The sequence below is a fragment of the Tachypleus tridentatus genome, chromosome 4 (assembly GCF_004210375.1).
Source record: "Tachypleus tridentatus isolate NWPU-2018 chromosome 4, ASM421037v1, whole genome shotgun sequence".
Lineage (NCBI taxonomy): Eukaryota > Metazoa > Arthropoda > Merostomata > Xiphosura > Limulidae > Tachypleus > Tachypleus tridentatus.
Genome location: NC_134828.1, coordinates 83,475,023 through 83,612,212, shown reverse-complemented (window position 1 = coordinate 83,612,212; position 137,190 = coordinate 83,475,023). Strand labels below are relative to the sequence as shown.

The following is a 137,190-nucleotide window of genomic DNA, read 5'->3' as shown; positions in this document are numbered from 1 at the left end:
TTAATCTACAAAAACTCAGGATATGTTAAAGATAATGAAAATACAATAGAATTGCAAAGAGTACACAAACTAAAGATGTTACCAATACTGCAGAAGTAAACTAGGAAGTTGAGTGATCCCAACATCATAAACAAATGCCACAAGTAGATTTAAAGATTTAAAAAACTAATATGTGAAAGAGTGTAGAAGCATATAAAGTATTTTTGTTAAATTTTTGTTTGTCATATGGTGATGTAAAACGGTTTTGGTATAACTGTTTTGCTCCCCAGTGACTTACTTACCTGTAAGTTAGCGGGCTCAGACTGATAAAAAAACGGGTTACGATACTCGTGGTAGGTATAGCACAGATACCTCATTGTGTTGTGTTGTGCTCTACAACAAATGCTTAACATATGTATTTAGCGTTTTTATATTTAAATTTAAGAGAATTTTTTCGTGTAGGTTTTACTTTTATTACTGCCTAACATTCTCAAGATTTTCGAATAGTGATTAAGGCGTTGAAATCACAATATGGGAGGTCACGGGTTCGATTCCCCGTCACACCAAACATGCTCGTTTTTTTCAGCTGCGAGGGGCGTTATAATGTACGATCAATTCTACTATTTGTTGGTAAAAGAATAACCCAAAATCTGACGGTGGGTGATGTTGACTAGCTGTCTTCCTTCTGGTCTATCACTGCTAAATTAGGGACAGCTAGCGTAGATAGCCCTCGTGGATCTTTGGGCAAAATTCAAAACAAAATAATTCAACCTTGAGAAAAAGAAAAGCGTTTAAAACAAATAAATTATAGTACATCGTCCATTTGACTTAAAATGTGATATTTTACAGTCGTGGATGAAGTATGCTGATCAAACAGTAGATGTACTTGTCCATGACCATTGCACACTCTTTATTTTCGGTATAATAGAAACCGTTGACGGAGACATTGTTAGCGTTCTGAAGAAAATCTCTTATAAGAGAATATACATAGCGTAGTAAGAATCAATCAAAACCTTAATGTCATCAGAACTAGAATGAATATCTAAAAAATTTCACTGTATGAAAAGGACCATGTACCTATATTTTGTATGAGAGCTTTTTTGTTTAGATTTTTTTAACCACTTTTTTGTTTAATTGATAAGAAGTTTATCAATCTCCATGGACTCTGTTTTGGATAGAAGGACAGATCTCTGTGAAATGAACGTGAATTATATGAATGATAATGGAGCCTAGGAGCAACCGTATAGTCATTAAGACCAATGGAAATATATCCAGTCACTGAATGTTGACAGTAGTAGGAGTAGAAATTGGATTAAATGTTGAATTATCTATGTGGTTGTTCTTTGTAAGGCAAGATACCATTAACATAGATAGATAGAGAGCTATCTAGATGAAATGGAGAAATCTGGATGTACTTCGGATGTGGTTGTGCAACAGTGTATAGTGCATTTTGAAGTCACCATTTTGAAGTCACTACTTTCTTTTCCTCTGGATAGGATTGTTTTTAGCTGTTGTGCCTCTTTCAACTTTATCTAAGATCAAATGTACGAGGAGTGAGAACCAGAGTATTTGACACAAAATCGTTCTAAATTTCTAAATTTAAATATAGCAGAGCTACAAGAGATGGTAGACATCCAAAAATCTCCTCCGGCACCACCTGTAAGAAACGTTTCCACATACCTATGTAGAACACTCATTGCCCTTGATCATGTGTAATAAAATCTGTACTGTACAAAATGAATTTCCTACGAGCAAAAGTGTATCTAAAAATTTGGAAAATTTCGGTAATTATTTTTTCTTTCTAAGCTAAGAAAGAAAATATAGTACTTTTTATGGTAAAATGTGTGAAAGTCCAAGGTATGCTATCTTAAGCAGAGAGTTTTAAAACACCAAAGTTTGGAGAAGTTAAACCTGTGCTGATGAATTAACTTAAGAACATAAATTGTGTTTACTATAGGGATTACATAAGATCTAGCTCTTATAACTTAATACATGTTCCAACGTGTATCTAAACAATTTAGCACATATTTATCTACCTGGTTACATTCTGACGAATAAAATATTGTGTATTTAAATGATTTAATCTATGTTTGTCTCCATGTTTACATTGTGATGAATATACTATTGTGTATTTTAATGATTTAATACATGTTTGTCTACGAGATTAGTTTTTTGTTTAATTTCGCGCAAAGCTACTAGAGGGCTATCTGCGCTAGCCGTCCCTAATTTAGCAGTGTAAGACTAGAGGGAAGGCAGCTAGTCATCACCACCTACCGCCGATTCTTGGGCTACTCTTTTACCAACAAACAGTGGGATTAACCGTCACATTATAACGCCCCGAGGGCTGAAAGGGCGAGCATGTTTGGTGCGACTAGGATTCGAACCCGCGACCCTCAGATTACGAGTCGAACGCCTTAACCCCCCTAGCTACACCGGGCTACGAACTTAGTTTTTGATAAATATAGTATTTTCAAACAATTTAGTATACTTGTTTGCTTGCAGGTTTATAATTTCATAAACAAAATATTGTATATTCAAACAATTTAATATACAAGTTTTGTTCACAGGTTTAGATTTTGATGAAAATATTATTGTGTTTCATAGTTGTTTATCTGTATTTATACATTGTGTATATATACTATTTATATTTAAGCAGGTTAAAACAAGTTTGGTAAGAAAACTTCGTAATGAAAATACGTTGTGCATTAAAACATAATCTAATTTTGTGTGAGGATTGTTTTTACTTCAAAATGTTTCTTGGAACATTGTGACAGAAATGTGAAATTGACAATAAATTAGATGAAGAATTTCTACAACGTTTTGAGTAAAACGTCACAAATATTATAAAAAAAAAGGAAACTGGAATGTATCACGTAAGGATTCATTTAATTCATTTCACAGAATTAGAATACTATAATTTTTAATTTAACCATCCTAAGTAATCTATGGATGAAACAAAATAAGAAATGAATGACTTTTTAATGTTTATTAGGAAGATACACTAGAATATTACCAGTTGATATCATGTAATAAGTGAAAAAAAAAAAAACCCGGCTTAGTTGTCCCAAGTTATTTTTAACGAAAATTACTTTCAAATTGTTATAAGCTATGAAATCACAATAAGTTGAAATATTTCGAAATACAACCTGTAATTTTGGTAGAATAAAATATGCTAAAAAGAAACAAACAAACAATAAACAAAAGACATTTTCACAGGTTTTTGCTTCATAGCTACTTTATCTAGCTAATATCATATCTACTATTATATACGTGTATAATCTAAGAATTCCGGTATCGACGGAATGAAGTTTTAGTTTTATAAAGTTTACATGATTTTCAGATTTTTGTTTTAGTTTAACGGATAATGCTTGAAACTTTATGGAAAGCATTCCCAAAGTCACGTGGTTCTGCGAGTAGATCAAACAACTGAAAGGTTCAACTTTCTTCCAATATCGTCATGAGCACGTGACCTTTGAAAGGCACTTCACCACGACATTTTTGTACTGTTATACTAATTAAACAAAGCTTTGTTGCTTTTGGTTGAAATAAACAAATATTTGTTGCTTTTGGTTGAAATAAACAAATATTTGCTGAGATTGATTGAAATAAGTAGATACCTTGTTGAGTTGGTTATATTTGTTGAAATAATCATGTCTATCTTGTAGACATAGAACTGGAAATATATAATTACTATAAAACTATTTATAATTTGAAAAATAATAAAAAATGTTAACAATATTATAATAAGAGAAAAATAGTTTTTTTTTCGTTAAAAAAATAAACAAAACTATTTAGAACAAACTGGAAAGTGTACCACAGAACAATATCAACACAAATATGAACCCTCTAAGTATAACAACGTATAATCTAAAGATACACAATTTTTAACAGGCTGAATGAAGGCTTTACTTTCTCATGTTCTATAACTACGTTTACTTCCAAGGTGAAGCATCATTCGTTAGGGTCCTTGGCGGGATGTACCTGACGTCATCATAAACACTTTGGAAGAAGAATAAGAAAAAAGTTACCTCTAACTGAAGAGTAGTATTTCTTAGACTTGCGTTTATTCCTTAGATAAGCAAGTTTTTAATACATTAATTTCGATCAGTAATACAACTTCTTTAATCTTTGTATTTTTATCGAATCCACTGCACGATACTGAGATAACAATAACCTGATCCAAGCTGACAGAAGGAATAGAATTATGTATCCCTATACCAGTAATGTTATGTTAAGGCAGAAATTATCTTTTTATCTATCATTTTAAACATTTCTTAAATTAGTTAAACAATTAAAAAACATCTTTTAGATATTTTGTACTCTCATTTCGTCCTCCGCTGGTACAGACGTAAGTCCACGGATTTTCAACGCTAAAATCAGGGGTTCCATTCCCCTCGGTGGACTCAACAGATAGCCTGCTGTGGCTTTGCTGTATGAAAAAACACACACGCACTATTATTTTCAAATATTTTTTAAAATAGTTAAACAGTTAGACAGATCTTTTGGAAATTTTGTACATACTTTTGAACGTTGGTAGTTGGCGTGAAAACTTGAACTGATTCTTAAGCAGAGGATTACCAGAATGCCATTGTTCCGTTAAAAACAATTGCGTTATGAATTCATGGTATGTTCGATGTGTGTATTGGTTGAAAGTACTCCCCATTTCCATTTCATGAAAGATGTTTGAAACCTATTTTAAATCAGTAAAAAAAATGTATATGTTGGAGGGTTGTAAATCTTTTTATTCTGAGTTAGATTCAATTTCTATCAAATAACACAAATTTTCTTCGGAAGTTTTTTCAGTCGCGGAAGGTTATGCTTACACAGAGTGGCGTAACTACAAAAGATGGACCCCCGCATAAAAAGTAATTGTGCCTCCTACATTTATGTTTCTATAAAGGCAGTTACGATTCTGGCTGATTCTGGCTCTTTTTTGGCTCCCCCCATGCAATTGCGGGATTCACTCATGCCGCGGCTCAGACAACACTAGGAAATTGTAATAATGTTTTTCCCTTACTGAATTCAAAGATTTTTGAATTTAAATCTGACTGTTTTAAGGATGTTATTCTAGAAAAGTTCAAATTGCCCAAACAGACAAATAACATAACTAATGTTGATAACCTATAAACAATTATTCTGAAGAAAAGTGTTTGTAAAATCATTACTTTTATTCTTGTTAATTTATAGCGCACGTGATATATTTAAAAACGTGCTTCCTGTTTCAGAATATCAGAAAACAAGTGAATTATATAAGTAATTACGAAACTCGGAAACATTTACAGTGGCAAATTAATGCATACAACAATCGTATTATTATTTTTAAAGACGATTTATTACTTCGTATACTATTGCTAAAGCCCTTCAGGTGACTCAACAGTGAGCTGGGTGGGGGCTTATAACAGTAAATTCCGGAGTTCGGTTCCTGTTATGGGCAGAGCTCAAATGACCAATTGTGCTTAAAATAAAGAACTATTGGTGAAACAAAATATTGTTTTGGTTTGTATTTTGTATAGCGGAAGTTCTCGTGACGGGTTAGGGTTAAAACTATATTTAATACTATAGAACATGAGTTTCTTCATTCAAATGGATAGGGAAACAAATTATTGTTATCAGTCTCATTTTTTATAAGGCGTTTTTAAAATCTTAAAAGTTTTTGACAACTTGGATATGACTTTTTACACAAATATTTGGAAGATAACTTCGAAATATTCAGTATCCTCATTCGATGTGTTTTCAAAGCTGGAATTTTCCTATTCTTTCAAAGAACAGCATTTCAAGACGACTTGAGCTTTCTTACATTGTGTTTTTCCAAAGTTACGACAGACTTCGTAACTCAGCTCTGGTTTGTTGCGACTGACTTGCTTACAGCACTTATAGGCGAGCCTGAGTTGTTTTTTTGTCCACTCTTCGCAGTGGACTCTGTCACATATATGTTGGTGATTTGTATCATCGTGTAACTTACCTTTCGAGGAATATTTTGCACTATGTTCAGTATCTTTATGGGAAACAACTTTATTTTCTTTATTTTCATTATCTTTTCTTGATCGAGTGAAAAAACTAAATAATGTTTCGAACATCAATTCTATTTCTGATTTCTCGCTGTTAGGTGGCGATGTTGTTTGGGGATACAAAACATAGGTCTTTTTGTCTAACGGATGCACGTAGATGTAAGTCACATTTTCATATTTTTCTTCTTCTGTTGTATTAAGGTCGTACTGAAAGAAACATTACACGATATATTATTTCTTTATAATATACTATATGTAATTTATTTAATGTTAATTCATTTTATAAATATAGTGAACTTGTAATAAGCATGTTTACAGAATGTGATAAGGTCTTGTCGACTATGCAACAAGTCTAAGAATGATATCAAAGCATATGAATATCCAGAATAAATAGGAACAAAAATTGCTAATCAAGAGCACCCCAGGTCATCTCTTGGGCTACATTCATCTAACCCAATATAGAGACTTGACGTTTCATAACGCACATACGGCTCAAAACCGCGTAACATGTTTTAAATGTAATGGCCTTGGCGCGAACTACTAACTTCAGATTCACAGTCCGGGTACGCTGGTCGGTGAGCCACGCATGACTCCACGATTGTAAAGGATTAAGAATAGCGACTCACATACCATTTTATACAATACAACTCTTTCTTTATACGTGATAGTTTCTTGTAAAATATATTATGGTGCATGACTTAATCTAGTATTTTGCCTCATTAATCTATGTTTTAAACTAGTCCTGTACTAGTTTTCTATTAGAAAACTTGGAAGCAGCGTACATCATTTTTATTTTTCAATATAATTTGCCACAATATTAGAAAGTTTGTAGAATCAAAGCACCAAATAAAATCAACGCAAACGTTTTATTCAAAGTTATAATTAAATTTCTACTTTTAGAGAGTGAGTTGAGAAACTTTTTACTATATTTACTATATTTTTTACTATAATAAGTTAATTCGTAAAATTGAACAATCTTTAAATATTAGTAATGCTTTTATGTTGTTGAATTTTGCGCAAAGCTACACGAGGGCTACCTGCTCTAGCCGTTCCTAATTTGGCAAAGTAAGACGACAAGGAAGATAACTATTCATCACCACCCACCGCCAAGTCTTGAACTGCTCTTTTACCAACGAATAATGTGATTAACCGTCACATATAACGCCCCCATGGCGAACATGTTTGGTGTGATGGGAATTTGAACCCACGACCCTCAGATTGCCCGAACAACCTGGCCATGTCGGGCTAAATATGAAAGGCAATTAAAGGTGGTTTCAGATTACCAGTTACAAAGTTCCTTTAATCACAACTCACTCTCAGCTCAACTAGTACTGTTGAAATTTCTATATTAAGTTGAATCTATGGGATCCTTTAATGAAGCAAATTGTAAATGGCCAGTAAATTAGAATACCATATTTATTGTTTACAATTACCAATATCTATTGCACAGACTTTACATGTTCATGCCAATTCATTATCAAAATATTGAGACGAATAGAAAAATTTATAAGCTATGCATGGTGATAAAAATGACAACAGAATTTCCACAATAGATTTAAAATCATAATAAGAGAGAGAAAAGTAGTTTAAAATCAATCCCTAGTTTTTAACAAAAGCAACATGAAATATCATGTTATTTTAGAACATAATTGGTCAAAAAACGTTGTTCGTGAACAACTTCTAATTTATGTCTTTAAAGGAATCGGGGCTGTGTGTTTGTGTTTTTTTTTATAGCAAAGCCACATCGGACTATCTGCTGAGCCCACCAAGTGGAATCGAATCCCTGATTTTAGCGTTGTAAACCCGTAGACATACTGCTGTACTAGCGGGGGGCAATTGGGGCTGCCTATTAATTAATAATATTTTTCACACTTTGTAAGGAGGTTAGCTGTTAAAAATGGATTCACTTACATTGTACGTAGAATTATTGTCTGTTAACCAGGTTGTTGTAGTGTCTTGATTCAAAGGATTATCGGTATTATTTTCAGAAGTGGTAATTTCCCAAGAGAAATCATAAACGTCGGTTGTTGTATTGTAATCAGGTTCCAAATAATCTGAAGTAACTATAGTCATAGTCTCGTTTGCTTCGACTTCCGTTGTCATAGTGACAGCTTCGGTGATATCAATTTCGTTTACAGCAGTGTAATTTACCGTTTCCACGTTTTCAGCAGTGGTGGCAGTGTAATTTACCGATTCCACGTTTTCAGCAGTGGTGGCAGTGTAATTTACCGAGTCTTCTGTAACATTTCCACAGGTATTATTACATGGATTGCCAAAATAAGTGGAGAATATAGCAGCAGCTATAATTGGATTATTTCGTGTTATGACACTCTGGGGAAAGGGTATGTAGTAACTGAGAACACCACACCTGGAAAAAACAAGTCACTTAAGACAGAGTAAAATAATGTAACATATAATAACAACGGTTTCAAAAAATGTAATATAAAAGATTAATCGAACTTTACAATAACAATTTGCGTATGCTAATGCAGTGGTAACATTCTTAACACCTGTGTATATAGTTAGGGTTAATTCCGATCAATCGACAGAGCATTCTTTCTCAGGAGTGTTTTTGTGACTAGATGAATATATATTACATTTATTTCTGAAAAAAAAGTGTTCATGCAATGGCATTGTTAAACGATGTTGAACCAAAGGACACAACATTCAGTGTTCCCCATGGAAATTGAAACTCGAATAACGGAGCTTAGTAAAGCAATGACGTTCAACCTAAGATACTACAGTAAGTTAACGTGGACACAACATATTAACAATATACTGACTAGAATCTGGAACAGAGCAAATTATGGAAAAAGCCTATCGGGTAAAAAATCAAGGCACTTCTCCAATATATATATATTAGATCCATTATAGAATACGCATGTCCAGCCTGGTTAAACATATCACAAAATCAACTATCCAAACTGCAGAAAATACAAAATTCAATCATCATCACAGCATATAAAGCACTTCATCAACATTCATACACAAGCACGTAAACTTAAACATTATCTGATAGACTCTTGCATAATACACAACAAGCTATTTCACTAAAACTTGACGTGAAAATGATTTATTGTGTGACCTCGATAGATACCACGTACATGATGAACATAGTCCTAAGTACCTCTCTTCTATGAATATGTATTTAAGAAATAGAAATTAAGCAGACCACCAAACACTAGACTTTAGATTTAGATTTATATACATATTTTAAAAATATTTTATAAAAATAAAATAAAAATAAATAAATAAAAATTTAATTTTTTAAAAAGGCCATTGTAGACAATATATGGACATTGCCCTGAAATGGGTCGGAGTAAGTGTGGGTTACTCTGACCCTCAAGCACTACAACTTCATCATAGTGGTAGCTGGAAATTGACGTTAGTGATGGAGGAACAGGTCTTTTTGCACCTGACCCTCCTGGGTATATAATTATCAACATACCCTAATACCCATAAAGAAGAATGACCTCCAAAAACAAACCATATCATTCAGGAGCAACACTGTCATCTGCAAAGTAAAAAATACGATAATCAAAGAAAACTCATTGTGATGAAGTTGGGAATACTGTTACCACAAATAAGATACTAAACTGGGATTTGAAGTTAATGAAGGCTCACGAACTCTCAGCCACACCTCAAAACGATAAGCTGTTCTCACAAAAATTAAGATAAAAGAAAGTGGATTCACAACAATCGTATTTGGCTAGGTACGTGTCAAGACGCCCAGTTTAACTCCAATAATCTTTTTTTGCATTTAGCCTTCCTTCAAATGGGATTCTGGAATCCGATGTACACCTACAGCGTAAGATACATAGAACGTTGTTGAGATGTATATATGATGTATGATTATCTGATATTTCATCTTTCAATAGGACTTTGTTACAAAGGAAGTAACAGTGTGTAATCATGGATACCAAGGAGAGTACCATCCAAAATAAAGAAAGTAGTAACAGGGGCAGCGTTGACCTGGAATATTGTTTTAATAAAGTGTAACCAACTATCACTAATGTATTTTATTGGTCGTTTACTGTGGTTAATTTTAGACATGATAAACAATAAAACAATAGCTTAAACTATTAACGTTGTGAATATCAATTAAAGAAATAAGGAGAGAAGGAGACGAAACGCAGTCTTTATTTAGTTTGTTCTCAATAATATTTCTAGAAATGTTTAATTTACTGTAAACTGAACATTAAAATGAAGGAATTCGTATTTTAGTGTAACAATATTGTAAAAAAAATAGTTTAGTTTAAGACTACTTAAAACATTACATTCCTGACTAGAAATTAATCGTATATTTTATTAAAACATTTTTCTCTCATAGCTTTACAATAGACAGGTTAGTTAGTTTGTTTTGAATTTCGAGCAAAGCTACTCGAGGGCTATCTGCGCTAGCTGTCCCTAATTTAGCAGTGTAAGACTAGAGGAAAGGCAGCTAGTTATCACTACCCACCGCCAACTCTTGGGCTACTTTTTTACCAACGAATAGTGGGATTGACCATCACATTATAACACCCCCATGGCTAAAGGGCAAGCATGTTTGATGCGACCAGGATTCAAACCTGCAACCCTCGGATTACGAGTCGAACGCCTTAACCCACTTGGCCATGCCTGCCAGATAGGTTAGTAAAAGTATTTCCATTCAAGTTCGTTTTTCAGCTTAACTAAGCAACTAAGAAATAAGTTGAAAGAAAAACAACAAACTGGGGCATTTGCAGAATATGTACGTTATGAATTTTTTGTTTTTGCAAATCAAATATAAAACTAAAATCACAAATGATACTCGTTTTATTTTGTGTAGCAAATAACCTCATTACTCGCGTGGTTAGTGCCAACTTGACTTCACGTGAGTTGGACATTCAGTGCTGCTGTGGTTTACAAATATACAGACTGTAATCTCTTCCGTGAAATGTAAAATAAATATAACTTTATTCATATACAATCAAGTAATTTTTCAACAGTTTAGAACAAGTTGCCCGAGCTTAATTAAGCATTCCACGTGAACAGGACGTACCCGGATATGAACGAGGCTGTTTCTACTCTCAAGTATTTACTCATCGTCGGGCCTAATCCAAGTATTTCTGCTAATATGCACTGCTGGTTAAAATCTTAAGGTCAATGAACGTAAAGACAAAATATGCATTTTGCGTTGTTAGACTCAACCACTTGTTTGAGTAGAGCTTCGAAAGCATTTAATAGGAGAAATGTGAACACCATAAAATTAGCCCGAATACTAGCTGGTCAAAAGTTTAAGACCATACCAAAAAGAAGTCCTAAACAGGGTAGGAAATATCCAACAAGAGGTCTCAGTAGTGAGTTGCACGGCCGTCATTGCGAATAACTGCAAACATTCGCTTTGACATGGTCGATATAAGCGTTTGCAGAAGGCTGGCTGGAATGTTATTCCAAGTGGTAAAGATAGCTTCACGAAGATCTTGCACTGTTTGGAATTGACGTCCATGTCTATAGACTTTCCTTGCTATCCAAACATTTTCAATGGGGTTCATTCAATTCGGGCGAGCACGTAGATGGTCCAAATGAATCACGTTATTCGCTATGAAAAAGTCCTTTGTCCTGCGGGTATTGTGGATTGCAGCGTTGTTCTGTTGAAAGATCCAGTCATTTCCACACAAACGAGGGCCTTCAGTCAATAAAGATGCTCTCTCCAACATGCCAATGTAGCCAGCTGCTGTTTGACGCCCCTGTATAACCTGAAGCTCCATTGTTCTATGGAAGAAGAAAGCACTTCAGATCATGATGGAACCTTCTCCACTGTGTCGTGTAGAAAATGTCTCCGGTGGGATATCCTTATCGTGCCAGTAACGTTGGAAGCCATCTGGACCATCCAGATTAAATTATTTCTCATCAGAGAACAAAATCTTCTTTCACTTTTCTACGTCCAATGTTTGGTGCTTCTCAGCAAAGCTTAACAGAGCTGTTTCGTGGTGTGGAACGATGTGTGGCCTTTGAAGACGTTTACGGTTTTTAAAGCCTTTATCTCGTACATGCCGTCTTATTGTTCTTGAGCTGCATTCTGCGTCCGTTAGGGCCTTAATCTGGTTCGACGATCGGCTGGTGTCTTGCCGGACAACCCGTCGAATCCTCTTGCTCAACGCCGGCGAAATTTTCTTGGACCGACCACTTGGTATTCTCGTTCCGTATCCCTCAGAGTCTTTTAAGAAATTTTTAACAGTAGTTTTACTACACCAAATTTCACCAGCGATGGCACATTGAGAGATACCTTGCTTTTGCAGCTCGACAATTCTACCACGTTCAAACTTTTTATCCTTTGCCATGTTTTTACCCAATGTAACACAGGAGATGTCAATGGGAGGTGTTGACAACGCTATTGCTTGAACACAAATGACTAAATATCGTTACGTGTTTACCGATTAACGCTTCGTTTCAGTATGGCCTTAAACTTTTGACCAGCTAGTATTTAGGCTAATTTCATAGTGTTCACATTTTCCTTATTAAATGCTAAAAGGTTTTTATTTTCCCTTTTCTTATTTTCATGTTTCAAAGCTCTACTCAAATAAGTGGTTGAGTCTAACAACGCAAAATGCATATTTTTTCTTTATGTTCATTGGCCTTAAGATTTTGGTCAGCAGTGTATGTGGCCAGTGAAACTGACAAATCCTGAATTATTTTTTCATGACTTCTGTTGCGCAGGATACAGGCAGATATAGACGCTATGCGCATAACGTCATGCATATATTACCGGCCAGCCGAAAAGTGAATACCGACAATTTGAACGTGGTGGAGAGACAATCTTGTAATGACGATGTAGTTGCTGATATCGGAATTTGAAATAACAGTCAAGTGTGCAGCAGTTAAATGTACAAATAACCAGACAAAGAATACAAAGTTATCGCTCTATACGTTTGAAAATGATCCAATATGTATAGTTAAATGGACTGCAGAAGTAAAACGTGCAGCCCCGAGCCACATTGACAAGGCTTCGAAGCCATCGTCGTATCATAACCTTTATTGTTCTCATTTTATAGCTGGTTAGTACTGCTTGTATATACAAAGTACCATGTCATAGTTATAGTGCACAGTTATCTACAGCTTGTTAATATTTCGTGCTTCTCGTAAGCTAAATACTACGATACAGGCTCGTACAACTTGTGCTAGGTAGAGGGGCCCAATGGACCATAAAGTTTTATCAAAACTGTGGCTTGTCAAAACAGGTAGTCTTAAAAGCTAGGGCTTATTTGTGTAAAATATGTGGTACTGCGTGCTGAAGAAAGTGGTCTTACAAAACAGACAAACTTAAAGCGCAATGCAATGCGATGTAGTATATCTTGATTGTAAATATACCACTGATAGAATAAAAAAACAACAGGACTAGCTTCGAGTGAGCTATGTAGTTGAATATCTCGTACACTTTCCACATTGTGCACCCAGCCGGTTGAAAACAACAGGGTTTTGTAGGTCTTGAACGGCTTTTGGAGTAAAAAAAAGATACTACTAGGATATCTATATTCTCAACCTGTGGGACTTTAACATTGGTTTGTAGATCTAATTTGTGTTTTACGATTGCAATGTCGACTAATTTGCTGACATTTATAGCGATTGTCACTGTTGAAAGGATGGAATAAGGATATGGCCTGTCAAGACTCCTTTTATTTATATTGATATGGCCTGTCAAGACTCCTTTTATTTATATTGATATGGCCTGTCAAGACTCCTTTTATTTATATTGATATGGCCTGTCATCCTTTTATGATATGGCCTGTCAAGACTCCTTTTATTTATATTGATATGGCCTGTCAAGACTCCTTTTATTTATATTGATATGGCCTGTCAAGACTCCTTTTATTTATATTGATATGGCCTGTCAAGACTCCTTTTATTTATATTGATATGGCCTGTCAAGACTCCTTTTATTTATATTGATATGGCCTGTCAAGACTCCTTTTATTTATATTGATATGGCCTGTCAAGACTCCTTTTATTTATATTGATATGGCCTGTCAAGACTCCTTTTATTTATATTGATATGGCCTGTCAAGACTCCTTTTATTTATATTGATATGGCCTGTCAAGACTCCTTTTATTTATATTGATATGGCCTGTCAAGACTCCTTTTATTTATATTGATATGGCCTGTCAAGACTCCTTTTATTTATATTGATATGGCCTGTCAAGACTCCTTTTATTTATATTGATATGGCCTGTCAAGACTCCTTTTATTTATATTGATATGGCCTGTCAAGACTCCTTTTATTTATATTGATATGGCCTGTCAAGACTCCTTTTATTTATATTGATATGGCCTGTCAAGACTCCTTTTATTTATATTGATATGGCCTGTCAAGACTCCTTTTATTTATATTGATATGGCCTGTCAAGACTCCTTTTTTATTTATATTGATATGGCCTGTCAAGACTCCTTTTATTTATATTGATATGGCCTGTCAAGACTCCTTTTATTTATATTGATATGGCCTGTCAAGACTCCTTTTATTTATATTGATATGGCCTGTCAAGACTCCTTTTATTTATATTGATATGGCCTGTCAAGACTCCTTTTATTTATATTGATATGGCCTGTCAAGACTCCTTTTATTTATATTGATATGGCCTGTCAAGACTCCTTTTATTTATATTGATATGGCCTGTCAAGACTCCTTTTATTTATATTGATATGGCCTGTCAAGACTCCTTTTATTTATATTGATATGGCCTGTCAAGACTCCTTTTCTTCATATTTTGACTTGCATATATTGTCAAGTTTACTGGTAAATTCGTGAAAAATATTTACACGATTAATGTTTACGTCTGATATGGTCGCCAATTCTTGCCGTGTTTATTTTGGTCACGTGACTGTATAACCTCTATAGGCAACCACGAAACTCTGCTTGCATTTAACTTACGATGAATAATTAGGAGCGGATTTAGGTCTTAAATATCTAGTCAGTTAAAACAATGGCGGGCTCCATTTATACTAATAATAAACGTAAGCAAAAGGAAATAACTAACACCTTAAATTCGTCCCGACTTATAATGTACATAACATAGGATTCTGAGAGACCGTGGTAGAGCCTGTAGACGTACTTATTATTGTGGTACTTGTACTTTAAGTACACTTACAATTTTAGAACCATGACTGGGAATTTTAGGTGGAGTTTAAATCAGGCATGTTTCCCCCATTTTCTGTTTATATTCATTGTATATCAATAAACCTTTAATTAGCCAATATGTTGACTTCATTTTCAATATTATAAAGTATTAACGATGCGGCCCAGCATGGCCAGGTGAGTTAAGGCGTTCGACTCGTAATCTGAGGGTCGCGGGTTCGAATCCCGGTCGCACCAAACATGCTCGCTCTCCCAGCCGTGGGGGCGTTATAATGTTACGGCCAATCCCACTATTCGTTGGTAAAAGAGTAGCCCAAGAGTTGGGGGTGGGTGGTAATGACTAGCTGCTTTCCCTCTAGTCTAACACTGCTAAATTAGGGAAGGCTAGCGCAGATAACCCTCGAGTAGCTTTGAGCGAAATTCAAAAAGCAAACAAACAAACAATTAACGAGGGATGCCTTCCCAGTGGCGCAGTGAAAAGTCTACGGAATTATAACACTAAAAACGGGGTTACAATACCCGTGGTTGGCACGGCACAAATAGCTCATTGTGTCGCTTTATGCTTAACTACAAAGAAACTAGGTAACCAGGAAGAAATAACAGTTGAGATAAGATTGAGATTCTAGCTCCATTAGAATCTTTTTGAGCGACATATTTTACCTGACTTTTCATAGTGACCTTGAGTTTAACGGCGAAGAATGGCCATCAGCTATGGTGTGACCTTGATGATTTCCTGAGTTTGATTGAGACGGTCTTTATGTAGTAATTAATATTTTGTGTGTCCCACAAGCAGAATTTGAACGCGGGAACGCTCACACTGGAGCGAATGCTCTATATTTTAAGCACTTCGAACCATCACGTCTATAGGACTCACATTTCTTACAAAACAGCACTAGGAAATACCGAAAACCTGTGACCACTTTGGATACTCCAGTTAAGTGGTATGTGACTTTGCAACATTTTATGTGTGGCTTATTGAGAGGAGCACACAATTTTGCCTGCAATCTTCATTAAGTTACACAAAACAAAGGCTAAATCGTGTGCTCCTTTCAATGAGTCACATAAAAAAATGTTGCTAAGTCACATAGGCTCAAATATAACACCTGGTGGCTACTCTTGGAATTGCTGTGTTTACGAATAAGTCACATGATAAAAGTTAAAGCGCAGCTACCAGGTATTAAATTTGAGCGTAACCGCTATAGATTAAAATATTGTATATTGTATTTTCCTTGCTCAAAACAGAAAAATTGGGGAATATGTAATTGCACTTCTTATTGTTAACATGTACAAGTCTACGAGTTTCTGTCATTAAAATGTGAAAATATAAAAATACTGAAAAGTATATTGGAATTTCTTATGAGTGAAATTTAAAAGTGTAATGTTCTATAAACAGAATACGTGAGTGTAAACATTTCTGTGACAGATACTGCTTTTCAAGTTGAAACGTGTACCAGGTGAAAGAACGAAAAAGTAACATGCTTAAAATGTTCATGTATTTGAAACAAAAGCGTAAAAGCAATACAAATTTGTGTGTTTTTATCTTTTCTTAGGTTCTCTGTGTATCATGGTTTGTTTGTTTGTTTTGAGTGTTTTTTTAAGTACTATGATTTGTTTGTCTTGAGTGTTTTTAAGTATCATGGCTTGTTTGTTTTGAATATTTTAAGTATCATGGTTTGTTTGTTTTGAGTGTTTTAAGTATCATGGCTTGTTTGTTTTGAGTGTTTTTGAGTATCATGGTTTATTTGTTTTGAGTGTTTTTAAGTATCATGGTTTGTTTGTTTTGAGTGTTTTTAAGTACCATGATTTGTTTGTTTTGAGTGTTTTTAAGTATCATGGCTTGTTTGTTTTGAGTGTTTTTGAGTATCATGGTTTGTTTGTTTTGAGTGGTTTAAAGTATCATGGTTTCATTAAGTGGTTTTAAGTATCATGGTTTATTTGTTTTGAGTGGTTTAAAGTATCATGGTTTGTTTGTTTTGAATGGATTAAAGTATCATGGTTCGTTTGGTTTGAGTGGTTTTAAGTATCATGGTTTGTTTAAGGGGTTTTACGTATCATGGTATGTTTATTTTTAGGTATCATGATTTGTTTTGAGTGGTTTTAAGTGTTATGGTTTATTTGTTTTGAGTGGTTTTAAGTACCATGATTTGTTTGTTTTGAGTATTTTTAAGTATCATGGCTTGTTTGTTTTGAGTATATCATGGCTTGTTTGTTTTGAGTGTTTTTATCATGGTTTGTTTGTTTTGAGTAAAGTATCATGGTTTATTTATTTTGAGTGGTTTAAAGTATCATGGTTTCTTTAAGTGGTTTTAAAGTATCATGGTTTGTTTTTTGGTATTTTTGTTTGAGTGGTTTAAAGTATCATGGTTTGTTTGTTTTCAGTGGATTAAAGTATCATGGTTTGTTTGGTTTGAGTGGTTTTAAGTATCATGGTTTGTTTATTTTTAGGTATCATGGTTTGTTTTGAGTGGTTTTAAGTGTTATGGTTGTTTGTTTTGAGTGGTTTTAAGTAGTTTTATGGTTTTTTTGTTTTGAATGGATTAAAGTATCACGGTTTGTTTGTTTTGAGTGGTTTAAAGTATCATGGTTTGTTTGTTTTGAGTGGTTTTAAGTATCGTAGTTTGTTTTGAGTGTTTTTAAGTATCATGGTTTGTTTGTTTTGAGTGGTTCAAAGTATCATGGTTTGTTTGTTTTCAGTGGATTAAAGTATCATGGTTTGTTTGGTTTGAGTGGTTTTAAGTATCATGGTTTGTTTGAGTGGTTTAAAGTATCATGGTTTGTTTGTGTGGTTTTAAGTATCATGGTATGTTTATTTTTAGGTATCATGGTTTGTTTTGAGTGGTTTTAAGTATCATGGTTTGTTTGTTTTGAGTGGTTTAAAGTATTATGGTTTGTTTGTTTTGAGTGGTTTAAAATATCATGGTTTGTTTAAGTGGTTTTAAGTATCACGGTATGTTTGTTTTGGTAGGTATCATGGTTTGTTTTGAGTGGTTTTAAGTATCATGGTTTGTTTGTTTTGAGTGGTTTAAAGTGTCATGGTTTGTTTGTTTTCAGTGGATTAAAGTATCATGGTTAGTTTGTTTTTAGGTATCATGGTTTGTTTGTTTTGAATGTTTTAAATATCATGGCTTGTTTTAAAATTATAAAATAAACCACAGAGACACTAAAACGATTCATGTACATCAACATACAGAAAAAACAAATTACTATACACAGAGATCTGTGTACCATTGTTTATTTTAGAGTATCTATCATGATAAATTTTGGACCAGAGCCTTATAATAATAAATTAAAATTAAACAGTGGTTTATTTTACCATAAACACCATAGATGTATTGCTTAAGTCAATCAAGTGAAACAAGCATAGATAATGTTGGATAAAAAGGTCTGTTTTATAGCCAATTAATAATAGGGTTAACACGAAGGTTTACGACACTACTTAGGTTTATCATGGTGACAGCTTTTATAGTGAAAACACTAACATCAAGAAAGTTATCTAGATAAGCGAGTAATAAAGAGTAAACTTGATCATGTGTAAAGAATTAGCCTGTAGAAAATTTGTTATTTCAGCAGCGATTATCCGAATAACTAATATATCACCAATGTAATATTTTTATGCGTTAAGGTTTAGTTTTTGTTTTGCAATGGTTTGATTTGAATATCACCCATGAAGGTATTATCAAAACTAGGAGCTATCTTAGTACTCATGAAATTATCACTAATTTGAATACAAGTTTTGAGGTCAAATTAAAAATGATTTAACGGTAAAACAAATTTAGCTGGTCAATTATTTTTTGAGAATCTTGTCAGTTGGTTTGTTTCTAATTAAACACAAAGAAACACATTGAATGAGCTGACTGTGCTCTGCCCACCACTGGTGTCGAAATCTGGCTTCTAGCGTTCTAAGTCCACCGTGCCACTCGAGGACTTTGTGGATTGGATAACTTTAGAACAGTTTTAATGGCTTCCAGAAAGACATATTCTACCGTTCACTAAATGCTATTCGAATATAAAGTTTCCTAAATGCAATGATATTAATAAAATATGTCGTATATTTTATGTGAGAAAGAAGCCTGTGACAGTCCTACAGACAGACAGATTTTCGGTAATTATGCTTATGTTACGAATGGTTGAATTATAATATTTGTGTATTTTAAGTATGAGGTAAAAATCTCCCTGGCAGTTTGGAATACACATAAGTTGCAGATGTTGCAGATGTCTGAGATAAATAAACGTGTTTCATTGTCGTCATCCCCCACATGACTTGGGAAGTATGATTTTGAAGTTAGAAGGTTAAAAGCTAAAATGTGAAGTACTTCTTAGGGTTAAAGTTATTTTATGGTTTCGTTCAGTTAGAGTCGAGTGGTATATTTTTCAGTAACTTTACATACCTGTCGTAAACGAACATATCGTCTTTGCCACCTTTGAGAACGCTCCACACTTCTTCATTCGACGTCTCCTGGTACACAGGGAATGTTACTCTTCTATTTAAATAAGGTCGCATCAGTTGCGACATAACATCTTTCGAGTTTACCACAAGGAATGACAGATCATCTATTCCAAGTGCTCGAAAATACTGCAGCATGCCCTCAAGCCTATTAACGGGAAATAAATTAGCTCTAAACAACACAAAAAGATCGTACACAAATAAAGAAACTGTAAACATTGATGTTTCCTTCACAAAACATTTGGCTTCAGTTTATTGTACGAAATAAAAACTATTTAAAACAAGAAGGCGAGTTCGCTCTGAAATTACTGAATAAAAATTTGAACCTTTAATACGTATTCCTATCTTAATTAATTGTTACAGAGATACATATATATATATCGGTTTTTGTTACATTGTACATTACAGAGATAGCACAACAATGCAAAAGCTTCACCTTCTGGTAGTCGATGAATTACTGTAATTTTTACATAATTCTAATAATGTGCACATGGAAGTACCTCATGCTGTGCAGAATTCTTAAACAAAATTTACATCATGGTTCTATAAAAAGAACAACTATATTTCAGGGCTGTTTACAATCTACTTTTGCAACTAACAAAAATATTTCATCTATATTATATTAACATACAACATTTCTATAAAATTAAATTGAGTGTTGTAAAGATATCGAGAACCGTGTCTCCTATAGAGAAACCACTAAAAATGCCAAAACACATTTACTATCAACATTACATTGCAGAGTGATTATACATCTAAAAAATTAAATTTAGAATGTTTATATCTTACAAATTACTAGACCTAGAGGTACTAAATTTTACCAGAATTATACTGTATTGAATATCGTAGGTTTTATTCACTAAAGTATAGACTGAATTGTTTTATACTACAATCGCACAAGACCGGGCATCCTCTCTCATGTATAACATCACAATCCAACAACGCTGAGCATCCTCTCTCATGTATAACATTACAGTCCATCAACACTGAGCATCTTTTCTCATGTATAACATCACAGTCCAACAAGTCGGAGGCATCCTCTTTCATGTATAGTGTCGTTTCAAACAGACACTTTAACTGAAAACAGACTCACAAGTCGTTCATTCACGAGATTTCTAGTCGTTGCACTTACTGATTTTTGGCTCTGAATACTTTTATAATGTGAATTCTATCGGATTAGTTCAAGATACTTGGAAGATCAAATCAGAAAACGGCTTCTAGAAATCAGGTCGCCAGGATCAATGAAAGATGTCCAGAAATAATTAGGTTCGTAGATGTTATTTTTTTGTTCTTAAGGTCTGATGTGTGTGAAAACTTTTAAACACCATATATGTGTTCTCATACCTCTGATTAAAACAGATGATTTTTCAGAATGTTTTTCATAAAATTTACTTACTTTAGGCCAAGCAGTTTCTGAGATAAATTTATTTTAAATAAAGAGTTGTTTTTTTATAATTTCCTTGTATTACTGACGTTTAATATATTTCCTACATTTTACACTGAATGTAGTGTCTAAAACGAACATTCTATAAACAATTAATGTATATTGATTTCCAAAACTTCAAAGTGATGGACTGATATTTAATATGTACCTTTTGTAGACACGATGTATATTAATAAACGTTTTGCCAGGAAATAGTAGATACTGAAATGTTGTTTAAAACGTTTCTTATGTAATACTGAAGTGTATTATAATGAAGTTAAAAGAGTCTCTCTTTATAAACAATGTATGTTGCAGTGCTGTTTAAAATGCTGCTTCTGTGGTCACGAAGCGTATTAAGAATGTGAATACATGTCTTCTCTATCACCAGGTGGTGTAGCAGGCAGTGTTATTTCATTATTATTATTTTCTGTTATGAACTTTATTAATTATTTTAACCGAGTCTCCTTTATATATCGCAGACAATAAATGCTAAACTTCTATATTTCTTATATATCTATCTATACGAGGGTTATCAATTTTGAGCAAAACTAGTTTTCTATAGATATTAAGGTTATCTATTTTGAACAAAATGAGTCTTCTGTAGACATTACGGTTACTTAGTTTTAATTAAATAAGTCTTCCAAAGACATTATTGGTAATTTTTTCAGAAAGTGAGTCCTATACAGACATTAATGTTATTAATTTGGAATGTGACTAAAACATTTTAAATACACAAGTACAGTATAAAAGCAATAGAAAAGGGTCAGTTCTATACAGATGTTACATAAAAAAATACAACCAAATTATATATGGAAGGGAAATCCCTGTAGAGATATGTTGTATGTAAAATTAAACAAAGAAAAAACTTGTTATCTCCTTTCATATTAATGTTGCTAGGCTAATCTTTCTGTTTAATGCGCGTTTGTGTTTTTTTATATAGCAAAGCCACATTGGGCTATCTGCTGAGCCCACCGAGGGGATCGAACCCCTGATTTTAGCGTTGTAAATCCGTAGACTTACCGCTTTACTAGCGGGTGGCTTTTTTTTTATTCGAATTTGACTATATTTGGATACCTACAGACACCAGTTTTGTTTTGACTAGAAATATCACTTCCATCACTTGAGAAGTATAAGGAAGACGTAATTTTTGCACTTCCAAAAACAATAGTTTATATATCTTGATATTTCGTATGTCGAAACGAGTGGTTCTGTCCTTTTATGAGTGTTGTTAAGCAAACTGCAATATTTGTTTTATGTTCAGTTTTTTATTACTTGCTCTCACTTAACAGCAAGACATTTTCTAAAACATGTAAGCTTTATATTTATCTTGATGAAAGCCTAAACGCACTGTGTTAAGTCAGTTCTCACACTGACGCTGGAAAAGAGCAGTGAGACAAATGATAAAAAGAGAAATATTTTTTCGTCACTCTTTCAATGTTTTTCTGTCTTAATTTATGATATTTAAGATAAAATACACTTTAATATCGTATATTATGTAAGTGAAAACTAATATTCCATTTGAAGTGGGATTCAAATCCAATTTTTCACGATAAACTATCCAGACAACTCCAGTAACTTAGAGAGAACTCCACCCTCTCTCTCACTTTCAGTTCTGTCGTTTTTTGTCCTTAAGCCATCAGTTTAGACCTTGTGGCTGAGAGACAATCACCATTAAAAGGACCAAACAGTATTCATAAGAATTATAATATATGTGCTACAGTTACCAACAAATCCTAGTTCAGATTAACCAATGGCACTGGTGTTTTGTTACATGCTTGTTGTCCTTTGTCCACTTTGCGTTTTGCGTCTTCAACAAGAAGAAGTAAACAATTTTATCGCATTTTGACTGCTTGCTTCTCTTATTCTAAAATAGATATGAAGTTAGTGCATTTAATGTGATGTAAGAGTGTTTAGAAACCTTACAGTAATGATATTTCAACATTTAGGACTGTAGTGGGAATACGCCAGATTTAAGCCAAAAGATCGTTACTGTATGTAGTGCCGACACTAGTACCCCACCCAGTAACCTCACTGGAGTAATTAACGTACCTCTAGGTCAGTGGTGCACAAATGTGTTTTGTTACGGCACTCCCAATACCAAATACATGTTTCATTGTGCTCCTCTTACCCTGCATAATCTGTGTGTATAATGTACCTGCTATTTTCCCCATCTTAATTGTTATTACAATGTTACTTAATAGTAATAATATTTTTACTGTAGTTTTTAAGTCTTCTGTATTTTTAAATCTGTACATTCAAATATAGTTTATAATTTTCTATAATCATAGTTGTGTGTACCCCTTGGTGATGGTGGCGGCGGGAACCTAACAGTTTGCACATCACAGCTCCAAGTAAAACTTGTCTTCTGTAAACATTAAGGTTATTAACTTTGAATAAATCGTGTCTTCTATAGACATTAAGTTTATTGATTTGTGTAAAGGGTTCATCTATAGAAACAGTAAATATCTTCATATAGATAGTGTTACAGTTGTTTGAGTTTTGTTGTTAGGCGTGAAAAGTTTTATCTAAAATTTTAAACTGTACAGAGTTGATTCTTTGGTGACGTACCTTCTACCGCTAAAAGGACGTATATGTTTTAAAGTTAACTGCTGCACTAAGCGAAATCTGCTGTAATATTCAAATTCATATTTCGATCAAGAAACTATTTTCATCACTTTTTGATTCAAGTATACTCGATTACATCAAACCGGTAATTTAATCAAAATCATATTTATGTAATGCAAGCAAGTTTTGATCTTACACCACGTTTTACTTTTATTTTTTTCGCTTCTCTCAAATTTCGAGGCTTCAACGTCTACACGAGGTCATCTTACGTGACCAAATCATCCCATTCAGTGCACCTTTCATTCTACTGGCCAACGCGCAGCCAATAGAATGCATATCGAAATCCCCTGGCGACGGTTTCTATAAGTTAATTGATATCAAAATAAATAATACAACACACTAACGTCTTCGCGCACTTCATTAAACATTGAATTTATTTATCTTGAAATTTAACTAAACAATCTTTTATCTTATAACAAAAAGGCTTACATGAAGGCTTGCTGCAGACACAAAGGTCACGATGCTTTTAATAAAGCGACAAGGGTCACATTTCCACGAGTTGACTCCATCGGATTCAGACCATTTTCAACAGTCCATTTTGGTGGAGGATGACATAGGTCAGGTCCTTTACTCCCATATGTCATTGACAGCACAGCAACTGCTACCAGTAATGTAGTTATGATAGCCATTGTAACTTTTGCACTCTAGACTTCGATGATGCTGTAACAAATAAACGATTCAACCAAAGAAACAGAAGAGGGAAGACGTGCGACAAAAATCCCTCTACTGGCACTCGTTAAAGCTCATTAAGTTATATAACTGCGAAATATTAGTGAACAATAATATTTTCGATCAGAATAAGTTATACACTTATGAAAAGAGACGGTTTGTTTGTTTGTTTTGAATTTAGTGCAAAGCTACACGAGGACTATCTGCGCTAACCGTCCCTAATTTAGTAGTGTAAAACTATATGGAAGGCAGCTAGTCATCACCACTCAACGCCAGCTCTTGGGCTACTCTTTTACCAACGAATAGTGGGATTGACCGTCACATTATAACGCCCCCACGGCTGAAAGGGCGAGCATGTATGGTGCGACTGGGATTCGAACCCGCAACCCTCGGATTACGAGTCCAGTGCTTTAACCACCTGGCCATGCCGGGCCTAAAAGTAAAGTTTGCTACCAGTATAGCTAATTAAATTTACCTTTTGTTTTAAGTTTCTCCTTATAAAGATTATGATGCATTATTTTCATCAGTCAGGTTCCCTCGCTGTTAACGATTAATGTAATTAATATAGTTTTACAGTCATTTGGATTTTTAAAAAATAATTCATTTAGAAAAAGTATATTATTCTATTCAATCATTTTTATTGTTTTAATAATTTAGTTACCAGGACTTAATGTTTATTAAACTGCGAACACAGCAATACACAAATAATTTATTTTAATAATAGAAATCAGGAAAGTTGGTTTGGTTTGATCAAAAAACACATAGTTATATAACAGTCTACCTGTGCTGTGCCCACCATGAAAACGACACCCGATTTGTAGCATTCTAAGCCTGATGAAAACAAACAAAAACAATCAACAAAGAAGCATGATTACCAGGATTTGTTTGTTTTGGAAGTTCGACCAAAGCTGGACGAAGATTATCTGTGATACCATCTTAAATTATGTAGTCAAAAACTAGAGGGACAAAAACAAATCAACAGCTCCAACTAATAATTCATCCGTTACTATAATCGAACAGTTGAATTTGACTGTCACTCTTATAACGTACCCAAAGTCCCTAAATTAAGTGCGCATTTATACAACAATTGGACGCTATCATGGATGAACTCTCATATTTAGTGCGGCATATAAACCATTAGGTCACGTTCGGTGCGAAACTAAAGGAAGAAACTTTTGTAACAACGATCTTTCCCGAGTTTAATAGTTGCTTTCCTCAGTGGCACAGCAATAAGTTTGAAGGCTAATAACGTTAAAAACCAGGTTTCGATACTCGTTGTGAACATATTACATATTATTTAGCTTTGCGCTTGACAACAAACAAAATGTTTAACAGATATGGTAACAAACTTTTTTAGTGATTTATTTGCGAAATCGCAATGTTTATTTTATATAATTATCCTAATCTTCTTGGGTTTTGTTCCCCAATAGCACAGTGGTATGTATGCGGACTCACACCATTAGAAACCGAGTTTCGATACTTGTTGTAAGCAAAACACAAGTAGCCCACTGTATTGCTTTGTACTTATTTTCAATCAATCAAGTAATCAGTCAGTCTTGTTTTTTTATTTAGTTAGATACTATTAGTTTTTCAATGGTTTTATGAAGAAATCGTTCTAAATGCTAGATGTAAGCTAATAACAACCATATAAAACAAACAGATGAACAAAAGCATGTCCTATTCAAAAGACAGAAGCTCTAATAAGTCTCAGATTATAACAGCATGAAAGTGAAATTAGACTTTTTTATTGTGGTGTGTAATCAAAGAAAAGAGTTTGAAATATTTTAAGATTGAACAATCAAAATCGTGAAACACTTTTTGTACGAAGATTACATATTATTCAAGGAATTATACACACATAAAGGTTTGGTGTTTAGTGCAAACCTACACAATGGAATACCTATGCACTGTTTACCCGCGGGAATCAAACCCTGGAGTCTGCGTTGTAATTCCGAAAATGTACAACTGACTCACAGGGAGACATCAATAAAGGTGTTTGCTTAACATTAATTTAAAAATGGAGTTATAATAGCTAGTTACCAAATTATAAAGACTAACCAGTAAGATTAACATCAAAAATTGTAATTGATAAGAAATAATTTTTGGAATATCTTTTTTTTTTTCTTATGGATTCTTAATTGTTATATCAGGAGAAATTGTTGAAAAGGAGAAATTGTATTACAGTTAATATTAACATTTGGTAAATCATCGTTTAAACAGCTATCTGAATCACTTTCACGAGCCTTTAGTAGAAGACGAAAATGTGTAAATTCAAAACTACCAAACAGACAATTTCATGTAATTTATTTACAACTAATACATCCATAATGAATAAATAAGTACATGTTTCAAAATTACTCGCAGTCAAAAGAAGGTAAATTCTAACGTCTAATTGTAAATTTCTAGAACTTTTCTCTTACCGTTTAGCTCATCCTTGTTTTCTCCGTACGGGTCGCAGTCGTTTAAAGACTGAGCGAATCAATACAGCTTAAGGGTATGTCTTATCTACTGCATCAACTGGTGACTTCGACTGTCAACACATGGTTAATGTTTCAAGGTTTCTGTTCACGGTGGTATGGACTATGTTACATAAATAAGCAACAGTAAAGTAGCTAAAGTGTTTTTTTTTTTCTTTCATTGCATGAACTGCATGCGTTCCGTTGATCTGCAGTTTACACGTCCATGCACGTGCCCTTGGCAAAAGTGTGACGATTATGCTCAGCGAGAAAAAACAAATAAAAAATTTTATGGTAAAGAACTTTGACTAAATAAAGAGCTGATCACATATTTATCAACGATTAGTAGGTAGATCTGTTTGGTTACAATCGTTTTAATCTAGTGTTATTGTTTATCGAATAATTTCAAGATGCGTTTTGTTCGTTTTCTCTCCTCCCTACTGGCTCGATGGTAAGTTTGAAGACTTAAGACGCTTTAAACCAGGTTTTGTTATCCGTGGTTGATGCAGCATAGATAGTCCATTGTATAGCCTTGCACTTAACAACAAACAAACCGTTTTAGTTATGTTCCATACACTTGTTTGTTTGTTTTTTGAATTTCGCACAAAGCTACTCGAGGGCTATCTGTGCTAGCCGTCCGTAATTTAGCAGTGTAAGACTAGAGGGAAGGCAGCTAGTCATCACCACCCACCGCCAACTCTTGGGCTACTCTTTTACCAACGAATAGTGGGATTGACCGTAACATTATAACGCCCCCACGGCTGAAAGGGCGAGCATGTTTGGCGCGATGGGGATGCGAACCCGCGACCCTCGGATTACGAATCGCACGCCTTAATACGCTTGGCCATGCCGGGCCTGTTCCATACACACACATAAACAAAGATTAATTCACTATCAAAACTTGTTTTTTTTTTAAATTCTCATTTATAAAAATAAAGTTTTAATAAAAACCAAGAGTTTCTTAGTTTATTTGTATCACCTTAAATTAGAGGATGCGATGAATCACGTTTTACTCAGACAAAAACTAGCTTTCATTATTTTATAATTAAAACGACAGTACAACGAGATTAAATATGTTTAGCAATAATATGCACTTCAGATTTAAAAAAGCAAACAATAAAAATCAAAAGTCATCAAAGATGTATATATATCTTATAGTGTTCGCAGGAGTAGCGTGTTTCGTAAATTACTTTACTAGCTGTCCCTAATTTAGCAGTGTAAGACTAGAGGGAAGGCAGCTAGTCATCACCACCCACCGCCACTTCTTGGGCTTCTCTTTTACCAACGAATAGTTGGATTGACCGAAACATTATAATGCCCCCACGGCTGAAAGGGCGAGCATGTTTTGTGCGACGGGGATTCGAACCTGCGACTCCCAAATTACGAGTTGAACGCCTTAACCCACCTGGTCATGCCGGGTCTGAGGGGATAATGAGTAAGGCCTACTTATTTCAAGAAGGCCTGCTCTTGAGAACATATTTGTACTTTCTTATTTTCTTTTCTCTTCTGAATCCAGTGTTTTTGCATTCTTACCAGCCCTATGATAATCACAAAATATCTGGTTTAGTCCGAAACGTTTTGGAATTTTTGATCCGAAGTAATTTTTATATCTTAAATAATGAACTTGAGTTGCCAAAAAAAAGTAGAATTTCGGTTCTCAAAATTTTTGTTATTATACTTTGTTTAAAAGTATACATTTTTGCACGGTAAAATTTAAGATAATTTATTATATTATATGAATCAACAGGAACGTCTTGGTACTGACAGATGTCTATAAATAAGTCTGTGTATCTTTATGCGTGCTTTTTGTTGCCTTTCTTAGGGTCTCCATTAATTTCTTTTTTTTTTCCAGCTTATCTAAAGGCAACAAAAATATTCACACGCATAAAGATACACAGACTTATATATATAGAGATCTGTCAGTACCAAGACGTTCCTGTTGATTCATATAATATAATAAATTATCTTAAATTTTACCTTGCAAAAATGTTAGGTTTTAAACACATGTTACGGTATCGTTAGTTGAGTATGAGTAAAATATTTAGAAAATCATACCATAATGAAACTCTTGCTTATATGATACCGAAAAGAAACTTTTTATTACGCAATGTGCAACCCTGAACTATGCGAAATTTTTATTTTATGTGCATTTAGATTTCCAATAGGGTCACTATTTTTCCGTTTTCTGTCAAGGAGAACTTTTTTCCTTCCTCAGGGTGCAGATATGACGTCATGAAACGTCACATACGGATCTAATGCACTGACGCCACGTGTAATCGGCTAGTAGATTTTAATTTTCACATCATATATTCTTACTAGTGCAAACTTCCTTTTATTAAAATATGCACTGTAGATACTTGAAAATCAATATACGTAGATTTCGAACCTCTTACCTAAAACAAATGTGTTGGAAACAATCCAAAGTCAAAAACCTATTTCTCTTAGTATGTGTGTGTTTTTCTTATAGCAAAGCCACATAGGGTTATCTGCTCAGCCCACCGAGGGGAATCGAACCACTGATTTTAGCGTTGTAAATCCGGAGACATACTGCTGTACTAGCGGGGGGCTTCTCTTAGCAACCGTTGTCCACTTGTTTTTAGCAATGATGAACTTCTAAACAAAAACAAATTTTATAATGAGTTAAAAGTTAAACACCAATGTGTCCTAGCAACAGACGCTTGTCCGATTTAGTTGTTGAACCTTTTAATGAAAACAAGTAGTAGGTGTTTAAAGTCTCCTAGCAACAAGTGCATGAAGTCAACAAGTTATCTATTTGAGACTTCTGAAACGAAAACATTTGTTGAAGGTAGATTATGTACGAATTTTACTTTTAACTGAATAATTATCACTAACTACTAATCAAAGCTACTTAAATAGGTCAGAATTAACAATCAACTTACTTAATAATATAGCTAATTTAATGTAATATTCTTATTAGGCGCATGCAAAGTTATAAAACAGAAGTTGATAAAGATTTGAGTTGCGCCGACCTATGTCGAGTGCAGCTAAGCCTTATAATTTCATTTAAACAAGAAGCTAAGGTTTAGGACTATCAGTTATTTTTGGTAACGTATTTGGACCTTCGATACGTGGCCTCCAAGGTCAGGAAGGAACGAATGATACCTTTCATAACCACATCTCTTTTTCACGACTTTGCAGAACGTTTCTAGTTATGAAGTGTGGATTGATATGTTCAACAGTTTTTAATTTTGACACCCAATCAACGTATATTAATAATTTTGTTTTCAGGTACATCAAAGATAAAAGTAAATAATTATTTGGAAAAGAAGGATTGTAAAAATTATGCGAAGAGAAAAGGTTTAAAGTGGCTCTTGTCTCATGCTCGATTCTTAATTTCTATAAATAAAAAATAGTGTAATTTATAACTTTAAACTTAACCTGTCATATACATGTTTGATGTCTTTGAATTACTTATATCTTTGGGAAATCGAAAATATTTTTTATGTCTGAACCATTTTAACACTATATTGCATTAGATATACACTGTAAAAACATTTTAAATTTACGCGCTTTCTGTTGAACACAAGTTTGACATTTCAATGACCACAACACAAGTTCAAGTTCAGAGCTACACAATCATTGTGGGCTAACAAAATACAATGCAAGTATGTTGGTTCAGTCACAGATTTTGTGTTTTGTTTTAATTGGTCTAGATAAAAATAATAATATGTGACTATACAACACAGGAATGTATTTAAGTAAACACAAGTTTGAATTGAAAACCGCAGATTATTTGTTAAAAATCTCAATAGCATATTTTTTGTTGTTGCCTAATAACACAATGTTTGTATTAATTTACAACATACACATATACACACGTATGTAAGGAACTATAAAGAACAGTTACCCTCATATTTCCAACTTTACGATTTTGACTAGAAAATGTCAAGCTTTTAATTACAGGAAAGAGAGATAGTAATGTTAGAAAGATGTAACTGGTTGAAAGACGAACAGATAAAAAGAGAATCTAAGAAGGCATATGGAAACATACGTATGAATTACGTGGGTTTCAAATTAATAATTCTTTTTATGTATACATCTATTAAAATTTTATAATTATTTATTAATAGATATATCATTGCGGCCTGGCAAGGCAAGGTGTGTTAAGGCGTTTGACTCCAACCAGAGAATAGTAGGACAGTGGGAAATCTTCGGATTTACAATGTTAAAATCAGGGGTTGAATTTCCAATGTTAAAATCAGGGGTTGAATTTCCCTTGATGGACACAGCAGATGTTCCGCTGTGACTTTCCTTTGAGAAAACACACACAGATGCCCACTTGTTTTATACATCTGACACCCATCTTTAGCAGAAATGTACCTAAATTTGCTCATGTTATTTAAGTCTTTTGTATTTGTACAATTGTCGGAGTCTGTAATATCTCAAATAATAACCGTTTTAAATACAATTTCGTTTTATCACTTTTTATATTCAGTAATTTGTTTTCAATAGCCATTGCCAAATTCTTTTCTGTATCAAACATAATAACCACAAGATACATTTTACTCAACACCATATTTATAAGCGCTGACTAATAGAACTTCAGAACAAAATAAAATATTTTAGTTAATAACGTTCCAAGATATCACAATATCACAAATTAGAAGCAGTGTATGGCATATTTCGACCAGATGATTAGGGTCTTTGACTCGCAATCTGAGGATTACGTGTTTAAATCCCCATCTCACCAATCATGCTCGCTCTTTGAGCCATGGTGGCGTTATAACGTGACGATCAATCTCACTAGTAAAAAGAGTAGCCAAAGACTTGGTTGTGGATGGTGCTGACTAGATGCCGTCCCTCTAGTCTTTCATTGTTGAATTAGGGATGACTAGCGCAGATAGCTCTCATGTAGCTTTGCGCGAAATTAAAAAAAAAACCAGGCGTATGACAGTAAAACGAAAAGAAGGAAGAGGTCTAAGTGAACCTGATCCTTACTGGTCTATGGAACCAAAAACCCGATAATGAAAAAGCAAGTAAGCAAAAAACGAAACAAAAAACAACAACAGTAGTCCAAGGGTATGAAATTACGGTATAACAATAAATTAGAACGGTTATACCACAAATTTAAAACAAACAAATCTTGTTAACAAGTTCAAAGTTGAATACATAACATATATTCCTGAAATTCCGCTCTTATTTAATTATAATATTATCACACAAAAAAATCTAGAAAGCGCAGACATAATAAATATAAATTAATTATAGTTTAAATAGTACATTTAATATGAAAAAGTTTACAACTATTTATATTGTGATTTAGTGGTTTGTTTGTTTTTGGAATTTCGCACAAAGCTACTCGAGGGCTATCTGCGTTAGCTGTTCTTAATTTAACAATGTAAGACTAGAGGGAAGGCGGCTAGTCATCACCATCCACCGCCAACTCTTGGGCTACTCTTTTACCAACGAATAGTGGGATTGAACGTACATTATAACGTCCCCACGGCTGAAAGAGCGAGCTTGTTTGGCATGACAGGGATTCGAACCCACTACCCTCAGATAACGAGTCGCATGCCTTAACACGCTTGGCCAGTGATTTAGTGGAGAAGTTTATAAATAAATGTTTGGTTGAATTTTGCGTCAAGCTATTCGCAGGTTATGCTCTCTTGGCAACCTTCTTCAATTTACAAGTGAAAAATTAGAACAACGGTTATTCTTTACCAACTAAAATTGGAATTAGCGGTTGAAAGATCATACATATTTGGTGATAAGAGTCGAACTTCCGACTCGGAGATCAATAGTCAAGCACCTTAATTACCAAGCCATACAAGGTCCGTATATGAAACCAAAGGGTTGAAAGTAGAATAAATTACTAAGTTATATGCTACTAAAAATTGAAAAGTTTGAAGAAAGTCTCAGGCTCAACATAGAAACGCTAAACTAGAAGAGCAAAAAAAATTCTTGAGAATTATTCAAACATTTTTACAATGGTACTGTTTGCATTTATTTTATGTCTCTTGATTTGTTTGGTTTGAATTTCACCTAAAGCTACACGAGGATTATCTGCGCTAGCCGTCCCTAATTTAGTAGTGTAAGACTAGAGAGAAGGCACCTAGTCCTCATCACCCACCGCCAACTCTTGGGCTACTCTTTTACCAACTAATAGTGGGATTGACCCTCACATTATAACGTACTCAAGGCTGAAAAGACGAGCATGTTTGGTGCGACCGTGATTCGAGCCCTTGACCCTCAGACTACGAGTCAAACGCCTTAACTCACCTGGCCATGCCGAGCCTAAATATCATGTTTAATTGTGAGATAAATCCTGTTTTCCATCGCCAAGACCAACGCTTTCAACATGGTATGAATGACGACAATTTAATTCTGTTTGTTATTGGGACTTTTTAAAGTATTTCCCTTGGGCTACTCTTTTACTAACGAATAGTGGAATTGACCGTCATATTATAACGCCTTCACGGCTGAAAGGGGGAGCATGTTTGGGAAAACGATGAAAAGGCCAAATTTGAAGAATTTTAAGTATTAAAGAGTTATTGTTTCAAGTATTAAATTTCTTCAAAACATACTATGTTTATCTCTAACATTTATCACTCGTTTGTAGAGATTTAGAATTTTGATCGTAGGTTCAGTAGAATGATGACGATTCTTAGTATTTTTTGAGATAATTTTTGTCTTCACTATGTTTTTAAAAAGTCACATAAGCCTAGTCGTGATAATAAATGCAGACATGTTTGATTTTTTTCCACAAAACTATTCCCAGATAAAGTGAAATAAATGTATAACTTCTCACAAATGATAACTCCTTAGCTAAAAATGTAAGAACAAATAACTCAGTACATTAGAATTTTGGATCACCAAGTTTCCTGTCTCTTAATGGCTCAAAAGTAAGTCTGAAGGATTATAAATTGAAAAACCTCGTTTCGATACCTGTGATGGGCACAGCATTGTGTAGCTTTGTGCTTGTTAAGACAGGCCTGAGGTAGTTTTATTGTCCTGAAATTTTCTACAGTAATTTCTATACTCTGAATCTGAAAACGTTATCCGTTTTCCTCCATCACGTACAGATATTTCACAAAACGTCATTTATTCTTTTCAACATTATTTATTCGTCGCTATGGCAACATTTAACGTGAAAGTTGGTTGACATAAAGAAAGTGCTATTACTTCCATTTCACATAAATCTGGGCATGATGAAGCAGTTCATAAAGGCCTTAGATAAAGATGACAACTGTTTCAAGTATATATGTGGGTAATTCTCAGCTCTTTCAAAAGAAAAACTTAAAAACAGGGATTTTGTTAGGTCTCAGATGAAGTGTTTGGAAAGGTAACAATGAAAATTGAAAAATAAGCGTGAATTACCTTTAAAGAGGTTATTGACAAAATAATAAGAAAAGAAACACGGACGCAAATTATGAATATATTGTCACTAATATGTCCGATAAATTCAAAGAGTTTGTTGTATTATGAGTTTGAAAGTTCATTGTTCATATTGCCTATTTCCCTGGAAATCTTGGTGCCATCATTGAAGAAGGGGAAAAGTTTCATTAAGATATCAGGAAAGATGAAACATCAGCATGATGGCTGATTACCTCTGATCTTTGAAACGAGATGCTCCAGACGCAGTACATAAAAGTTGTGAGAATAAAAGACGTATATTTCACAAAGATAATCAGGATGAATGAGGATCCATATTCGTTTGACATCAATGTTTTTTCCTTTTTTTCAGTTTGTTTGTGTTATTGTTAAAAACATAATAACATATGTTCATTGTGGCAAATTAAATAATAATTTGATCTAAGTAGGAGTAAAACGAAATCTGCATAGCTAAATTATGGAAAATCCGTTTTTAAAACAAAAGAACTTTTATGAATTTTAAATTCGCAAGAATGTGTAATAAACCAAGCTCCTTTCCCGTTATAAAATCACCATCTTGGTGATTCTTTATTATTTTTTGACAATGTTTAATAATTACCAAAAATAATTTATACATTGCGAACTTTTTGTTTATTTTTAGGAGAGACCATGTTGATCTGTATTTATTCTGTATCTGATTTTGAGATTGACTAAAGTACAAATTTGTTTACTGGAACGTTTATGTGATAAACATCTTGTTTCTCTAATGCACGTGACTGGACACACTATACATACTGATAGTAGAATGAACGACAATGTTTTGTTCTCTTGGAGAAATGGTTCGGAATTGAGTATGGATACTTCAACTGGGCCACATTTCAAGAAAAATTGAAAAACGTTAGTTACCCCAAAATCCAAGACGACAGTTGATATTTATTGTTTCTGTGTATTTTCAATACAGAAATAGATAAAGATTACCAGTCAAGGTACTGGTCTACTACTCACGCTTGCAGAGTAAGTCAGCCACTACAAGCAGTGACTTTAACAACTTGTTATCGGATCACCAGATGTGAGTTCACAAAGTTAAAGGTGAGTTCTTATCTCACCACTACACACCAAAAAGGCTAGTAAGTACTCATTGCCTTAAAAAAAGAAAGACTTAGGTTCAATCCTGTCACAATCTTTTGAACATGGTCATGCTCTTCATTTAGCCAAAGTAACTGAAATTATACGCAGACTATGAGTCAAAATTAGACAAGAACTTCATCAAGGATGTGCTGAAGATTCCTTTCCACCAATACGTTTTCCGGTTGTCGCAGGATTCCACAGTTATCATGAAAAGGGGAGTAAATTTTGTTAATAACCAAATTATATGTCTAGCGAAAATAACACTTTGTACCCATGAAGAGGTAGACACGTGTGCTTTTGTACATGCAAAATATGCAACAATGGAGAGCAACAAGGTACTCATGATCAACGCCAATAATACTAATGCTGAAATTATAACTACCGTATTTTCCGCCTAATAAGCCGAATTTCTGGCCGTAAATTTTGGACCTGATTTTTGGGGGTCGGCTTATTGGCCGATCACCAGCTTTGGACCAAAAAATACCGAAGACCAAAATCGGCCCCAAAATCATACCTTTGATCTTACAGAGTTATTTCAGTTGAATAAACTTTATTTATTAATAGAAAAAAGGTCTATACATTACGAATGACATGTATTCATAGAAATAACAAAATTCATAAAAAAATACACACTTTAATCTCAGAAATTTATTAATATCCATCAAATTCATCATCTTCATCGTCAGAAGCACCAAATAATAGATTCCAATCCTTGGCAGAGGCCTGGTCGTCGTACGGGTCATTCTTGGTGTTATTAGCTGAGTGAGTGGAATGTTGTCTTCCTCGTCGTCGTCCAACCACAACATATCATCTTCCGTTCCATTTGAGATGCTGCATTTTTTTAAATGACTTCTCCACAGTTTCAACACTAATATCGTCCCACGATGTCACGACCCACTCACAGACGGAAGCGATTGATGCAGCGCGCATATTTCCGGCAGCAGTAAAACTTTGATTGCCGGAAACCATCCACTCATTCCAGCATTGACGGAGCCTGTCTTTAAAAGGTTTATTTAAACACACATCTAAGGGCTGTATCACAGATGTCAGCCCACCGGGAATAACTGCAATATCGGTATTGCATCTTTTGATCGCGGCTTTAACGTTTTCACACAGGTGGGACTTAAACATATCCCAAACGAGCAGAGATCTAGATTTCATCAGTCCGCCAGGACGACGCGCCCACACTTCCTTAATCCACTTGATGCATCCTTCGTCATCCATCCATCCGTTTTCTTGTACATGGCCGATCACTCCTTTCGGAAATTTCTTCTTCTTAGGAAATGCTTTTCTTTTGAAAATTACCATAGGCGGTAATTTTGTCCCATCAGCAAAGCACGTTAAGACTACAGTGAAACGTTGTTTCTCGTGGCCCGTTGTCTTAACCCAAACGGTTTTCTCGCCAGCTTTGTTAACGGTTTTGTTTCCAACCATATCGAAAAAAATCGGAGTCTCGTCCATATTCCCAATCATTTGTAGAGGGTAGTTGTGTTTTTTGGCGATGATGAATGATAAATTTCTGGAACGAGGTGATTTTATCATCCAAGTCACTTGGCAGTTTCTGCGCGATCTTCATTTTCTCTCGAAGTACAAGGCTGTGTCGCTTCATGAAGCGGGTACACCAGCTGTTGGTTGCCTTAAAGTCTCTTGAATTTTCTTTATTTCGACCAGCCCACTTTAGTGCAAAAAATACGGATCTGGGCACTCGTGACAGTCAGGCCGGTTTTCATTCACCCATGTCGCTACATCTTCTTTCAGTTTTGGCCACTTCGGTTGATTTTTCTGGTTACACTTACTTGTTTTCGACATTTCTTTTAGCACACATTCTGCTTTCTTCCATTCACGGACCTGTTTTTCATTCACACAGTAATGGCGAGCGGCATTCATGTTTGAGGTTTTTAAGGCTAGCTCTACTACTTTCAATTTAAAAGCAGCATCATAACGCATTCTTTTTTTTGCAGGTGTAGACATCTTTGGCTTTTGACGGTACAATGATAAACTCCCACTACATACTCCTGGTATTTATACCCTGGGTTAGTGATTTTAATTACTGAGTAAAAATTCTGGTGTGTGTTTGTGTGTTTTTCTTATAACAAAGCCACAAAGGGCTATCTGCGCAGCCCACCGAGGGGAATCGAACCCCTGATTTTAGCGTTGTAAATCCGGAGACATACCGCTGTACTAGCGGGGGGCAAAAATTCTGCCCTTTCATTAATTACCTAATTACAGTGAGTGGAGCCAATAACGAATGACATATTGATTCCATCTCTGTCTCAATACGACACGTTCTGCTTTACTACAGAACGCCAATGATCACACACAATATGCATGTTGACGCTGAAACGAGACTAAGAAATCATTTTGAAGAAACTTGTCACTTCTTAAAAATGGCTTCGGCTTATTGGGCGGTAATAAGCAAAAAACCCTCATTTTCAGAGCTGAAAATTGGCCTCGGCTTATTCGGCGATTCGGCTTATTAACCGGAAAATACGGTATATCTATTTTGTCATCACTAAAGGAGATTGCACTTGATAAAATATGTAACCCGCTATTACAGCGGTAAGTCTACGGATTTACAACGCTAAAATCATTGGTTTGATTCCCCTCGGTGGGCTCAGTAGACAGCCCGATGTGGCTTTACTATAAGAAAACACACATGATAAAATATGAATTACCTTTGATCAGGGAAAAATTTATAATGTATTTCAATAGATAAGATAGTCTCCCCAGTAGGGCCTGTGAGAACAAGTGGAACCCTATTCTTCCTTGTCTTCAACCTTTGTAATGTAGTGTATGCCTTTTGCCGTAAAGGTAAGAAGTCTGTATGGCAAACCCGAAACTTTTTTGGTGAGGCGTCTAGCACATTCAAAAAACTTAGTCAGAGTTGATCATCAGTTTATGATAGTACTATACAAATCTTGGACAAGTTTATGGTCATATTATGTGACGGGTTCAGTTCGGCTACAAATATAAGTGATGCAAGATTAGACGTTTTCATCTGGAAGCAGAGAAGATTTGATTCAGTTTACACAGTTAAACAACCAAAGCGTGCTGCCTATGAAGCAGAATCCATAAGTGAATAGGTAGCAATCTGTGTGCGAAACATCCAAACAAGGTGACGTCTGACAGGTCTGTTGAATGACTTTTCCACCATTTACAACAAATTTTCAGGAACCGGAAAAGGTGTAGTTCTAAGATGGATTGTGGTCATAGTCGCAAGTGCTGTCTCTGCAGTCTCAATTTCATAGGTTTGGTGTGACTTTTGAATTTCGCGCAAAGCTATAGGAGGCTATCTGCACTAGCTGTTCCTAGTTTAGACTAAAGAGACGGCGGCTAGTCATCACAACCAACCGCCAGCTCTTGGGCTACTCTTTCACTAATGAATAGTGTGATTGGCCGACCCATAATAACGCCCCCACGGATGAAGGGGCAAATATGTTTGGTATGACCGGGATTCAAACCCACGACCCTCAGACTACGATTCGAGTGCCTTAACCATCTGGCCATGCCAAGCCCAGTTTCAAAAGACTGTGTTCGTACGTGCCAGGGCTAGATAGTCCGATGAACTTCATTCGCTAAAGCATAGATGGAAACAATAATAGGAGATGGAAGATTCAACATGACCAATAAATAAAGCTATAACTGTAAGCTTTCTCTTTGTGTAGCTGATGAGGTTCTTTAGCATAAAAACCTCTGATAAGACATCAAAGGTGTATTAGACATTTATTTATAGTACATTTAGTTTCAGCTGGTAATAAAAGTATAAATAAACAATATCTCTAAAATTCAGACAAATTTATCAATTTCTCTGTCAAAAATATGTGTTGAGAAAATTGGCGAACATCTTGAAAAATAGTAGATATGCTGTATTTTAAGTAGCTTACGTCTCTTATTCGTTTGAACTAGTACAAGAGAGTAAACATGCAACTTTTTATGTTTGTATCATCATTTAAATGATAAACTTTGGTGCCCTATCTGTTATTAAGAATAGTTATCATTGTTTTGCATGTTCCTCGTTTCTCAGTAAAACTGTTCTATTTTATTGTTGAATCGTCATTTCATAGTGGTGAATTACTGTGTTCTTTTCAATGAATGTCACTTCAGACAGCATTTGAAGTCCAAAACTCTTTGAGCCCTTAAAGCGCTTGATTAAAATAAATAATTTTATTTTCTGGAGTTGCATCTAACATTATTTCTAGATACGATTTTAGCCCTTTACCCTGCTTTGCAAAGTTTAAAAATTGGAAATAAGTATAATCAAACCCAACTTCGTATTTCTTTATGAAATGTTATTTATTAGATGAACCAGAATACGTATTAAACGTATGATCTTTCTGTATGATCACCTTGTATTTTGAGTGTCTGTCACAGTTCATACATTACTTTTTTACGTCCCCATCAAAGAAAACCCTCAGCGACGTCTCTGGTATTATTTACACTAAATGAGCTTTTGATCAATGTTACTCAGAGCAATGAGTATGGGTCTAATTCTCGTGATTAACAGAATCTTTTGTATATTAAGGCTGTTTACTTGGCCTAGGTTATGAATAGTAATTACGTCACAGCCACTTTAAGCACATTAAAAAAAACACATTAATTTTCTTACCTTGAGGATCATCTGAGAAGTCTTCCTCATAATGGAGATTCAGCAGAAAAGGGAAACTGGTTACCAACGTCTGGATTCTTAACTTAACCGGATTAGTTCAGATGGGCATTACTTAATTGAATACCATATCTATCCAAGTACTTTTCGAGTACCCTTACTAATCGCAAAATAAATGTCGGGAATGTCTAGCCTAATCAGTCCTACCGTAATTATTAACACAGATTGCAATAATGTTCACAGTATGTTATTACACCTATAACTTGTACAGGTAACACACTGAAATAAATTCTTATCAATAAATCAATGATAGTGTAAGTTAGGGATCGTTCTTGTCTGATTATGATATCCATGGTTACAGTTATTAGAGTAAGTTCTGACTTGAAAAATTCAACCCAAGCTATTTACAAATAAGCTATATTTTATGCGATCATCAATTTCATGGCGACTTGTCTTTATGTATTTATCGTACTTATAGTAGAAGCAATTAAAGTAGATCCTCATCTGACCAGGAAGCTGACTAAAAATCACATGTTAAAAGTAGCTCACTTATGACAGACCCAATTAAAATAATTTTATAAAGATATATCAAAACAGTATTTTTTGCATTTAGATAAGAAGTGGTAGATGACGAATTACAAACATTCGAACATTGCTCCATTGTTTGGAGTAACCAAAAATTATAGTCGAAAACAACAGAACGTGAAACAAAATGATCGCCTTATGTCCTGCTCCAAGGTTCATTGACAAAAAACGCAGATAGTGGATTAACATTCAGTCTTGGAAGTTGTCAGTTCTCTTTATACATGTACACAAGATATCTAGATTGGAAGGGTTCAAGTTTTCTTTATACATCTGCAGACAAAGAAGTTAGACGAACATAAAAAAACGAAAGAACAGGAAAAAACCAACAATATTTTTTATATTGTAATGCAAGAAACTTTTACATTATTGTAAAAGTGTGCATTTTTAAGTGTTTAAAATATTTAAAAGGTAGTACTTATTTTTTATTCTGAACAAAAATCATGTCTTGGTTGCTTTGGTTTGTAAGAGCACTTCAACCTAAACCCTCGAAATTCTATGGTTTAGAGTCAAAGGTTTAATTTGCTAAGTACAGTTTTCTTTGGTAAAGAAGTTTTAGTAACAGAAATAATTCCGAAATAACCCACAAAATGCTCTGAATTGAATTGAGGAAGATTAGGTTATTTTATGAATTAATAATTAGTTAAACTATTTTTATGCTGTTTTCACTTGTTAGGATCATATAAGTATTTATGAAGATTATGAGGTTTAATATACTATAAGCTTAGATACTGGTCTGTTTTATAATTCAAGAAATATTAATAAAACTTTGATTGTTTCTTAACGTACATTTTATTGTACAAATAGAAAGATATGATTGTTCGAAGATGTAAGTAGGTTAAGAAAACGTCGAACAGTTTTAGTAAACTTTGGATTTTTTCAAACAGCTACTATCAGTAATTACGTCCACAAGTGATTTAAACTGCTATTGAAAAAAAAAGTAAAAAGCTATTTTAATAATTTATTGATAGTGAAATTCTGCTGGATTACTAAAGATGATTTTTCAGTCAGACGTTGTAGGTGAAACCATGAAACAAAGCAATCTTTAGAGTCTCATTCAAATTGAGAGAAAATAAAAGTTTATTCCAACTTGTATAGTTTTGGATTCACAAGGTTTAGGTGATATAACATTAATTATAGGGCATGGATCACAGATGGACAAGAAAAATCCCAAGAATGAAAAAGTGTATTTACAGAAAGCTTTGATGTCTCTTTAACTTCTTAATATGAAAACCTTTTATGAAGCACCTCTTAGGCATTTCGCGCGCTAAGTTCACATAATAACGTAAAGAAAGCCTACACGTTTTGTGCAGTGACAACAAGATATATATATATATATATATGTATATGTATAATATTGTAGACAAACAACAATACTTTATTTTACAGCAGAAATTTTCTCTAACAGTTGTTCCCCAAACGAAGTCCGTGATTCCTCAGGAATTGTTTCTTAAGTATAGAAAATCGAGGATGATGTACAGTAAACGTCCTGTTTATGGTCCGAGTCGACAATTAGCCTTTACGATTATCGCGCTTTAGGGCAATATTTTTACCACCTATCTATCCTTATAAATTAAAATAAGTTATTAATACGTTAACCCTCTGATTTCTTATATTTTTTTTTTTACCATTCAACCATTAGTTTTTTTGGTTTTTTTTTTAGGGTCGTGTTCTCACTAAAGATCTGGCTTCTCCTTGTAAGAGATCTTTCTTGTTAACAGAATTTTGGTAACACTCAGTACTTTAATTTGTTGGTACCCGTAAAAATGTAAAAGCTGCAATTACTGACCTCCTAAAGTTCATAATAACGCTACGATTATTCAGTAATTGTTTTCCATTGGAAGTCGAATAACTGGAATTCCTGCTGCGTGAGCTACCTGTGGTTGATTTCGACTGAGTGCTTCAGTACGACAGTGCCAGTCTTCGTCAGCTGAGTGTCGTTCCTCATCACTTTCAAAAGATTCTTCTTCTATGCTAAGCTGGGGTGAGAGGGCTTTTCGGGACATTCTAGGGCTAGTGTTGTTCTGGTCTCGAGAGTAAGAGTAGTGGTGATACGTACGAAAATGTCCGTGTAGAAACCTTGATGAAACATTGTAATCCATTTCATACACTGGGTCGCTTCGAGCGAACTCGCGGAACAGTGTGTCACTTTTTTCGTCAACGCTGTAATCACGCATAAGGAATCTGTCAAAGTGCAGTCTGTTTGATCGGAAAAAGCGATGAAATACTGATGACTTTTCTCGAACATTCTCTCGATTATCTGAAACTGACTGAAAGTCCGAGAAAGAACCAATGTGCCATTGTAAGGCACCATCACTTAGCGCTTCTGGATCATGACGGCTCTTTACGTACTGTCTTCTTTTTTTAAAAGCGCTCTTGATCTTCTTTCGATCACTTTCACCCCAAGTAGTAGAACCTCTGTTACAAGAAAGTAGGCGTTCTTTGTTTGACACGACTTTTCTTTTTACTTGCTCTTCTAATGAACTTCCTAGGGATTTCATTGGTTCTTTGATTTCTGGGACGCCGTTCACGCTAAGTGAGTCTTTGTGAAGGATAGAATCGTGAACTGTAACAGTATCTTCGTCGATGGCAAGCTGGATTTGCTTTCGACTTAATTTGGGAGGCTTTCCATTTCCATCGACAGACATGGATTTATAGCCACTATCTGCCTTCATCTGTTGCAACATGTGTGACTGCCCATCTCCTGTACTGTCGGTGTTGTCAGTGGTCGTGGAATCCATGGATGTAGTGTAGCCTTCTGTTCTACTGATGTCAGTAGAAGAGCCTTCAGTTTCCATACTGTCCAAACTGTTGTCTGTGCTGTTCGTCACAGGCTGTACGGGATCTGATGCATACCTTCGTTCTAGACGTCTAGCAAGCAGATTTTGATAACTGTGCCTTCTAGATTCATACGAAGAAACATGAAGTAGGTTATTAGTTATTTTAACTAGGCTTTCCCTAGATGGATCGCACCTTGCGTTACTGTAAACAGAACCTACGTTTGAATCCAACAATCTAGCCTGCAAAAGGACTGGATCAACATCAGGAGGTCTCTCTGTGGCTCGTTGTTCTCCCTCAATTAGATCATTCCTATCATTTTTGCATTCTTCTTTAACAGCTGTTGAATCATGATTTTCACCCTCAGTTACACACTTATCTTTCTCTTGAGATTCTTTTCCTTCTGTTTCACAAGACAACTTATCTTCTTGACTTTCTGGCGATCTTATCTGTTCTGTTTCAATCACAGAAGTGCATTTTTCTCCATCTTCATCATGCACTTCTGAAACCTTCAAACTCTCGTCCTCTTTATCATACGCTCCTAAATGACAAATGTCACTCAAGTCATCATCATCATCTATTTGTAAAATGTCCTGAATATCTTCTTCTTCTTCAAAAGCAGCTCGAAGCTCCCACAGTTCACGGTACTGTTGACGTTCAAAATCGTATTCCTCGTCGACTATTTCTTCCTCTTCCTCTTCCATTTCCTCACTTTCTGAAGATGAGAGTATTATAGTTTCTTCCCGCACGTCCTCCTTACTTCCTGTATCGTTGTAACGAATCCTGTACGTTTCTGTGCTCTCCTGCTCGGGACTGGAAATATTTGAATGACTTAGCATTTTTTTACGATTTTCTTCCTGATATAATTCCAACTTCTGTTCCAGAATTCCATTTTCAGTACTCCTTACTTCACGTAAAGGCGTTGGAACCTCCTTCCATCCCTCTCCGTCTGATACACCATCCAAACTGGAGACTGACTTTTTTCGGAAATGTGGATCTTCTTTCACCTGAAGGTATTCGTACTTTTCTAATGCTACACTTTCAACGGCTGCTTGTTCAGAAGGAACTGCAACATGATCATAACCTTCTATTTTTGCACTAGCAACACTCGACTGTTGGCACGAATCTGTTACTTCTACGTATTCCTCAACGATAACAGCATTAATGCTAGTCCAAATGGTTTGCGAAGAGGATTCCTTAACATCAACACGATTGCCGACTGTCTCACGTGCTATGACTGTCCTTGTGCTACTTGAATCTAGAGAAGAATGGGAGTGGTTACACTGAGAAGATCCTTGTTCTTCTTTTGACACCAATGTACTGTCAGTAGGACTTCTACTGGTTACAGTCACTGGATGTTCTGCGTGATGGTGCACCACAGCCGATACCTTCGTTACGCCAGCTCCCATTTCAAGCTCACCAGGACTATGCACTCTCGAACCATTAGACTCACCCGTCTCATTTGATGGCAAGCTTTCGCAAAGAACTGACTGATCCGATTCAGTCGACTGACGCTGGAATGTTGCTTCAATATTTTCTTCATCTGATATACAGAGAGAGGCTTGTCGTTGGATTCCACCACCAGATGACCTCCTACTTCCTGCTGGACCGAGAGAACTATGGGAAAAAGTAGTCGATTGTACACGATTTTTTGTTATAATTTTTAACCACAATAAGCTTAATTACATCTTTTTTAGTGCGCAATTACAAATTACGTATTAATTAGCCTAGTTTGTTAGTTTATAACAAGAAAAACAACCCTATTGCTTTTCTCATTTAGCTTAAGTTTGCTAATTGTTTTAAGGAGCCAAGGATTTATAACATAAGTAAGATTTCGCTCAGCATATTTTTCAAAAACATTTTTCTTCAGTACTTAAGCATGCAAACCTACATGATAATTCGACTTACTCTTGTAAGAAAATGAGTTAATTTATCCTTTACTCGTGTTAATCCACATTGATACTCAAGTAAGTATTTAATAAAACATGATTATTTTACCTACTCTTGTAAGAAAACAGGTTAATTCATTCTTCATTTGTCTTAATTCATATGACCACTAAAAAAAATTAATTCATATGACCAGTAAAACCAGTTAATTCACTCTTTAAAGTGCTTAATTCACATAGCCATTCAACTTAATATTGTAAAAATAACAGTTAATTTGCTCTCCATACGTGATAATTCATCTTGTGGTAAGATATGTTATTTCACTCTTCAAAAGTGCTAATTCACTTGACTACTCAGACTGGTCTTATAGGAAAAAACAGGTTAACTGTTTGTTAACGCTTGCTGTTTCTCATAATTACTCAACTTGAAAACCGTTAACTGACTCTTCAAACGTGCTCATTCATCTGACTATTCAACAGTATTAATTCATAAAACTAGTCATATTAGTAATGAAGTAAAAAAATCACTCTTTTTATTACAAATTGGCAAGACTGAAGAGCGAATTATTTCGTTTTCGTACGTAAACTACTCAACTTAATATTCATTATTTTAACCTCACTAATTTCAGATTTACTTAAACTCTTATAAGGTAACAGACTTATTCACCTTTGAGCACTACTACATCAAAAATGGCTTAACTTTAAATTGTTGAACACTTCGATAACTTGCTTTTCAAGCATGTTAATACACAATATTTTCAACTTCGTCTCTTGAATAAGTTAACTTAACCCTCCAATTTACACGAGTGTTCTGCATCGTTATGGAGAAAAATATTCCTTATAATCATTCTAAATTACAGGAGTGCTTTACTTTAAAAGTACTTTTGAAGAAATATTTTACCTTTCAACTGGTGATTTATGCTCAGGACCTTTTACTTCTGGTGTTTTGGTTTCTGGAATTTCTGAAACAACAACAACAAAAGGAATGAACGTTTATTATCTGTGTACAAAGATAAAATTGAATACTGTGTTTACACATTCATTGAATAAATGGATTGATCTTGGCCAGAAGATGATAGATGTGAAATTATTAGTTAAGTTTGGAATTTACAGACTTACATCTAAGTATTTAAAACTGATATACGACTACATACTTTTTAAAACAGAGAAATAAAGAATCCTGAAATATGATATTAACAATATAAAATCACGTTTTTACACCTAACAACTAGTTTTGTTTCCTGATCTTTACAAATGTAGGGATGAATACATTTTACGCAGAACGAAGGGAGTATTTGTTATATAAAATGTGTACAAGGTGTACTGTAATATTTTTGTGTTTTTACAAAATAACTTGACGTGTTCCAAACTAAAAAAATTATATTTCAATAAATGTCAAATACAAGCACGTAATGGTACATGCTCAGCAATTAGATTTCTAATGAAAAATTACAATAAAAATAATTATTCTAATTTACATTCCAACTGTCATAAAATATATAACATGTAATATATTTGTTATTCTTTTAGTAACTGGTCATTGTAGACATGTTTTGAAAGACTCATTGCCATCTGTTGACGAAAACTAGTACAACAGAAATTGGGTAGGTGATGCCACTTTAGTGTGAACGATAAGAAATTTCCGTCTGTTCTTGCAGATGGAGTAGATTCTACCCCCAAAACTAGATGTCGCCTGTACCAAACATGCTTTTATAGTGTTTTACTTGTTTAGGGTTCTAACACTAATTTCATTCTTTAGGTTCTTTCCTTATTACTAAATGCGCAAACAATTAAAAACTTGCATCCATTATCGAATAATTACAGGTTTTGTCAGAAGCCTAATCCCCAATACGATTTAGTTATGATTTTTTTAAGATATCGAATATAACATTACTTTGTAAAATCTTTCTTATTTATTTTTATCAATGATTTTGTGGAACGTTAAAAAAAGCGACTGTGTTAGAACAATTGAATGTATTTTATTTATATATAGAGAGCTTAAAGGAAATATTATTTAATGTTATTTGAAAACTTACTTCATCAGTTATGTTTATTTTAAAAATTCTATAAGAAGCATGAGTGGAAAGAGGTTTATTATACCAAAACAAAATACGTCATACCTACATACAGGTTTATCATACAAAAACAAAATACGTCATATATACACGCTTATCATACAAAAACAAAATACGTCATATATACACGCTTATCATACAAAAACAAAATACGTCATACATACATACATGTTACTTAAAATCAACTCCTTGATGTTCCTTATGCTGACGACAGCATTCAAAACTGCTTAATTAATTGCATGAAACCGGTGACACAAGATAACATATGCAACTAAACACCGGTTTCTTTTTTTTTTTAAACTATGCCCTTGACAGACAATCTTTCAATCACAATGTTCTAATAACGAACTTCATGAAGTGTTTTTAATGACAGATAACTTGCATTAAGCCATTAAAACTATTTTTATCCTTTTTGCGATAAACCTCATAAAACCACGATGAAGAATGCTGTTGAGGAAACTGATTGTAAAGAAGGAAGGGAACATATATAGCTTACTGTGGTTTGTACACTTATACTTATATTGAGATAATAATTAATCGATTGGAATTAAGCACAAAGCTACACCACGGGTATCGATAGCTGGTTTTTTAGACGTGAACAAGTAACGTCACAGTACAGTGTTAAAATATAATAATTAATTCACATTGAAGTCTCTTAGAAATTACTTTCACGAAATGAAATCAACATTAACGTTGACTACAGGTATTAATTTATATAAAACTTATTTACCTGGTAACTGTTCCGACAAGGACCGTGGTGACACACACCTAGAAACAGGAAGGTTGTATTCCTCCAGTGTGTACTGCTCTTTGGGCTCCTTGCTGCTACAAAAATAGAAACAACAACATATCAAGCAACTTGTGAAGTTATTACTACTACTGGCTAAGGAGCTTTGTACCACGGAAGATAAATGAATGAAATTATGACACAATGTGCTCGTCACATTGTTAATTTTGATAAAATAAAAGGCAATACTAGCTCCATATTATTCACCTGTCTTTGGCACTGTTGTATACTGAGTTTTGTAGGTTAAAGTAAGCGAGAGATATTAAGTGTGTGCATATTTTCTTGTGGCAAAGTCATATCGGGGTATCTCACGTGCTCACTGAGGGGAATCGAACCCCTGATTTTAGCGTTGTAAATACATAGACTTACCGTCGTCCCAATGGGGAATATGAGTGATATGAAACGGAGAAATAAAATTAATTATTCAAACAACAAACACTCTATACAATCCGTTGTAAAATTAACAACGATTAGCGATTTCGTGAAACAGTTTGAGTCCTTGAATTTCACTGATGAACAACCTTGAAAAAATGAAAAATATTTTCTCACGTAAATAATTAGTCATGTATTTATTTGAAATTAGGTCACTATATCTTTGTCGTTTTTATTATACAATGTTCACATGTTCAACAGCTTTATGTTGTATTACACCCATAATTGTAAAAAAAAAAAAAAAAACTTCTTTTTCTTCCAGGTATTCTATTCTGATTGTTGCGATGCCGTATTTTTTCTAAAAACTCACTTGTTATTCGCTGCAAATGTATCCCATGATCATTGACGTAAATAACGGTTTTTATCATGTGCGTTCTCTCTAATGGTTTTTGGCGTTCGATATAAAATATCTCAAATTTCTGTTAACAAATGGAGAGAGAAGTTTGTTGTGGTTTAATTTAAATGGCTTTTTCAGACAGAGAACTTTTGTATGAAACTCGAAACAGTTTTTGAACCTAAATATTAACAGTAGATTTTCGTCATAGTTTTAAGTCTTAACTTTTGTACCTTCTGTAAGCCTTGTGCTTTCTGAAAATTGTTTTTGAAAATATCAACAAGTTTTGGTACAGTGTGGACACTGTAACTTTTGTAAATATAATAATCCTTTTCTTATTTTCCGTGTAAACTTTATAATGATACCTTTTGATTATTTGCAGGGATCTCATAAGGCTCCTAAACATATATTATGCCACAACTTATGGGTTTCCATAAGTTACGTGACAATCCATTTTATTTTTCAAATCTATACAACAGAAACTTACTAGAGGAAATGAGATAAAACGGTCCCTCTATGTAGAAGGATCACACCTGCATATCACAAGCTACGACATGCAGACATCTAGAATGAATTATATGTTACTACTGTTCATGTGCAGGAATACATAGGCAGACAGGAGCGAATGTGAAAGGTAATAGCATCTTACCGCTGGAGGTGGCCTACCACATGTACATTTTTTATGTTGAATGTTCAGCTCTTTAAGCGCCATTATGGCGAACAGCCTTCCTGATATCTGTCAGAAGCATTAGAAGTGTTTTAAGCGCAGCATTTATTATAAATTACATTTGCTATGAGTTAGATTAGGGACAAGTTACTCCATCTTTAGGATCCGTTTTATCCAACCTTACTGGTGAAATGGCCTTCAACCACACGAAGTCATTTTTTTTATATCTAAAACTGTCTATATTCGATGTTTGTTTTAAATAGAAATGAAATTTAAAATAATAAGTTTTTTTAAACCCTCTGTTATTTTATCTCAATTGATGTAAGTCACATTCGAAGTTAAGGTGGCCTTCTTATTCGCCCTTACTCTATTCGGAATTTTAACGATTTCTCTTCTCAATACATACCATGGTTACACCTGTAGTGTGACACACTTTTCAGAAAATATAAAAGAAATAAATCAAATATCAATATTTTTAGAAACTAAGGGAGCTAATTCTATGACCACCGATTCTTGTCCCAAGATCGAATTGACTCTGTTTTCACATATACACTTCTCTCTCAAAGACATTCTTCAAACATATTTCGGGGGCCATATTTGACATTATTTCTAAAAGTGGAAACGTTATGAACACTACTAATTTTCCGAAATAATAAAATATAAAAAAGTGAATACAAACACACGTGCCAATACATCATTCATACACGTATTACAAAAGATAAACATGCCAGCACAACACTCACTTATCCTTTACTGAGAAGAACAACCGATATCATTGGTTATACGAACATGACAGTCTGGTCTACTGTTCAAATTAGTTTGATCTAGAAAAACTACACATTTACTCAGTATCATAGTTTCTAAATATCTAGTCATATTACGTACAGTTTCCCCAGAAAGATACAATTGTTTTTTTCGTCGTCTCATGCATTTCATTCATGTTCTCCTTTGTTTTCGTTAATGCGTGTATCTTTGTTAACTGCAAGGTTCTTGAACATGTTTTCTGTTAACTCATGGATACCTGAATCTGTTGACCGCAGGATTCTAAACTCTATGATGTCAGTTAACTTTAATGTTCCGTAAAATGCATATCTTCTAAACGCATGATTCCAGATTCTTTCTTGTCTGTTGTATTCTGGATTCTAGAATCTTTATTATTGTTGAATGAAGGATTTTTTACTATGTTGTCAATTAATTATATAACTTTTGGATTCCTGAATCCGTATTACTATTGAATAAGAGATTCTGCACTCTATGTTGTAACTTAATTTCTGGATTCAAGAATTTGTATGTCTGCTAAACGAAGGATTTTAGACTCTATGTCTGTCGTAATTAACTTCTATATTCTAGAACTTGCATATCCGTTGAACACAAGACTTTAGACTATTTTGTCAGTTAACTTCTGTATTTTAAAGCTGCATAGTTTAATGCAGGATTCTAGACTCTATGTTGTCACGAATTAAAATTATTTATATATATTTAATTGTCGGCTCTACAGTTAATGTTTTTATCGTTGCTAAGTTTAAGACAATCTACACGTTTGTCTACATCAAGGTAGTTCTGAATAGTTATATAATTTAAACAGAACATACCCTAAGGACTGTAATAAAAAAAACACTTATAGATTAAATAATTTTAATCTTCATGATTTAAACATAATTATATAGTCACGTTAATAAAACCACCTACGGTTGAAGCTCTTACCACAGCCTTTAACCAATGAGCTTGAACAGCTTTTTCTTTCCGCTAATGACGTCAGACGTAGATACCATGACGTTATTAGATCATGTGACGTAAACTGAAGCATACAGAGAGCAAAGCAGTTGAAAGCTAGACGCACAAAAACAAAATATTTCCCTAAAATGTTTTCCATTTATTCGGTTAGAGACGTTGGATCTAACTTCTCATAAATGTAGATGTAGGACAGAGAACAGACTGTCGGTAAAAGCTATTAACTACAACATTAATTTAACTTTAAATAAAACAAAGAGTATGTCTAACTACATAATATTTCGCATTTGTGTCAAAAGGTTTTCACATCTGTATACTTTATACGGATATAAAAGAAAATAAGCAAATTAATAACTGTTAATTATTATTATTTACGTTTTTCACACGTACAACATGTTATACAGTTCACCTATTGTAATACGTAATTACACATTTTAAGGTATACAGCATTACTCTAATTTATATTAACTCACAGTCTTTGAACGTATTTGGCAATATTAAATTACATTAAATTACACTCTATATCAGGAAAACTTAGGCATGTCTCAAATGCTCACTACGTTAGTTTAGTAAATTTATACTGTGTGTTAAAACATGTTTTATGTTACAAGTTGCATATACAGGGTGTTCGGAAAGTCACTGTGCACTTATATATTTATTAATAGACATGTTTCAATATAGAATACAGGAGGTAAATATGAATGACAATTATAAACAATGTTGAAAGTGACCACCGTTGGCATCAATACAGGCCTGGATCCTTCTTATTTTGTTTCTAAACACCGCTATCAATTGCTGGCTCGAAATAGACTGAATGAATGCTGTTACAAAACTGCACAGTGACTTTCCAAACACCCTGTAGAAGGGTAACAATTAATAGTAAGACGTGTGTGATATTCAACTATTGCCAGTATTAATATGTTTTTCGGGTAGAGAATTATAATTTAAGTTTAACTTTTGGTTTTACATTTTGAATTATATTTGGTTATTAAAAATGTACTTTTATCTATAAGTTGTTTTCTTCCATTTTTAGTGTCATTTGGTGATGACTATAACAGAGAAACGTTTATTATTCTGTGTCATGATATATATAGAAACGTTTATTATTCTGTGTCATGATATATATAGAAACGTTTATTATTCTGTGTCATGATATATATAGATATATTACCAAAACTCATTTCACTGCAAATAATGCCGTCGAAAGATTGAATACTACTGCTAATGTATATATTACATTATATACATAATGTAATTTTATATAAGTAACAAAAACATAGACACTTCAAAAGAAATTAAAATAAATTATAAGAAATAGTGTCTAATATGTCATGAAGAGTCCATGATTAGATCGTTATAAAGAGCACGAAAATGTATTTTTTTTTAAAAAGAACTTTATAAACATTCATATTTATCACATAAACAAAGATATTCCTTCCAGTAATAAAGCTTTAGTATAATTTCTAAATAATTTAAAAGAAACTATGAATTAATTTTTTTTAAATTTTGACAACTTTTGAAAAAAAGGTGAAATAGATCTAACTACTTCTCTTCATAGAACAAATAGACATAAATTGCTATAATAATTTGATGGTTGACATGAAATTCAAGAAAATGAAAGACATTATATTTAATATGGGTTAAAACTGCATGAGAAAATTGCACTTACATTTAGTCAGAGTCATTGATAAGCACATATGGTGAGTTTACCTCAGTTAATGATTGAATGTATAATATTTCTACATTATCGACTAGATTGTCTTAGTTACTTAGCCAATGCATAATATATCTAACTTACTGGTCAGTTTATCTCAGTTTCTGAACTAATGTGTAACATGTCTAAATTATTAGTCAGTTTATTTCAGTTACTGGGCTAATGTATATGTCTAAATTATTGGTCAGTTTACCTCAGTTACTGATTGAATGTATAATATTTCTACATTATCGAATAGGTTATCTTAGTTACTTAGCCAATGCATAATATACCTAAATTATTAGTCAGTTTTTCTCAGTTTCTGAACTAATGTGTAATACGTCTAACTTATTGGTCAGTTTATTTCAGTTACTGGACTAATGCATAATATATCTAACTTATTGGTCAGTTTATCTCAGTTATTTAGCTAATGCATAATATATCTATATTATTGGTCAGTTTATCTCAGTTATACAATTAATGTATAATATAGCTAATCTGTTGGTCAGTTTATCTAAGTTTCTGCACAAATGTACACATATTATCAGTGACAAGTTCAGAGCGCATACAAATTACATTATACATTATGAACGAAATATAACAACATGAATAAACTGAAAGCATTAGATAACAGTTTAACCCACCCTGAACTACACCCGAAACACTTGAAGCAGAACATGGGAAACTCACGAGTCCATCACGTGTACTTGATGTCATAGAACCATCTTGTGTTACATTCCAGAACAACCTGAACAGAGTTTGGTTTGACTGATTGAGGATAATGTTTCCGAGAAACTTTGATGAACGTTATCTTTAGCAATATGCATATAATTGTATGCACCGTTTTATGAAAATTAAGTTAAAATTAACAATGTCAAAATTATGTCCCAAGACAATTTTACTTAAGTCTGGATAGCTAGAAGGAGCGAGGGTTATTTACTAAGTATCAAGTAATAGATTGACGAGTAATATTCTAGACTGTCACTGGTTTAAAGCAGAATTCTAAGATTCATGGATTTTAAAAAGGCCACAGGTAAAACCTCGTAGAACTACAATCACACACGTTCATTTCATTCAACCACACATAAGCTATTCGCTAACTCACGATATCTTACACGGTGGGGAAAACTTTTCTTCTACCCTCCGAACTTTGATAATGAAATGAGTATAATAACTAGATTATCTATAATTAGTGCCAAACATTGTATGGGCCAATTAGTAAATGAACTCATTCATAACATAGTTCTCAAGGTGTGGTGTTACCACCAGCTCCGTGTAGGTGAAACTACGCCCACGTTCCACTGTTTCTTGGGCATCTATCGACAGTGAGAGATTCGTAAAGGAATTGCCATAGCAACCACAAGTTAGGGAACGACAATCTAGTTTGCAAGCAGTATGAAGCCCCACGAAGGACTACGTCACCGCGCGAACAGAAATATCGTGCATTAATGGATGTTGTTTGCCATATCCACCTCAAGGCAGCGTCAGCAGCTAAGATCTTGTTGCCATAGTAACAAGTTCACCTCCAATGTTCCCTTGACCTTCTTGAATCTGGCTGTGTGCAAAGCAGAAGTATTGGCTTACTATACTAATGAACAGACACATATGCATATCTAAGACGTAGTGTAAGGTTATCTTGAATATTGAACATATCCCAAGCTGTTAAAAAGTAATGAAATATAAAAATTATTAAGAAAATAATTTGCTACAAAATTTCGGCGTTCTCAAAAACACGCATTTATTAATTTCGTTAAGATACCGACTATGGAATTTAAGCCACGGTTAAACACTTGTACATCACAATTATCATGTTTGATACTTTAGATCACCGCTAAAAGGCCACTGCCCTTGCTTCTAATAGTTAATATATATTTAATAGCCAAATGTCTGTCTGTCATACCCTTATATATCCAAATTATTATTTTCGAGAGTACATTACAGGATAATAATTCGTTTTTCTGTTTTTTTTGTTTGTTTTTTCTGCTGTTCCTAAAATTTCATATCAATATCAACATTAATCCTTCAGTCTTCGTACGTATCAAACACCAAACGGTCAGTGTAATAAAAGAAAATTGTGAAAGAATTTTACGAAAAAACGAGACTTCTTCCGTCGACTGATTTAGGAGATAAGGGCAGGAAAGAGAAAAACATATAAAGAGAGATATGTGTTTGAGTATATATATATCTGTTGTTGTTTAGTTTATGTATGTATATACATAAATATATATTGGTGTTATATACACGCATGATTGTATTGTACCATGTAGAATAAACTGATTTGTGTTGAACATATTCGCTTTGACAAATGTTGAAAAGTGCTCATTTTGGTAACAGTCTTTCCTTGTGCTCAGTGCAATGACAAGGAACGGTAACATCCAGCAGAGAAAAATCCCCGCGGCTACTTAGCGAAATTGAGCGTTCTATTGCATTGGATGCTGCCATTGCATCGAAAACCAAAAATGTTTACTGAGAGTGTATTTCAGTTCGACTTCTTTGCTTTAAAATAAACGCAATGCAATTTTCCTTATTGAAATAGAAAATGAATGAAAAAAAAAAGATTTTTGAAAACGGCCCACTAAAACATTCATACTGTATAGATGGAGTACCCGTCCCTTGGAGGGAAGGTATGTAAGTTCATGAAAGGTTATCTTAGAACATTAAAAAATACTTCCCTTATATGTAATTGTAAAAAAAAAACCAACAACAAAACACAGACACACACACCCAAAAGCGTCCATAAAAACTGCAAAACACTAAACATAAGAACGCAAATTTGTATGTATCTACCCATGTATTCAATGTATCCAATTTGTAGATATCTATCCATGTATCCAATGTATTCAATTTGCATGTATCTACCCATGAATCCAATTTGTATATACCTACCCATGTATCCAATTTGTATATATCTACCCATGTATCCAATTTGTATGCATCTACCCATGTATCCAATGTATCTAATTTGTATGTATCTACCCATGTATCCAATGAACCCCCCATACCAAATTTCGTGAATATCCATTTAAAAGAGGAGAAATAGTTGTAAAACCCGCAAATCTGAAAATTTGTACATGGCCCCGCATGAATCTAGTGAACCTCCATACTGATTTTAGTATAGATCCATGCACACACTGTGAAGTAGATACATGAATATACAACAGACAGTAGAGATATGCTCTGATCTAAGGAAGTGGATTCACCACACATTTTACATTTATTATTCATCACTACATTAAGAAATATTACGGTTGAATGGTTTCAACGGGCATTTGTTAGTTCTAATATAAGTTGTACTGTGTAAGATTTAGTTCAGTAAACACGCACTCCGCACTTTATAACGGAGAGCGTGGTTAAGAAGCTACTGCTCCTTGTTGAATATTGGAGATGGGTCTTGTGTAGCTTTCTTAAATAAAGAAGCCAAATCAAGTTAAACATGAAGTACAAAGCATTAAGTCTTGTACTTCGGCACGTTCTGTAGAGTGTATGATTGATTAACAGCAATCAAACCAGTAGTGAAATATTTAATATACAAACTAAATTAAATGTAAAAGCGAGCATTAAATCATGACGTTGTAAAGATGAAATACTTTTCGATAAATACGACTTCATTTTTAGTCTAACTTTACCTCAAACCAATCGCGAGATGCGACACAAATTTTCGTCCATTTTGGAATGACGTCACTTATGGCAAGTGAAATGCTATTCTGATTATCAATCTATTAGTTTTGTCTAATTTTTTTTAATATTGTGTTCGTTCTGAATTTCAGAGTATATTGTTTTACATTAATCTATTCATGAGAGTTATTGTGACACATGTAGCCGAAATGACACACGTAATGACTGTCATAGGATAGATTTCTTGCCTCTCAACTACTGAATTTTATTTTTACATTTTTTGTCAAATATAGTCCTCTGCTATTAGGTTACACGACGTTCCGCATGGCCAAGCGTGTTAAGGCGTTCGAGTGGTAATCCCAGGGTCGTGGGTTCGAATCCTAGTCGCACCAAAGATGCTCGCCCTTTCAGCCGTGGGTCCGTTATAATGTTACGGTCAATCCCACTATTCGTTGGTAAAAGAATAGCCCAAGAGTTGGAGGTGGATGGTCATGACTACCTGCCTTCCCTCTAGTCTTACACTGCTAAATTAGGGACGGCCAGCGCAGATAGCCCTCGAGTAGCTTTGCGCAAAATTCAAAACAAACAAACAATACATTACACGAATAAGTAGAAAAACAATGTCAACTATTTACGCGTTTAAGAGACACACGCTAGGCTAAGAAAATAACTATTCGTTCGAGGTATCATGGGAAATGTTCTGTGATGCTCCCTTGCAATTTAGTAGTTCTTTTGTGGTAAGTAACCGTCAAGAGTTGAATAATAGGGGTGTCGATAAATTCTTAATTGTTCTATAATTTCAAATGGCTTGCGCCCTAGCTTCAGAAACTAACACAAAACAGAGTATACGATGTTAGTTACTGTGAGACTCCAGTAAATATATTTTCAATTTATTTATTTTTTCACCACAAACACGTTATTTATTTATATCAGTAAATTCGACAAAAATATTTACATTGTCTAAAGACAGTAATAACGATAGAACACTTACAAATATAAAGGTACAAATACATAACCTGAAAATATATCAAAAACAAAAGAAACACACATCATGAAATTATACACAAGTATTCCTGGAGTACCTTTAACGATTATTGTGCCAAAAACAAAAATAAAGTTCTAAACAAAATCAGAAAAATAACAAATTCCTATTTTGAGATGCAGTGCAATTTTGGAAAGGGTTCACTTGTAAGATAGTAGGGCAAATATTAAATCATGCTTGAAAATCAGAGTGCACTTACAAACCCACATTTTGTCCCACGGTGGGATAGTCCTCAGATTCAGAACACAAAAATTATGGGTTCCATTCTCTTCGGCGGACACAACAGATAGCTCAATGTGACTTTGCTACAAGAAAAACACACAGACATACACAAATCCATTCCATGCACCACCATAATTAGCCTTTAAAATGTTTTTTAAAGGCTACAGGACTAATTATAAAGACAAAAAAAAAGTACTACGTGTTAGTAAATTTCTTCGCCTGTAAAATTTAGTAATAAGACATGCTTTTCTTTCATTTAAAAGAAAAGAAAGACAGACAAACTTTATCTGTAAAATCAAAATTACCTTGGAGATGAGTTGTTGTCTGAGAACCCACAGCTTGTTTCTATATCCACACTAATACTGGAATCGAGGCTGTGATACTTGCGCGCCCTCGAGTGTTGACGTTCGGAACCCCGATTGAAAACCACATGCTGTCTGAAAATGAAAGACAATTCAAAACTCAATGAAAAAAATTATCCGAAAAGAATCATCAAACAATATATATATATATATGTGTACATATGTCTTCTATTGATATACCATGTTATTATTTCTTAAAAGATTTAACTGTTTTGAACTACAATAAATTATACTTTTACTCTTTGGTGTTCAAGATTTTGAAAATTCCAACCAGAATTGGAATTTATCATCACAGATATTGAAGTCCAGCTTTAAACTCAGTAATTTATAACGTAGCAGTGGCGACGGAATTTCAAAAATTTTAAAAGTGAGTTAATTCGCCAAAAACTAAAATGTGTCACCAGTATTATTAAATACCACAAACCAGCCGAACATGTTTTACCTGTTTTTAACGAATATTATTAAAGGCAATAATATTTCTACGATATTGTTCGTTTGGTTTTAATAAACTAACAATTATCTGAACAAGTTTTATTTATTCTACAAATATACAGCTTTACGGATGTGTGAGGAATTAGTTTAAGAGTATAACTAAATGGGCTTCTGGTGAGCGCAGTAATCCTAATTATATGGAGTCTAGCAGTAATTTGCTATATAATACTGGTTTGTGATAAAGATAATCTAAGTTTCGAGATCAAATCTTACTAAGCTGACTGTACGTTTGCAAGTACCACGTATCTTTAACCTGAATTAGTTGATCCCTCACAAACAAAACAATATAGCTTGATAATCCTCAAACACACAACGAGAGATATGAGTGAAGATGTGTTGAATGTACTACCTTTCTGACGAAGAGGATTTTTACGATTTCGCTTTTTTAACGTCCTTAATATCTAATCACATTCTTATTGAACTAATTTTTAGCTCAGTTACTACCTTAATAAAACTAGTCATTTGCTTGTGGTTGTATATTTCTTAAGTATTGAAGTTGTGAGAGGTGTCGGTTAAGTAACTAGTATAACGGGGATGAAATATAACGGTTTCAGCAGAAGTTATTTAAACACAAGCCTTTTAGGCTAATCAAAAGAAAAAAAAAACTTCTACAATCCTTTGACATTTCACGATATCTTGACCTTTAACAGAGTGGATGTTTCAGATCTGTTTCTATGAGAACAGACTTGCGCGGAGTTCTTTAATCGACTTCCTTTCTGTTAGAAACTCACTCGCTGTTTTACAACTATGCTTCACTGAAGTGTAAAATAAATTCTGAATAGACTGTGATGATGTCCTTTGAAGGCGATTGTTAGAAACGTCTACTAAAACTTTAAGAAAAGTAATATAAAGTAAGCAAAATTAAAAACTATAAAGGGTAAGACAAATTTGAGAATCAAGAATGAAAGGTGAAAAAAACATTATATATTTTTATTATGTATATATATATATACATACATACATAATACAAATATATATATACAAGCGATCTATCTGGGAAAGAAACAGTAATGAGCATTTGTATATTAACTATTTGTTTTTTGTTTTTGAATTTCATCCAAAGCTACTCGAGGGCTATCCGCGCTAGCCGTCCCTAATTTAGCAGTGTAAGACTAGAGGGAAGGCAGTTAGTCATCACTACCCACCACAAACGTTTTGTTTGTTGTATCTTGGGATTTGTTGTTGTTTGTTGTTGGTCTAGGTGTGTGCGTATAATTTTTTTATCGTTTTTTTTGAGGAAATTTGTTGATGTTGATGAAGTGTTGTTTCATTTTGTTGATTTCATCGTTAATTTTATCAGGTGAACATAGTTTTGTGGCTGTGTTTATTTGGTTTCTTAGTATGTTGAGTTTTTGTTTTGTTTCATGTGCTGAGTCCCAGGGAATATACAATCCATTCATTCAACGGAAAAAATCATACGCACACACCTAGAACAACAACAAAAGCAAACAACAATAAATCCCAAGATACAACAAACTACAAAACCTTATACTGCTGCATACCGTAAGTTTCCGATATTAGCGAAAAAAAAACCAACATTTGGAAAAAATGTATAACAAAATACAACATTCCAGTAAACACTGAATTTATTCAAAAACCAGGTACAAAACTAAAGTCCATACTATGTAAATATTACACTGACAAACACAACACCAACATAATTTATAAAATACAATGTGACAATTGCTACGACTTCTATATTAGAGAAAAAAATGCAAACTGGATTCAAAGAACACAAAAACACTCCTTCACAAGTTTTTGAACACTGCAAATCAAATAAACACAACTATAGAAAACACCCAGATATTAAGTAGAGAAACAAATATAAGCAAACGCAAAATCAAAGAAGCCTTACTTGTACAGCAACTAGAACCAAAATTAAACCAATATAAAGGAACATTTTTATACCTGTACTAATTAATAATCTAACATCCACCTGCAATCCCGTACCCGTTTATACTCTCGGCCCTAATACGTGTCCGTCAACGATCACATTCAAACTCTCTCTTTCTTAACCTGAAGATGACCTAGGAAGGTCGAAACGTTGTACTCTCCTTGTCAATAAAAGTGTTAATACCCATACCAACCGTTCTAAAAGGGTGTAAAAGAGCTTGAAAGTTTGTCTCGAGTAAGAATGCAAAGAAATTGGCTTTGTCAAGAGACGTTGTTGGTAAACAGTTACCATTTAAGATTGGTTATGTAGTAGAACACAACAGTCATTAAATTATATTGATACCAGTATTAAGAGAAACTGGAGAAACTCCAAAGCTGATTACAGACTTTTCACCACATATGTCTTTTAACCACGAGAATGCAATTACGTGCTACACGTTGAATATTCCTAGGATACTGGAATATGATTGGGTTTCTGAATGGTGTGAATTCATGAAATAGAGCAGTGGAGAGATAAAGTAATAATAGTGGTTCATGAACGTAATGAGATTTTATGCAAATTGGACAAACGGTAGGAACATGCTGGGAGCTCGCTGAAGCAACAGTTTCAAATGTTTCAGCAAAAGAGTTAATAAGTTCACAAGAGAAGAAATCTAAAACTATATTCTGCAAGGCGTTGTTGATGTGGGCCTAGTAAGAAGGTCAGTCTCTATCATGATAATTCAAAGAAGTCTTTTGAGCCACTTTTCTCACACACATATATATTTCTATTTATACATGAATTAAAGTTGGAAAACGATCGTTACCAATTAGAGATAGAATCTGAACATGTAAAAGTGAAACCAAATTTTCCAATACCATAACAACAGAGTGGTAATAGATTCAAGATGAGCACAGGATGAAAGAGATCCAGTATTATTGTCTGGTGTGGAATTAAAATGATGTAAGTTAAAAAAAGATCTATTACATTATCAGCTATACCAGTATATTTAAGAAGTATGGATCATATAGAGGATGAAATTATCCCAAGAAAAAAAATCTTCAGACTTAATATGTTGAAGGTAGTGAACCGTAATGAAAAGTAGACAGTAAGTATGAGGTGTTCAGGGCTGTGGACTCGGTTGAAGTCTATGCATCTGAACTAAATTAGTAGTTCTAATTCTTACTACAACTCCACCTCTCCAATTCCCACAGGATTTTCATTGCAATGTAAGATGTAACCAGGTAATATTGCAATTTGGGATGATTTAATGAATGTCTCATTGAGAATAAAATAATCATTACAGTTGGCAAACATAAGTGGTTCCAGATATAGTTGACTCATATCTCTTAAAGTTAACTATATCTCTTAGCGATTTTCCCATCCTAGTTCCAACAAAGGCCTGATATGAAAACGAATGTTAAGTCAAGAATATGCAGCTAACGTATGAATTTTTAAAAACAGACTTAGCTACATGATTAATGCTCTTTAGGACAAATTCACGATGGTATGGATAGATATTCTGTATAATAATTATTATGAAACATATAATTTTTTTTAGTGGTAGAAGGCTATGTAATAGAATTAGTAATAATTCCACGTTAATAAGAGGTGCAACTGTATTAGGATCATTAATGTTTGGCAGAAATCTCTCTGAGCATTAATAAGAATAGATATGATGATCTTCCTTGTAGATGTTATAAACAGAATTTATCACATAAATGAACAAAGTAAGGGCCCCTGCAATGTGGACAAACAGGGTTATTGAGGCATTTAACAGTACAATGGGAATTTGTATATGACATATTTTTCACATCAAAGTGGTTTTATTCATATATATATATATATGCCAGAGTCTTTGAGTCTTGTATGTTAACTGGCTATTGAACAGTCAAGCCATTCACCATTAGTTCAGAAAAATATTTCTTTCTTAGTAATGGTGGGTTGTAAAGAACAGTTTACACAGAAGAAAAAAAGGTATGACGAGATGAAGGTTATAGCTTTCATGTAAGCGGTCCAAGTTCCTAAATAACAGTGTTAACCCCAAAGTAACAATGTCCATCTTACTGTAAATGGTATTGTACAATATGGTTAGTGTATTACACAGTCATCCCATACATGTGGGTATGATCTATTGAATATCAACAAGGAGATGGTTTTCAGATGTTTCAAAAATAAAGAATGAGTCAAGTAAAACTCGGAATCCAAAGACAGGTAGGAAAGAAAAAATTATAGGTAATGAATCAGTGTCCATTTGAATTGGCTGGAGATGTAAGAGAAATGACAGGTGATATTGGTTTGGCATCAAAGACAGCGAGCACTGGAAGATGAGAAGTCACAGGTGTGTAGAAATGTCAAATGAATGAACATTACAAGAAGATGCAGAAGTCACAGTAGCGTAGGGGTGTGTAGAAATGTCAAATGAATGAACATTACAAGAAGATGCAGAAGTCACAGTAGCGTAGGGGTGTGTAGAAATGTCAAATAAATGAACATTACAAGAAGATGCAGAAGTCACAGTAGCGTAGGGGTGTGTAGAAATGTCAAATGAATGAACATTACAAGAAGATGAGAAGTCACAGTAGCGTAGGGGTGTGTAGAAATGTCAAATGAATGAACATTACAAGAAGATGCAGAAGTTTCATTCTTGACAGACGAGAAATTCTCTGTAGAGGTAATTGTAGCTGGAAAATACATCTTGTTCTCCCCAAGAGTATGGAATAAGGTTTGGGTGGTTGGCAGTTTAGAGATAATGCAAATTTCTCCACATCAGAAAGCACATGATGTGTGTTTTGTGTTTGTGTTTTTTTGAATTTCGCACAAAGCTACTCGAGGGCTATCCGTGCTAGCCGTCCCTAATTTAGCAGTGTAAGACTAGAGGGAAGGCAGCTAGTCATCACCACCCACCACCAACTCTTGGGCTACTCTTTTACCAACGAATAGTGGGATTGACCGTCACATTATAACGCCCTCACGATTGAAAGGGCGAGCATGTTTGGCGCGACCCTCAGATTATGAGTCGCACGCCATAACACGCTTGGCCATGCCGGGCCCAGCACACGATGTTTCAGCCTTCCAATAGAAATGATCTATTGAGGTAACGCAGAATATATTTTAAAACTGGATAACTAGCAAAATGATACTCATTGATAAAACTATGGACAATACATTCTTCAGAAAAAATCCACATCAATCAACTGGTTTTTCACTGTCACATAGAGAAATTTTTAAGACGCAGTTTCATTCTGACCAAGAGGATGGTAGGCCAGTAAGGATTACACCTCTTTTTCAAATGTTTTTGAATTTGTTTTCGTTATAAATATATGTGTTTCTTTTATTTATTCGTATTGTTCTTTTTCTATGTTCAACCATTACTTTGAACAATAATAGATTTTTTTCAAATTTCGCACAAAGCTACACGAGGGCCATTTGCGCTAGCCGTCCAAAATTTATCAGCGTAAGACTAGAGGGAAGGCAGCTAGTCATCACCACCCACCGCCAACTCTTGAGCTACTCTTTTACCAACGAATAATGGAATTGACCGTCACATTATAACGCTCCCACGGCTGAAAGGGCAAGCATGTTTGGTGCGACGGGGATTCGAACCCGCGACCCTCAGATTACGAGTCCAGTGCCTTAACCACCTGGCCATGCCGGGCCCAATAAAAATATAGCAAGAACAACTGATCCACTTGATAGATATAGGTTGATGAGCTGTGTGGAAAATTATCTTCATTAGAATGATCACGTGGTGACAAGGGCATGATATAAACGTTTAATAAATGCTCTGCAAGTTGTAAGAGTATTTTCAGGTGGGAAACAGGAAAAAAAAAGACTAACTTGTACGACTCTAATAAGAGTGATCATTGTTTTCCAGGTAGTAATGAAAGAAATGGACTAGGGAAGCATGGATCACTATATCAGCAATATTTAGTATGTAAAACAAGGGTGATAAAATAGAGCCCTGTAGATCTGTTACATCCAATGAAAAGAAACGAGCATTTATTCCCTAAATGAAAAGACACTGGCTCGATAATCATGGGAAAATATAAGTCAGACAAAACAAGTGGAAGTGCCATTTTACGGAGTTTAAAGATGAGGCCATGGTGCAAACAGCACACACGAAGGTTTACTGCTACTTAAGTTGAAATATTGAAAATTTTATCTTACAGCAAAAACTTACACAATTATCAAGGTGACTGTGTAGATTACTAATCACGAAGAAACGAATATCAAACCACTAATAAGTAATTAATCACTTATATGTTCACTGTTTTTTTATACTGCTTTTAACACGAAAAATGATTAGATTGGAAACACTACAGACTTTGGTGGGAAAATGCTATTAGATTCTCACCTTGTCAAAGGTTTTTTCTTTCGAAGGCAGATTTTACAACACACCATCACAGCCACCGCTAATAACAAACCTCCCGCCACACCTGCTAAGAGGACGTAGATGGTAATATGATCTTTTGGAAGGGAGCTTTGTGCTTCAGCCTATAAGAAAGTAACAGTCAGTAGCTTTTTAAACTATAGTAAAAGCGAAATCTTTTGTGAACATTATAAACCTGTAGAAAAGAAATATTAAGAAAAAGGTGTGTAATACATATATATTCTTTCTGAAAGTCGTGTTGTCCATCTCTTCGAATTCAGTGAAAACAGACCTTAAACTAGCAATGGACCTTCTGGTAATAACTTTTATTGGAGTAAACACGCTTCCGTCACCAATGAACACCTTAAGATAATAAAATTAGCAATCAATCAGGGAACTGCCTGGATAATAAGAATGGTCTTGACAGTTACAAAGATCCTTTCTACAAGACATTAATATAAATATAATGACTTGATTTTACATTTTATCTTACTGAATGTGCCATTCTTTAGCAAACACCAATATCTACAAAATACATTTTCTTGTAGCTTAACATTTACCTGGCAAATAATACTGTGGTTTTCAGATTGGCAACCATGCAAATAACAGCAGGTTCGATCAAGAAAGGAGGGGAGTGTTCTGTAAGAGATAACTTAAGTGTAAAATCATGAATTTGTGCAAAGTTGCATCAATGAACAAAACCTTTATTGAAAAATATAAAATGAAACACGTTAAGTGTATGTGTTTCTACACAAGCAAAATGACAGTCATTTCTACTGCGCTGTATTTACCTCTACATTTTTTCCCTCAGAATTGATGTTTATAGAATTAAACAAAGCTTTGAAAAAAGCCTTCATTAGATCATCTTGTAGAAAGTATGCCTGAATTTAACAGGTAAACTCGCTTTCTTTGTCCAGTTGATAGTGTTACATCATAAACTTAGTAGTTTATGAACTTTCTTAGTTCACAACATTTGTTAGGTGTTAAATTTCGTCAATATCATAATAACCAAGAAAAGAATCTTACAGTAGCAATCCTTTTAAGACATAGGTTATATTATTCTAGTATCTTTTCTGGCTGAAGGAATAACACATACTATAAAGAACAAAGAAACAAAGTTTGTGGACCAACTTTTGCCTCCACAATAATATAAAAACTAAATAATTGATAAGTTCTACAAATTTCTATATCACTAAGGAGGTAAAATCATACAATATTTTCCATATATCACAATTTACTTCCCTTCTTTCTTTCAAGCTTGTCCTAATCTGAAAATTAAATTTAAATGTAATATCAATCATTTTCAAACTCGTAACATGGTCAACCAAAACATAAACTTTATTCAAAAAACAGTTACAAGATGTATGAACAATACAATTCTTTAACAAAAAATTAAAATAAAATAATATCTAATACCAAAGAAATGAAATATTAAAAAAATCCTTTTTGTGGATTACATTCACCTACAATAACACATAATGACTGAAGGAAAACAAAAAATCTATGTTTTAAAATGTGAAATACAATACATAATAAAAATAAAACTATTAAACAAAACCCTTCAAAAATTTGAGGACACAATATATTACATAATGATAACATATCCCTTAACACTAAGCATATTAATAGCCTTTTAACACAGAAAAACAATGTACTGATACGCATTTATACAAACAAGAACGAAAATAAGGAAGAACAAGAAGCATATAAACAAAACACAGATACCTTGTTTAATTTCAAAGTGAGTAGTCTATTAAAGCTTATAAAAGAAAAGCAGAATAAAATATATTAAACAAACAATGATTTAAGACTGTCGTTCATAAAAAGAGCAAACACAACACTGAAATAAAAACACTTTAATGTTGAATTACATTTTACAGTGTTATAAAAATTTTTTTTTTTCACTTTATAGCTTAAATATCACATCAAACCCTCTCAAGATACGAAAAACTGGATAGAGTGAAATATGCAGAACAGCCTTACTCAAGATGTGCACAAATCTTTAATGATACACACACACACACACCCATATATATATATATTAACGCTTTCCATATGGATAATTTGATGTGAGTAACTTTGTAATAACAAAGTAACCTACAGAGTTTGTATAGTATAACTGTTAATGTGTTTTGTATTTCTTTACGAAATTCGACAAGCTTTCATTAAATATTACAACTCTTTTGTACAGAAATTATCATTTGATTTACTTAAGTATTTTTACTAAAGATATATAACGAAGGTCAGAATGTTGACTGCTCAGAGTTAAAGTTAAGATTGAAAATACTCTCCTTTACCTGAACATTTCGGATTTCATTTGCATAGCCTTTAAAACCTCCTAACTTTTTTTCTGGAAAACGTTATGTGTTATATTATTGCTTTTATCATAGCTCTATACAGATTTGGTCGATTTCACCGACCTTGTAACCATACAAAATATGAAATAAATCTAAATTACTATTTCATTTTTAGAAAGGCTTTAAATCGTAACAGTAGATCACAATTGTTTACCCTAACTAGCTTGTTTCTACTTTTTTCTTTCATTGCCTTTTAAACTGCCATTTAACTAATAATTCTGTCAAACAAGTTATAAACCATTCGACCTATTAAAATAGGTTATCTATTAAAAGAAATAATGTACGAGTTGCTCGCGAGTATACCGCTTGAAGAAGTATTATTATTATTCACTAGCAGAAATGGCGACGTATAGGCAGCTATTTGTGCTAGTAATTACTGAAAGAATTGAGAAAAAGTGAACATTTTATACAATTTTTTTTATGGGAAGTATACACTGGGAAGGTGTTCGGATTATTCTCCTTAGTCATACACAACTCATTGCATTAAAATGATTCAATGTACAGAGCTCAAAATTTCCATAAATTTGCTATATACTTTATGTCATTGAAGTTAAGCACAAAACTACATAACGGGCTATTCGTGCTCTTCCCACCACGAGTATCGAAACCCACTTTCTAACGTTGTAAGTCCAGAAACATTTCACTGCGCCACTAGAGGGGTACTGATATAAACTGTTATGTTTTTACATGTTAAAAATGGCACAATTTATTAAAAATAACAGTTCAAGATCTCCAGTTTCTCTGTACTACACTTAAAAGTTACATCAACAAAGATATATTCAAACCCACACGTGCAGTCTTAGTGAAAGTCATGTTCTCGTTGTAAGAAAAGTACTTTTACTTAGACTCCTATTTTATTATAAAGAAATAGTTGTTGTACATACCACAGTTATTTCTGTAATTGTCTTAATCTTGAATACCGAAAATATAATTTTTTTATGGATTTTTGTTTGTGGTGCTATTCAATAGGTGGCAAAGGAATTTTGGTTACATACAGATATATTAACATACACGCTACGTCCATTATAGTAAAACTATTTTAACTAATTTAATTTTATCTAGCATATAAAGCTATTTTATTTATTTTTATAACAATATAAAATATACATGACAAAAAAAGAAATATAGTACTTACGTTTGATCTTTTGTTTTTTGCTGCCCTTTGCCGATGCAATTTAAGCCTACTTTTTACGGTAATGATACTGGTACACTAAATAGTTTCTACTTACTTAAACAGTCCACTCAAGAACACAGAACAATAACACGCACAAAGCAAACAATGCATTATAACTATTATAAGTTATCTGGATTTCTTGTTAAGACAGGAAGGGTTTAGATAATTTTATTATTTGCTTGATGTGAAAACCACTAGACAAATTTTCAAACTGAAAACAACATTCCCAACACTCTGTACTCAAAACAACGTTGCATTAAATGTCATATGATAGACCACAGCTTTATCTTTCTATTGGTTATACATGATGTAAAACGTTAGAGAGAATTATTGACAATGTGTGAAAGAGAATGTGACAATTGGATGATATATTAGTTTACGACTATCATATCAAATTTATACCTTGCCTTAGTAATATTCATATTATAAGAAGTAACTTACGTTAAATTCCGTACTTCGAAGTGGGCTGCTAAATAAATTAGAAAGGATATATGTTTGTTTTGAAGTTTTGTGCAGAGTTTACACGAGAGCTATCTGCGCTAGTCGTCCCTAATTTAAAAGTGTAAGACTAGAGGAAAAGTAACTAGTCACCATCACCCACCGCCAACTCTTGGGCTATTCTTTTACCAACGAGTAGTGGGATTAATCCTAACGTTATAAGGCCTTTCGGCTGAAAAGGCGAGCATTTTTTATTGTGATGGTGATTCGAACCAGCGATCCTCATATTACGATTCGAGCGCCCTAACCACTTAGCTATGCGGGGCCAGCTAGAGAGGAAGGTAGGCCTAGAGAATAAATGTAATGATTCTCTTACTAGAGGAGATTGAAAATTTATAAATATTTCCTTGCAAAATTAAGAATTTAAAACTTCTGTGACATTAAGAGTTAATTTATTAAGTACGTGTTTACGTCAAATTTATTCGCATGTATTAGTAATAAGGTAGTTTAATAAAATTTTGAATGTAACACTGTGAAAGGTCATGAATGTGCACTTTGATTTATCTGATGTGAGAGGGTTAAAATATAAACATGTGTGAAAGACTCTGGATACATTGGTACTAAAACTAAATAAAAATCCGACTATTTACACACATAAATTTAAAAAATAAAATAAAAGTTAGGCCCTTTTTTTACTAATGCATTCATGCGTGCAGAAGGCAGAAAATATCTAAATCAAAATATAGTACAAAATATACAATATTTTAATAAATGAACCATATACAAAATAATCACTTACTTTAGAAGGTGGTTGAAGCCCCCCTCTGCTCATTTAACCATACTGCAGAGCTTCTAGTGCCGCCATTGTTTTTGGATTGGTGGTTGTGAATACCTTGGTTTGATCAAACCCTCTCCAGGTTAGCTCAGTTTCAATAAACTGTTTTCAAATATCGATGGATGAGTGTAGAGGGCCCAGGCCTCCATCCATTAAGCTACCATCTCCTAGGAATGGTACTTGTGCATTATAATATACTCTAAGATGGACAGTTTGTATTCACCTCAGATTACTTGGGAGAAAGTCATACACTCAATTTATCCTAAGAAATCTCTCTAGATCTTTTTATTAGTGATGCTTTGGAGTTTACAGTAATGTATATTCTTCTGGATCTTCTTGGGTTCGGTTAGTTTTTGAAGTATTTTCCACGGCATCTACTGCTTGTTGCTGATCATCCCAGATATACTAAACTGATTATTAGTATAGACATCCCTGCCTAATTTGCCAATTGGCAAAGTGTTGGTGAGAATCTGTTAGTTAGCTTGTCAACTGGTGCCAATAACTCTGCTGTCTTTACTATGCTGCAAAGTACAACAGTTCCTTCACAAACAAACCGGATGCTTCTCTCCACACATTCTGGATAAAGTCTAGGCAGAGGCATCGGCTGTAACTACGGAAAGTACCATGTGGGTGGACTTTGTGGTAGTACGTACTCTTGTTGTGGCACCACATATTCTGTTGTGGGGTGTACTCCGTGACAGGACCTTTATAGTCTTACACAATTACTGAAAACTAGTGTGATTTCTCATATTTTTATTCTGTGACTTTTTGTTAGTCTTCTAAATTGGTGTAGTATACACTTGTGGAAGCACATCGATGGAAATTACTCTGCACTTACTACTACAGGCTTCCACCTCTCCGATGTGACCACTTCAAAGCCTGACGTGATTGGTACAATCCAATGAGAGTGGTGGTGTATTTTAAAAAAGTATCTTAATAAACTTGTTAATAAGATATCTTCCAGGTATGCAGAGGCCATTGCAGGAATTTTTGTCATGTGTAGTTGGCACACATTATTCATGCAGGTGACCATTCCACCATTGCTGATTATTTTATGAACCTTGAGTTCAGCTCATTCAATTGGCTGATTTTCCACTGGCTCAAACACGACAGTTTTCCAGTCATTTTGCTGCTTCTCATCCAGGAGTTCAATAGTGTTAATGACTGAACTGTCTGTGTTCAGGACCAGGCAGTGCACAGCCTGCCCCTTAGACCATCCATTCCAGGCAGTGACCTATCTGAAACACATAAGGAATTGATCCAGTTTCTCCCCTTGATGTTCCCTTTAACATTAGGAGCATGATCTATTTGGTCTTACTCATAGAGTCTTGTATGTCAGGCAAAAGTCTATCTCGTGTAATCCCAACAGATATTAGAAGGAGATGCAAATGATGTATCTAGTATCAAAGGGTGGCCAGTTCCTGGTGCAGCGTGATGAACTATATACAATGGTTCATCATACAGCTCTACATAACACCAAGTGTTGCTATTTGAAGTCATTGTTACAGAAAACCTTTCTGTCCTGAAATGTAACTCACATCATGGATCATGAAATTCACCTGTGATGCCCGTTACCTCGCTTGTCAGGAAGACAACTCTGACTAACAGAAATCATCCACCAGTGGCAAATTTATACTGTCTATTATTTACTGGTGGTCTTGACTAGAGGTGGGGCTACTGGCTGTGGCCAGCATCTTTCTGGAAGTTTGACATTGACTATTCCATGCAGTTTTGAGCTTGCCAAGCGCCAAATCTTTCTGGTACACTACAGTCGTTCAAATTACTCTTGGGTTGGGTGCGCAAGACATAAGCAAATTTCCCTGAGTCGATGGTTGCAAGGCGACCAACATCACGGTCTATAAAAAAAGAATCAGTGAAAGTTCTATATTCAGGAGAGGACTTCCCCAATACTCGACATCTCTTCCATACATTTGTTACCTCGGCTTATAAACTCCCAATCTCGGTTGTAAAAACTTCTACATCCAAAAAAATGTCATTCTTTTTACTAGAAGCATTCCTCGGAACTCTTTAACTCCATGAAATCGAGGAAATGACAGTGTGCACATTCGTTTTAATGAAACTCCATAATAAATACTGATGGCATTTCTCTTTCCTATTTTCTTGTGGTATTTTACAGCACAGAAACTAAATTACCAAAGAAAATTAAAAATGTACATCACTAAAGCAGATACAGGCCATAATATTCCCATACATCACATTGCGACAGAAATCCGGACTTAGATCCGATAAAATGTAGACTTCAAATTTATTTAATAAATGTAAACGATTTATAAATGTAACATTTATCAGTTAACGTCATAAGTTATTGACGAAACTTCCATTATTCATTTAACATGATGACTTATAAATCGAACATCTATCAGTTATGTTGTGATAAATATGGTATTATCTAGACTTAATTTCTCTCGAATAAAAAAAACAACCTAAGAAATCAAACCAAGACAACTTAATGAAACTTGACATTAAAAGATAAATCATTGATGTTTAATTTGGAAGTGGTTTTGTGGTGAAGGGAATTTTTATTCTTTGTCTATTGTGAAAAATACTTTCACACAACAAAAGTGTCTCCGTTGTCCTATTAGTTGTGTTATAATACTAATAACATACACAATGTATGTGTGTGTGTTTGCTTATAGCAAAGCCACACCAGGCTATCTGCTGTGTCTACCAAAGAAAAACGAACTCCTGATTTTAGCGTTGTAAATCCGTAAATTTACCGCTGTCCTAGCGGTGGACTAAACACAACGAGCGAGGACTATTTTAATGACTGCCTTCATAATAGTGATACACAATTTGTGACCACGATTTCATAGACAATTTATAAAATTACTCATTAAATACTGCTAGCTTCATCTTATAATATTATTTAAATAATACTGATTCATTTTATTTTATCTCACGAAGGTCTAACCATTCTCCTTTGATTACTTACTATTACTGTATTAATTAGTAGCTATACATCTACACACCTTACCATTTTGGTTATCAGAGTGTCTTTAATTTTCCTTCACTAATAACTTTTCTTTTTATATTTGGGTACCTTTCGTTTCATCCTATTTAAATATCTTGCATATCTTATTTAATAATAACTTATTATTTCTTTAACGAGAACTGGCAATGGTACACCAGAACAAATGTTAACCGCTACCTGGGGATCTCTAGAAAAGCCAAAACTTTGTAATCAAGAACAAATTCTTCTATAATCCATTACTGTAACAACCAAATGGCATTACTGTGGTACCGAATGACCATGAACACCAGTTAACTCTGTCAGACAATAAAGTGACGTCAAACATCTGTCGAGACCTTGTAGCTATTAGAGAGCAGCTCTGTGACGTAAAATAGTTGTAAAAACCACACGTCCTTTTTTTTAAAGGTTATGACGTCACTAATTGTGGATACTAGGGAATTACTATGAGATTTAAAGAACTTCAATCTAGCGTAAAATTACATTTTACTATATTTATGGTTGAATATCTGAAGATGGCTTCTCAAATCTTTTTCTGTGTGATAAAAATAGTTTCAAGTGTTAAAGTATTTTCATTTCAAATTATGAATGGATAATACTTACATACCTTAAAATATTACGTAAAGTCAAGTGACACAGTACATAAATTGTATCAGAGTAGGTAAGAAAAACTGGGTTGTTTCAAAATGTTTCATAACTAATAGAAGGATACAAAACAAAAAGAATAGGAAAGAGAGATAAGAAGATAAAAATAATAAGACAGAATCAAACGCCCAGCATGGTCAGGTGGTTAAGACGCTCGACTCGTAATCTGAGGATCGAGGGATCAAATCCCTGTCGCACCAAATATACTCGCCCTTTCAGCCGTTAGGCATTATAATGTGACGGTCAATCCTACTATTCATTGGTAAGAGTAGCCTAAGAGTTGGCAGTGGGTGGTAATGACTAGTTGCCTTCCTTGTAGTCTTACACTGCTAGCGCAGGTAGCCCTCGTGTATCTTTGCGCGAAATTCCAAACAAACAAATAGAATGAGAGACAATATAATTAAACTAGATATAAAGAAAGCAAAAGAGAAATGCGGCAGAAAGTACACAATAAGATAAAAAAGAGAAATATATAAACAAAAAATCAGGAGCGTACAATATAAAAATGATAAATATAAGAAGAGATATATGAAATAAAAAGTTTTATTTGATTATATAGTAGATAAGGACATTCTTAGTGTTTCAGACTGAACTATCAGATATACCAGTAACAATGAAATAAAGAAGAAACATTAGCAAAATTCTATAATACTGAAAATAACATCTTAGTGATAGTGAAATAAGACCATATCTGTAAATTATGAAAGATAAAAATATATACAGTGTTTATCACAATGAAGGATTTATACTCTCCCCTACACGTGGCTGCTTTTTGGCAAAGTAAAAGTTGTAATACCAGTAAATGTAATCTGGTTACAGTTGAAATTTTAATAACGAAAAGTATCAATGCATGAAAATAGTGAAATATAATCTAACACTCTGATAATAATAATAAAATACCAAAATTGTAAAAACAAAAACTTACGGAAGGCAAGGTGGGGTACATCGCTTAATCCTCACCGCGAACAGTGATTCAGATGACCACAGGTCAGACATGTAAAGCTTTGAAACTCTGCAGTCATCCCTAAAAATGATAGGAATCAATAAGAGAAACAGTTTTGTTTTGTACGATATTACTAATTTGTTCATCTGGATCATTAACTGCGAACATATCGTAATCTTCAAAACCAATAACCTTCATAATATTTAATTATTGATATTAAGTAGTAACATCTGCTCTGATAACACACGTTACGGTTAGTAGTCATTCGCTTTAAACGTTACTTCGCTTGTAAAGTGTGTTCATTCACCGCCTTCAGTTTTTCTACCAGTTTAAAAATACCACATTGCTTTAAAATCGATATGCTCGGTTACGAGAATATTCTAATACACATTTAGTGTTTCACACATATAGCATATATCTTATTAATTTAGCATAATTTGATTTAAAATTACCCACAGTTAAGTGCCTTATGGATGTTTTACATTATTTGAAAAAACAACAACAACAAAATAACAAAACACTTTGTCGTTTAACTCTTAAAAGATATGAACACAATGAAACTTATTTAGGCCTATGTCTAGAAGGCGTCTCTTTTTGAAACAACTCCTATCAATAATGTAGAGGAACAAAACTCAGTGTTATATATCCGTCTTGCTAAAATACAGTATAAAAACATCGTGTTGTAGTCGTGTCTGTGCTCTTATCGATATTTTAGAGAAAATAAAACGCTTTAACGTTTAACTCTAAAAGATATAAAGTCAATGAAACTAATTTAGGCTTATGTCTGGTGATTGTCTTTCTTTTGGCCCGGCATGGCCAAGCGCGTAAGGCGTGCGACTCGTAATCCGAGGGTCGCGGGTTCGCGCCCGCGTCGCGCTAAACTTGCTCGCCCTCCCAGCCGTGGGGGCGTATAATGTTACAGTCAATCCCACTATTCGTTGGTAAAAGAGTAGCCCAAGAGTTGGCGGTGGGTGGTGATGACTAGCTGCCTTCCCTCTAGTCTTACACTGCAAAATTAGGGACGGCTAGCACAGATAGCCCTCGAGTAGCTTTGTGCGAAATTCCAAAACAAACAAATTGTCTTTCTTTGAAATAACTTATATTAATAACGTAGAGGGACAAAACTCAGTGTAATATATTCGTTGTACAAAAATACTTACAGTATAAAAGTATGTTGTAGTCGTTGGCCGTTTATACTATGATTACACCAGATTGGGTTAAGTCATTCGGTAACAGTAAAAAATAAAACAATAAAAAAAGATGTGGGTTGAGCTGCCTACACCAGTCATATGAAGATTATTATTGGTTTCAAAACACCTCCGTACTAGCGCATGTTTACTTGTCATCGTGACAAGTACGTATAATATACTTATATAGCACGAGTAACTTTCAGAAAACAAGAAAATAGAACCATTTTAAAACCAGCGTTATGTATGCTTAATTCTGGCGAGTTTATAAATACAGCTTCAGAAAAACATTAGTGGAAATATTATAGGATGAAGACTTACCTCTAGATGTCGCTATCTTAAATATACCAACGCGTATGAGGTGAAAAATAACATGTTTACGATAAATCGTGTAAAATCCCTTTTGACAGTCGCGCAAATTTTAGACTATTTGAAGATGTTCATCTGCCCACATGCAGCCTTTTATTTTTATACTTTTCTCTTAGCTAATTTAAATTTTATGTATTAATATATATTATATGTAATTTATAATATGTACTTTTTACATCTAAGTTGCTGAATAATGAACATGATTAATTAGGTTTTATGAATATTAATAATCTCTATATCAACATTATTGACAAATATTTCAGTAAAACACAATAATTGGCGGTAAACATTTCGTACTCTTGTTTAAAATTATATTCAACCACTTTTCATAAACTATACCAGTGATTTTTCATAAACCGTATCAGCCTTTTTAAAGTAAAAGTGCATTTAGCCATCTTTTATAAAATTACGCTTATTTCACGTTACTAAGTGAAATATGACTCCCTGATTACTTAAATGATTCAATAAACTGCAGTGATTTTTCTGTACATCCAAAATCTTTAATTTTTGATCACAGCTATGTACTTTTTCATATAATTTAATTTCAATATCGTATAAATTAGCTCTATCTTTTACGACCCTTTCCATCAGTTACTTAGAGATAAAGTTAATAATGTTAAAATTCTGGTTCTGTCTGTGTAGTAAACACGGAACAGCTGGTCCATTGTGTACTTTAGTTTTTAAGAACAAAATAATGAATGGGATCTCTTCGGTTTATTATACTTTTGTGATGATCAGAAAACGAAATTCTTTCAACATTTGTCTATCGATAACACATTCTTCATAAGTTGAGGGTCGCAGGTTCTGTAAATTTCACCCGAAAAATGCTCGCTTTTTCAACTGTGGGCGTTAAAACATGTGAAAGTTAATTACACTATTCGTTGGTAAATATTAGCCCAGGAAATGGTAGTTGGTGGTGTTGATTAGCTACCTTAATTCGAGTCTATCAATTCAAAATTAGGGACGGTTAGCACATATATACTTCAAGTAGTTTTATGCGCAATTTGTAACAAACAGACACATTACCACTCTACACATGCTTTAATGCTGTTTTGGAGCCTGTTTCATTTTTTAAAAGTTTTTCTGTTCCAGATTTCCTGCTTTTGTGAAGAACACTGAAGGAAAATTTTTTGAATAACTATGTCACTTAACTTCCTGTCCTTATTAATGTCATTACACCAAATGCTCCAGAAATTTACCCAAGAAGCAGTACACTGACGAATGATCAGAAATTTATCGTAATACAAATATATATATATATATGTTTGTGTGTGTGTGTATGTATGTATGTATGAAATATTGGTGGTAGATGGTAAATAGTATAATACCATATGAACAGTGTATGCTAGTAAACTATTCTGTTTTACACGAAAAGTGCATCTTATCACCAAACTAGATGTAAAGTTTTCAGTTGTTATTAAATCATTATATTAACCTTGAATCAGGGGTGAAATCTTCTACAAAAGTTCTGGTACTCATATACCTGTACAGTAAAGAATTTTGCCCATAATGGTAGTTTATGATACAGTTGACTAAAACACAGAAAATACGTACAACCTTGTTTCTTATAATAACACTCGCAAAGAGAACAATTATACATTTTATTTGACATTGTACAGAAAAACGTTCGATAGTTTTGCAATAATGTTATTTGTTTGAATGGTTTTAATGAAGCAATAATATATTAAATAGGCAAGTATATTAAAAATTTCATAAATATAAATTTTCCTCCGATGACGCTATTTTGGTTTTGTTGTCCATTCCATAGAATGACAAAAACAAATTATATGCACAATAGTGACAGAGGTAGGTACCGATTACAGTGCATTAGCTTAAAACTGCGTCATTTGAATATATTTATCGTTATTGAGTAATTATGCAAATCATAGCAAGCAATCATACAAATCATAGAGTCAGATGAGACTATCAGAATGGTTTAATAATTATTGACATCGAAGCTGCTAAATGATTTATCTTTGTGATTTTGTTAACAACAAGAACTAATATCGTCAGGTCGTTTACTGATTCACTTGAAAAACATTTTATAGCAACTTAGATCCTGTGAATCGCATTATACTTGCTTTCTAACAGTACAATGAAAGGCATGCATGTTGGACGATAAACAGATCAAATAAGTCCGAATGGAGTCATAAGGATTGTCATGTATAAAAATCTTGCATTAAAGGTTTCATAAATAATTTATATAATATATTTTGCAACTAGTTAAAGGATATTATATTATTACAATTAAATTACTTTGTTACATAGCTTTGAAAAGGAACATTGTAGTAAAAACCTATAGACATCCAAACCAGCTTACTTAAAATCAAGTTTAGAATACCTAACTGGTCTACTAATCAACCGATCTCCCAGTTCGTTAAAGACGTAAATCTTTGTTATTCAAAGTGGCGAAATCTATAAACTTACCGCTGTCCCACCAGAGGACTGTTTAATGCGTTATTGTCGCGATTATTAGTGTTTAAAATAGTGCAGTAAATACATAAAAGAAATTAGATATTAAAAGATTAAAACAACCCCTATGTGTGTGCAACATACTTCTAATGTTTACAAAATATTTTGTTGAGATACATATAATAAATGCAGAGTTATAGTACAAACACACATATACATATATAAACATAGTCTCGCAAGTCTTTGGTCGGTGAATGACCTTCTGATAGCGTAGAGAATATCGCTGTTACTGCTACTGCCATCTGTTGTGAAGAGAATTAACCAAGACATTATTGCTTGTGCTCCTGGCATTAGTGACTAGAAAAGTTTGAACCAATTTGAAATTCATGAACATTTTAATAAGCTACATTTATAGCAAGCTTTGTCAAAAATGTTAATTATGAAAATTCCGCTGCAAATGTGTATATTATACCGTGCCCGTCGCGAAAGAGTTAATTACGATGAGTGCAAGAATTATATTAAAAGCGTGAGAATTTTAACGACACAGTTTTCTGATCATTGAATACAAAGAATGAACACGAAAAACTATATATATACCAATTATATAGACAGGATGAAAGCTGTAGAGATATAAGTTAACTGGTTAAGACATAAATCAGATATTAGTAAATTTGTATTTTTAGAGAAATGATAATTTGTTAGTATCAGTATTCATAAAGATAAATATAAACCGATTTTAATAGTTGCAAAATATTTTAATAAAAATATAACATTAAATCATTATGAGTGCATTTACAATAGCTTTCTGAAAATTGTGTAAATAAACACATTAACTGGATAAAAAGTTATGAAAGTGAATAATTAGACAGTTTCAACAGAAAATAATAATCATAGGGTCTTGAAAACAATATATATAAAAATCAAAATCTATTATATTAGGACACAAACCTGTCCAGAGCTAATAAACTGACGAAGATATCATACGATCCAGTGATAATTATATCAATTTGAAATTCTTTAAAATATACCATGAAGTAAACTCAAAATCTAACAGGAAAGATTATGAGTATTTTAAAACAATTTTACGTAAGAAGTACTTTCTGACTGTAACATACAGCAATAGTGGTTTGTACAAAATAAACCAAAATTGACGTTTTTGCATTTTGATAATTCCTTCAATAGGTCAGCTATAATTTTCCGGGACTTTTAACGTTAAAATAAGGAATTCGATTTCTCGCGGTCGACAGCATAAAGACAGTCTAAAGTGTAGCTTTACGGAAAGAAGTAAATAGCATGTCATTTACAAAATCAGTAACACACATCTAAACATTTAAACTTCATAAATGTCGTTTTGGTTTTAATAACACGTTTTCCTTAACTCAGCTATGCACATTTTGAAATTACTATTTTTTTCTACAAGATAAAATCAGTTATAAATCGCAAATAACTCTCTTAATTAGATCAAATTATTATTTCTTTTACCACAATGACGCCCAGCATGGCCAGGTAATTAAGGCACTCGACTCATAATCTGAGGGTCGCGGGTTCGAATCCCCCTCACATGCTCGAATCCTAAACATGCTCGCCCTTTCAGGCGTGGGGGCGTTATAATGCAGCGGTCAATCCCACTATTCATTGGTAAAAGAGTAGCCCAAATGGTGGAGGTGGGTAGTGATGACTAGTTGCCTTCCTCTAGTCTTACTCTAAATTAGGGACGGCTAGCGCAGAGAGCCCTCGAGTAGTTTTGCGCGAAATTCAAAACAAACAATTTACCTATAATGAACATTTGTTAACAAAAATACAAAAGAAGCTAAAGGAAAAGGAAAACATTAATGTTAAACAAATCCTCATTCATCCTGATTTGTTTCTAAAATCTACGTCTTTTATTCTCACAACTAAGTGCTGTAGTCTTTTTTTTTATGTATTGCGTCTGAAGAATCTTGTTTCAATGACCAGCAGTAATCAGCCATCATGCTGATGTTCCTCTTTGCCTGATATCTTAAAGAAACATTTCCCTTGTTCTTTAATCTTAAAGAAACATTTCCTCTTGTTCTTTAATCTCAAAGAAACATTTTCTCTTGTTTTTAATCTCAAAGAAACATTTCCTCTTGCTCTTTAATCTCAAAGAAACATTTCCTCTTGTTCTTTAATCTCAAAGAAACATTTCCTCTTGCTCTTTAATCTCAAAGAAACATTTCCTCTTGTTCTTTATTGACGGCACCAAGATTTTCAACAAAATAGTCAATATATGAGTGCAAAAGATGAACTTTCAAACACATAATGCAACCAAACTCTTTGAATTTATCAAGCATGTTATTTACAATATCTTCATAATTTCAATCTTTGTTTCTTTTCTTATTAGTTTGTCAATAACGTCTTTAAACGTAATCCACGCTTATTTTTTAGCTTTCCTCGTTGTCATTTCGAACTGTCCATCCAAAGTGAATTTTCTAAACTGAGACATAACAAAAATCCCTTTTTAAAGCTTTTCTTCTGAAAGAGTTGAGAATTGCTCACATACATACTTGAAACAATCGTCATACTTATCTAAGGCCTTTAAAAACTGCTTCATCAAGCCAAGTTTTATGTAAAGTAGAGGTAATAGGATTTCTTTGTGCCAATCAAACCTTTACGTTCAATGTTTTTCGATCCTGGTATCAGGCTGACTCTACGTGGTCATTACTGATTTTGTGTTCTTCTGTCCCGTTCACACAAAAAACACGGAGTCTTTGTATAATCGGATTGTTGAGCCAACAACATACAAAAAATGTTTAAGTCGCCACAAAGTAGCCAACCATGTTACTTGTATTTGATCTTATTAAGATATTCGAGATTTTCGTACATTTTTTTTAAGTGAAACGAATGAGCAATAGTAACAGATACATATATGTTACCATTGTGAAAGAGGACACCTTTTAAACCTCTTTTGGAGGAATCGATGAACAGTCATAACTAACTTGGTTTATAGACTGCAATTTTTATCATTGGTATTAATTCAGCAACATTGATGCAATAAATTAATGAACCTTCTTGCGAAAAGCATGGTATAAACTCTTTTCCCCATTTCTGTATTTGTAAAATGACGTTGCTGGAGAAAGTAAGTTCTTAACTCAAAGTCTGGACCCCAAATTTTCTGAAGAATCTTTTGGAAGACCCAAATATCTCAAAAATTATTAAGTTTATCTTGTGTGAAAAGTTGTGGTTTACCAAATGTTTCAGGTTGAAAACAATTCCTGTCATTACTTCTATTGACATCAGATTTAGAATGAGATAAAATTGTCTCTAATGGAGTAGTTACAGAAACATCAGTTCCATCAGCAACAGGTATTACTGCACAATGAAGGTCCAGATAAGAAATTTTATATATCGAATGTTGTAACCTAGCATGTTACATGAGCAAAAATGTTTAGTCTTACGCTAGGCCATTGGAACTCCAAAAGGCAAATACTTTTTCTTATCTTTAGTCCATTGTCTCAACTCTTTGATGCAAAAGATTCAAACATTGTGCAGTGCCCAAGATTTGTCTTGGTTTCCAGTTTTTATTCCAAAATATGCGTAATACACTTTTTTGATAAATTCTTTACAATAAATTAAAAATAAATATAAAAAATTATGTTTGGGTTATTTACACAACTCATATTCCCATAACAACAAATATATTGAAAAGAAAAAATAATGTCAAAGTGCACGCACAAACAAATACTATCCAGAAATGATGCGTCATGTATACCTGTTAACCGTTTATATACTAATGGTGTATTTTCTCGTGAGTTCTAGAGCTATAGATAAGACGCTCACGTCGCGATTGGTCCGGAAAAATTTATAGCCAGTGATTGTCAACAATATAAGCATGACAAAACGTTACTCGATTTCAGTGAAAATTATTCACTTATGTAAAAGTGCACATGATGTTTTGTGAAAGATCTGTACATGATGGAGAAAATTCGTTATCGTTTTTGGATTCATCTTACAAGAATTAGACGTAGAACATGTAAAAATTTAAGACATTAAAACCATGGCAGATTTGTTTAATATAACGGCGAATGAAGTCTTTTTTATACACGTTTACTCTATATGAGTTCAATCAAAGAGCCACAACTGAAAAATTTATCTATATTTGAAGTCATGTGCACAATCCCTAAAGAAAAATAAAAACTTGTGTGATATTTTTGTGGTACATACCTAAACCACCAGGGGCATATTGTACAATAATAGTTTGAAGATTCAAGATTTATGACACTTCATAACGTTTGTGCACAATTAAACAAAAATATGTTAAATATTTTCTTTCATCCAGTGGTATAGCGGTAAGTCTGAAGGCTTATAAATCTAAAAATATGGTTTTGATACCCGTTTTGAGTACAGCACAAACAACCTTCTGTGTGGCTTTGTGCTTATTTATGAACAAATAAACAAACAAACAGTGTTTTCTTATTAATAAACAATTTTTATAGTAAACTCAGGTAAAAATTTCCTAAACTAGTAAAATTAGAGAATTACTTCAGTATCGACAAAACTAATATAATTAAATTAATATACTCCATATTACATACTTTCAAAAGGGGGGTGCCATGTTTCGCCACTGAAACCTGGCGTTAATTGCAAACTGGGCTCTTATATAAAGCTGCGACTAGATAGGCATAGGAGTTCAAAGTTTGATTCTCAATGTTTCTGTAATGATATCCCAAAGCTTACCAGAAATGTTCGTTACGATTCATGTCGGAATGAGGACTTCAAGCTGGGCAAAACAAATTTTTATTTCGAGTTTCTATTTCTTAAACCACTGCTACAGACAGTGCTTTAACATAGCGAAAGAAGTTAGATCTTTCTCTGTAGAGTTCATCTAATATAAGCTATGTAATACAGCCAAGAATGTCATAATACAAGAATAATTTAGGGAGAACAAACGTACCTGAGGGAAGCTTTGATTGACATGCTTTCATCGATTTAACGACAAACTTTATTGATTTACTTCTTTAACAAATTTCTCTTTCACAGGTACACAAATACATGTATATATTTTGCTATCGGCTTTTCCAAAGGTTACTAGAAACTCATTTTAAAAGTGAGTTTTCTAAGATTTGATAATGACTAAATTGACTTGTTTCTTTGATGTCTAAGAAATACGTCTACATATGACCTATTTATCACTGTTAATTTCACATTTGTAAAGTTAAAAATTATTTTCCTATTTTCAAAATTGTATTCCTTTACGTTTCAGAAATAATACCTCATAATGTCATTCTCGGCTCCAAAAGTAAACATTACCGAGTTTCGTTAATGAGCAGTTTTCTTAAGTCTCTGCAGCTGTGTTCGTTTCTCTTCATAAAAACTTTTTTGTTTGTTTCTGGCTAACTTTTTCTTGGACTCCACTATAGACACGGAGCATTATTAAATAACTAACGTTTCTACGTCAGCACAGCCACTGTTTTGTGCATTGTTTGGTCATACGAGTTTGTAAACACGACTTTGCGATGATACGTTTTTTATTTTATTTTCGGACAGTTCCAAGTAATTACTATATTCTTTTACATTATTCTCTTACATTTACTTAACTTGAAGATAATTATTTATCCAGACATTGATTAATAAATGTGTAACTTATCAACGGTAGCTCGTTAATCAACTGTTTTACTGAAAGATACATGTCCACACTTTCTCTTTCAGTAAACGCGTATTTCCCCTTAAATCGTCACATTGAGGTTTTCTGCATCACAAGGTTGCTATAGCAACACATACGTCATCACTATAGCTTTTTTTGTGAAACTCTATGTGATTAACACGAAGTTCGTGTCTGCGTTTTTATTAAAAAGCTTAAATTTGTTAAGGTTCAATACATCTGGTTCTAAATGTTTCATAAAAATACGTCACATATACTCATGTGACCACATAAAGCTCAGGCATGTTTGCATTGTTTTTTTCCACTGTCCCAAGACTGCAGAACAAGAACTTTTATCCACGTGTTTCTTCTGCATCATAAGATTATACAAAAGTAAAAATTCTGCAACCACAAAGATATTTTAAGGCATGAGAAGGGGATGTAGGATTATTTTTAATTTGAGCCCCAAAATATTGCAATATGCAATACAATATGAAAAAAGAAAGAGCGTTGTAACTCATAACACGTGATTTTATAACAAGCAACTTAGTTAGGTATTTGCAAAACATAATACAGAGAACTGTGATTTCTGAGAATAATTGTAGATTTATGGGTAGAATTCTAACATACACTCAGAAATAAGACAGCGAGATAAATTTGACTTAGAGTGAAACATGAAGCTAAGGAAGATAAATAGAATAATTATTAAGTGTTCCTCGTGGCACAGCGATATATCTGCAGTGTTTTAGTACTAGAACTCGAGGTTTGATACCTGTGATGAGCAAAGTACAGTTAGTTTATTGTGTAGCTTTGTGCTAAACTACAAACAAACAAAAGAACTGATTAAAAACAGCAGAAAAAAGAAAAAGTTAAAGATATAACAAATGAACTCTGGTGAATTAAAATAAATAATGAATTCATGGACAAGAATGAGCGAAAGGTTAATAATTACTAGGGCTTAAAATAAAAGAGGAACTTTAGAAAGAGATATACAAACACTTAATTTAAGATAAAGATAAATTAATATCAATAAGATAACGAAAAGACACAAGTTCCATTAAATTAAATGAACGTCATCAAATACAAACTAAAATCACTGAGCAAAATATGTGAATTTTCCAATAGTTTTGATCTCCGTCACACCAAAGATGTTCGCCATTTCAACCGTGGGGACTTTATATTGTGATAGTCAATCCCACTATTCGTTGATAAAAGAGTAGCCCAAGAGTTCGTGGTGGGTGGTGATGACTAGCTACCTTCCCTCTAATCTTACACTGCTAAATTAGGGACGGCTAGAGCAGATAGCCCTCGTGTAGTTTTGCGTGAAATTCAAAAAACAAACGAACAGGTAAACCCAGAAGAATACTGATGGTTCTTGACACAAGGTGTATATTAAATATTACAATAAATACAAGTAATACAGAAGGAGCTGCATACATGAACGTAAACTTTAAACAATTTCTACAAGTTTCAGAAAACAGTTTTACTTTCTAATTTTGTTGCGAAACAATAGAAGTATTTCATATACGAGTTACTATCTATCCAAACACCCACATTTAACGAAACACATATAATAATAACCAGATTATATACGAAAGGACACTTGTATGCTTTTATGTGTTATTCATTATTTGCATCCAATAGCTGGTAGTGCTAATTCCTTTAATCCAACCATTAACACATCAACAACTGGTTTGACTATGAGCTTTTCAAACATTTTAAAATTCAAATTGTTTCAGTAAAAAAAGAAAGTAATTCGATAACAAAAACCATATCAAAAAATTAAGGAAATTTACTCGAATCTTTGCTTTTAAACTATTCCATTCAGTATCATATCTTCACTTTCCAACTATTCCATTCAGTATCATGTCTTCACTTTCCAACTATTCCATTAACTATCATATCTTCACTTTTCAATTATTATATTCAATATTATGTCTTTACTTCCCAACTATTCCATTCAATATCATATCTTCAATTTCAAAATATTCCATTCAGTATCATATCCTCTCTCTTCAAACTATTCCATTCAGTATCATATCTTCACTTTCAACTATTTCATTTAGTATCAAAATTTCACTTTCCAACTATTCCATTCAGTATCATATCTTCGCTTTCCAATTATTACATTCAGTATCGTGTCTTCACTTTCCAACTATTCCATTCAGTATCATATCTTCACTTTCCAATTATTACATTCAGTACCATATCTTCACTTTCCAACTATTCCATTTAATATCATATCTTCCCTTTGAAACATTCCATTCAGTATTATATGTTCAATTTCCAAATATTCCATTCAGTATCGTGTCTTCAATTTCCAACTATTCCATTCAGTATCATATCTTCACTTTCCATCTATTTCATTCAGTATCATATCTTCACTTTCCAACTATTACATTCAGCATCATGTCTTTACTTCCCAACTATTCCATTCAGTATCATATTTTCACTTTCCAACTTTTCCATTCAGTATCGTGTCTTCAATTTCCAACTATTCCATCCAGTACCATATCTTTACTTTCCAACTATTACATTCAGTATTATATCTTCACTTTCAACTATTCCATTCGGTATCATATCTTCGCTTTCCAATTATTACATTCAGTATCGTGTCTTCACTTTCCAACTATTCCATTCAGTATCATATCTTCAGTTTCCTATTATTACATTCCGTATCATATCTTCACTTTCCAACTATTACATTCAGTATCATATCTTCACTTTCCAATTATTACATTCAGTACCATATCTTCACTTTCCAACTATTCCATTCAGTATCATGTCTTCACTTTCCAACTATTCCATTAACTATCATATCTTCACTTTTCAATTATTATATTCAATATTATGTCTTTACTTCCCAACTATTCCATTCAATATCATATCTTCAATTTCAAAATATTCCATTCAGTATCATATCCTCTCTCTTCAAACTATTCCATTCAGTATCATATCTTTACTTCCCAACTATTCCATTCAGTATCATATCTTCACTTTCCAACTATTCCATTCAGTATCATATCTTCACTTTCCAACTATTCCATTCAGTATCATATCTTCACTTTTCAATTATTATATTCAATATTATGTCTTTACTTCCCAACTATTCCATTCAATATCATATCTTCACTTTCAAAATATTCCATTCAGTATCATATCCTCTCTCTTCAAACTATTCCATTCAGTATCATATCTTCACTTTCAACTATTTCATTTAGTATCAAAATTTCACTTTCCAACTATTCCATTCAGTATCATATCTTCGCTTTCCAATTATTACATTCAGTATCGTGTCTTCACTTTCCAACTATTCCATTCAGTATCATATCTTCACTTTCCAATTATTACATTCAGTACCATATCTTCACTTTCCAACTATTCCATTCAATATCATATCTTCCCTTTGAAACATTCCATTCAGTATTATATGTTCAATTTCCAAATATTCCATTGAGTATCGTGTCTTCAATTTCCAACTATTCCATTCAGTATCATATCTTCACTTTCCATCTATTTCATTCAGTATCATATCTTCACTTTCCAACTATTACATTCAGTATCATATCTTCACTTTCCAATTATTACATTCAGTACCATATCTTCACTTTCCAACTATTCCATTCAATATCATATCTTCCTTTGAAACATTCCATTCAGTATTATATGTTCACTTCCAAATATTCCATTGAGTATCGTGTCTTCAATTTCCAACTATTCCATTCAGTATCATATCTTCACTTTCCATCTATTTCATTCAGTATCATATCTTCACTTTCCAACTATTACATTCAGCATCATGTCTTTACTTCCCAACTATTCCATTCAGTATCATATTTTCACTTTCCAACTATTCCATTCAGTATCGTGTCTTCAATTTCCAACTATTCCATCCAGTACCATATCTTTACTTTCCAACTATTACATTCAGTATTATATCTTCACTTTCAACTATTCCATTCGGTATCATATCTTCGCTTTCCAATTATTACATTCAGTATCGTGTCTTCACTTTCCAACTATTCCATTCAGTATCATATCTTCAGTTTCCTATTATTACATTCCGTATCATATCTTCACTTTCCAACTATTACATTCAGTATCATATCTTCACTTTCCAATTATTACATTCAGTACCATATCTTCACTTTCCAACTATTCCATTTTGTATCATGTTTTCACTTTCCAATTATTACATTCAGTATCATATCTTTACTTCCCAACTATTCCATTCAGTATCATATCTTCACTTTCCAATTGTTAAATTCCCTATTTTATATTTATTTTCCAACTACCAATCAACTATTTACTTTGTTTCATTTTCTTTCCAGGTATTTCTTTGAGCATCAACATTCACTTTTAAAATAGTCCATTCATTGTTGAGCTTTCGCTTATTAGATTTTTTGTTTAGTACGTTGTGTCTTCAATCTCAAACTGTTCGATCCAGTACCTTACTTTTATTTATTTCATTGTTTGCTGTACTCTCATTTTGAAAATTTTTGTATTCAGTATGTTAAAAATAACAAACCCGAAAAAACGTTGTTTTGTTTTACACTCTTAATATAGTAATTCACGCCTCATAGTAAATTATTATATTCACTGTTTTAATTTCATTTTCATATTATTTGATCCGATGTTGTACTTTTACTCTCAAACCAATTACAGTGTGTTATCTTCCGTTTTTGTTTCATTTAATGTCGTTACATCATTTTCAACCATTTCATTTAGTGCCACGTACCATTACATTTAAATTACGCTACTGAGCGTCATACCTAAACTTATAAAGTATCATATTCACTGTTATATAAAATTACTAAATCTGATGCAATATATGGATGGTATAAAAGAAAGCCATTAACTTGGTAATTGAGATTGGATCTATGTTTGAATCTGGAACCTTGGTACACTTCTATTTCTGTAGCTAGGTAAATATTAATATTTCTGTGTAGAACTTGAATTAATGCTACTAAACAATTCTGTATGGTATACTTATACCTCAGTAACGGTGGATTTTGATGTTTGTTTGTTTTTAATTTCTCGTAAAACTATACAAGGGCTATTTGCGTTAGTCGTCCCTAATTTAGTAGTGTAATATTAGAGGGAAGGCAGCTAGTCATCTCAACCCACCCCGAACTTTTGAGCTACTCTTTTACCAACGAATTATAACGTCCTTACGGTTGAAAGGGCGAGTATTTTTTTTTAATGGGAATTCGAACTTGCGACCCTCAGATTGCGAGTCTAGCGTCTTGACTACTTGGCCATGCTGGGCCGTAGACACTGAACTTATATTAGTATAGGTATATATATGTATGTATCTTGAATCTAGTGTAGGCATTGGTTACGGACATTGCGGCTTATTTTACCTGAATGTAACACATATATAATATAATACATATAATTTTGTTCATAGTAATTTTTGATACTAAATATTGGGATGCTGCGATTTTTCTGATATCGAATCTCTATGGAACTTGTAAAGTCACTGTACACTGATATATATATTAACATACAAAACTGCCCAGTGACTTTCCGAACACCCTGTGTTTCGGTTAAGTACTGGGATGCCACTATCTTCTTGATAGAGCATCTCTGTGAGCATGTTTGGTCCCTATAGTCTAGTTTCTCATTCAAAGAAAGAATTGTGTTTAATGAAGTCAGAAAATGGTAATCACAGTCACTGTAATTAAACTGTAAAAAAATGTTTAATATTTTACATATCTTGAGGTGTTATTACAGATCACCATTTACCTTTCATTGAGAGTGACTGAGTGTTGAATGCAAATTATCAGTAATTATTTCTTTCTGGAAGGAGACGCAAAACTCTGTAAATGTCAAAAGTGCAAGTTAAGCTTTGTCGTAGGCGTTCGTATATCACCTCACACATAAGCGTGGGCGAGTAAGCGCGAACTGAAATGCTAGGATCTTATATCATACCAAACAATCGTGTGTAACGATTTAACGGTGTTAGGATAAGTATTATAGGACAACAGCCTTTAACAATTGTACTTACTTCCAATTGGCGGCATTGCTATTTGTTGGAGATTAACATACACTCGAGCGTTGAACATTTTACACAATGATAAGACGATTGTCTACACTGACAACTCTGTATTACACTGTCAAAAACGTTCATGAACATAGAAGTTCTCTGCAAAAGGTAAAACAAAACAGGATTTTATTTAGAGAAATTCCGGCTTATAAGAACAACCGAACGTAAATAAAATGGCAGTCATATTCACTCCCATGTCATTAGAGATTCTGTAAGCAGCAAAATGACAAGAACTAGCTAAACAAATAAATAATTTGGAAAAAATATTTTTTAAAAGACGACGAGGATAGGATTCCTAAAAATAGTTTAGTGTTAATAATATTTACGTACCAAACAATTTATAGCTGTTAAAAATTAACCAATCAATCTATCTCTCTTATTCATCTATAATTTTCTTCAAAGAGAGTGTGTGTATTATCTTATAATAAAGACACATTGGACTGTCCGCTCAGTCCACCGAGGGGAATCGCACCTTTGATTGTAAATTAGAAGACTTACCGCTGTACAAGCGGGTGACTTTCAAAGAGAGAGTATGGTTGTATAGTTCTCGTGTTTCCACGGCTAAAATAGTCTGACATATGGCATCATTTGATTATAAATGTTTATTATTCTTGCTTGTTAATGTTACTGTCATAACAGTAAGACCACTGTTACTTTAATAGTTGATTTTCATAATAAAAATGTCGAATGTGAGTTTTAGAACTGTGATCCATCTGCCAAAAGAAAAAAAAGGAATCAATGACAAAAATATATATGGATACTGGGACTATTTATACATTCCTTTATACATTATTCAATTCATGACGGCATTTTCAGATATACAACCTTCAAGCTTTCAGTAACATAGAACATAACATTTTCATATATACAACCTTCAAGCTTTCAGTAACATAGAACATAACATTTTCAGATATACAACCTTCAAGCTTTCAGTAACATAGAACATAACATTTTCATATATACAACCTTCAAGCTTTCAGTAACATATAACATAACATTTTCAGATATACAACCTTCAAGCTTTCAGTAACATATAACATAACATTTTCATATATACGACCTTCAAGCTTTCAGTAACATAGAACATAACATTTTCAGATATACAACCTTCAAGCTTTCAGTAACATAGAACATAACATTTTCATATATACGACCTTCAAGCTTTCAGTAACATAGAACATAACATTTTCAGATATACAACCTTCAAGCTTTCAGTAACATAGAACATAACATTTTCAGATATACAACCTTCAAGCTTTCAGTAACATAGAACATAACATTTTCAGATATACAACCTTCAAGCTTTCAGTAACATAGAACATAACATTTTCAGATATACAACCTTCAAGCTTTCAGTAACATAGAACATAACATTTTCAGATATACAACCTTCAAGCTTTCAGTAACATAGAACATAACATTTTCAGATATACAACCTTCAAGCTTTCAGTAACATAGAACATAACATTTTCAGAACTTAACAACACTTACATCTACAGAAACATAATCCTTCAAATATTCACTAAAGTAGTGATACCAGCGTTATGCAGTGGTTTCGCGTTTTGGACACGTTGTCTAATGATTCATTGTTACAAGTCCGATGCTGGTGTACACTATGCTGTTATGTCATTAAGCAAGGCACTACCTTGAACTCCACTTATTCTTTCAGTCTACCCAACAACATCATAAGTACCAGTCATTATCTGGTGCTGGAACTGGGATTCTGTCCAGAGGAAGTGTGCTACCATTTCCGTTCGCTTGTGCCAATCATGTTAGAGTTTAACAAAGTTTCTTTTGTGTCGTTTCAGCATGAGAAGGATTTTAATTGACCTGATAGTAACACAATACTTTAGATTTACAGTAACAAAAATCAACAATAACATATTTTAAACTTACACTAATATAATACATCAAACTTTCAGTAACACTTTACTTTAGCTATACAATAACATAATAATCCAAACATTCAGTAAAAATGTTTCACACCTACGTAAACGTAATGCTAAAATATTTAAGAACACTAATCGACAGTAATGCAATACTTTCAGTAGTAACGTATTGCTTCAAAATACTAGCAGTACACTATTACAGATCTCATAACACAGCATTTTAAACACTGAGTAACGAATTGCTTCACATCTTCAGAAACATAGCTTTTCAAAACTACGTTAATATATATATATACTTGAAACATTTATTAATACAGTATTACAAATTTCCAACAACACAGCACTTGAAATTTGCAATAAAAATATATTTTCATGTTTTCGTCAGTAGTCGTTATTAAAACGTGATTAGATAAGCACGGATAATAATTTTATGTTATTTACCAGTTTTGTAAAAAAAAAAATTATGTTTCAGAGACGTTTTTTGCATTATTTCTCTCAATGAATTTAAAAGAAAGCTTGTGATAATTCTGTACATTATTATTGCCTTCAGTGAATGTAGGAGACGAGTCTAGTCTGTTAAACATGATAGTTCTTAACATTATTCTGGCCCTCTATGAATCTAGGAGACTGATCTGGTCTGTTAAACATTATAGTTCTCAACATTATTCTGGCCCTCAGTGAATATAGGAGACTGGTTTGGTCCGTTAAACATGATAGCTATCAACATTATTCTGGCCCTCAGTGAATGTAGGAGACAAGTTTTGTCTGTTAAACATTATAGTTCTCAACATTATTCTGGCCCTCAGTGAATATAGGAGACTAGTCTGATCTGTTAAACATTATAGTTCTCAACATTATTTTGGCCTAAGTAAATGTAGGAGACTGGTTTAATCTGCTAAACATGATAGCTCTCTACGTTACTCGGTCCCTCAGTGAAGGTAGGAGACTCGTCTCCTTCACTATATGTGATATTTTCATATAAACAAATATAATTGTTAAGCTTGTAAGTATTGATTCTAAATTTGAGTATAAAACAAACTGAGAAGCGATGAATATTATTTTTAGTTTAACATATTTACTTGATCTCATAAAAATTATATTAGAAGCAAAAGGTGACTCAGTTATTGTATGAAATTTTAGTTATATACGAAATTCTAACATACAAACTGTTTTTACATAAGCATAAAACTTAAACGATGTGGCCTATGAATGTAAAACAATAAAAAAGGACTGTGTTAAAACAGCAAATCCAATTCTCTGATTAACAATATTCTAATAAACAAAAACAGCACAGATTAAAATCAACTTAAAGACGCTGCACAAATCAAAAGAATACATAGGATACAGGCATTAATGTAGGATATTAAATGTACCATGAGTCGTGGTGGTGACTGCGGAAGTGAGACCCACATTCCGGGGATATACCGTCTATCACTTGAAGTTAATATTCCAGTTCCCATTAAAGTAGTAACGCACTAATTAGTAGCACGGTAGACAAGTTATACTAGCACAGAATCCAATGAAGTTCTCTAAACTAACTAATATCACTCCCAAACATCAGCCATTAAATCCGCTGTAACTGCAAAGTTTCAGGCTCTAAACAAGCCTTTATATGCGATAAAATATTCATCCGCATAAAAGTAGTGTCAAGTTGTTTAAACGATCTTATTAAAAACTGAAAATTCTTATCAGAAACTTTTAGCAAAATTTCCTTAATTTTATTTCTTTATGTTTATTTAGTACATTCTTATATTTATCACACATTATTTTAATACTTTTATTGAGAAATCCTTTATTAAATCCATTAAATATTAATTTTTGCATTAGTAAGTCTACATAGATAATGAAATATTATAATTTATTGCAAATTTTACAAACCTGAACAATTGTGAAGTTATAATACTTATAATAGAAGATTGTGGTACAATACTATTAACAGAAGGTAAACCATATATTGGAAAACAATTTTTTTATCAACAATATTTAGATTGATAACGTTATCAAACACTTTTAATTCATAGATCTGAATAATATGTCTCGACTTTAGGAAATGAAGTATTTTCAATGTCTAATTCTACCAAATAAATATGGTTAATAAAATTAAGTTTATTATTAAAGACAGCACTTCTGATCAGAAGTATCCGACTTCTTTAGAGAACTCAAAGAAGTGTCACAGGTGAGGATGGTAATTGGTCATGGTGGAATGAGTCAATCATTGAATTCAGCAATGTCATCCAATAATAGATCCAATTCAACCAGCTGTGCCAGGGTACATAAGCCAAAAGGATGAAGAGTAGACTATCTATTCTGAAAAGTACAGCCTACGACTAAGAAAGGCACAACCCCAAATGGGATGCTGTGGTAAGGATCAAAACATAGCAGCATATTGTAAAGAAAGTTGTAAATGACATAGTTGAAAAGGAGATTCGTGGGACTCAGTGTACAGAGTTTAGACTGACAAAGTGCAGAAAGTCTTCTATGCCTACTGGCAGGCAAGAAACCACCATGGACAAGGACATTTTGGAAACTGTATCGAGGTTGGAAAACAGATACTTCAATCATGCAATTACTTACTGCCTTCACCTAGTTAATAATAGATGGAAGACTAATAACAGCAGGATCAAGTTCTAAGAAAGCAGTCAAGGAGAGACAGTCAGCTTGCTTCAGTTTCTACCATGATAACTGGATCAGATAGCATTAACCACAGCCACACTCCCTCAGAACGATGGGAAAATGATCACAGCCTCATAAGCTACTCTCAACCTTCCAAGAAAAATTAGAAAGAAATGAAGAGGAAAAGAAAGATATATCTATATCAGTAAAGAGCTGACTAGGTGCATGACATCAGGTAAAAGAACCATTACCGAAGAGAGAAAGGTTGTAATCTGAGAGCATATGCACCACAGAACGACTCCTCCCTTCAATATCAGCACCATTGCAAAGTGGATTGTGTTAATTAAAGTCTCACATAATGAAAAAGGGAGATAACAACTGTTTTGAAAGAGCATCAAGGTCCAATTGATCAAGTCTTTCCTGGAGACAAATAGAGAGAACAAACAGTGATTGTATGACCCACACAAACATGAACAACTACAGCCTCCAAGGGAGTATCGGGTGGCACAGACAAGGTGTGTTCATAATAATCAATAGCATTATCACACCTCCAGGGAATCGTCCATTACACTACCAGTCATTCCAGTATAAAAACTACAAAAAGAGGACAGTATCAACAGCTTTAATTAATGATTCCTTTAAAGGGAGACACATTGGATGAGAGAAATTAACCAATACTTTAATGTCATCCAAATTAAAATGGAAACCTCGACAGTCCACTCTGTCAGAGTCTCTAGTTTTATTTAAGTGAAGGTGAACTGGGTCGAGAACCATTTTGCTTGCGACCGCACATTTATCTATATCGGAAGGAGATCATTCGACCTCCATGGAACGTGCCCTGGGTCGATTGGGCAGATTTATGTCAGTAGAAGGAGATTCCACGGACTGAGGGTGTGACCAAATAATAGTTCTGCATCTCGAGATCGAAGAAGGTTGATCTGAGCAGGCGCTGGAAGTGATGATGAGGATAGATACAGAAGAATATGTAGACTTGTTTACTCTAGCACATACGGAGGGCAAAAGAGTGTTTACAGATGAGAAAAGAACTATGTTGAATGTACGTAAAGATCTGTCTGCACTCATACTGTAGTAGTGGAACGTAGTGCAGCAGCACATATCCTGGATGAATTGGGGGACAGTAACTTCCGAGCTTTTATGTAGGAGATATTGTTCACAGGTTTTAAATGCTGGACCTCTTTCTCCTCCACCCACTTAAGGCAAGAACAAAAGTAAGAGGGATAGGAACCATTAAGTTAACACAGTGCACGTTCGTACACGTTGGCGTCGTGGTCTTTGTCACCACAACGAGCACATGTCAAGAAACCACGGCAAGTTGTCTTTGAATTACCGAATCACTTACACTGAAAATGTCTGAGAGAGTTAAGAATATATAGTCATACCTTACAGTTCAGATAACCTGCTATGATTATGGCAGGTGGACGTGGTGATATGAATGTCAAAATAAGAACATTGGTAGGCAGCATTATTCAGTCCTTACGAGTGGAGATACAGAAACGCCTTGTCTGGAGAAACATTCTTGGCAGCTTATGAGAAGTTTAAATGCTCCACCAATCTTATGCAGAATGTTGTTCAGTGAAATGTTACAAACCCAAAAAGCTTTCTCACTATATGTGGTGTAGGAACCATCTGTGACTACGATACATAGGCAAATGTTCATCATGTCCTTTAAATAGGAACTGACATGGATTTTATGCTTCATTATTCACCCAATATATACACTTTCTGTTTACGCTGTGTTGTGCAAATCCAACTAATATCAGATATTTCACCCGTATGAGGTGACTGAAACTTGCGGTTTCTAATTATCTCCGTGATGGCTGTATAGCACCATTGGTGCTCCGTGTTGCTTCTGGCGTTTGTGAAGAGTAGTAGAGCCTTTATTCTTGGCTGGAAAATATTTTACCTCTGATTTGAACTATCTATAGCACTCATACTAATCATTGGTAGAGCATGATCCAGAATTAAGAAGATTGGTAGGGTAAAGTGGGTGGAGCTTTTCAGCTCTATTTCCTGCTATAACTTTCAATGCACTTATGACTATGGCAGTCCTCATTATTATGGAATAAATGTAAATGTTCAATATATCTTAGATGCTGCAGTGTTTTGTATAAGGTCAAGAGTGTGCCTGCAAAGAATGGTGATGTCTTACCCTCATGACATCCCTTTTGTCGAATGTGCAGAACTTTGTTGTGGCTTTGGTAAGATTGATGACCATTCTTATGTCATTTTACCATTTAATCACCCTGCTGAGGGATGGTTGAATCTTGTTTATGTTTTTAGCTTCGTCCTATCCTATGTTATAGAATAGTGTCATCACCAAAGGTAAGCACATGCATCAGTTTGGACCAGCCCTCTTCAGCGTGTATTCTGTGATGGCTGAATAGCACCATTGGTGCTCCGTATTGCTTCTGGCGTTTATGAGGCGTTGTAGAGCCTTTATTGGTGGCTGAAAAATATTTTACCACTGATTTGAGCTATTTGTAGCATTCGTACTAATCATTGGTAGAGCATAATCCAGTATTAAGAAGATTGGGCCTAATCAAAATTAGACTTACCCTTATCTGTTCTTTTCCTTCTCCTGCTAAGAGTATGAGCTCCACTGCTCCCTTGGACATCCATCTTGATACTGTTTGTAATGTACCATTATTTACAGGCAATAAATTGAATATTCACTATTCATAGCTCTTGTTCCCATCCTTGTCCATTCTAGCAAAAAAGGCAGGTGACAGTGGGCCAGTAGCCTATTATAATTGAAGATGTCATTCTTGAGGTGGATGCACATTGGTCAATTGGACATAAGGATACCATCCCAATACTGAGAAGTCTCCCTAGCACAGGATCTCAAGCTGACCCAACTCTGCTTATGATTGGCACTGGACATCTTTGTGTTTTTTCCATCCTTTGTGAAGTGCCCTGTCCTGTCTATTTGTTGAAACATGACCAAGCATGGACAAATGGTTAGTGCACTTTACTCGCATTCTGAGGGTTGAAGTTTCGAATCCTCGTCACACCAACCATGGTCGTCCTTTCAGCCGAGGGGGCGTTATAATGTAATTGTCAATCCCATTATTAGTTATTGAAAGAGTAGCCCAAGAATTGGCGAAGGGTAGTGCTGACTAGTTGCCTTCTATCTATTCTTACACTAATAAATTAGGGACAGCTAGCGCAGACAGCCATCGTGTGGCTTTGCGCGAAATTCAAATAAAGAAATAAACTATTTGGTGAACTCTCCTGTATGTTTGTCATTATTTGAAACAGCTGGAAGGTCTAAGTTTTGTTGGCTATTGATACTATATTCCAAAGTTTAGTCCATCCAGATGGCTTAACACTAGAACTGATCTTACTCGTACCAAAACCAGTCTTAAGATAACTATAGCATTGCACCTACTATCAATCAAGCATTAGTATTGTACTTGCACTTACAATTCAGTTCATAGTAGCTTTAATATTGTTAAAACTAAACACTAGATCTACAGCTATTACATAGTAACACTGTACTTAGGTCTGCAACTGAAAACATTGGAACCTTGTAATTCGATTATAGACTATCTTGACTTACTTCTTAGATTTTAATTTAGAACAGGTCTAGGCCTAATTTGAATTCAAAGTAGGCCCAACAAACATTAATCTTGCTGATCTTTTTGAGAAAATTACAATCTACAATCTTTCATAAGGGCTTGTAGCCTGTATAAAGAAATTACAGCCATTTCCCCATTTTATTCTCTTTATTGATAAAGCAAAAACAAGATGCTTATAAACCTTAAAATTGTGTTTCCGTACCTCCAGTGAGAACAAACACAGTACATTCTGTAGTTTTCTGTTTTACAACAAAACAAACATAATATGAGTATTTGTATCTGAGGTTGATTAAAAAGTTGGCACTTAGCCAAACAACTATCCTCTCCTCTTCCTTCTCCTTCTTCCGCTTCTCCAGAGAATCAAGCGTATACACGTAGTCATTCATGAAACGCTATTTAACAAGGACCAGCCGAAACCTTTTGCATCAGCGCCATCTGTAGGTAAATATCATTATCGCTTACTCATTCGTCATGTGACACGAGTTTTATTGCGTTGAAAAACAACGTGTTAAAAAGCGAGATAGCATGAAAGGTATGATAGGTGTAATATATTAAAAGCTACAATCAAGACGTATCTTCGTAAGGCGTTTCAGTAAAGTGTGTAAAAACAAAAACATTACCAGCTGTTTCACGGTTCCTTTAATTTTTCAAAACTTTGTCTCAAACACTTTTAATAGTGGAAACTTCACAATAAAACTATAAAATTCAATAGTGCATAACGTCAAAATCCTTGCGAATAATATTGTATTACAGATTAACATAGGAAAACAAGTTATTGGTTCGAACTTTACAATAAATAATTCATTTTATCTTTTGGAAATAGTTGGAAACAACGTTCAAACAAAGACATAAAATCGAAGCATAAAAAGTGAAATATTTTGGTCATTATGGTGTCCATTCAGCCTATAGCAAGAGCCAGAGAGAAATGGGGAGGGGGGAACCAGAGGACCTAGATCGATGAAAATCTCATTACCAAGAAAACGCAAAGAGTTCTAACCATCAGCGAAGACCCATCCTATACGTCAGTACACTGGATGAAAAAAAAAAAAAACTTTATACATATATATATGTGCGTGCGACAAATCGATGAAGATTACACCTAAATGTCTACAAAACATATCTAAATGAAATAAAATGTATTGTATGAAATGTCGATTTAAAAATATGCTGTATTGTTAGGGCATTGTTCACCTGATGTAATTCGAAGTGTATCGTCAACTTTAAGTTGATTTGTAAATTTTTAACTGAAATAGTTTACAGTTTACTTGAATGTTGTTTTCATAAAACAGTTAGTAGCCGTGCTTTTTTCACATTCGAATTGAAGTTAAATATTAACTAAAACCAAACCTTTTTTTTTTTTTCTAATGTATTGTTCATTAGGTTTTGAAGGAACCAAATAGCGTTTGAATCAAGGAACTGAAGACAGTGAATCTTTGTTTAAAATAACCTGGCGAAACGAGCTTCTCTGCACATGAAGACGCTTTAGCGAAATTTGCATTTTGCATCAGGTGAGTTCTCATTATTCTTAGCACAAATTTTCAAATTGTAAAAAAAAAAGATACTGTGCGTTTATCAACACAAAATACACTGTTAACCAATCTAACAAGGCTTAACCTCATAATGCAACAAAAACTTGTGCAATCGTATTTAATCAAGAGACGAACTTCTTGTTTTGTATGTCTTGTTATTAAATACACCAGTTCTTTTAGATAACGCAATTACATCCTAGTTCAAACTCAAAACCCAAATGCAAACACCAACTGCTTTTATGTTTGCTAGTTGGACATGGTACAACACTGTTTAAAAAGTTAATCAAGATATTGATTTTTCACGAAATATATGAATCCTCATATCATCGTAGCATCTGTTTTATCTTTGTCAGGTTTATAACTCAAAGCACTACTTTGGCAACTTACTAAAACACCAAATGACTATCTTGGCTGGTAAATAAGCCATGCTACTATCTTAACAATGAACTAAATAACTACTGCTTATTTCGGTGAGAAAATAATCAATAACACAATATGGAAAATGAGCATAAAACCTGTTGCTTATCTTAGATAAAGTTATAACATTTTCTTAGCAACTAATTAAACACCAACTGCTTATCTTGATCAGGAAAATAAATATCAAGAATACCTTCACAGCGAACTTACTGCCACTGCCTATTCTGCCCAGGTATAAGCAGTAACACTACTTTAATAACTAACTCAACGACAATTGCTTATCTTCATCAGAAAAATAAGTAACAACTCTATCTTGATAATAAATTTAACACCAGTTTCTTATCTGGATTAGGTTCATATGTTATAGTGTTACTTTAATAGTTAATTAGAACATATACACTGCTTATCCTAGATTGGTATATAAGAATGACAGGTTTATTTAGTTCCTAGCTTTCGAAATTTGGACAGTCTTTCGTCAGAGGCTAGAACATAAAAAAGACAGCCAGATATATAAGTTATAACACTGCATTAACAATTGACAACTACTCATCTTGACCAAGCATGTAAGTCGTAGGTATCTTATCAATTAATTAAAATGACATCTCGATAAGTTATTAAAACATCAGGTGGTAAAGGCTGCTGCTTGACACTTAAAGGTGGTGGTAGTAGGAGAGATTCTCTCAGAGGTACACGGACCGCTAGATTCTCGTAAGCTGTTTGACTTTTTTTTTTTTTTTGCTAAAGTGATATTGTTGCGTGACATCGGATCGCGAGGTACCTTTACAGTACATACACTCAGTAAAAGCTTAAAATTGGTAGCTTATTAGCAGGTTGCTTCAACGTCCCCTTTTGCTTTCCTACAGTCATTGTGCTAGCAGACAGTAAACTGAACTGGGTATGTAAGACCTCAGATATAGACTGATTATCTAGAACAGATTTGTGTGCATTATCAATAGCTCAATATCGAAAAATTCAGTAGTTTATCGTAAATGGGTATGTCTATTCTAATAACTGTAATTAAATATCAACCGGATAAGTAACTTAATCACAAACTTTAAAATATTGATCAAATATGTGTCATAATACTAGCTCAATATATAAGTAATAAATCAATCAATTATCTTTACTAAATAAATGTATACAAAAGCTGGTTCAACATGTAACTAGGAAATTAATCAGTTGTTTTGATTAGGCATGAGTGAACTAAAACTGGATCAACATGTAATTAGAAAACTAATCGATCGTCTTGATGAAGCATGAGTGTGTTAAATCAATTTAACATGTAACTGCAAAAGTAACTAAGCACATATGTACTAAAACTGGTCTAACTCAGAGCAACAACAACAACAACAAAAAAAAACACTCGGTTGCCTTATCTAAGCAGATTTCGATAAAACCGATTCAATATTCGAAAAACGTGATTCTTTTATATTTGCTATAAATTGTAAGTTATAGAATATGACATTCCACGGCTTCTGAAAAACATCAACCGACTGGCCCGGCATAACCAGGTGGTTAAGGCACTCGACTCGTAATCTGAGGGTTACGGGTTCGAATTCCCGTCACACCAAACATGATCGCCCTTTCAGGCTTGGGGGAATTATAACGTGCGGTCAATCCCACTATTCGTTGGTAAAAGATTAGCCCAAGAGTTGGCGGTGAGTGGTAATGACTAGTTGCCTTCCCTCTGGTCTTACACTGCTAAGTTAGGGATGGCTAGCGCAGAGTCCTCGTATAGCTTTGCGCGAAATTCAAACCAAACCAAACCAATCAACCGACGATGGGTTAATTTCAACGAGTCACTATCCAGTGTGAATGAGCCTCAAAAGGCATCGTCTTAATGTTATCACATTTTCAGTTTTATTGATTGATTATTTGAAATTAAACATAAAGCTACACAATGGGCTATCTGTGCTCTGTCCCTCACGGGTATCGAAACCCGCGTTCTAGCAGTTTGAATCCGCAGACATACCGCTCTGCCAAGAGGGGATTTCAGTTTGAATAAAAACATGAAAACAACTTCAGTTATTTTTGCTCTTTTCAAATCAACTTCTAGACAAATTTTATTTTCATTGTTAATTAATTTTTATGTCATTGAGTCACCTTTAAAACTAAATCAACTTTAATTGATTTGTATATGTTTGGAAGCAAAATATTATTTTCTTTATATTTACAATGTCGTGAAATTTTGATATTTTTCAACTTTCAAGCAAACATTTTGGTAGTAATTATGTTTGGTTAATGTTAAATATTCAAAAGGTCTTTTATAGATCACTGAAAAAAACAAACAGAATCGGTGTCCGTTTTTCTCAACTGAATTCCTTCTTTTTACTTAAAATATTTTCGTAAACAGATTACACTATGAAGACAGTAAAACATTTTAAATTGATCGCACGCCACCTGGTAGGTGTTTGTTTTGAAGTGTAAAATGTAAGTTGAAAATAAAAACGGCTATATCTTTGTTCCAGTTTAGATGAAATGTTAATGAGCTTATAACTAATATTTGCTTTTATTGCATATTTTTGCTTGAATTTATGTATAAATATTTGTCTACTCTCCCGCAATATATTTCTTTTTATGTGTTTGTAAGATTATCTAAAACTTCTCTGTCGGTCTTTGAATTGTTTGTGGATTACGTTGAGCTTTAATTTCAAATTTAAAGCCAAATTAAAACGAATAAAAATAAATTAATTTACACAACTCAACCAAGCTTCGAATTTAAGAAAGTATTTAATTTTAATTTGTGTGAAAGAGGGCGTTTTAGTATTTCCAGGGCCCTGCATGGCCAAGCGTGTGAGGCGTGCGATTCGTAATCAAAGGGTCGCGGGTTCGCGCCCGCGTCGCGCTAAACATGCTCGCCCTCCCAGCCGTGGGGGCGTATAATGTGACGGTCAATCCCACTATTCGTTGGTAAAAGAGTAGCCCAAGAGTTGGCGGTGGGTAGCGATGACTAGCTGCCTTCCCTCTAGTCTTACACTGCTAAATTAGGGACAGCTAGCACAGATAGCCCTCGTGTAGCTTTGTGCGAAATTCCAAAACAAACAAACAAACAAAGCCAAAGTGAAACGGTAGTGACGTTATAATTATTGTATAGACAAGACTAAGCAAGGAACATTTAGTGGAGTAGAACTAGTAGTGCCACAGTAAAACGGTAGTGACGTTGTGACTATTGTGTTGATTAGACGAAGCAAGGAACATTTAGTGGAGTAGAACTAGTAGTGCCAAAGTAAAACGGTAGTGACGATATTGTAATTATTGTGTTGACCAGACAAAGTATGGAAAATTTAATAACGTGTAACCTCGGGCCAAATGGCAAAGGAGATATTAATGCGATATATGAAAGAACAATGACATTTAAGAAATGCAAATACCTCATCGCATTATAACAATCAACAGAGAACATATTATGTATTACAGAATCTAAAAATTTATACAGGAGTTGTCGTCGACATAGGAATTAAAAAATATCATACGGTCATATAAGAAACATTCACATGATAGAATAGTACATTACTATCACTTCAGATATACGACACAGAACATAACATCAACACAAAGAATATATCAATGCCATTTGATAAATATTAACGTCATTTAGAAGGTAACGGTATAATGTAGGCGGAACGTATGTCATTAAGATGATATTGTTATTTGAGCAATCACAATATCATATGAGTAGTAGACACTTTATAAATACATAATAGTAGTAATAGTAAGAGGGTCATAGAAAAGATAGCAATGCATATTATGGTAAGTAATTGGTACATAGGAAGTGGATATTATATAGGTAATATATTGAAATTGGTTGATGCAGCATATATACCAGTGACAGTTTTCATTACTTATAATAAGAACAGTTTAACAGCGAAGTTTTAGTTAACCATTTAATGTGTGATTTCTTTAGAAGGCTAACGAGTCGCATGTTGGTCGTGTTAAAGTTCTAAGTCTTAGAGAAGACTCTCTTTCAGAGAATTAATTTCTAGCTTATCGATATCAATTTCAGGTTTAACTTATGTTCTTTTGTACTTGGCATATTGCTAATACAAGCCATTTTTTTCTTTCAACTTATGTAAGTATCGAACTACTGAGCTTTATAGACTGGATATTTCCATGACATAAGATATCATACCGAATCTTAGGTAGTTTTACATACTTTAATATAGAATGAAACTTTTACTTCTTAATTACTGAAAAAAAACCCAGAAAGCTAATGTATTATTTTAAACAGTCCTTAGTAGCAAAAAAGTTGAAATATACGCACATTTATTTATGTCACTGCAGAGAAACTGCTGTTTTTATAATGTTCAATCTTTTATCTTTCTTTCTTTTCTTTTCAATCTACCATCATTCCATCATTTATCGGTGGACAGACTTGAAACTTGGTAGGGTTATACCTTAGTCCGATATGTCAAGACATCATTTTTGATTTAGGCCTCTTTTGGAACTTTATGGGATCAAAGGTCAAACAACACAAAAATATATGTTTTGGGCTCCTGTGCTGTAATATTTGCAGTAATCAATATGAATTTATACAAATATACATTTCATGCGACCAACACATTAACTGAGAAAAAAAGTTGGATTTGTGTGTTTTACGTCTTTTAGAGGGTCAGGGCTTACAAAAAAATAATAAGTTATGGGTGTTTACTTAATTATTTGGCTTTATATTGACCAATTTACACAGAATTTGATGTAAAGATACCTTGCTGCAGGTTCTATGCAGTGATATAAGTAGTTTTCGATTTATCTTTGTTTCACACGATATTTTTGGTGTCAGAATTGGTCATGTTGGGGTTGCGTGACTGATGTAAGTTGCATTTGTCCGCAAATGTCGGCATCTTTTCTTTTCATCCCAGTATTTTCTTTTAGCTATGTTTAAGCAATTTTAATACTGTAAGACGTATGCATATTTGTTACTCATATCTTTGAGAGACAACAGTACGATACATAATTCAATTACGATCTTCGACGATTATTTTGTGCTGACAGGAGTTTTACATACATCAAATATATTTAGATTACTCAAAACCGATATTACTATTCCAGAATCTTTGTTACAAGTGAATATTAAATACTTTTTTCAATTATTCCTAGTAGCAGAGCTTGTAATGTCCAACCAAAGACACGTGTACTAAACTTACTCTTAATTAAGCCTTGTGTTACAGAAAACTCAAAATATGTTCAACTTTTAAAATGCCTATATTTATTATTTAAATTATTACGTTTCTAATGCATATTTTTTGTATTCCAATTTCTGTATTTTTAACTTTTCACACCACATTTATAATATTACTTGAGATTTATTACTGATATTTTAACAAAAAGGAGAAAATTTATTAATGTTTTGGTACACTTTGGTTAAGCCTGACGGTACAGAAGAGGAAATGCTAGATAGTTCAAAAACGCAATCGTCGAATATTTATTCACGCAAAACATCGACGTTTTCTTAAGTCATTGATGTATAAAAGATTATAAATGCCAGGGACTCATTGACCAAAAGAGAACGTTTTAAGCATCGTAAGGCGTGTTTTTTTTTTTTGTTTTGTGTTTTGTGGATGGATTAAAGGGGACTGTGTGAACTACTGGTTGTCTACGGTAGGTATTGGAGAAAAAAACCCATAAAAATTAACAGATTATCTTTTATTTCTATTCTACTGGCCTTACAAATTTTATGATGCAAAACAAAGCAATGAATTATTGCGTATTAACACTTACTAGCTCAACATAATTATTATATATTATTGTACAATTCTACATGTCCCTGCGTGACATCCACTTTAACATTAAAATATTTAGTTTCATTCTCATTAAGATAACAAAAACATGCATAGCTGTAATCCAAATTCAAATTCAGAAGAGATAATGTAAGCCCACAGCGTAATATATATTTTTCTTGAAGTTTACAAACTTTAAACACGATGTGTAATCCTACAAAAACGTTCTGTTCCTTAACTTAAAAAAGTGGTTAGGAAATTTACATGACTCTCCAGTAATTCTAATGAAACCCAGCATTAGTGATAAAGATTCGAAATATTTCAGCTAGTTATGTTTAATTACAAAAGTAAAGATTTATGTAAAAAACAAACACAATGAATTTAGACAATCTCATCACGAAAGGAACTTTATAATTATAATTTTTAAGCTACTGTATAAGCATTCAGTTAACTTTCTAGTTTTTCTTCAGTGTCATCGAACAGTCAAAACACAGGAAAAATAGTGAGAACCATACGTTCTAGTTAATTCTTTATGTCTTAAGTATGTGAAATAAAAATAAAAAAGCCTTTGAAAATTAAAAACTATAAACAACTGAAATGGGATAGGAAAATACTTTACAATAAAATTATGTGTCGCTGTCCTTTACGTGGTATTGTTGAGCGAAAGGTGGCGATACGTAGTTTTATCGTATAGCTTTTTTTTGTGTCCCATTTTGGCATTTCATAAATGTTAAAAGTACACATTTTACTTACATGTGAGACTGGTTAACGTCGCTAAATTCTACCTGTTCATGTAATAAATAAAATAAAATAATATTTATCGCAAAACCCTTAGAAATACTAATATGTTGTAAGAACGATTTTTGTACCTGAATATGATCTATAGGCAGAAGTACCCTTCCACCGTGGAAGAAATTTTTAACTTAACCTATCAGTTTAAATTATTTCATGGACTTTAAAAAGGTTAACTGTGTTACACTCTTGGTTTTACTCAAAGCCAACTCTCTGAATTACTTATACCGCTCCCTACGAAAAGTAATTGTTGAGCATTTCAGTCATGCTAAGAGCCACTTAACAATAACACGTGGTAAATCTACATTTTTCTTATTTAAGTCACGTGTTTAAAAGTGAATAATAATCTGTTATTAGTTTCTAACAATTTAGTGTAGAATATTCTGCTTACGAAATAAAATTTGGCGTCAACGGTATTCATGCTGTTCTACCATCATTTCAAAGGTGAATGTTGAGCTTTGTCGTCTTGCGCAGCTTTTCAAACAGTAGTCAGACGAACGCTTGGACAGACACCACGATTCGCAATATGTGTAAGGTAAAAAAACTATCAGAAAATCACCAACTCAAATATTTTATTAATTAAAAACAAATAAACGAAATTACACTTTCCCAATTGATCAGGATAAACTGTTTTAAGTACATATGTTATATAAAGATTTAAGATAGAAACAAAAAAGAAATCAAACAAAGAATTTTTGTCCACTAAGTAGGTTTTCATAAAAATAAAACAAAACTTTTTATATTACGATTTAAGACAAATTTAATGTAATATAATTTCTATGCTGGCTCAGTGGTTTTGCACTTTGACCTTGTAATCGGATGGTTGTGAGTGTAGTGCTGTTGTGTTCTTGAATAACATAGTTTACTCCACGTGTTCCAGTTTACTCACCTGTTAGCTGGAGTTAACCTGTGATGGACTGGCATCTCGTCCAGATTGAACGGGTTACTATTTTCATCTTCTCGTGCCATTTAAAACTGGAGTTCAAAAGCACTGTCCCAATGTGCCATGCAAATACATTGCAATAATTAAACATAAGTATAAATAAGGACCGCTAGAGAAAGTCTCCTGTTGTCTACTTATGAAAAGAAAGAAATGTTTATTTCTGTTTAAAATAACTAAACTACACAATGAGCTATCTTTGCTTTGCCCTACACAGAGAGAAAACCATGGAGTTTAGTGTTTTAAGCCCTCAAACTCAGGGTTAAACCACCAAGAATCGTACAGAAAATCAAGACAAATACAGGCAGTATAGACAGAGATACCAAAACAAGTAAATATAAATTTGAAAACATATTTACTTAATTTGCTTATACAAGGAATTTTTTCTTTCATTTTTCCACCAAAAAAAAAAAGTTATATTCAACATAAGCAACAGATTGCGATATTCTTGGGTATATTGCGATGAAACCTAATGAACAGGCTTACAAAATTGTAGTTAGGTTAGCTACTTACGTTCCGATCAATAGTATAAAATTAGAAACGGCAATACCTACGTCCCGTTTAGCTCACGGGCGAAGATGGTGCCGTTCAAGTTGTAAATGGCAGAACTCCATTACAATTCGCCTCTTTTTATAACATTACATTATACGTTGTTTTATGCTGATAGTAATGAAATAAACATAAATAGAGCTATTGTATAAGTCAGCTGTCTGAAGCGATTTTTTATGTTCTTCTTTAAATGATTAATGAACAACATAAATGCACTTAAGTTCAGGGAGAAACACCTGATATTATCCACGCATAAGCCGGAAGAAACAATCAAACTTGCTTTGTTAAACACACATAAGAACCATGAAAATATCTTCGAAACTGTTTTTACCCAATTATTTCCATGAAAGCAGGAAAAATAAATTTATTATGTAAGAACGATAAGTCATGTGCACTTAAATATTATAAATCGTTTAATCTGAGTAAGCGTAATATTCCTTTACGTACTGAGTTAAATTACACCTTATGTGATTAGGTCGTTTTGTATTATTTTGTGAAATGTAGTAAAACAAAGATTTTCGTGGAAATATCTTGTAATCAGATGATCGAAATGACCAAAAATATAAATATTAATAATTAATTTTAATATTCATAACGTTTTACATGATTTAACAGGATCAGTCTTTCTAATTATCACGACCGCATATTTATTAAACAATCCCTTAGTGTGTCAACCAAGATATGTTGTCAGATGGATACAGCGACAATTGTAGAAACAGTAAGATTTATTTTACTATTGTTAGATACTTTAGGGCGTGGTGTAAATCAATATCATTACTGAACGCATGCTCCATGTCAACGATCACTTGGCGATTAATTACTTTTACGCCTAAATGGACAGTACTTGGTCAGTCATAACACAGCTAATAATATGATGTGTGAAAATGTTCAATGTTATCTAACATCAGACAATTTTGTTTAAACATGAAGATGTCCAGTATAACAGAGCATCAGCGGAAAAATGTAATACTAGTGAAATGACGCATGCGTGTTGGCATTCACCACACCTTTCACACAAAGCATTCTAGTGTGACGTTGGATCGATATATACTATATCATTGTGTGGCAGAGAAAACGTGAGTTTTTACGTCTGAACAAAAAGATAAGTTCAATCGCATCCACTAGTTTATTTATTACGTCAAATAAATAAATAAATATGTATTTAGTATACTATTATTGTACACTCTTTTCCTAAACAATTCCTAAGGAAATATATTAAGAATGTAGTGTTTAACAGTGAAAGAAGCGTAATATTAATATCTTAACACAAGTAAAATTCGACGTACTTAATATAAATATTGCGAAATCATATAACTTCCTTATTCTACGATGCTTCGGTATTGTTGTTTGAAGTCATCTAAAGCACATTGTTAGGAAAGCAACACTAGTCTACTGAATTAATAAAACCGTACAATAAAAAACGACCTTGAGAGGTATTCAATTCTACTATTCCATAATCACATTTCTCGTTTTTGTTATATTTATAAACAAATTGAGACTAAAAAAGAACAAACTATGATTATTACAAGTGCAATTTCGTACTACTTGGTATATTAGCTTGAATAAGGGAGAATTACAGATTTTAGATAAATTACACAAATTAGTAAGAGTTTCTCTAATCCGCCATTTTTTGTTCATAAGCAGAAAATATTACTTCACAGATACTGATTTTAGTACACATATCTCAAATAGTAAATTGATGTGTTCACACTATAACTAACCTTCGGTTCATATCACTACATTCAAATATATTCCGTAAAATAGTTCTAAAAACAAAAATTCAGTAAATGAAGAAAATTATATCATTGGCTCAAACATCTTACCAGTGAATATCGAAACGCAAACGACATTCGCAATGAATGTTAAAATATATGAAATATACAATAAATCAGTTTTAATTACATATTCACTATCCGGAAATAAGTTATTTTAAATATCTATAAAATTAAGTTATTCTATTTACCAATAATTAAAGCTTGATTGTATTATATTCCAAACAATTTATATGCTTGAAAAATGGCCAGGTGATTAAGACACTCGACTCGTAATCTGAAAGTCGTGAGTTCAAATCCCCGTCACACCAAACATGCTCACCCTTTCAATCCCATTATTCGTTGGTAAAAGAGTATCCCAAGAGTTGGCGGTGGATGGTGATGACTAGTTACCTTCCCTTTAGTCTTACACTGATATATTAGGGATAGTTAGTGCAGATAGCCCTCATGTAGCTTTGCGCGAAATTCAAAAATAAACAAACAAACATGAAAAATAAGAAACGAGATGTTTGTTAGACCAAAAACAACTTCAAGAAAGACATTTTCAGATGTTTCATGTCGCTTTTCAGTAATATGTTTGCTGAAAATTTAGCTATCCACATTTCTTAATGAGGTTTGTTATAGTCATTAACTAAACCATTGAACACTATAAATTATATAATTATTAATGGATAATGTTATAAATCTCATAACATCAGCACTACAACAATGTGTGGTGGTTGATATATTACTTTTCATTAGAAATCTGAATCTCTAATAATGTATTTAATCATAATAATACATTTGACGAAAATGTTATTGAAATCTATTTAATAAGAATAACGTACTATTTCAGTCCTGCATAATCAAATATATGTTTATTGATAGAATAGATAAATATTTATATTCAATATTTTAATGAGAACAGCCTATAGTGGCTAATCATTCACTTCTAACCCTGTACTTGGAAAACACCACACAAGTACAGCCTCAATTTAAACACTAACAGTTGAATTGGAGAAAATCGACTGAAGAGAAAAGAATGGCCAGGCCTCAGCTATATATCTTTGATCAGCTCGCATCTTGCGCTTTCTTGATCGGATTTAGCAACATGAATGAAAATCTCATTGATGGAAGCAGACATTGAATCACCAAGTCTTTTACTTTCAGCCAGTTAGATATTTCCTAGAAACTTTAACAACAAATAACAACTGAACCATCCTGTCATTGATATATTTACTCTAAACATTCTTTACACATTACTTTACATTCATGGTTGTACGGAGTTGTTATAAGTCTTACACAAAACGTTGAATAATATGCTATTATAAAGCAGATTCGAATGTTTGAACATTAAATTATATGTTATCATAAAATATTTACAAAATTCTGCATCAGTTGTACATAGTTGTTACAAATCTCATATTAAATTCTGAACATTCAGTCACTCGTCATTATAATATAAAACTTACAAAAAATCTTGCACTCAGTTCAACGCAGTTGTTATAAACTTAAGACATAAATCAGAAAAAAACAGTAATACGGTATCACAAAACTTAAACAAAATCCGCATTAATTGCCAACTATTTTAAAACTTATACAAACTACAGTTGACAAAACTTTGAATATTCCGTTGTATGTTATTATTATGAAAGTCATACAAAACCCTAGATTTGGTTGTACATAATTGTTATAAACCTTACAAAAACCTGAACATTCAATGTTTGTTGTTATAAAACTTACGCAGTATCTGCTGTTAGAGTTGTATGCAGTTGTCATAAACCTCACAAAAATACGTACATTCAGTCATACACTATTGTAAAACCTACACAAAATTAGAGTTTTACGAAAGTCTGAGTGTCTAGCTGTACGCTGCTATTAAACAAAATCCAACACAATTCACTGTAGGTATTTTCAAAGTTTGCACATACACCTGGCCTCTAACTTATGTTAGTGTTAAATAAATACAAAAACATTTGTATTAAAATTTGAAACAGCTGTTGGTTATACACTAACTTTTTGTTTTCAGTAATTCATTATAAAGAGTAAATCTCTATATTGTATATGATGAACTATAAACTCCATAGTGACCGACATTTAATTAAAAAAGAAGTCACTCAACGTAGAATTAAAGTTATCTTCTAGATAACCCTGTAGTTCATATAAGATTAAGATTTCAAAAACATCTCACACCATTAAATACGAGTGAACTACAATTGTAAACCTCCATATACTTGTGTATGAACCCATAGGCGAAACAACTTTTAAATAACAATGATTTAAAGGAAAACAAACAAAACACAAGACGAGGGAGTCATGGAAACTGTTGATGATGCTTTTTCACGGTTTCTTGCGTTCTTTAGGATTCTCTGACCAGGAGAGTAACAAGTGTTTGAGAATAACAAAAAAGCGTTTAATCATTGAATCATTCCAATAGGCATGCGCTCTTCACTTGGAAATAACTAACATAAATATTTCATTCGTTTTGGTTGAGACTCTAAACAATTTCAACCTTGAATCATTCACTGGCTTTGGCGAGTAAAATTCCAAGCGACCAGTAAGTACAAGTTACAAAGAAGCCAACCAATCATAACGGGATTAACTGTTTTATCATTACTCTCGAGACCCACAAAATAGCGATATCGGTCCAGAACCCCTGTAAAATCGTTTCTTCTGTAAAACACTGTTATTATACATACATTTACCGTATGAAAATACATTATAAACATTGTTGATTGACACGGTTTCAAATTACGGTATCATTATAATATCTTCTATATCATTTTTGTACGAGCTTTTATTAATACCATTCAGGGTTAGTTAAAATAGAATACCAGTATATAATACAAAGCGATGCACAAAATAAAACGTGTCGGTAATCGTAGAAAGTGGACACGTTTAATAAATATAATTGCAAAATACTTGAAGCGTAAGATACCTAACCGACGACGCACATTTAATCCTCATTTAAATGAGGTTCTTCTTGTTTAAGCGAAATATAGAGATTCCAAACTGAAACTTGCGAGTATTAATTAAAGTCTGGAATTTTGGATTCGGTGAATAAAAATTTGTCATTTTTCAAACTAATACCATCATAGATTTGTGACTTTAGACTAATATAAGATGATTTTTGAATGGATAAAACGGGAATGTTGATGCGCGAGGAAGAATATAAAAACTAATCTGTGCTACTTATTTTTACGTTTACTTTCTGCACGCTGGTATATTGCATCCAAAGTACATCATTACAAAGTTTTGGTTTGACAAAATGTTCTGAGAATTACTGAGGTGGGTGTGGAAAATATGAGAAATGTTAACTTGTAACATTTGTTTGAATTTTATACATGAATCCTAAAATAATTTTTTTCACAATCTTCTGTTATTTGATATGGACTAATAAAACGAGAACCAACTTCGAGTTTCCACAACAGTGACCCGTTCATGTAAGCATGATCCATGGCGATCTAGCGCTTTTCAAATCATATTTTGTATAAATATTAAAATTCTATGTGAAATCTTGATTACAATAACATTTTATCTTTTATGTCAGAAGTCCACGCCTCTAAAACCGAAAAATAAAGTAATAAACGCTAGACACAAGATATATTACACTGAAACGTTCACTAGTGAGAGCATTTTACACTGAACTTTACTTCAAAAAAAGCAACCTTATCGTTACAAACACTCAAAGCCTGGGTAACTGGCGCTGTGTCAATGACAACTGATATTATAACATATCATAGGGTAATTAATAATAATAATTAGATAAACAATTATGATAATTAATATTAGGAATAATCTCCGTAGTTAGCGCTACGTCAGTGACAACTCATATCAGGAATAATTTTTCGTGGTTAGCGTTGTACCTATGACATCTGATAGTACGAATAATTTTTGTGGTCAGTGTGTATGTGTGTTTTCTTATAGCAAAGCCACATCGGGCTATCTGCTGAGCCCACCGAGGGGGAATCGAACCCCTGATTTTAGCGTTGTGAATCCGTATACTTACAGCTGTACTTAGCGGGAGGCTTTGTGGTCAGTGTAGTCTCTATGGCAACTGGTATCTGGAATAATTTCCTTGGTCAACGCTGCATCTATGACAATTAATATCGGGGAAAATCCTTAATAATTTGATCTTTTAAGTATAATCAAATGGCTAAACACCAACATTTTTATTATATTTGTTATCAGGACTAAATTCGTAAGTCAGCACTGTATTTTTCGTGCCATTTATTAGGAAGAAATTAAGTAACTGGTATGTAGATTTCTTAGATTGCTTGTCTCATGTGTTAGGGTAAAGTTACATAGGGGCTGTCTGCGCTAGCCGTCTAATTTTCAATTAAAACGCGGTTTTGAGGTAACAGAAACTGACTCTCGGATTAACAGTCCCACACACAAACTATCGGTGTGTAGAAACGTTGACCACTAAATGGTTAGTCAGTTTTTAAGTATAACGTAATACATCGTGGAGAAGCTAAATTACGAAGTCCGCTTTTATGACAAATTCCAAATACAGAATACCTGAACAGTCAGATATGAAAACACTAAAAACCGAATGCTTGTAGAGTCAGCACTGTATCCGTGGCAACTGTAAACGCCGAGTATTCGAAAAGTCAGTGTTGTATTAATTGTAATTAAGTAAGAATAAATTTGAGTAACCTTTACTTTCTGTTATTACATAAAATAAAAAATAAATAAATCAGCGTGTTACTTATCAAAAACTGTATCATAGATATTGATAACTAAGTTATTTTGTCAATGAAGTGTCGAGTCATATCTGAGATGGGATTAAAAATTGATAAGTTGTGGTACACTTATTACTACTTTCCATTAAAAGATATATATATATACGTATGGATATACACATAGACCATAATAAAATATCTTGTTTAGACTAAGGTAAAAAAACTGTTTAAACTTGGTTTATCAGAGAATAAAATGTTGCTTTAACAAGGCTCGAACCCCTATCGTAGATTAAGTTGTTGATATTTAAATAAATCTGATATACATTTTATTTTGAAATACTTATATATTTCCCGCAGTTTTAAATAAATGTTAAAAATTTTAATTATGTTTCTCAATTTAACTTAATTGGAAAAAAATAATTTACTTACCATAGCTTTGAGAGACCTGATTTTTGTTCTTTTCCTAAATGTCTTGAAAACATCTACATACTTTATTTCTATTGTTCTAATATCCTATTGTTTTGTCGCCTAGGAAAGAAGACACAACTAATAGCAGGCTATAATTCTTTTCAGAATACTCCATATGAATACGGCACAAATGACTACTGAAGCGCGTGACTATATGTAAAAGTAGGCTTAGCGTGATTACCCCAGTCAATGTTTCACCCACAAATCAGAGCACTCTATTAAAGCTAATGCATCTGTAGTACTGAAGCAAATTACTTAATGTAGGAATCAGCATATTTTGATGAAAACCATCCTAAATTCAACACAAAAGTTGCCTAGGAACTTGATAATTTTCCAATAAAGGCTATAAAAATAAAAGTCTTGATATTTTTAACTTTCCTTTACAAGTAATCTTTCAAGCGTGCAAGACCATCTTAAATCTCACGTCTAAATTAAATAGAAAAACCAGTGACAAGAACACAACTCCCAGTCTGACCTCATCCTCGCTCTCACGTGCGACTTCGATGGCACCAGGACACTCCAGCGCTTCTGGTATGGTTCTGCCTGGTCTCTTTTATCACCGACAACGCAAGCGCACTATTACTATTTGTTGTATATCGATCTCGGCAGATCATTCGGTTTCGCTCTATTGTTTTGAAAATGCGTACACGTCTGTGCAACTAGTTGAATGAAACTCGAGTTTAATATATGTGTTTCGCTTGGAGCATTTAGGGCGACTCTACTAGTTCATCTGTAACTAAAGGATGATAAGTAAATAGTGGAGACAGTGCGTGGTTTTCTACACGATGTTCAACAAATGTTCTTGTTCGTGAAAGCACTGTTAAACCAAACCTAAACTGAATTAATAGAGGGGGCCAGTCTATTTCAATATACGTGTTTCTATTCTCATTTGTAGCTCGTTTTACGTCTACATACTTACGTTGCTATAGGGTTCAACCCTTATATTGATTTTTTTCATTAATATTCAGTACTTAAATAGTGCAAATACCATTTGCGTTTCGCTACAAAATACTCATGGTTAAGTGAAGTCATTTAGAAATATATGACTTGCAGCATTTGCTTCAAAGGAATGAAAACAAACAGCTATCTCACAGATTACGTTTGTTTTTACAATTATTAGAAAACAGTGAAAGTAATGAATGAACTTTGTATGAACTATTGAGCAAGCCAATTGTGTATTCATTTCAAATTTGGACTATATTGTTGGAAAATGAGAAACACCTAAGAGAAATGTTGGGCGATTGAAACTATTCTTTCTTAGACTGTACGCAAAACCACAACCAAATCTTATTGTATATACAATGTAAGTCACAAAAGTCACGTTGTTGTAAAGTGCAACAGACCATCTACAACTGATCAACGTGTGTTTTGAAGGTTTACTGTGCGTGCGAGTAATTACTTTTCTCAAAACCCTAAATCTCTGGTGTCTTTTCAGTTTGCATCGCAGTTTTCAGACAGCACCACGTGAAACGCCGATGTATTATTTTCAGTTTGTTTGGAATTTCGCGCAAAACTACACAAAAACTATCTGCACTACCTAATTTAGCACTGTAAGACTAAAGGGAAGGCAGCTAGTTATCACCACCCACCACCAACTCTGGGGTTACATTTTTACCAACGAATAGTTGACCGTCACAGTGTAACGTCCCAACGGCTGAAAGACCGGGCACGTTTGGTGTGACTGGGATTCGAACCCGCAACCTTCAGATTACGGAAGTATTTGCTAATATTACTTTTTCAGTTTACCATTATTCACAATGTAAAGACAGACTTGTAAAAACGTAAAAATCAAGGAACACAGATTATGGAGTTAACCTTCATACAATAAGCAATGCCATTATTAATAAAGTTTAACTTTAAGAAAATAGTATTCTTAGACATGTTTCAAATTAAGTACACTGGACTGACATGAAACGTAACTATAATGTGAAAACGAAAAGCATCACGAACACGATGTAAAAACGTTTACCAGTTTGTTCAAGCAGCTTATACGTGTGATACTGACAGAAAAGACAAAACAATCAGTTATTTCTCTGGAACACTACAGTTTCCTGATGGAAGTCTGAATTCTTAAACTCTCAATTGTGAAAAATCTCAGTTGAACGTTCATAAGTTAACGAGAGGAAATATTAATATCTTTGTACTGGCAATTAAGTGTTTTCACATCTCAAGTTCTTTCTTTGCAATACTTTATTTTAAAGCAATCTCAAGTTCTTTCTTTGCAATACTTTATTTTAAAGCAACTTTCGTTTTACAGCGTCAATTAAGTGTTTTCACATTTCAAGTTCTTTCTTTGCAATACTTTATTTTAAAGCAACTTTCGTTTTACAGCGTCAATTAAGTGTTTTCACATCTCAAGTTCTTTCTTTGCAATACTTTATTTTAAAGCAACTTTAGTTTTACAACGTCTTTAGAAGAAAAGAATGTGGAAATAAAACTGTAAATATTAAAATATTACTGGCAACCAATAATTGAAATATTTAATCACCGAGATAGACTTGAAACAGCAAAAATCAACAGCAATAACCCCTAGTACAAAAGTCGTGTAGATTTTGAACCAATATTCTTCTGACTATATGTCATGCTATTACCTGTGATTACAGACAAGCAATAACAATATTACATTATCTAGTTTTCTGTTGTGATAATATTCGTTATTTATTCATTGATATAGTTCGTCTGGGTTAGAAGCGACATTCTGATCTTCCGAAGATTTGGGTTGAAACCACACCCTACAAGATGCGTATGATGTTATTATAGTGTAACCACTAACATTCTCCTGATATGCCTTTTTGTATAATGCAAGTATAGTACAAACTCTCTCTGAAGTATTGTTATATAATTGTAAATAATCCAAACAAAACTGTTCTTTTGAAAAAATTGATTGAGCAGTTTGAGATATCGGATAAAACAAATATTTGGACAGTTTGTAATTAAAAGAAAGATTTTATAAAAAAAAAACTCACTAGTGTTTGTTTGTTTTTTATTTCGTGCAACGCTACACGAGGGCTATCTGCTCTAGCCGTCTATAATTTAGCAGTGTAAGACTAGATGGAAGGCAGTTAGTCATCACCACTCACCGCCAAAACCTGGGCTACTCTTTTACCAACGAATAGTGGGATTGACCGTAATTTTATAACGCTCCCACGGCGAAAGGGTGAACATGTTTGGTGTGACGGGGATCCGACCCCGCGACCCTCAGATTGCGAGTCGAGTGCTTTAACCACCTAATCATGCCGGGCCGCTCGCTGGTGATTGAAGTTTAACTTGTTAAACACAACAAAACTATAAGTTCCTAGATAGGGAAAATGTGTTAAAGATGAAAACTTTCCACACACATCAGCAGGTGTAAAGCTTCAAAAAGTGGTTCAAATAACGTTTTTGGTCTATCTCTTAAAATTATTACCAGTCCTGAAGTACTAACACTGATATTAATTTTCAGCATTAAAATTGGTTTATAAATCATACCACAAAGCTATATTAGCGCTGTTGTTGCTTTTCCTGACTTACGTGTCAAGGTTAACACAAAGTAAAGGGAAACTGAGGAATTTATAATTTCTAGTCTCAAACCATCTATTAAGAGTATGATTTGTTTTGTCCCTCGCTGGGACAGCCGTAAGTCTTCGGATTTACAACGCTAAAAGTAGGGGTTCGATTCCCCTCGGTGGGCTCAGCAGATAGGCCGATGTGGCTTTGCTATAAGAAAAACACACACGCGCGAGCACGACTTGTTTTACGTATATTACACTGTCAGTCTAACGAACGAATGAAATCATCGAACAGTTTTTCGGAAATTATAAGAATAACACATTATGTTCATTCAATTCAACCACTATGTGAGATGTTATTATTTTTCCCCTGCAATTGTTGGAGCTAATATTTTACCTTTGAACATAACGTTTTCTTTACTTCTGTGTTTAAACCAGTACGGATAAATAAAGAGCGCCACTTCAAGACTGGCAAAACGCTTTTTGTTTCAATTGCACGGACATAATTGTAGAGAAAATAACTAAAGAAATAAATGGTTTCAAGCTGTAGAAATATATTTCACAGTTATTTATTTATAAAAGAAAAACGGATCAATGATATGTTTTCTTAAATTATTAAAATAATAATAATATGGGAATTTTATTATATTTGATAATTCGCCCCAAAACAGTATCAAAATATTTTGACCAAATCAAGTATTAATAAAATTATTGTAACTGTTTATTTGTTCATCACACAGAGGATGGGTTGTATGACAGGACCCATACCTCTATGACCTGGGGACTAAGATATCACTTACGTTTATTAACATTTGAAACGAGCTTACAAAAGATGTAATAAGGTACTTTATACAATATTTATTAGCTAATGTTATCTTATGGAAAAGTGTCGTACAGTTTCAAAGATCGTGAAAACGTTATATATTTAGTACACTGATCTTTAAGATAATTATAACATCGAGAATTAAGATAATTCAAAATCAGGAATTCAACCTTTGCTGTATACTGTCATCCCTCTATTTCAGGGGCACATTCAAAAGTTTGGACGTCGTACAGGATGGTACACAAGCTGTCACTGAAGCTAAATATAGATACTGTTCATTAAACATTGCAATACCTGAACACTGACACTCATTTTACCTAAACTACCAATCTCGTAATCTTAAAAGAAAGAAAGACAAAAATTCAGGAAAACAAAGTGATTTTTAAACACCCTCTACCATATCCCAACTTCCTTGAGTTAAATCTATGATTTTAGTGTGCTTCTAGTGAAACTCAGTTCCTTCAAGATGATTAGTTTTTGCGTAGAATCATGTTAAATATGAAGTTTTTCTTATAATCACCACGTACATCAAAATATTTCAAGCTAAAGTTTCTTACACATTAACCCTTTATCAAAAAGATTTTGGTAACTGATAACTCCCTTTTCTTACAACACATTAATTTGTTATTTGAAGTCACTCTAAGAGCTTCAAAAACTTCATAATACGACAAAGCATATAAAACGTAGAATAACACATTCTCTAAGCTACATAGAGCAATTAATGAAACTATATGTCATGCTATTACCTTTGATTACAGACAAGCAAACTTATAAAAGCAATAACAATATTACATTATCTAGTTTTCTGTTGTGATAACATTTTATTTCGTTATTTATTCATTGATATAGTTCGATATGCTGCGAATAATCAATCCGTCAATCGTAGTGTTTACTCTAATATTCTAGAGTAAATAATTTGACTTGGTTTGGTTTGAATTTCACGCAAAATTACACCAGGACTAATTTAGCAGTGTAAGACTAGAGGGAAGGCAGCTAATCATCACCACCCTCCGTCAACTCTTTAGCTACTCTTTTACCAACGAATAGTAGGATTGACTGTCACATTATAACGCCCACACGGCTGAAAGGGTGAACATATTTGGTGCGACGGGGATTCAAACCCGCGACCCTCATATTACGAATCGAACCCCTTAACCCATCTGGCCATACCCGGCTCCGAGGACGTAATTTGGGTACAAGCAAATTTATCATATTTCTTTTTGATTATGTCCTATACTGTTTCCTGCAGCTCGTGAGTGACTCTTGTCACTTACCTTGTTAACTTTCTATGGCTCGGGGTGCGACTCGTTGCAAACATCTTTCTGGATGTTTTACAATGCAATAAGTAAAATAAAAAAGTCCTTATTTTACAAATTTCGTATCCACAATCTGAATACCTTCATGATCTGAGTGTCAGGGACGACGCAAGGATATTTGGCGCCCTAGACGAGCCCTTAGATGTGCGCCCCTATTAAGTTTTGATAAGTTAATGTAGGAACTCCATTATTGTAATGTCCATCTTAAGTACATCTTATAACATGTATATTTTCATCTTATGGTTTCATATCTTCATTCATGCAAATAACCAATTTATTATTATAATAATAATTCAGTGAAGAAAATATGTATGAAATACAATTTATTGTTAAGCTTTATTATAAGGTAATCTGTAAAAAAAGAAAATATACATATTTTAATCATTTAGTCAGCTCTTTTAACCTGTTATTAGTAGTATTATTAAATTATTATTATTGTATACACGGAGGGAACTTCAGTCACAATTTATGTATATAGAGTATATTTTATTTTTAATGAACCCTGGTAGCCTGTGGGCCACCGCTAGTTATAGATCACTTGGTGGAAACGTTTAGAGGCCAACACAATTACATTATCTTAAAGGTTCTCTAATACTACTATATTCACAGTCCTTCCATGTTTGACAAATTGAATATGTCATTCTATTTTCTTACAATAACAAATGAGCACATTGTAGAGCACTGTACATAATCAGTAATATTCATATTTCTCCAATATTGTAGAGTAAATAATTTAACCTGGTTTGTTTTGTTTTGAATTTCACGCCAAACTACACGAGGACTATCTGCGCTAGTCATCCCTAATTTAGCAGTGTAAGACCAGAGGGAAGGCAGCTAGTCATCACTACCCACCGCCAACTCTTTAGCTACTCTTTTACCAACGAATAGTGGGATTGATCTTCACATTATAACGCCCCCAGGACTGAAAGGGTGAGCAAGTTTGGTGTGACGGGGATTCGAACCCACGACCCTCAGATTAGGAGTCGAGTGCCTTAACCACCTGGCCATGCCGGGCCTAAATAATTTAGATGAGCCTATATCACGTCTTATGAAGGGTAAGTCATAAGTACTGTATACTGCATACAAGCATATTCTACCAAACAAATGGAAATATGACCATAAGGTACTTCCATCTATATTCAGTAAGTAATATAACTACAGATGTATGGTAATACAGTTCTCTGATCTTGAAAGAGGTAACTTGCAGATAAATAAAATTATTATTATACATATTGCGGTAACTGTGCGGGATTGGCTGTACTTTAAGCCAAAGTAGGTATTTCAAAAGAAAATTCTATTTATTTGTTATTTCGAGTAAGTATGTTTGATGAAGGTATGCTGATTTTATGGGGCGATGTCCTTCTTGGTGATCCTTGGGTGTTTCCTGCAAAACTTTGTTTATAAAGCTTTTACTGATATTTTATTTGTTTGCTCAGTAGCCACTTTGATCGTGGCACAGCTTATTGTAGGTAAAACAATATTACTAATATTATATAATATAACATCATTATTACTGTATTATATGCAGACACATGAATTTGCATCAAAACTTTACTTTTCGTGCTTTTAATCTGATAAATGTGCAAACAAGTTGTTTCAAGTCAAGTTTCTCAGCAATTTCATGTTCTACTGACAGAGTGGAATGCCCAACAAGTCTTTCTTGCGTCATGGTTGACCGTAAATTCGTTTTTATCCATTTTAGTTTGGAAAAACTTCGCTCACCACTGGCCACAGACACAGTATCAACAGAATACGTAAAGCAACAAATACATTTGGAGCAATATCTGCAAGTTTTTTAACATAATTTTCAAAATGTCTTGTGGTGATACACGTTTCTCGACCTGTCTTGCAATGAATTTTAATTCGCTACACAAATTTGCAGCATCAGTATCTTCGTTCACCATGTTGCAAACCTTTTTTTAGTTTTATGCAATGCTCCATCAGTTCCTTCGATAATATTGTCTGCAGTTTGTGGATGTCATAAAGGAAGTCAAACAGAGAATCTACTTGACACGTGTGTGAATCTGTTCAACTGGTTGTATTCCTACGTCTAAAACTGTAAATTAAAAACTCACTTTAAAATTTTGCTTGGTGTTCTGAAGTAGTTCATTGTCTGCCTCGTACGTGAACGGCTTTCTCCTTCTTCTAATATGAACTTACTCTGGTTCTAATTCTGCTAATATACCCAACTTCTCAGCAAGTTCCTGTGCATTTATTAATGTTTTATCAAATTCTTTGTCTTTCCTGCAGTTTAGAAGATACTTTTTTGTTTTTCTCAGCTGTTCAACTGTATCAGGTATATCAAATTCTTTCTCTTGAATCATACCAAACAACAAGCGAAAGAATAAACTTGAAATTAGAAATTTTATTTGCAAGACCGTGTGCCTCAACCCGTGAAAAATTGCCAGACAATCCCGTAATGGAAATGTCATCAGGGATTTCAATTAAGACATTAAGTATATTGCCTAGCTGGTACCGAAGAGATTTCGAAGCATTGATATGGCTTTTCCATGTTGTGTCACTTAATGTTTTCACTACCATGTTTGATACACGGCGCTGAAAAGTACACATAAACATGTTGTACCAGGTCAAAGAATGCTGTTGCCTCCACACGACCTTTGGCAGCATCTTTAACAACCAGATTTAAAGAGTGTGCACCTCAGGGAACGAACAGTGCTCGTAGATTAATATCCAGTATTCTCCTTTGTTCACCATTTTATTTTCCTTTCATGTTGTTTCCGTTATCATAGCCTTGACCACACGTAGCTATGACCAGTAATGACATCTCTTGTAACTGATGAAGAATTACGCCTGTTATATGAGCACCTGTTGTATCCCTAATTGGCACAAATCCCACAATATATTTTTGAATGCGAGACTCTGGCTCGCAATTATCAGTGTCTGAAGGTATGTCTACAAATCGAAGTATCATGGTCATTTGTTGAACATGGCTTACATCACATGTACAATCTAAGATTATCGAATAATACTTAGAAACATGAGTAGCTGCTAGTATTTCTTTCTTTATTGCATTGACTAAGAGCAGAACCAGTTTCTTTTGTATATCTTTCCCAAGGTAGTGTACACATGTCTCACTGTCTTGTATCTTACGAAGATGTTCATTCATAAGTGGGTCAAACAAAGCAAGATATTCTATTAATTTCAAGAAGATTCCATTGCCAGACCTGTGCAGGTTGTCATGTGATCCTCTGAAAGATAGATTGTGCATAGCAAGAATTCTCATTAAAGCACTAAGTCTTTCTAAGATTTGTTGCCAATATTTTTCTTGTTGTTTGATATGGTGCATGTTTGTTTCATCAATTGTTTTTTCGTAGTTCAAGTTCTCTCCAGTTTTCAAAATTATTCAAATGTTTCTCACTTCATTCGTGCAATACTAGATTTGCAGATATGTTTTCCTAGTCTCTGCAACCTTGATCACCAAGAGACGAAACAGTCTGGTAGGCAATAGTAAACAGTTTACAACAGAAGCCGAGTCCTTTCCTTTAACTTGGAATACTGTAACCACTTCCGATGCATTTGTTCGCCATTGTCAATTCTTCTACTGTAATGAACTGATAAGAATCTTTTTTGTTTATAGTCTTTAGGAAAATTGTATTGCTGAAGTTGTTCTGATCCATGTTCCACCAAAAATTTTCACTTTTATGTTTTTCCAAATCTAGATTCTTGCAATCACCACTCTTTTCCATATGCATCTTTATTTTGAGAAACTGTGGTAAAAACGGGCATCTCATTATTTATGTTTCTTTGATCAGCTGAGGGTTCTACATCTGGACATTGTAGATGAAGATGCTTCAAAGGTGAACCTGCTTGTTTTTTAGCTCAATATATTTTTCAGCTTTCCTTTTACGATTCTGTTCTCCAGACATTTTTTTCCAAAGCTTTCTCCAGCTATCAGGTAACTGCATTATAAAAATTAACGAGCAGGATAACCAGCTTTTGATCTTTGTTCCACTGACCACTGCAGGACAATGACTGAGATGACAGGTGTCGTAAAGTCTTGGGCAGCTCGCATTTACCAATGCACTCCCATCCACGCCAAATCACCCGGCACATCATACGTAACACCACAGGACCCCACACCCCTTGTTCCAGCCCTACCCAATCTCACGTCGCCCGTCTCCCTCTCATCCACAGTTGACCTCATCATTCCCATCCTGCCCTGACCTTTCACCCCACCCAGAAGCGTAGGCTTTGGCTGTGATAGCGAAATGTTATTTAAGTAAAAATCTTCCGAGTCTTCCGCAAGTTTTTTCTACAAAATAACTGTCGTCAGCCCTAGTCATTTCTTCTTTCATAACTCAGTTTCCGTATTTTTACCGAGATTAGGTAATTTTATTCAGGGCTATTCAGACCAGTGCAGCATATGCACTTGCATCGGTTAAAAATTTAATGTTTCATCTGTATCGATCAAATTACTGACCAGTCGGTAACCTGACCTTGTCTGTGTTAACCAACCTCCTAAGAATAACTGTCACCTCCATAAAATAAGAGGATAATGTCTTGCGTTTAATCTGACCTGAGACTCAGAAGCTTGTTATCCGTTGTGTGTGTTTTATTATAGCAGAACTACATAGGGCTATCTGGTGAATCCACCTACGGGAATAGAACCCCTGATTTTAGCATTGTAAATCCGTAAACTTACCGCTGTACTACCATTGTATGGTGTATGTGTGAAGTCAGCTGAGCAGTCACTCGTCACTTACGAGATGCACTCACTCCCAACTGCAGCTGTAGGCTACTTGGCGACGTATTTGATGTGGTTGGCTGGGAAAAAAAGAGGGAGGAGAGGGGTTATAGAAATGACCTCAGCTGCATGATAGCCAGAGGATGGTCACTCCCATAACCTATGCCAGGTGCTTGGAAGCTAGAAGAGTAGAGAGGGTAAATGAACTCGTTGATATGGAAAAGAAGATTTGTACGTCATACTCACCTCCACCGATCTTATCTTTTAACATGGAGTTAACTGAGAGCGGCCTATTAATTGTTATCAAGAATTCTGTTGATTAGAATGATAATGCACAAGTAATGTTTTTGTATATGGCCTTCAGCATCTCTTTTGATGTTTATGAATGCATTCTGATTTTGTTTCATTGAAGTCTGTTCAGAATTTGTGACGCTCCAGATGTTGGCAGCTCGAAGCGACCGCCTAGTTGCCTAGTGCTATCCCTGCTGAGTGTATAAGTATCTTGGGTCGGAAAGAACTATTACATTTTTTTCCCCAAAAGTAAACAATGCTTGGACGCACATTCCTACCTATGAAATACTAATGTCACAATGTAGTCCTGATACATATTGTTCTACTGCAATTTTATATAAACCTTGGTCAGTAAGTGACTTTATGATTTGCATATTCAAAAATATTTATACATAACATACTAAACCCTCTGAAAACAACACAGAAAATTTGTATTTTGAAGAGAAAAATCTCGATTTTATTCAGTCATTTTGATGTTACAGAAATTAGCCAGAACGTCTACTTTTTTATGTTTATCATAATTCTAAAGATATTTTCAATATGAAAACTTTTGAACACAAGCAAACAAAAATGATACAATGATCTACTTTTTGGCTTCTACAATTATAACAAGGATAAAATCACGTCTACAAGGTTGTCATAAAACTGTACAGTTTGAAAAAAATCAGTCTCTGGAATCAATGTTAAAAATGATGAATCATAAGGTGATAAATAAACTTGTTTGATTATTTATTAAGATAATAGTGATTAAATCGCAATAAATCATCAACTGAGTACAGTATCTTGCTGTAAAGGGAGTATTCTGTCATTTATTATTTGATAATATTATAAACCTAATACTCTATTGCATTATAAACAGTTATTAATTTATTTAAACATATGCATACTCGGCTTAATCAATACCATGTTTTTTGGGAAGAGTATGTTAATGACTTTCAAAGTTTAAAAATATATGAGCACACGCTAAAAGAAAAACACTAACAGCTTATGCTTCAATAAAAACATTATATATTAAAAAGTATAAATAATACATAAAAACTATCTTATCACTTTCCAAAATTTCATTAATACAACTCTCTATTGTAAGAAAATAGTTATTCAACTACAAATTAGTTTCTGAAAAAATAACAGCATTTATTACGTAGGATATTATATGTTGTTTTTTTTCTAAAATGTTAATTTAAAATATGCTTCTACTAAAACCATTATTTTAAACATTAAAAAAGGCATTAATTTCTTGTTTAAAAAGGACTGTTTTATAATTCAGTGTGCTGAGAGCTAATTGCTTTGTATCAAGTCCTATACTACCCTTGGAACTATCACTTCCATCTATGATTCTTATCCATATAATGAAAACCTAATATTGCTTAACATTACAAGTTCCATAGTAATACTTTTGAAAAAGATAGCAGGATTAATCTTTCACCATATATTTAAGTAAACTTATTTCAGACTCTCTACTATATATAGATTTTGGTTTCCAAGACCATCTTTAAGTAAACCTAAAGTAAAAAAAAATTACTGAAGCTGAACTGGAGAGCTTACAAAATATGGAAGTCGAATGGGGTTACTGTGATTAAATATTTTTCTGCCATTTTTCTCATAAAAACAACCACTGACTTAAAGGAGTCAGTGAAAGTTTACAAGTGTTCACTAATTTCAAACCATTACATTGGTAACAGTACCAAAAGTTATGCCTAACTGCACTGGCTAGAATTTTGGTTGAAAAGTCCTAGTTTGCTGCCACCACCTTCACTTTACAAATTAGATCATTTCTTAGACAAAACCTAAAGTGGTTTTAAGCATGTTGTTATCCTAAATGGTTTACTGTTCAAGCTTTTCAGTTTCATGGAGAACCCTGAATATCCCCTCCTTCAAAATATCATGTCCCTTTTTCTCTAAATAATTAAAAAAAATGATTACACAGATATCACTTTTTGGAAAAAACTGTGACATATCCTTCAGCAGTAAGTCTACTCTTTATTGCACTGGATGTTTCACCAGTCAAGAATTTACTGTGGACCAAAGATATTGATGCTATATATATATATTTATTTATTTATTTTTTGTGGCACCATAGTTCCCATCACTAATACTAGCACTATTCATTTAAATGTATGTAATAAAGTATATCTCAAGAATACAAGAGTATATAGTTGCTTATATATTTTATACACTAAAATACGTATTACTTACATTATTTTTAAAATGAAAACAGCATACTATAGACAGAAGATTCATATTCTGTAAAGTGTCTGCCACAAAATAATTATATGTCAGGTTATTTCTGCAAACTAAGGAAACATCTCTAACTAGTAATTTTATACATAATTCATACCACTGTAGTTTGAAAATATGATATTATATTAAGTAATAATATAAGAAGCTAATTATCATATACAGAATATAAAAAAGTACACAACCAGGAGCCAACCATGGCTACAAACAGTGCAAAGCATAATGAAAGTGATAATGAAAAGAAATATGCTGATTACCAGTGGTTAAATGTAAAGCATTAACAATATGGTTATGATCAGAGATTAGGTAACTAAGTGTGGTTATATATATACAGTTTTTTTGTGTGTTTTTTTGCACAAAGCTACCCACGTTTTAGCTGTACCAGCTATACCTAATTTTAAAGAGAAATGTTTTATAAATATATATTTTTTAGATATGTGTGGAGATTTACCAGAAATATCTATCTATATATTATTTAAAATATGAATCTGACTGATCTACTGGTATATATAAACATAACACAAAATTGTACTTCATTTACAAAAATACTTTGAAAATACATTATAATATTAATTTTCCAGATGTATATCTCATCCAAGTTTTAAAAAAATAAAAGGTCATGATATAAATATATCAATAGGGTTTGAAAAAATGCAAAAACAAACATGTTTTTTAACATTTTTATTCATTTATGAATAAAAAAATGCAACAAACTGAAGTATTTGCAACTGTCAACTCTTGAGCTTCTCTAAATAAAACTATTAAAGTTCACCCATATCTCCAAAGTGAGGAAGGTGATATTTTGTTGTTTTTTGTGATAACAAGCCCTTAACCATAGAGTCTCACATCAACTACTTAGATACATGAGATAATAACTTGTGTATTCCAATGCATCAGGTGAAGAGTAAGTGGTTAAAAGTAAACACGACCAGTGAGATAATGACAAAAATTAACTGATGTGATCAATATCACATACTGATAGGCTGTAGAAAGACTCAATATTCTTGCTTCCATGATACAAACAAGTAATAACATAGCAAATAGTTGAACAAATTAAGGTAGTCAAAAAATTAGGGCTGATGGAGAGTTGATGTTTGAATTTTATCACCAAATCTTCATATATATTTCTCCGAAAGAACTGGTTATATTGAACAAGAACAAACAACACCAGCATAGAAAACTACATGATGAATGCAGAGCCACTAAATAACAAGGCAACTGTTTCTTGAGATTAAGGGAAAACACATTTTGAAAAACTCAGTGCATCTTTGTTCTACTGATATGTCATAAACTGTAAACTACATACATACAAGATTTTCACTTTTTTACTTATTAATACATAAAAAATACAAAACATTGAATCATTTTCAATGGCATTATTCAACAAAGAAATCATCTTTGAGTAAAATCAATGTTTAAATATTACAAATATTAATGCATCATCAGGTTAGTAATTCGAGAAAATCAATTTACAAAAGGTGTATCACATAACAATTAAAACCACCAGAACTGTTTATGTTTTAGCATTCACTCCAGTATTAATTGACTTAAGAAAATGAAAATATCTGAGTAACTGAAACATTTAATAAGAATGAACTTACTGAGTATCAGTTTCTAGGGTTTACAGTTTCAATTACATGTTGAACGTTGTTAATCAACTCTTCAAATTAGTATAGTTAGGAATCCATTAATGTTTATTAATCTCTCAGATCTGCATTGCCATCTGTTTTTCAATTATATGTAACCATCTCTTTCTCTTGTATATCTGGATTTTTTAGAAATCATTTGACAAAGTGCCACATAAAAGGCTTGTAAAGAAACTTATCTTTGTAGGTGTGGGCAATAAGTTGAGTGAGTAGAGTAATTTGATGGAAGAAAACAGAAGATTGTTTTAAATGGAGTTCAGTCACACTGGATTAATGTTATAAGTGGTGTACCTCAAGATTCAATCTTAGGACCATTACTCTTCTTGATTTAAATTAATGGCCAATAAATTACTTATATTTGCTTATTAGTCAGAAATGATCTGATTGAAATGTTTAAATTTGTAAAAGAAATTCATTATGTTGATGTATTAGTATTTTTCATACTTGACAGCAAGAACTGTAGAGCTAGGGAACATAAATATAGATTTAGAGAAACTGCTGTAGAGAAACCATGAGGCAGAAATTATGATCATCTACTGGAGGCTCGATTAAAAAGTGTTTGGTCTCAATTACACAACACATACAATCTTCCTTATTTCCAGAGGGTTTAGAGCTTTCATCTCAAAGACTTTTTAAACATTCTTCTATTTTAGGATATTCCCCTTCAACTTTCTCAAAGTTTATCAATTTCACATTTCAGATAAGTAATGAATTTTTTATCATTGTGTATCTAAAACTAAACCTGGCACTGGGATGATATTTATCCATTACCATGACAGTGAGAGAGTTAATGTGTGGTTTATGTTAAACTGACAGTTTGACTCTGTGAAATTCAGATATGGATTAAAAATTTCTAAATTTGAAAAATTCATATCTGTAGTGTGTGATAAATATAGGAGCTTTTAACAATTAAAATTAGTAACAATGAGCTAATTACTCAATCAAACAAAACAACAAAACATGAGCCAAAATTCTACTGCAGAAAAATAAAGTAACCAATATGTACAAATTAAGCATTTTTTAAAATAAAAATTCACTGTTTCTGGAATTTCTCACAAAACTAATTAAGGACTACCTCTGCTAGCCAGATATCAGAACAAAGAAGAGAAGAAGAAAAAAAAAGTGGAGGAAAAAATAATAAAGAAAATCCTGGTTATGGAAAGTATGGATAGTAGCAATACCAATTTATGATGATGAGAAAGAAACAAAAACTCAAAACGTCCAAAGGAGTGTAAACTCACATCCTTAATATCCAAAGTAACATTCCAAGCACGTGGAGAAATAGCTGGAACAATTACTGTAATATTTTTGTCAAATATAAAAAACAAGACAATAGTCCATTAAAAACAAAATGAGAAAAAATTAACAGAAAGTTCATGAAATACCTAGAAGAATTTTCCTGTCAATGTTCTAAGATACTGTACACTCTGATAAACTAAACACTACAGTAACTACTAGGAAAATAATATACATAGAGGAAATCACTTAACTATTCATAAAACCCACGAAAGTAAATGAAAAGAGGTATTTTAAAACTTGAAGGTGCAAACTTACAGTTCTAGAACCAGAATAATGGTAAACAGGAAGCTGAAACATCAATAATACCAGCAATAGGATATAACATTAAAGGATAATGGACATTTTGGTCCATCTAGCTGACAAATCCACACCTCAATGCCAGTCCTGTTCATTCAAATATTTATTAACCTTTCCCTTAAACTCCGTTAAATTAACTTTATTCACCACTTCTGAAAGCAATTTGGTCCAGAGGCTAACCACTAAGTTATATGTCTTTTGTCTTTATAAATAAAAATATCATAATAACACTTTCCTTAGTTCATAACATGATGAATTTAATATCATATATCCATTTTAATGTTGACATTCAAATTAAAATAATATTTTGGAATGTACATAACATACACTCCTAAATTTGCATTATAAAATGCCTGCCTATTCAATAAAATTGTAGAAGATTCTCATGTGCAAGAATCAACAACAAATGTGTGAACATAAACACCAGCATATCATCTATATTGTTGCCTAAACTGAAGTTCCAAGAAACTCTCTCCATGCCCATGAATATAATCCACACACCACACCAACAGACAACACATGTTACTGGTTTGTTATAGTCATTATAGAGATACTATAAACCTCAAAAGCTAGAAGTGTGATCAATGATCATTAATTGGGAAACTCCCTCAAAAACTAGAAAAATATATCAAAAATCAATTGGTAGAAATTACCAGAGTTTTAGAACTAAAGGTTAAGAAATCAATGAACAAAAAATGAAATAAAAAGCACATTATTGAAATATTAGTCCATGATGATTTGTTGTCTGTGAAAGAATTATGGGAATATTGTAGTGTCTCCACTAACCAATCAGAGTTGAGTGATAAATATAAGTTAGAGATCCAGCTAAAACTCAAATTAGTTGAGCCTGGATAAGCTTGTATTGAAGCTAAAAAACAGAAAACACACTTGTATCAAAGCTGGAACAGAAAATAAATGTCTCAAGGCTGAATAAGCTTGCACTGAAGTCAAAAAAAAAAAAGCTGAAATAATGGAAAATAGATTGAACTCCACTTGATCGAGGAAAAACTGACAACTCTAAATTTAATTGATATATTAAAGTATTGCCATTTAATGAAATTTAAGTTGATAAATATTTCCAACATTTTGAGAAGATTGCTCAAACCATAGAATGGCCAATAGAAAAATGGTTATTATTATTACAAAGTATTTTAACTTGTAAAGCACAAGGAGTTTACACCACTCATGCTCTAGAAGATGGTATGAATTATGATAAAGTTAAAGAAGCTATTCTTAAAGCCTATGAGATGTAGGCTTGTCATCACAAGCTAGGTTATCCCATGCAAAATAATCAAACTTACATAAAATTTGTCCAAAAAAATGAGGTTTATTTTGATAAATGGTGTAATTGCATGCATAAACAGTTTTGACAAACGAAGACAATTATTTCTAATTAAGGAATTTAAACAATGTGCACATGGCAACTTCAAAACTTACTTAGACGAAAAGAAAGTTGAAATACTATAGGAATTAGCTGTTCTTTCTGATGATTACATTTTAACACCTAAAACCATTTTTCATGAAAATAAGTTCTTCCCATCTCAGCTTAAACTTGCATTTGTTCAATCTACTAATGTTTAGATCTCTTCCAAAAAATCCACATCCTTTAGTTCAAAATATTCTGACAGTCAGGATAAGCCTTCATTAAATTCATCAAACCTGGTCTGCCATTTTTATAAAAAAAAACCTGGTCATGTAATGTCCAACTGTTGGTGTTTCAAAAAGGAAATAAGAAAGGAGGCAACACCTAGTACATTCATGTAAAATTATTTGATTATGGTGATCATACTGTGTTGCCAAAAACTGATACTGAATTGTTTTTTACCTATTTATAGTTTACTCAGAAAGCTGTGTGAATCATAATAGTTTTGGAATGTTCTACTTAGTGCAGTGACTGATAAGTTTTTGTGTTTGCAAATATATGTTTAAAAGTTATACGAATTAGTTTTAAGAGATTCAAATTTGCAAGACTAATTAGAATAATATCTACAAATTCAATTTGCACCACGTTTGCAAATAGAAATATTAATCCTTGTGCTTTCTGTACATTTTTAATTATTTTCATATATTTATCAATAACAGTATCTCAAATGTAAAAATTATAAACTTTTCAGCTTACCTTCACAAAACTAAATTAAAATATCTAAAATCACATTAGCTCAAGCATGTGTAACAGGACAACTCAGAGACACATAGCTTTATATGCTTACCTCTACAGAAAGTAGCTAAAAGGATCCTGCAGTGATTTATTAAATTTTACTTGCAGTAATCTGATTTAAAGCATAGTAAGAAAACTATTAAATTAAAAGAAAGCTTATATCAAAAGGTTAATAAGCTGAAGTTGTTAAAACAATTAACTTGGTTTTTATGATCAATTCTGGAGTCATTGAGAGGATATTTTTGTACTGTTCACTTTATATCATATTATTTCATTTCTTTAAACCTTTTATTTCACTGTTAGATTAGAGATAACAGGAAATAAAATGTAACCTTTTACCAAAAAGAACTCTTGACACTGAATTAGGAAATCCTAGAAGTTAAGGAAATGAAATATGAATCTACAAGATGAAAAGAAGTATTATTATTTTTGGTGTGAATATTATCTTTAACTCAAACTGCCTCAGAAAGGGCTTTGAAAATTCTCAAATATATCTTAGTGAAAACATTTCATTAAAAATCTGATTTTACTGTGTACAATCTTGTAATGCTAACTTAAAGCTTACCAAACTCTGTGAAGCTACAATTAGTAAACAGAATCATAGTAGATATCATTATGTATAGCTTCACAAATACACAGTTAAATATTTTGACAAAGTGCATGAACAGAAAATTAAATATAATCAGGAGATCATAAGTAATTAATAATGGTGTAAAAAAGCCTATCTCAGAAAACAGAGACAAATTGTAATGTGCAGTCAGAAAATCTGACAAGAGTTATAGTGAAGAACCATGCAATTTGTATCACGTTTGCAGTGAGAACTATAAATCCAGTTCTATAGCATTAAGAATGTTGCTTAGTTTTAAGTAACTTAAAATCTGTTCTAATTAAGTATAGTTACCTTTTAATTTTTGTGCATTTGGCAAAAAGTTTTCTATAATCTTAATATCAATATTGGATTAATCAGGTTGTTATAACTTTACATATATATGCAGATTACAACTCATGTTAATAACACATCATACTTATCCTTTTATAAGAACCACTTGTTTGTTTCTTCCTGTACAATCTCTAGTCAGTGAAATACATTTTCTTAAATGTTGAAAGATGTGTTGTTTTTCTTGTTATTTTTACAATTCCTTCATCTATGATGACATTTGTGTCTGGTACTTCCATAATCTTATCTACAAAATTGGTGAAATATATGAAGTAAAGTTCAACTAAACAAAAACAAGTAATCTACTCACACAGATCTTGTTAAAAAAAAATCACGGATTATCTGTGCAATATATCAACAATACTGATTTAAAATACTGTAGAAATACAGTCTTCAGACATACCTTTGACAGTATCACTGGACATATAATGTCACCAATCTGTACAACAATGTAATGACCAGACAAATACTTTATGATATTCTGGAAGGCACCATGAATAATGCAATTTCCAACCTTAGAACAGAAATTTCCCACACTGTAGAAACTTCATGTATCCAGCATTATTAAAAAAGAAAAATACCTTACAGTAACTTAATGCATTCACTAGGTTTAATAGAGAAAACTCAAATTATAGTAGCTTTCTGAAGACAGTATGAAACAATAGCTTACAGTTACTTTAATCGGTTTAAAACAATGAAATTACAGTACCTTCATGAAGACAGCATGAAAAACATCACACACCAGGCCTTGACAAATTCCAGGCAGCAAGTTGCCATGGAAAGTGAACATTTCATCACTGTATCTGTTATTTTCTCCCATTTTGTATGTGCATGTTGCTGTGCTGAACAGGACTCAAATATAGATCAGTTCCAGACTCTTTAAAATGTGAAACTATTTCTGATTTCTACGAGTACAAAATCAAACTTTAATTCTAGGATTTTACTGGTGGAATCAGTACTTCTACATGGTTTTTCAGGTATGAAGTATTGGGGTTCCACAACATGCTACTAATTTCACACCTTTTTTTTTTTTTTTTCCTTTGTTCTTTCAATTCAACCAGCGTGCATGTTTAACTTCAGATGGACCAAAGGCAGTTTATTCAGGCAGTATTATCAAATGGTTGTTGATATGTGATTGTCATGATGCACTCATTGCTGAAAAATAAATAAATATGCTTATCCCCCATTTCCTGGTACAAACAGCAGTAAAGTTAGGTTAGGCACACCTGACTTTTGAGTTTTTGAGCTGGTTCCTAAATCTGGAAATATTTGTCAAAGCCTACTTTACAGTTATTTCACTAGGTTTAAAATAAATAATAAAACTGTAATAGCTCCATGAATACAGCATAAAAAACACCTTATAATTACTTCCATAGATTCAATGCAAAAAAAGCATATTATAGTTACTTCATGAATTCAGCATGAAAAACGTCTTACAATACTTTTGCTAGGGTTAAGATAAACAAGCTTAACAGAAGAAAAAGAATATGAAAATACTTTAGAATGTATGAAGTAACCAAAAAATTCAACAAGAAAAATGTGTTTGTAATAACATCCTTGATCAGTACATTTACCTTTGTTATCCTAGTGTGTTAAGGTTAGCAGGAGAAACTATTTGAGTTACATTATTTTTTGCAGAAGAAAAAGCTGCTTTTCAAAGTTGTTTTACTTTGCTGTTTAAAAGACAACAATTCCTCTTATGTTTTTCATATCTGTTCTACCACTACAAAAGAACAGATAGATAAAATACCATATTTTGACTTTTTATTGTACGTATGCACAAATATACCTTATTCTACAGACTTACATGTATAACATTAATCAAATTTAGTTTAACAAAGTTTTCCCAAATATTTTAACTTTCATAGTAAAGCTAAAATGTGTTGCAATAGAACTCTTTATATTTAATTTATATAAAAGCCCATGAGAAAAGACACTATTTTATTGTTTTGACCAATTTTTAAGAATTTACTTATTAACTAATTCACTGTGATGGGACAAAATTTTTACCACTGTTGACACTGTCTGGGTTCACTGTCTTGACTATCATCACCAGATGAACAGCTAATGTCCTCTTGCCTCATCACCTTTTCATCATCACACATTTGAACACCTCTTGACTTGCTTTCACTATTTTGTAAGCTATCTGAGACAACCACATCAAGTATATTTACATAGTAATTAGGGTTACCATTCACGACTCTAGCAACATGGGCACAATTAGCATGCAGTTGTCATATATTCCACTTAGGCATTTTGTTGGTTACTAAAGGGGTCAGTGTAAAACATTGAGAGAAACCATATATGAACATTAAGTGAAATAGTAATAAACACTTTCCAACTCATTTGAGTCTCATACATTATGTAGAGCAATTATGAATGATAATAGAAAAGATCTGTCTAGGGATTACTAGTTTTGGACTTGATTGGAACTGAAAACCATAACTTGACTTGGATGACAAATTTTGGCATTGACAGGAACATTCTGCTTACTAAAAGCCATGAGGAGAGAAGCAAAATAGGAATGGTGAGTGCTTTAGTTAGGATTACTAGCTTTAGTTCTGACAGGAACAATCATTCAAAGCTGTACTTTGACTGATGGCAAGCTTTGGCTTGAACAGGAACACTGCTCAAGTAATCATCTAGTTCTAATATTCTTTTATACAGATGATACAATCTAGCAGATGGACTCTCCTCAAAGTATACTATTCAAATGTATGGTCTAATTCCTATGAAAATTTGTTTACAGCACATCGTCAAGTGTAATCATGTTGCTTGCTCATTATTCTTTAGCAATTTACATTTATCCTTAACTCACAGTTTACAGTAAGAGCACAAGTTCTTAGTATAATACAAACATGATTTATACCACTTAATACATTTAATTCTATCTTTGTCAGTCATATTCACTTATTATTCATGAGTAAACTGAAAAATATCAATTCATCAAATTATAGGCAAGAAATTTTAACATTACACGTGTAATGTCACTAAGTTAGTATAAGTTGTTCTGTGATTTATTACGTACACAAACTATAGTCAGCAGTTACTAACAACACAGTCAATAAGAGTCCAGATGTATCAAATGGATGAAAGATATTGACTAATTATATACTGCTGTTATACTAGTACTATAATTCCTCGCTAACACAACCTGGACTCAACACCCACCAACAAGATAATCATTCACAGTTCAAAATGTTGTGTTACTGTTATGCTGTCGCCCATCGTTAACATAGCCTGGATTCGGAAGCTACTTATAAAACAACCGTTGACGGTTCAATATGATGGTATACTATCATTCATCATTAACACTGTTTAGATTCAGCAATTAATAAAAACTACGT

The 137,190-nt window shown here is 33.4% G+C and overlaps 3 protein-coding genes across 11 annotated transcripts; all 3 read right to left on the bottom strand.

Moving 5' to 3' along the window:
* Positions 1-2,849: 2,849 nt before the first annotated feature.
* On the bottom strand, positions 2,850-26,820 carry LOC143249579 (uncharacterized). The gene is made up of 5 exons (XM_076499693.1): positions 26,661-26,820; positions 24,001-24,231; positions 19,468-19,671; positions 7,899-8,355; positions 2,850-6,194 (listed from the first exon to the last, which is right to left on the bottom strand). Coding segments are annotated over exons 2-5 (1,128 nt in total). The 5' UTR covers positions 24,003-24,231; positions 26,661-26,820; the 3' UTR covers positions 2,850-5,729.
* A 14,577-nt stretch (positions 26,821-41,397) lies between these two features.
* Positions 41,398-115,186, bottom strand: LOC143249578 (uncharacterized). Of its 9 annotated transcripts, none has more exons than XM_076499685.1 (8): positions 114,607-115,186; positions 74,066-74,164; positions 65,263-65,341; positions 64,688-64,827; positions 57,909-58,040; positions 47,811-47,902; positions 45,907-45,967; positions 41,398-44,736 (listed from the first exon to the last, which is right to left on the bottom strand). In XM_076499685.1, exons 1-8 carry the CDS (start codon positions 114,657-114,659, stop codon positions 42,162-42,164), a joined length of 3,231 nt encoding a protein of 1,076 aa, XP_076355800.1. In that variant the 5' UTR covers positions 114,660-115,186; the 3' UTR covers positions 41,398-42,161. The 9 variants fall into 9 exon arrangements, with proteins under 9 accessions (XP_076355800.1, XP_076355799.1, XP_076355801.1 ...); XM_076499684.1 differs by having other exon boundaries at positions 47,811-47,905; positions 114,607-115,185; XM_076499686.1 differs by lacking the exon at positions 114,607-115,186 and adding an exon at positions 75,244-75,293 and having other exon boundaries at positions 47,811-47,905.
* A 7,802-nt stretch (positions 115,187-122,988) lies between these two features.
* On the bottom strand, positions 122,989-123,579 carry LOC143248155 (zinc finger MYM-type protein 1-like). Its single transcript, XM_076496587.1, has one exon. The coding sequence runs from the start codon at positions 123,577-123,579 to the stop codon at positions 122,989-122,991; it is 591 nt and encodes a 196-aa protein (XP_076352702.1).
* Positions 123,580-137,190: the final 13,611 nt, after the last annotated feature.

What these genes read in the sequence shown, in the direction of transcription:
- LOC143249579 (XM_076499693.1), bottom strand. An exon ending in GATATGTTCGTTTACGACAG is followed by an intron (nt 8,356 to 19,467) that starts GTATGTAAAGTT and finishes TGTTTTTTCCAG; the next exon opens with GTGTGGTGTTCTCAGTTACT. An exon ending in ACAATAATTCTACGTACAAT is followed by an intron (nt 6,195 to 7,898) that starts GTAAGTGAATCC and finishes TGTTTCTTTCAG; the next exon opens with TACGACCTTAATACAACAGA.
- LOC143249578 (XM_076499684.1), bottom strand. Translation starts at nt 114,659, where the DNA reads ATGTTTTCAAGACATTTAGGAAAAGAACAAAAATCAGGTCTCTCAAAG. An exon ending in TGTACCCCACCTTGCCTTCC is followed by an intron (nt 65,342 to 74,065) that starts GTAAGTTTTTGT and finishes TATCTCTTACAG; the next exon opens with AACACTCCCCTCCTTTCTTG. An exon ending in AAGAAAAAACCTTTGACAAG is followed by an intron (nt 58,041 to 64,687) that starts GTGAGAATCTAA and finishes TTTCATTTTCAG; the next exon opens with ACAGCATGTGGTTTTCAATC.
- LOC143248155 (XM_076496587.1), bottom strand. Translation starts at nt 123,579, where the DNA reads ATGCACCATATCAAACAACAAGAAAAATATTGGCAACAAATCTTAGAA.